This window comes from Lagenorhynchus albirostris, chromosome 6, assembly GCF_949774975.1.
Source record: "Lagenorhynchus albirostris chromosome 6, mLagAlb1.1, whole genome shotgun sequence".
Taxonomy (NCBI): domain Eukaryota; kingdom Metazoa; phylum Chordata; class Mammalia; order Artiodactyla; family Delphinidae; genus Lagenorhynchus; species Lagenorhynchus albirostris.
In genome coordinates this window covers 18,807,683-18,929,578 of record NC_083100.1, presented here as the reverse complement: position 1 = coordinate 18,929,578, position 121,896 = coordinate 18,807,683, and the positions used below count along the sequence as shown (strand labels likewise).

At 50.6% G+C, this 121,896-nt stretch overlaps 4 protein-coding genes and 1 long non-coding RNA gene across 8 annotated transcripts; 4 read left to right on the top strand and 1 right to left on the bottom strand.

The window, feature by feature from the left end:
- The first annotated feature begins 18,291 nt into the window (after positions 1-18,291).
- Positions 18,292-30,669, top strand: WNT6 (Wnt family member 6). Of its 4 annotated transcripts, XM_060151292.1 has the most exons (6): positions 18,418-18,448; positions 19,383-19,466; positions 20,353-20,435; positions 27,405-27,625; positions 27,853-28,187; positions 29,853-30,669. In XM_060151292.1, exons 4-6 carry the CDS (start codon positions 27,427-27,429, stop codon positions 30,312-30,314), a joined length of 996 nt encoding a protein of 331 aa, XP_060007275.1. In that variant the 5' UTR covers positions 18,418-18,448; positions 19,383-19,466; positions 20,353-20,435; positions 27,405-27,426; the 3' UTR covers positions 30,315-30,669. The 4 variants fall into 4 exon arrangements, with proteins under 4 accessions (XP_060007273.1, XP_060007274.1, XP_060007275.1 ...); XM_060151290.1 differs by lacking the exon at positions 20,353-20,435 and having other exon boundaries at positions 18,292-18,448; XM_060151291.1 differs by lacking the exons at positions 19,383-19,466; positions 20,353-20,435 and having other exon boundaries at positions 18,292-18,448.
- Positions 30,670-38,496: 7,827 nt separating this feature from the next.
- Positions 38,497-50,244, top strand: WNT10A (Wnt family member 10A). Its single transcript, XM_060151289.1, has 4 exons — positions 38,497-38,932; positions 40,019-40,281; positions 46,315-46,694; positions 49,130-50,244. The coding sequence occupies exons 1-4, from the start codon at positions 38,820-38,822 to the stop codon at positions 49,625-49,627; spliced, it is 1,254 nt and encodes a 417-aa protein (XP_060007272.1). The 5' UTR covers positions 38,497-38,819; the 3' UTR covers positions 49,628-50,244.
- A 12,853-nt stretch (positions 50,245-63,097) lies between these two features.
- Positions 63,098-77,323, top strand: LOC132521641 (uncharacterized). The gene is made up of 3 exons (XR_009540926.1): positions 63,098-63,862; positions 74,269-74,419; positions 76,849-77,323. It is a non-coding gene; the product is annotated as an uncharacterized LOC132521641 (long non-coding RNA).
- Positions 77,324-98,723: 21,400 nt separating this feature from the next.
- Positions 98,724-99,870, top strand: CDK5R2 (cyclin dependent kinase 5 regulatory subunit 2). The gene has a single exon (XM_060151287.1). It carries the CDS (start codon positions 98,724-98,726, stop codon positions 99,831-99,833), a length of 1,110 nt encoding a protein of 369 aa, XP_060007270.1. The 3' UTR covers positions 99,834-99,870.
- Positions 99,871-117,868: 17,998 nt separating this feature from the next.
- On the bottom strand, positions 117,869-121,868 carry FEV (FEV transcription factor, ETS family member). Its single transcript, XM_060153169.1, is given in 4 exon segments — positions 117,869-118,461; positions 120,442-120,516; positions 121,259-121,493; positions 121,824-121,868. Coding segments are annotated over 4 exon segments (948 nt in total).
- Positions 121,869-121,896: the final 28 nt, after the last annotated feature.

The window sequence follows — 121,896 nt, the reverse complement described above, 5'->3', positions numbered from 1 at the left end:
TAATATTTCTTGAAACCCTACATCTCAGCTTGCTCTCAAAACGGTATAATAAGGACACTGCCCTCTGACCCTAGGGTGAATTTAGCTGCCGTCTCTGGATAGCTGATTCGTCTAGGACATGGGGCTGGGATCCTGTTTAAGTGTTATTTTTATATCAGTAGGAGTTAAGCAGCTTGAGGAAGCCAAGAGAGTAGCCTGGATGAGAACGTTACTGATAAATCGCAAATCGGGTCCCCGGTGCCAGAGAGGTTGGCAGGCTGTGAGAGCAGCCTTCATGCCAGTCGCCCAGCCTCCAGCTCCTGTCCTGTCTGTGTGGCTAAAACCTAGCAGCATCTATGCCAGTGTCCTAAGGACCTGGACAGAACCATCACCTTGTTACTGCAGTTTGGTCTGCCCCACAGGCCCCATTACTGAGCCTTTTTCTGTCATCTGTTGGAGATTGAAGTGGACAGATGACGCTTTTGTCTACCCAGGATCCATTTCACCCCTCTTTTGGCAACCCCCCCCAAGTTTTCTTTCAGGGAACCACATTTCCTCCAATCTCAGAGCATCTGATTTTCAGAGGAGCTTAACCATGGATTCCAGGAAGTATACATCTGACTCAGACTTAGCCAATGAGCACATCAAATTCCCCTGGTCACAATGAGGAAGGTATTGACCGAATTAGCCCAATAGGGGTGAACCCTGGGACTTTGGCTGCCAATAATGGGAACTCTTTTCCACTGGATTTGGAGCTGTGAGGATGTAAGTGTGGAGATTCTGCTACCATGCAGAGTGGAGCTGCTTGAGAATGAAGATAAAACAGAGGGCAAAAGAACCACAGTATGGTGAGAAAGACCAGGTCCTCCTGACATTTATTGAACCCCTGGATCAAACTGTACCTGAAGACCTTACACTAGGTTTTCTCTGTTACATTAACCAATAGAATCCTTTTCTGTTTAATGCTGTTTTTTTATAGTTCCTTTTTAAAATTTTTATTTATTTATTTGTTTATTTAGGCTGCACTGGATCTTCACTGTGGCGCACGGGCTTCTCTAGTTGCGGCGCACGGGCTTTAGAGCACAAGGGCTCAGTAGTTGCAGCGCACGGGCTTAATTACGGTATGTGGGATCTTAGTTCCCTGACCAAGGGTCGAGGCCCTGCATTGGGAGCGTGGAGTCTTAACCACTGGACCACCAGGGAAGTCCCTGTTTAATGCAGTTTGAATTGAACTCTTCTCAATTTTCTCCTACAGCTGAAAGAGCTCCCATACCAGAGTTAACAAAGAAACAAGACCAAGACACTTGCAGAAGCTTCTGGGCATAATGTTCATTCATTGCATCTTCCCAAGAAAAAGTGCACATTTGAAAATGCAATCAGGGTAATCAACAGGGTGTTGGGGGACAGGAGATAAAAAGATACTTTGATACAATACAGTAAAAGAAGAATTGGGGGCTTCCCTGGTGGCGCAGTGGTTGAGAGTCCGCCTGCCGATGCAGGCGACGCGGGTTTGTGCCCCGGCCCGGGAATATCCCACATTCCGCGGAGCGGCTGGGCCCGTGAGCCATGGCTGCTGAGCCTGCGCGTCCGGAGCCTGTGCTCCGCAACGGGAGAGGCCACAACAGTGAGAGGCCTGCGCACCCCAAAAAAAAAAAAAAAAAAAAAAGAATTGGAATGGGACAAAGTTAGTGAAGGAAGACCTCCTAAAGAAGGTGAGTTTGGATATGGAAATAATAATGACAACAGCAACTATTTGCTGAACCCTAACTACGTACTAGGCACCAGGTTAAGCAGTTTACATATGTGGTCATATAATATTTTGAAATAATCCAAATTGAGGGATACTTCTTTCTACCCTCTAGCCCTTTTCTCATTCAAGTTAGAGTTTCCTTGTTTATGGTCTCAAGGAAGAAATGATACAAAGAAGAGCTCTTCTGGCTTTTGACTTTCAAAAGTGAGGTCTTTGGGGAGGGAAGGTAATACCTTTGGCTTAAAGAAAAGATTTGAGAGCTTTGGCAGGCTAGGTTATTCAGAAAACATATTCCACTAAAAACAATTTAAAATGGTGAATAAAATATAAAGAAAATCTTAAAAGCACTGAAAAGACAAGACAGTAAAGACTAGGCCCAAGTGAAAGGAAAATAGGCACACAGTGAAGTTAGTGAGAAAAGAAGTGGCTTTGCTCTAGGGCATCTGCCGTTTCTAGCAAGAGCCATACGGGATTATGCAGGCCAAGGACCCATACAAGTTGGCAGCAGGATAGGAGATCCCGTCTATAAAAAACTGGCATCTCAAAGGACCACATCCTTGGAGTAAACATAATCCAGGAGCACACTAGCTCTTACATAGTCAATGCTTTCCTCATCTGAATGGTTCAGAGAGTGTCAAAGTTTGAACTTGGTTTAAGGTGGTAAGGTCAGTAATCACCCCAGGGCCTGGCAGAAGCAAACAACAAATGTTCCCTGGAAAAATGTTATCTCTTCCAAAGCCACAAATTATTCCAACAACATCCAGCACATAGTTGAAAATAATTAGATACACAAGGAAACTAGGAACTGTGAACAAGAGCCAGCAGAAAATACACGTAGCAGGAATAAAGCCATAAGAATTTCAGAAACTGGAATTATCAGACACTTTATTTATAACAAATGCTTCTTATGTTTAATAAAATAGGAGATGAGTTGGAAAAGGCATGGAGCAAATGGGAAACTATAAAAAGCAGCAGAACACATTTTTTAAAAAAGCAAATAGAACTTCTAGAAATGAATGAAAAATACAGAGTGAAAGGAAAAACTTAATAAATGAATTTAACAACAGATGAAACACAGCTGAAGAGAAAACTGAATGTTAGGTTAGAAATTACCCAGAGTGTAATACAGAAAGTTTAAAAATATGCAAAAATAAGTATGAAAGAGAATGAGAGATGTGGAGGTTAAGTAGAAAAGCCTAAAACAGGGCTTCTCTGGTGGCGCAGTGGTTGAGAGTCTGCCTGCCGATGCAGGGGACACGGGTTCGTGCCCCGGTCCGGGAAGATCCCACATGCCGCGGAGCGGCTGGGCCCGTGAGCCATGGCCGCTGAGCCTGCGCGTCCGGAGCCTGTGCTCCGCAACGGGAGAGGCCACAACAGTGAGAGGCCCTCGTACCGCAAAAAATAAATAAAGAAAAATAAAAAAGAAAAGCCTAAAACATATTTAAATAGAGTCTCAGAAGGAGAGTAGAGAGAGAATGGGGTAGAAGTGCTATCTGAAGAGATTATTTGATATTTTCTGGACCTGATAAACAATAACAATCCCTAGATACGAAAAGCCTATGAATTCCCAGGAGGGTAAATGAAAGAAACCCACACATAGAAACATCATAGTGAACTGCAGAAAACCAAAGGGAAAAAAATTGAAAGTAACAGAAAAAGAGATCACTTTCAAAGAAATGACAGTCTAATAGCTGACTTCTCAGTAGATAATGGAAACCCAGAACTTAGTAGAGCATCTTCAGAGTGCTGAAAGAAAGTAACTTCCAACTTATAATTTTACACACAGAGAAAATTTATAAGGAAGATAAAAAGTTTTATTTTATGACAAACAAAAACAGAGAGTTCACCTGAGTAAAGGAAATTTTCTAAAGAATATGCTTCAGAAAGAAAGTCATTCTACAAGTTAGATCTGAGAACTAAAAGGAATAAACAGCAAGGAAAGTGGTAAAAATGTAGATGAATCTAAATGAATCATAACTGCAAAAAAAAAACACCTTAAGAATTATAATGTCCTGTGAGGTTAGAATTAAAATGCTGCCAACCACAACATACAAACCAGGGGTGGTGAAAATGGAGTATTTAAAGTATTTGAAAATCCTTGTGTTATCTGGGAAGAGGAAAGATTTTGATTAACTTTAAATTTTGATATTTTAATCATGCACGCTGCAATGTCTAAAAAAAAGTCCTAAAAGAATAGAAACACAGTTAGTAAATAAAAGAAGGAAGAAATGAGAGAGAAAGAAACAACAGAACAGATGGGACAAATAGACAGCACAAGAGATTTCAGAGAATAAATATGAAATAGCGTGAGACTTCTTTAGCCCCAAGAGGATATGAAGATCTCTTGGTTTGGCAGGAAGAGAAGAGTTAGATGGGAAGCAAGAGTGAGCAGATGTGAGTCCCTGAGGAGGGGGAGCCTGCCCCTGCCTCCTCCCCCTGGCTGGTTTGTTTGGTATCTGAGAGCAGAGGTGGCCTCTGCCTCAATACTTGGGTAAAATCCAAAGTAAAAAGTGTTATGTGGGGTGTGTGTGGAGATAGGCCCATAGATCACTTTACAGAGTTTCCCCAAACCCAGCATGGTAAGGGAGCAGCACCCCTTGGATCCTAGCATCCAAGAGAATGCAGGAGGAGACCAAGCCTTGGAAAGTCCCATGACGTTTTGTGCGCCCAAGAGTGGAACAGAAGTGGAGCGAGAAACAGAGGATGAGAATCAGGAACAGCACAATAGCAACCTGTATGGCCCATCAACTAAGGACCAGATGGTGCGATGAATGCCTCAGTGGATGCCAGGTTGGACAGATGATGACTGAGAACAAAATACCTACTCTCACGCCCCAACCTCAGCCTTGCACAAGTACTCAGGAACTCAGACACGACCCCAGGGGAGCTGAGGAGACGCTCAATTCACTGAGATTAGATTCCCCAGAAGGCAGGCTGTAACAGTTTCAGGCACAAGGAACAGAAAACTCAATTTGAATTGGTTTAAACAGAATGGAGACTTATTGGTTCACCTAACAGGGCGTCCAGGGGCAGGCTGGTCTTCCAGAGCCACTTTGATCCAGTGGCTCTGGTATACTTTCCCTTGGTTGTCTTAGCTCTGCTTTCCCCTCCAGTGCCAGCTTCAAGTTCTGAGGTGGCAGCAGCAGTTCTGGACTCCTTATCGATGCCCAGCAACATACGGAGGAAGAGACAATCTTTTCCTGTACTTTCTTTTAATAGAAGGAAACACCTTCCCAAAGCCCTCGGCAAACTTCTCTTTGTATCTCATTAGCCCCAAATCAACCACGTCCTCATTCCAGAACCAATCCCTGTCACCAGGAAAGCACGTTTAAGACGAATCAGGGTTCATCCTTGACTGAGGTCAATTCTCCCAGTGGCATGGCTGCTACAAAATAAAGAGGAATGGAATGGGTATCGCAGAACGACCACAACTACAGCCCTCCCCTTTAGTTGCCCAATATTCACACACACCCTCTGTGCTACGTTACACACAAATTCAGAAATGTGCATGCCTAACAAAATGCACTCATGCCCTTCTAAGAAAGATACCACCCAAACTTCATGCCAGTATGTACCCAGGTGCAAACCCAGCATCTCTGGGGGATGTGCAGGTCTCTCCGTCAAGTCAGTTCTGTGCACCTGGATTTAAAGGAAACCGGGTGGGGGGATGAGGTGATAGCGTCTTGTTATGTGCGTTTGGAAAACTCTGAGCTTCCGCGTCCTTGGGTATTCAATGAGAATAATAATGGCTGCTATGCAGGCTGTGATACCGATTTAAACTAAATAATGACAAAAATAAACCAATATGAGTTGTGTGTATTCATTTCTCCCCTGCTGATCATAATAAATGTGCTGCCTTTGCAGGTGATATGCCAAAATCCCGGAGCTCAAAGTGACGCACTTTAATTAGCCAAAGACCTGGTATTTTCCCCTGGGATTAACCCCACCCCACCTGCAACTCCTTCTTGGAGTCTGTTCCATACACAGTCAGCTCTTTCGTGCTGGACTACAGTCCCACTGCCCTGCTGTCCTTTGCTGTTGCCACCCTCTCCATTGGCTGAGGGCCCCCCCCGCCACTGTCCACCCCACTGCCTGTGCCATTTCCTTACTCCTCTGACCACAGATCTCTGTGGCTTCTGTCTCTCTCTTTGGCCAACAGAAATTTTCCATCTACTTCAGATCAGCTATTTCAAAATGGGTTCCCATAGTCGAAATTCTGGCCCCTAGTAATACCCTTCATTCCCTTGTATCAGAGCCATCTCCTTCCCAGAGTTTCAGTGTATGGAATGAGGACTGAATTCTGGTCAGGTACAGCCTCACTTCCCACCTGGGTTCACAGCATCCTCCAGCATCCCAGCCCTGCTGCCCAGTACAGCCTCCTCTACCAGATTTCTTTCACACACAGTGACCACCTCCAGGCTCATTAGCTCGCTTACTCTCCCCTAGACCTCCTTCCCAGTCTACCTTCTTCAGGAAGTCCCAGCCCACCAGCTGCACATTTTTTATTTTTTAAAATTAAAAAAATAATTTATTATTTATTTGGCTGCGGTGGCTCTTAGTTGCAGCACACAGGATCTTCATTGTGGCATGTGGGATCTTTCGTTGTGGCACATGGGCTCAGTAGCTGCGGTGCGCAGGTTTCTCTCTATTTGTGGTGTGCGGTCTCCAGAGCGCGTGGGCTCAGTAGTTGTGGCGCACGGGCTTAGTTGCCCCGCGGCATGTGGGATCTTAGTCCCCTGCATTGGAAGGAGAATTCTTAACCACTGGACCACCAGGGAAAAGGTCAAGTTTTCTCCTGCAGAGCCCCTTGGTAACATGCAAACTCCAGTGGACATCTGTCCTAAGCAGTCCTAGTTTACCTAGAGGCGCAGAGGACATTTAAGGAGAGTCTGGGCCTCAACAGAATTTCTGCTTTGCCCAGCCAACAGTGTCACACTTCCTGTGTAATTTTCAGCAAATCACTTACATTCTTTGAGCCTTGATTTCTACGTCCCTAAGGTGGCTAAAGCAGTGCTGAGAGGGAAATTTATAACGCTAAATACTTAAAAAGTGGGGAGGGGGAAGAGAGGAAAGATATTTTTAGCGATACAGAAAGATATTCCGGACACCTTGTTAAATGGAAAAAGCAAGATGCAGATGGTGTACATCGTATGCTAACTGCCTTTTATATAAGAAAGGGGACTGGAATATACATTTTTATTTCTTGATTCTGCACAAAGAAACACTGGTAGGATACATGAAAAAATAAAAGTGGTTGTCCGTGGGATTTGACAGGAGATGGGCTGGGGAATGGGGAGGTAAGAAAGTGGGGTACATGGGAACTAGGTGGAAGGAAGATTTCCATGCGTAATTTGTAGTATTGCCCTGATTTTCTGAACCTTATAATGCGCTACCCATTCAAAAGAACAGAACAGTTTTTTTTAAGTGTAAAGCATAACGATAAAAACAAACAAAATCATAATCTCCCCACCAGATAATCCCTGTTGACATTTAAAAAATAATAATATACAGACATTGTTAGAAAATTCCAAAGCAGTGTACAGAGGTATAAAATTGAAAAGTAAATCTCCATTTCCCATTGCCCCAAAGGTAGTGCCTGTTAAGAGTTTCTTGTGTTTCCTTCCAGAAATTTACCCATTTATAGGATTTATCCTGTGTTCTTTCTTTTTCTTTTTTTTTCTTTTTTGGCTGCTCACATGGCTTACTGGGATCTTAGTTGCCCCACCAAGGACTGGGCCCACCCGCCCCTCCCTGCCGCACCCCGCAGTCCTGTCAGTGGAAGCATGGAGTCCTAACCACTGGACCGCCAGGGAATTCCCAGTTCTTATTTTCTTCAGGAGCAGTATGTCTTGACCGCAACAGTACATGCAGAGATCTTATATTTTATGGTAGTATTTGCTGTAATATAAGTAATTATTTCCCCATTAAAATTTAGATTGTTTATAGCTTTTTTTAAAAACCCATTACCCGTGATATACTAGTGAGCTGTCTTATTTAAACATCTTAACATTTTAATTTTTATAATTTGAACTTAGATGAGGTAAAAATGATGCATTTGAGTCTTCTGTAGAACATGATAGTTTTCCATGATGCTACATTTCTTTTCCTCAAGTATTTAAAAATATTTGGATGGGGGACCGGTGGAGAGAGAGAGAGACAGAGAGAGACTAATTGTCAACACCCACCCAATAATGAAGGCTCCTAAGGGAAAGCAGTGCTGGAATGCAATGCTGCTTTCGAATACAGACCAACCGGTTGGTCTCTAATTGCTGTTAGCCCAGAGAGATAAAGTGCCCTGCCCAGAGCCAGGCTGGGACCCCGCTCGCCCTGCACCCACACAGTGATCTTCCTCCTGAGCAGCCTGTCCCTCCAGTCCGTCCCTTGGTTCCCCCATCTCTGTTGGCAGCTGTCACTCTTCCTGTCCCACTGTGACTCTCTCCGCCCTTTACTGGGTGGTCTGGAGGTTGCCTCGAATCTGCTCCTTAGGGTCTGGGGCCCTCTGCTGGCACTGAGGATTCACCATAATCGTTAAAGCACCGCCCGACCTGTACTGAATTTAGAGCTCGTTCATTTCCACACCCAAAGTCATATGGGGAAACTGAGGCAGCAAGTGGGGAAGTGACTTGATCAAGAACACAAGGCAAATAAGCTCCTCGGACCGGAACTTGGGGCTTCTGACCCTTCTTCCAGCACTATTTCCAACACACCATCGTTGGAAGGAATGAAGGAGATGCAGGAGATGGCAGACTGGACCCCCAGGCTGGGAAAGTCCAGCTTCCACACATATCCTCAGGAGCTCCCTGTCAGGCAGGGGAGCTCTGGATTGGAAGGACTGAATGTTGAGCTGGACTTTTCCGCTGCGGTACTCTAAGGCAGTGACCCTACTGCCCTTTCTGGGATGCCTCATTTCTCCCATCAGAGCGTGGATGGGTTTAATAATGCCCTAGGCATGGGCTGTGCTTCCCCAAACACCATCATTTGCGGCTTTCCTTCACAGATCTTGCCATATCCATGCACCACTCAGACTATAATTTGCTTAATACTTTTCTTTAAATTGTCTCATTTTAAACTTAAAAGTCTGAGCGAATGCATCCCCTTCCCCCGGGGAATGACCCATAGATGCACCTGGTGCCCTAGGAATTGTCTTTTAGTCCTTGTTGTGTTCATTTAGGGCAGGAAGACTTGCTCCTCACCCTGAATTCTTCACTTAAAAAAACAACCATTACTAGGGAATGAGAATCTGGTATCTGTCAGATACTGACCTTGCTCTGAGTCTTCACTATGTTATTTAATCCTCATTACAGCTCTGTGGGAGTACCTGTTATCCTCATGAGAGATCAAGGCATAGACAGGCTAGTTATTTGCCCAGGGTCTCACAGCTGGGAAATAGTTGAGCTGAATCTGATTACACTCTACTTCCAAAACCAATTGATGTAAACTTGCTTGTCTTTTGAAATTAAAAGTAAAATGATGCAAAGTTAAGAGCTAATGACCAGGGCAGCGTCTGTGCTATGGAGGGACTCACTGTGCAGGCGGAAGGCATATGACAGACAGCAGACATATGAGTACAGTAGGGTAGGCCATGTGTAATAGAGGCATGGGCAAAGTGCAACATCCCGGCATGTAGGAGTATAGGAAGATCAGACAAGGTGCGGGCTGTAAGTCCCGGGGGTGGCGGCAGAGCGGGGAGATGGAGCGGGTAAGAGAAGCATTCCAGGCCCTGCTTTTCTGATGCCATGGCGAATGTCATTGGCACTACTGGGTACTCTGTGGCCCCTTCTGATCACTTACGGTTCGTCCAGTAACATTTATCCACGGGAGACCTTCTTGATGGGGCGGCTCTGCCTGGGGCCTTCTCCTGGTGTGGTGCTGGGTCACTATGTGATAGGCAATCAGGGTGGGAGGAAGGGTTCATTCAGAAGCACAAGCTGGACTCATAGTTCTACCGCTTGGTGACTATGACCTTGGCCTCAGTTTCCTCATCTGCCAAATGTCCCACGGTTAACACAGAGATGTACCGTGTCTCCTCCTCCTGGAACACTTGCTGCCCATCTATGGGGAGTGGGCAGCCTCCCATCTATGGGCATCTATGGGCATCTATGGGCAGCCTCCAGCTGCCAGCTCCTCGAGGGTCAGCTGCAGAGAAACCAATTTCCCCTTCTAGGGGCTGCCCACCCGTCTGATGACTGAGTGAAGTAGGGGTGGAGTGGCCCAGCCATTTTAACCCAATGAGGGACGCTCTGGTGGGCAAAACTCCCTCCAGAGCCCAAGGCTCCAGTGTCGATGGAGGCTTTGTGGAGACAGCATCGCAGTTCCACTTCTGCCTTTGCCCAGTGCTGCCTGCATCCCCTCTCTTTCACAGGGGCTGATCCCAGATAAACCCTTTGCACCCCAGACTCCATCTCAGCATCTGTTTCTGGAGAATCCAATCTGTGCCATAACCATTTTACACACCCAGGACAGAGGAGGCATGCCGACAGTTTTGAGGAAACGAGGCTGGCTGTGAATCCAAATGTGAGACTTGTCCAGCTCATCAGGACCTACCTTCCGGCCAGTCCAAGAGTCATTTTTGGAGAAGGCACTGAAGGCAGCAGGAAGGTCAGGCAGCAGGGTTCGGTTTTAGCCTCGCTGCGTGATCTGGCCCACATAGAACCAGGGCAAATCATCTGAAGACATAGGGCTGAGGGGCAATTGAAGGAGGCTTCTTGAGAGAGAATGATGCTGAGGAAGATGGCCGGTATTCCTGGCACTGCATCACCTTAGTTAGTAGCTCCACAGACATATATTGAACACATATCACATGTGAGAGCTTGTGCTAGGAAGTGAAAAGTTTTGGACAAAAGCCTTGGGGAATTTCTATGACTCTGACCGTCCCCAAGAGCTATTCCCCAGCCCCATGAGCTCTGGACGTTTTCCTAATCAGTTCTCTCCTTATTTGATTTCTTTTCACTCAATAGCTGAAGACTCTCTAGTAAGAATGAGCTTCAGCCAAAGAGTAAATAACTAAGCAAAAAACTCAAAATCCTTCTTCACCATTGAATGTCATCAACTACTTAAAAGACTTAAAATCCTCTTCTGATCCTTTCTGCTGCACCCCCTGTTTCTACTGCATAGTCTGTATTATGAAAATAACATTTGGGGTGCTCTTTTTGTCACCTGACATTATTTTATAGGGACTGTTCTTTGTTTCAATACAATGAACGTATCTGTCATTTTAATGCCTGCACAATATCTATTGTATGATCAGATCATACTTGGTTTAACTACACCCTATTGCTAGCTAAGTACTGCATAAGCTTCTAGATCTTCACTGACATAGAAAAATGTATAATTACATTCGCATGCATAGAGTATGTTCTTCTTTTCCTCTTAGGTAACTTACACTGGGTATCACCCCAGAGGTAAAATCATGCAAGGTATATGATCGTTTTGTCAGCATGCCCTCTGGAAAGCATGGTCAAATTTATAGTGCCGCCGGCAACACGCAAGGGTTTTCTCTACACCTCTGCCAGTTTTGAGTTTTACACCTTCTAAAATTTTGTTGTTAATTTAACAGGTTTATGTTCTTCTTGGTTCTAATTTTTATTTTTTTCATAATTCTTTTTTTTGTATTGGAGTATATTTGCTTTACAATGTTGTGTTAGTTTCTTCTGTACAACAAAGTGAATCAGCTGTATATATACATATATCACCTCCCTCTCGGACCTCCCTTCCCCCGATCCCACCCATCTAGGTCATCAAAGAGCACCGAGTTGAGCTACCTGTGCTATACAGCAGGTTCCCATTAGCTATCTATTTTACACATGGTAGTGTACGTATGTCAATCCTAATTTTTAATTTGCATCTCTCTTATGGAGACCTTTCAGAAAGTATTTTTTCCTTAAGGAACAGTGTCCCATATTGCCAGGAGATGGCGCTGTGACTCTGCGCTTAGGCTTCTTGAGACAGCCCGTGCTGTTAGTGATGGGCTGTGTGGACGCACCAGGAGAGGGGATGTTAAGAAATCCTCTGGTCCCCCCGGACCCCCAGTTTCCCACCTGAGTTCAGAAGACCTGGTTTTGTTGAGGAGATGACACCCCACCTGCTGAGTCTGCCTTGCCCCACCCCACAGAGTATCTATCACCCTCTTGAAGTTCAACAGAATCCAAGGTTATGAAGTGTCCACTGCAGGCCAGACATGGATCACACCCTCCCCCAAACTCACAAGCAAGTGGAGGACAAAATCAACTCTAAATGCTGTACTTCCTATAAAATAGCTGCAAAGTGCTCTGAGTGATTGGGAGTTGGAAAGATTGCCTCCAACTACAGGTATTTGGGGCCTTGGAGGACATGGGCACTGAGCTGGGCCAGCTGGGGCAGGAGGCAGCTGAGCAGAGTGTGGAGGGGTGGGAGTGGGGGCCGGGGATTGGGGGTCTGATCGAGAGCCACTGTGAGCCTGGAGCTCTGGTGGAGACCACCAGGAAGCTGAGGCTGCGGAGACCCCCAAAGAGCCGAACTGTGGCAGGGCCTGAATGCCATGTCAAGAAGCATGGACTTGGTTTTGTAAGAGGTGTGCTCGTGGAAGTGTCACAGCAAGGAAATGGCGGGGTCGTCCTCGCGCTTTGGCAAAAGTAGCCTGAGGTCTAGATGATTCGGTGGTTTTCCTCACGTGTTCTGCGGACACATCCTCCTCTCATCTGACTGATTCTCAGAAGTGGTTGATATGATCGCCCACTGCCCATGCTCTCTTTCCTTGGCTTCTGTGAAAGCACAGCGCTCCTGTCCCCCTCCTGCCTCTGTGGCTCCTCCTCAGTCTCCTTTGCAGCTTCTTCCCCTTCATCCAGCCATGAAACATGACTTCACGAAGGCTGCTCTCACTCTGCACTCTCCCCTGGGCGATCTCGGCCTGCTCTCGGCTTAATTACACCCTATCCCAGGATGACTCAGCCCCGGCCTCCCCTCTGAGCTCCAGACCCATACACCCAACTGCCTCCTCGACAGTTCCTTATGTTTCAAAAGCATCTTTAATTCATGTCCCAAACTTCCCCACTGAACCTTGCCTAATGCTGGTCCTCTCCTGGCATTCCTTGACTGAGTGCACGCACCACCATTCATCCTGTTGGGCCAGTTAAAATCCCAGAGGCTTCTTTGCCACCTCCCTCTTCCTCACCCCATTTCCAACCTCTCCACAAGTCCATTGACCCTACTTCCTCCACAGTGGTCAGTGCTGTCTGCTTCTTTCTTCGCCTCTGCCACTGACGCAGGTGGAAGCTACAGAGGCTTTTCCGGGCCACTTAGAGCCACTGCAGAGTCTCCTAACTGATCTTCCCCCTTCCACTCTGGCCCCTCTCCTACCTCCTCTTCACACCGTGGCCAGAGTCACCTTTGCGAAATGTAGAAGCGACCATGTCACTCACTGTCCCAGTGAAATCTCCACTGCTTCCTATTGCTTTTTAAAAAGACATTTTATTAAGATAACACAGAAAAGAACATAGAACAAATGTACAATTGAACACTCTTGAAAGCAACTGCCGTGAAAGGAGGCAGCACCTTGCCAGCCATCCCACTCCATGTGTCGTCAAAAGAGAACAGCCCCCTTCCCCCACCCTCCTGCCTTCTCCAGATCCCTGCAGGGCTTTCACAAGGCTGTTCCCTCTGCTAGAAATGCTCTTCCTTCTCTGTATCTCCCAGTTAACCCCAACTTATTTTTGTATCTCACTTGGAGGGTTCCCTCCTCAGAGGGGCCTTCTCCACCTTCCCGGATTTGATCGACCCTCCCGCTTGAGCCTCTCGCTGTTCGCTGCCTTCTCCTCTGCAGCACAGGTCAAGGTTGTGATTTTTCCACTTGTCTGTGGCGTGATGTGATTAACGACCATCAGCCCGACGAGGGTGAGGGTTGTGTTTGCTTTTGCTCACCGTTGTCTCTCCGCTGTCTAGCCGGGTGCCTGGTACATAGTATGTGTTTGATTAAAGAATTGCTGACTGCTGTCCGGGGAGAGATAGGCAGCAGACACCACAATTAGGAAAGGGTCCGGGTCTGGAGACCTGGATGGAGGAGGCCTGATTCCCTGAGAGGTGAGGGCTGAAACAGTGGGGATAGGTGGTGTGACCTGGAGAAGAATGACGCAGTGAGAAGAGGACGGGGACTTGTCTCCAGAACCCCCGAGGCCATGCCAGCGTTCTTCCAATGCAGGAGCCAGGCCTGGATGGGGATGGCTGGAGAGGCTCCTGGGCCCAACCACTCCCGCTCGGGGCCACTGGGGCTGAGCTAAGTGGAAACAAATGTTCCCTGGCTTCCCCCCAGCCCAGTTCTGGTGGGCGAGCAGCAGCCCCTCCTTCTCAGCCCCTGCTCCCCCCTCCCCCTCTTTCCAACTCCCCTGGGTTCTTTTTCCCTTTGACTGATGGGGTGATGGGAAGGCTGGGTGCGTGGATAGGGTTGAGAGATGTGGAAGATGTGAGGCCGGTGGACTCTGTGGGGAACCAGGTCCTGGGGTGGGGGGTTCCCTTGGATAAAGACCCAGAGGGAGTCTCAGGGAAACCTGACCTGCAAGACAGGGAAAGACTGGTTAAAGCTGGGAACCAGGCATTTGAGTTCCCACTCTGGGCTGGAAAGGCACATTCTCATGATTTCAGGTGGGCTGCGAAAAGCTGGAGTAGAGCATCTGGGATTCAGAAGGGTGAGGAAAGTGATTCTCTCTTTTTTCTATCTTTTTTCTTCCCTCTGTCTCTCTAGAGGGCTGGCCTTTCCTCTCTCTGTTCTCCTGGGACCCAGAGACCTAGTGCCCTGAGGAATTCTCTAGTCCAGTCACCACCCTGAAGGAATGAGAGCTAGGTCCCATTGCTGGGGAAGGAGGGAGGGAGGGATGATGGTAGGGAGGGACAGAGAGAGGGAGGTGATTGGGAGGGGAAGGGTCACAGGCCCAAATTCCTGGGCTCCTGCAGCTTCAGTCATTCTGAGAAACAAAGAAACAGAGAAAGTGATTTAGAGACAGACACAAATAGAGACCGAATTATGGAGATGGGAGAGACGTGAAAAGACACACAGAAAGACAGTGAGAGAGAGAATCCGACAGACAGAGGGCTCTGCTTTCCCCTGCAGCGATTCTGATGTTATCTGTCTCCAGCTGCCTCTCTCCCTCTCCACAGTCCCCACCTCTGCCCCTCCTTCCTCTCCAACCCCACAGCCAGACACCCCTGTCTCTCCTTCCCCACCTCTCTTTTGCGACGAGGCCTAGACCTAAGGCAGAGAGATGGGGGAAGAGGTGGAGGGGGCCCAGAGGACAGAGGGAGAGGGATCAGAGTGGCACCATCCCATTCATGCTGCAGAGGTGATGTGTGTGTGCGTTTGTGTGGGCATGTGATCTCCAGGGAAGCAGGCATGTGTCTCAGCCTGAGCCAGCCCACCTGTGTGTCCATCCAAACCTGTGGGTGAAAGTTACCCAGCATTGTCTAGGAGAGGTGAGGGAGTCCTGTGGTTTCTGTGGGGTATCTGGAAGTCTGTGCCCAGCTGTGGGTGTGTACGAGTGTGCATGCGTGTGCATGCGTGTGCATGCATCTTGATCTGTCTTTGTATGCCTCTGGCTCTATCTCCTAGTTTCCCAGCCCTGCTCCGTGGAGGGTCTTCTAAAGTGACAGTGATGGACTGAAGCCTCAGGAACATCTGAACTCATCTCTCTGAAGGTTTGAGGGCTTAAGGGCAGAAGTCATTGCTCTAGCTCTGACCAGAGGCCAGCCAACCCCTCGATGGGGTGCAGAGAAGGCAGAAGGCAGTGGGCAGAGGCAAGGTTGCCCTTGGGACAGGGGCCCTGGGAACTGGGGCTTCGGGAGGCCTGCCCATCACAGACTGCAGCCCACCCCTCCCCTGCCTCAGTGCTCCTGCAGGCACTACTGGGCCGGCTGACTCTGAAATGGGATTCAGGGGTGCATTGGTGGGGGGAGCACGAGGGCTTGGGGAGTCCAGATATGGCCAAATATTCTACAAGGTCTGGCCAGAGAGAGTACTGCCGGAGGGGTGGGGCCTTCTGCGTGTGTTTGTAGGAAAGGTGGGGGGTGGGGGCAGAAAGGCTGCCTGCGGGGGAGAAGGCTTCTTGGCAAACGCCCCAGTTTCCTGAGCTGATCCCTGCTCCCTGCCACTGCTCCCAATTCTGTTGTTTCAATAACATCATTTTTATCCACCCCACAGAGAGACCGTGTCTTAGGAGGGGGAGGGGAGGGGCAGGGCTAGGGCATGAGGGGGTGGTAATGGAGAGAGGCTGGGGTCTGGAGGCAGCAGGGACTAGATTTGGGGCGATCCCTCCTCAGGCAGAGGCAGGGCGGTCCCAGAGCCCTGGTCCCCTGATGACAAAGACAAATACATTAAAATTCTTGCCTCGGAGAAGAATGCAGGATAGGGAGAGCATTTCATAATCTGCAATAACAGTAGCAGGGTGGGGGCGGGGGACCGGGGGGGGCAGGGGGTTCAGAACCCAGGCAGTGGTCCCCAGGGGGTTGGTCGTTGGCCACCTGCAGCCTCCAGGGACCCCCAGAGCCCTCCAGCCGCCTGTTCAGCACCATCTGGCCTGAGTGTGTGCCCAACCTGGGCATGTCATTGAGTGTGCAGGGTCTGGAGTTGGCACTGCCCTGCAGCAACAGCAACTGTGTATAAAATTAAGAGGTGCAGGGGCTGTGTATGGCATCTGGATGCTCTTAAGGGCTCAAATGGGAGGGGCTGCACTTGGGCCATGCCCCCCTGGCTATCTCCCTCAGCCACTAGCCCCCTTCTCTAGAATGCTCCAGCACCCTGACCAGAACTCTCAGTACCCAGTACAAGGAATTAGACTGACTCAACCTGGACACCGGGGCCCTGGGGTGGGGCTCCCAGCAAACCCAGGGGCTTCCCTATGTGCCTAGGCCAATGTTTCTCCATTTCCTTTCTCTTCTCCACTTGCTCATCCTTCCTTTCCCAGATCTGCCTCCTCCCCTGGGATAGGCATCTGTGGTCTTTTATCGCAACCCCAGCCCATCTTGACCCACTTGTGCCCACACTCGGAACCTTGCCTTCTCTCTGCTCACCAGGGTGTTCCTCTTATTTCTTTGGGCAGTGGCCTCATTCCCCAAGTTCAGGTGCTCCCCGCCCCTCCCATTCCAGAAGACCGGGAGCTTTCCTCCAGGTGCCTGAAGTTCCTGCCTCACGGGCTTGAGGTCGTCTGTCTGTCCTCTCCACCCAGGAGCACCCTTACAGCTTGATGGCTGCTCTGGACAGCGGTGGCAGGGAGACTGGCCTTTGCTGTGGAATGTCCTGCACCACCTGTCCCTCGGCACCCCTGGGGCACACGGGGCCAGAGGGAGGAGCAGGGACTACAGCTCCCTGCCAGCCCGCTTGGTGTGATGAATGGAGCTGTCCTTCCTCCCCACGGGGCCTTTGATCTCCCCCCGTGGGGAGGGGGCCAGGGGCATCAAAGACATTTTTGTGGCATTAGAGAATCAGATAAACGCCATCTCACCTGCAGCTGGCCCTCCCACCCCCTCTGGCCCCGGCCAAGTTGGGGGGAGCGGCCCGAGGCAGGGACCCACGGACCCACGAGGCCCGGCTGCAGCGAGTTCTGACCCTTCACTCTCTTGGAAGTCTGCAAGCTCCACTCTGTCGCTCGCCTACACGTGCGAGCGCTGGATCGCAGGCCATAAAGAGGTTCTTCTTGCTGTGTCCTCTCCCCTCTGCACCTCCTCCCCTGAACTCGGGCCTGATGAGGCGGGGGCTGGGGAGGAGAGTGGAGGCCTAGCGCTTCCTCCCGTGCTCAGGGAAAGGCTGAAAGAGGGGCGTGCGGCGCGGAGGCCGGGTCCGGTAAGAGGTGACCCCTCCGGAGTGTGCCCATTGGGCCGTCGAGTTCGACACCCCTAGCCGGAGCACCCAGCGCCCGGGGCCAACTTCCTCTCCTGGCCCCCGCTCCAGCATCCCACCCCGCACCGCCCCCCAACCCAAACTCCCTCATTCCTGGGAAGTTTTCTCTCTTTACAGTCAACAAACCTGTCAAACGTCTCTCTTCCAGCCCGTCCCCCATTCCTCAGCTCCTTTTCCTTCCCCCGCTAACCCTTCTCCACCCTACTTCCCCGCCCCTCCTTGCCCCCGACTCCGGGCGGCGGCCGGGGGCTCCCAGGCGGTGAGAGGCGAGGTGAGGGGGCGAGGCGGGCGGGTCCCCCAGCCACGAGCGCGCTCGGGCCCCGCCCCGGGACCTCGCTCCCGCCCTCCGCTGAGCTCCGCGCCCGCCGCCCCGGGGCGCTCGGCTCCCTCCCGAGAGTCCCGCCGCCCGACTGTCGCAACTGCCACCCCCACGGCCCCCCTGCCCCCCGCCCCCGCCCCGGCCCCGCTCCCCTCCCACCCCCACCCCCGGCTCTGATTTCTTCTCCCGAGCGAGCTCGGCAGGAGACACAGGCGCTGGCTGCCCCGTCCGCTCTCCGCCTCCGCCGCGCCCTCCTCGCCCGGGATGGGCCCCCCCCCCCCCCCGCCGCCGCCGCCGCCGCCGCCGCCGCCGCCGCCGCCGCCGCCGCCGCCGCCGCCGGAGCCATCGCCTCCCGGCCGCCGCCGCCGTCGCCGCGCTCGCCCTGAAGCCCGGGCCCCCGCGCGCACCGGCTGGCCCCGCAGCCTCGTTCCCTGGCCGCCCCGGCCCGCGGTAGAGCTGTCACGATGCAGCCGCCCGCGCCCTCCCGCCTGAGGCTGCTGTTCCTGCTGCTCCTGTGTCCGGCGCACGTCGGCGGACTGTGGTGGTGAGTACTGCGTCTGACTGTCCCCGCGGGGCTCCTGGAGCTCGAAGGCGGGGACCTCGGGACCGATAGTGGGGCTCTGAATTGCGCTCCTGCCGCCTCCGGGCTCTACCTGTGCGCAGAGCCCAGCCGCCGGGCAGCTGGAGACGTGAGGGGGAGGTGCGTGCCGCTCCTGCCAGCCTCCTCCAGGGGCACTTCTGAAATGCCACTTAGATATGCCCACACACCCCCGCTCCCCCCTTACATTCTACTGTGTTTCCTTCTCCTGTGTCCCACCCCAGATTATGCGCCCAATCCAGGTCACCAAGGAATTGGCAGATGGGTAGGAAAGACATTGGGGAGACGGTCAAGATCTGTAGTCTGAGATCCGAATAAAAGAGTCTGCGAGGAGGGCTCTGGATTTAGGGGAGGAGGGCTGGATTTGGGGAAAAGAGCGGAGCAAGGTGGGAAGCCACAGGCAGGAAGACTCAAACAGCTGCCTCTTCCCCGCCCTGCTTTGCCCACAAACCCACCAGCTTCTGTCTGGGCTCCTCCAGAGTGGGCAGTAGGGGCGGGAAAAGGAGTGTAAAGGGGAAACCGAGTCAGAACCTTAGCTTTCTCTACTTCCTCCTCCCCGACCAAAGAGGAGGAAAGGCAGGAAGGGACCCAAGCCTATGCCCTTCTATATGTAGGGGTCATGGGTGAAAAAATGGGCAGCTCGGGACGTACTGGGAACCGTGGAGGGTCCTGGAGGAAGGGAGGGAGGCCTGGCCAGCCAAGGGTTGGGGACGTCTTCCCAGACCTAGCCTCTCGACTTGGCCCTAGCTAGAGCAGACGCCTAGGCAGCCAAGGTTGAGGGAACTTTGAGTCTCGGGAGGTGGACAGAGGCTGGGGAGGTGGGTGCCCGGCCGGGACCGCTCAGAGATCCGGATCCCGTAGACTTTTTTTTCCTCCTCAGTCTCAGGAGCAGCAAAGACCCGCCCGGAATAGTTGTGTTTAGAGAGGAGGGACTTGGACAATACCGCTGGTGCATCAGCCAATCGTAAGAAGGCAAGGTCTTGTCTATTTGCATATCACAATGTCACTGGCTGGATTCTCTACCCTCCACTCCTCTCCCACCCCGGGATTTGGAAGAAGGGGTGGGGCAGGCAGATCCTTCTCTTCTAGGAAGATAGCTGGATGCCCACACAGGGAGCTGCTGGCCACCATCCCACTTCCATGATGTGGGAGAGAAGTCCCTCAGGGTGTCGCTGAGGGGACAAACTGAGGACGACCGAGGTCCTGGCTAGGGAACATGCGTCCTTTGATCCTGACTTAGAATAATGCAGTAGCAGCTTTGAAATAGACAGACCTGAGATCTAATCTCCCCCATTTGTTAAGCCTGTGACTTTGGGCAAGCCACTTCTCCCTGCTCCCAGATGTCTCAACTGTAGAACAGGGAGTCAGTCCCCCTAGCTGGCAGGCTCCATAGGAGGATTATGTGGGATGACCTACAACATAATTGGACATTAGGAGGTGCTCCTAAATGTAAGTCTCCTCCTCGACACCCCAGGTTCTGGCCAGAGTCCCCATGGGTGAAAAGGGGGATTAATTTAAATGTAAAATCCAGGGTCCCCAGCAAAATTTTGTAAAGGCATCTCTATCTCTTGTTCCCCATGCACACCTTTCCTAACTTTGCCCTTCCTCAAGGTATGGGGACAGGGGTCTCTCCCTGATGGCTGTTGCCTTCCCTTCCCTCTGCCCCATTTGTCCCAATTTTCTCATCCTTCCAGTTAAAAATATCACTTCCTCCATGAAGCTGTCTCTCTGTCTTCCCTCCCTTGCCTTCTCTGTGCTCCCACTGCACTCCATGCATTGGGCAACTATGCCAGTTATGCATTTTACTGACAACCATCTCCTCTTGGGTCTCTTTTCCCTGCTCCTGGAAGGCCAAGCGTTTGTCTTTAGGGCCCTGAAGACTGAAGGTGCTGGGGACAGTTTTATGGAGTGTTGCTGAGTTCATCTTTCTGGGGTTTGTATCCATGGGGGTTCCTTTGTTTAGGAAGGGCTGTTGGGTGGGAGCCACACCAGAGGGAGAGAGACTTGGTCCCTTGGAGACTGACCCTGAAGCTGGAAAGCAGGGAGTGGGGGAGGAGGTGAGGAAGGCAGGTGTGGGAGAACACAGAGGCCTTCATGGCCACAGCTGCAGGGCGAGCCGGGTGAAGAGTGAGGGGTTGGGATGATAAGGTGTCTGGCGAATGCCTCACTCAGATGCTTCTGAGAGGCTCCTGTCATTCCTTGCCCCCCACCCCGGAGGCTTCACCATAAGTAAGAGCTTCTTCAGGCCAGGAGATTCTAGGCTGCTCCCTGATGTCTAGGACTGGTTTGCTGGACCTCTTCTCTCTGCTTCTCAGAGAAGCCAGGCCAGAGCTCTAGCGGTGGACAGGAAAGCAGCTGGCCTCGCAGCAGCCCACTGAAGTCCAGGCTGACATTCTAGCAGCAGCCAGGCTGGGAGGAGACAGGACCCCAGGAACTCTGAGCGACTGGACTGTCCCTGTCAGGAAAGGAGGGTCCTGGAGGAGAGTGGCCCAGGCCCTGGAATAGGCTCAGGGACCTGGCTCCAGGTCCCGGAGAAGTTTCCCTTCCACTTTCTTTCCCCCTCCCCCAGTTTCTCCGATGCAATGCATGCTTTCTAAACTCTGCCTCTGGCCTCTGTCTGTCTCTCTCCCATCTGTAACCATATCTTTGTGAATTGCAGAATCCCAGATTCCAGGATACTGGCCAGGCTCTCTGGAGGTCATCTTGTCCAGCTTACTGCCTCCAGGCCATCCAGCCTATGCTCTGGCCCTGACAGATCCCGTTCTGGTCATCAGCTCCCACCTCTCCTATCCTGCTCCCTGCCCCCCTTCCCCCCTCCCCCAGGAAGTTCTTCTCAATGTCTGACCCATCTTTATTTATACCTCCAATCAGTGGATGTAGAAAATAGCTCACTCTCACAGAATACCCACATCAATCTCCCTTCTTCTCCCTTCCTCTTTCCTATTTCTGTTTTATAGTTTCTATGAAAGAAACTAACCCTCCCCTCGTTCCACTAGGAAAAGCACCACTCAGTCTCACTCCCTTCCCCCATCTCATCTTGCCTCCCTTCCCTATGGAAACAGGAACAGACGCCTAGGACAGCCTCACCTCTAGTCCCTCGGGGAAGCAGGGAAAGGACCCAGGCTTCTTCCCGACACCCCGGTTTTCCAGTTGTGACTGCCCCCACCCTTTCCCATCCCCTCTTCCTCTGGGGCCCCTGACCCTTCATGGGCACTCCTGTGGCTGGCCCCCACAGACTCAGGATGGGGCGGGGGTGGGGTGGCCGTCCAGCACCCCCTCCAGGCCTCCCGCTTTGGCAGCTTCCCCTGGAGGGAGACAATGGGGCTGTGAGCAGAAAAGGGCAGGGGCAAAAGGAGGCTGGCTCGGTCCAGGCCAGAGCATGCCCTGAGCCCACCAGAGTCCTGGCACTGTGACATTTCCTGTGGGGTGCAGCCCCCTCCTGCCCCGTTCTCATCAGAAGCCAGGAGTTGGTGGGGGGAGGTCAGTGGGAGGCTTGATCACCAGGGCCCAGTGAGGGGGATTCCAGAGTGTGTGCTTTGATGGAGAAAACCAGCTGTGGAGGGGATGAGGCGAGGGTGGGGCGGGCAGCCAGGCCTCGGTCAGGGTGGCAGTAGGGCACCCAGCCAGCCAGAGCAGGAGGCGCTGGGGAACGCAGAAGCCGGCCCCTGGGGGCTGGAGAGGGTGCCCTCTAGCCTGCGCCTTCCTTCCTGCGGGGGGCGGGCGGGGTGGGGGGGTGAGATCTTGGGTGCTTCCCCTGGACTGCCTGAGGAGGAGCTCGGGGAGGGAAAGGTCTCTGGGAGGGTTCTTCACCCACTTTCCACCTGGCCTCTTGGGCTGGTTTCTCCAGCTCGGAGCCCTCTGTTTAATCCAGAAACGAGATCTAGAAAGGACTTAGAGATCATCTGGTCCAATCTTCTCACTTACAGTGAGAACTCTAGCCAAAGCTCAGGGACAGGAGGTGACTTGCCCAAGGCCCCCCAGAATGCAAGTTGCTGAGGGCTGGGACCGGGAGCCCACCTCCTGCTGAGTACCGCACCCTTGTGTGCTGTGGGGCTCAGGAAAGGGGTACAGGGCCTTCCACGGGCCCCTCTGCTCCCCCATCCCCACCCTCACACAGTGCTCCCCACCTCAGCATGGGAGAGCAGAAGGCACATGACGGATGCTCACCGGCATATCCAGCGGATGGTCACCGTGTCCATGCCTTTGCCTCCCACAGCCCTGACCAATGGGAAGCCCTCTTCTGCAGTGAAGTCATTCAGGGCAGGAAAAGCCCCTGCCTCTTCCAAGAGCAATGAGGAGGAGAGAAGTGTGAGGAGGTGGGAAGGGCAGCACCCAGCACAGGGCAGAGAGAACCAGATTGGGCTGGGGTGGTGGGGGGCCGTGGGGAGGCAGGGGTTAATGGAGCTGGGGCATCACTGGCTTTGATGTGGTGGTCGGGGAGGGGGGAGGGACAGGGGGAGGGGAGCAGTAATTACCGAGTTAGACAGAGCAGGACAGGACAGGCGGGCCGGGCACAGGCCCGGGCCCAGCTGCCTCAGCAGCAGTCAGGCAACATTTTTCTGCCCCTTCTCCACCATCCACCTCCCCCACCCCTGTGCAGCCCCCGCCCACGGCCCCAGGGCTCAGGGCTCCCTCTGCTGGCTCTTGGGAGTGAGGGTCAGACTAAGGAGCGTGGGGAACTAGCCGGGGGCTGGCTGTGAGACCCTTCAGAGGAGCAGGCATCAGAAGGATCTGTGGTCCTCTCGGCCTCAAGAATCCACCGACCGAGGAGCGCTCGATGGGGAAGGGAGGGGTCCTGGAGGGCGCTCCTGGTCCACGGGCTGGGCTGACAGGGGAGGAGGAGACACTGGGATCCAGGCTAAGTAAGGGCAGAGAGTTGGAGAAAAGCATGTTCTCAGGAATTCACAAACGCTGCCTGATTGCCGTGCGCTGTGCAGGCCCAGGAGATGATTAAGGGTGTGAATAGGAAGACAAAACACTTGTGGAAGTCCACTCTCTGGACAGGCTCTTTTCACAGGTAACCTGGGAAGTAGGCAGGTATTATTTATTTCCATTTTACAGTTGAAGACACTGAGGCTCAGAAGGTTAAGTTTCATCATCCGTTCAACCAATGATAAGTACCAGCTTCCCTTGCTAGGGACTTGCTGACATCATAGAACCAGCAAATGGCAGAGCCCAGACACAAACCCAAGTCCGATGGGTCTTCAGACCCCTGAGTGTGTTCTGCTAATGACGTTTACTTCTTCCTGAGGGCCTTGTCTCGAGTGAGTTCATATCTAATTGGAGAGGGAGGACAAGAAAACATGACAAAATAATTATGCCCCTCGCAGCATAACAAACACCCCCCAAATGAGTGCCACTTGGAGTGATGCAAGTCGGGGAGGTCAGTGAGGGCTGGGGCCCAGGGGAGGCTCCTTAGAGCAGGTGGGATCTGAGGCGAGTTTGGAGAGATGCTGGGTGAGGTTTTGATGACTTAGGGGTGGCGAGGGGTGGCTCTGAGTTAGCCAACCCTGCTCAGAGTAAGGGCTATGTGGAGGATGGCATGCGAGGCCACACGAGGTATCCGAAGACCGCAGCTGGCCGTTTCCTCCGGTCCCTTTGGTTTTTAAAATATTCACCTAAATTTCTCTCAGCGGGGATCCCTCCACTGAGTGGCCAGGGTCAGTCACCTCTCTTCTCACCGTGCTCACCTGTACAATAAGGGTGAAGTGGGTGGAGCTGGACTAGAGTATCTCTGACATTCTCTTCCGCCCTCTGAATCCAGGAATGGAAAGGTAAGTTAGGCCAGAAACCCGGACCTCCAAGGCTTAGATCTACAGATGTTGTCAGTAGGAACTGGCTGCCCCCTGACCAAGGTCCCTGGGAGGGAGATCTTGGCACAGGCCATGCCAGCTAGAATGGCCAAACCCAGGCTTGTCCCATCTTGTCCACATACTGATGTCTTTTAGGGCTAGTCTTGTTTTTTCTATGCTGGAGTGACTGTTTAGGATCTCAGATCCTACATGTTATATATTATATATTTCCTACCACCACTGTGCTCCCGTCACCACCCCCGCTCCAAACACGCAGATGCTCCCAAACGGGCACATCCTCTCTGGACTGATCTCAGACGGATGCTAACTCAGAGGCCCCGACAGCAGAGTTCACTCCCTAAGGAAGCAGAAGGGAAGGAAGGAGGGTAAAGGAAGAAGGAAGATGGGAGAGTTCTTTGTTGATGCTCTTAAAGATGGTGTTAAAGTTAGACGGAATATTCAAGCCTCTCTCGCCAACTCCTCACTTTTCTGAAGCCCAGAGAGGGAACTGATTTGCCCAGAGTGGCTCAGCTCACCCAGAGCTGACAGAGACCAGGGTACAAAAGCGAGGCCTGTTGTTTTGCCCAATGCTCCTCTGCCAGTCCCCTTCGGAGTTTCCTTTCCTGTGACTTGAAGATGGGAGTGAGGACAGGAGGGCAGGGAACAAGCTAGTCCCTTGGGATTCTAGCTGCTACTATTGCCCATCCCTCCTCCTGACCGGCTTGTAAACAAGCCTAGTTCCCAGGCAGCCAGCCAGCCTGGGGAGCCAGACCCGGACCAGAAACCGACTCCGGGGCAGCCCCTCAACGCTGTGAAGGGCCAGCCAGCCCCACCTCCTGGAGGGCCCTGCCTCTCATGCTCCTCTCGATTCCTCTCCTATCTCAGGCTCCTGGGAAAAAGACAAGGTCAAGAGGTGTTTCCCCCTCTTGCCTGCGTACCCACACCGTCTCCTGCTTTCCTAGTGCAGGAGGAGGGAGAGGAGACGGATAGGGCAGAGTAACCTTGGGAAGATAAGGCCAGTCAGCCTTGGGAAAGCAGGGAGTTAGCAGAGGGCAGGATTGGGGAGGGGAGAGTGGGGAACTTAGCGGCATGGGGGTGGGGCAGGGAAGATGGGTTTGCAGGGCCCCAGACTCCCAGGTGGAGTTCTGGACATGCAGGTGGCAGAAGAGGAGCTGGACAGCTGTGGGCAGGCCCGCTTCCCTGCCTCTGAATGCGGCGGGGGAAAAAGAAAATGTTTGAGGAAGCTAATTAGGAGTCATGAAACCACATGTGGACAGGGGCCTGGGCTCAAGTGAGGACCTTCTCCTTAGATGGCTCATTCATTCATTCAGAAACATGTATTAAATGGTATTCATTGTAGTATTATAGTAATTGTTCATAATATGCAAATTTTCATTAAAAATGGGAGGGGGGGATACAAATTAAGTAGCTAAAAATCTGCCATGGGAGACAAAAGAAAATGACAGTCCTAACTGTCAACGTGCTTGCTCCATAGTCTTATCTGCCGACCTTGTACAGCCATGCTGGAAGCTGCCCCCCAATCCTTTTTGTAATGAAGTGGGATAAGTAGGTGGAAGGCGGAAGGAGAGAGAGAGAGAGAGAGAGAGAGAGAGAGAGAGAGAGAGAGAGAGACACCTAAGGGCAGGGTTGGGGCTGGACCTTCCCAGGCTACAGTTGGAACGCAGTGATGGGCAGGTCCTAAGCATGGAGGAAGAAAGGTCTGGACTATAAGTCTGTCCACTGAGGAGAGAACCTTGGCTCCTGGACTACTTGGGTAGGGGTGATGACAATAACCTGATAGGGTGGTGGTGTGTGTGTGTCACAGGGGGTGGTAGGAGATCTTAAAGGACTGAGCTTACACATCTTCCTGCAACCACGTCTTCAAACATCTCACTCCTCAGTGTTGAGAAGTTCTAGCTTAAGACCTAAATTCCTCCTGCTGCTACGTAAGCCCATTACATCTCCTTGCTCTGGGGCCAGAACGTGCCTAGTCAGCACGTACCTACAGAGCAAATGGGGACAGTGGGGCGGATGCACACAAAGGCTAAACTGAAAAGTAGGCCATCTTGACCTTTGGCACCTATCCACCAGCATTTTCCTCATCATTTTCCATCTCTCGGTGCCGCTTCTCCCCACCCAAAATTTTATTCTGCCTTCCGCTAAAGGATTTTTGAGTGGTTTCAAATTACCCTCAGCCCCCAAGTGCTCAAATAAGAGCAATCCAATTGAAGTGGTTCCACCCGGGTGTCGGTACCCAGCCAGTATAACCTTCAGGGGTATGGTGCATGGCAACCAAAAGCTTGCCTTGCTGCCATCCTGCTCTGAAAAGGTCACAGACCCTGGAGCAGGAGAAGGGTCAGTGTCACTAACTTTACAACAATGCTTCAGAGACTCAGTCCCCAGTTCCTTCCTCCTGCTCTCCTGTTCAGGGAAACAGGGGATATCAGGGTGGGAGGGCCCACTTTAGAGATCAAAGCTTCACCTTCCTATTTGACAGAAAGAGAAATCTGGGCTAGAGAGACGGTATGACTTTCCTCAGAGGCTCCATTCCCTAGCCACTGTAACCTCCTGTGGCTTTCTCTATCTCTGGGATTGCCACTACTTTTCTAGCATCAGGGCTGATCAGCTGACACATTTCCAGCTTGTGGTCCACTAAGACCAGATCCTTCTCTGTCACTGTCTACTTTTCTTTGGTATCTCTTTATGATATATACTTTCTTTTCTTTGACAGCCTTCTTGATCTTTCTTCGGTTAATTTCCTCCTTGTCTCCCTTTTGGGCTAGGCCTGTTGAATTTTAACTGTGGCCTACCTGGTGCCAGGTGCCTTCACTTTGAGTCAAATTCCTATAAGGATTTATTAATGAAGATGTACACAGAAGGTTAATACTGAATCCTTGCTCTATAGCAATTTCAGTCTAGAACCTAAGAGGGGACACACAAATGGAATAGTAAGAGAACCAGACAGGATAATCTGAATTTCAGTTGTGGGGAGCTGGTGGGTGAAGAGGCACGTCACAGCTCCTGGCTGTGGGCTGGGCAGGGCTGGTCTCCCTCCCCCTCACCCAAGCTCTTTGAGTCACACCCCTGATCTGCTGTTCTTTGCTTCCCAGGGCCGTGGGCAGCCCCTTGGTCATGGACCCTACCAGCATCTGCAGGAAGGCACGGCGGCTAGCAGGGCGGCAGGCTGAGCTGTGCCAGGCCGAGCCAGAAGTTGTGGCCGAGCTAGCGCGGGGCGCCCGGCTAGGGGTTCGAGAATGCCAGTTCCAGTTCCGCTTCCGCCGCTGGAACTGCTCCAGCCACAGCAAGGCCTTTGGGCGCATCCTGCAGCAGGGTCAGTGTGGGGAGGAGACCAGGAGGGGGCTGCTTTCTCTTCGCTGGGGGATCAGAGGAGAGGGTGGAGGTTTGGGTAGGCTGCCTGAGCCCCACTTCTCCCACGGGTCAAAGGGCACCCTGCCCTGATCCTGTCTCCCAACCCCCCATCACACTGCCTGGCCCACCGCATTCCCCCAGTACCCAGCTTTGGTCCTGCTGTCTGACTGCCCCTCCCCGCCCCCGCAGACATCCGGGAGACGGCCTTCGTGTTTGCCATAACGGCCGCGGGCGCCAGCCACGCCGTCACGCAGGCCTGCTCCATGGGCGAGCTGCTGCAGTGTGGCTGCCAGGCGCCCCGCGGCCGGGCCCCGCCCCGTCCCCCCGGCCTGCCAGGTACCCCTGGGCCCCCGGGCCCCGCGGGCTCCCCCGACGGCAGCGCCGCCTGGGAGTGGGGAGGCTGCGGCGACGACGTGGACTTCGGGGATGAGAAGTCGAGGCTCTTTATGGACGCGCAGCACAAGCGGGGACGTGGAGACATCCGTGCGTTGGTGCAACTTCACAACAACGAGGCGGGCCGGCTGGTGAGTCTGGGCAGGGATGTGTAAGGGTGTGTGTGTGTGGAAATGCGTGTGTGGAAATGTGTGAGTGTGGGCAGCTTTGAAAGGATGTGGGAGAGTGTGGTATGTGCGGAGGACTGAGTTTGTGGAAGGGTGTGGGGAAGTGAGGGTGTGAGTGAGGGTATGCAGTGTAGGAGTTCATTAACGTGTGCAGGGGAGCCAGCGTGGCCATGGGGACCACTTGGGAAGATTGGCTGGGGGCCTGGATGGGCATGTGGGAGGGGAAGTGGCCAGCCTAGAAGAGGGAGTTACTTGGGGGGCCTGGGAGGGCCTGGGGCTGATGGCCCAGTGGGCAGGGTAGGGAGGGGACACCCAGGGAAGAGGACCCAGGGCCTTTAGGGACCTCAGGTAGGGAGGACATACCTCTGAGACAGGACATGTGGGGCAAAGCTTGGGGTAGGTAGGGAGCTGGCTGCGAGGGCAGGGGCAGAGGAGGGAGACAAAGGCTGGGGATGAAAGAAAGGATAGAGGCGAGGTAAAGGTATGGGGTCTGGAGGTAGGGGAGCCGGGAGAAGTGGGGGAGGCCTGGAAATGGACTAAACAGGTCCAAGGGAAAATGGGCTTGGAAAGGAGAGAAGAACGAGAAGTAGATCCTGATGGCAGAAGGGGGTCAGGCAGCGGCCGGAAAGCTGTGATCGAATCTGGGCACTTAACTGGCTGCCCAGCAATCCCAGACCAGTCCCTGTCCAGAGCCCTGGCAGCCTCTCCCCTTCCCTCTGTGATGATGAGGGTCCCATGAGCTCCTGTTTAGGGACTAGAAGCAGTCTGAGTCAGATGTTTACAGGAGGCGATGGGGGGAAAGAGAAGGGGCCTGGGAGCGGGAGGGAGATGTACAGGTCTGTAGATCAGCTTGGCCCCTGGACTCTGAGCTTCCGGAAATGATCTTCCTGGGGCGTCTGACCCCTTAAATCCCTAGTGGGGTTGTGAGTCTTCGACCCCAGCTTCAGACATAAATAGTAAATAAAGGGCAGGACTCCTGGGTTCCAGTTCTCAGTGCGTCCACAGTGGGCCCTCCTGTACCGTATGCCTCAGTTCTAGGTTGTGCTAGGGACCCCCCCACACACACACATCCTATGTCTTCTAGGGTTCCGGCCTGAGGCATTGGGCAGGGGGGTGAGAGGGGGACCAGAGAGGAATGTCCAGACAGGCCCACATACCTGTCGGAGAGGGTTGGGGAGGGGTGGCGGAGACAGAGCCCAGGCGGCCTGCTCTGCCTGGGGCCCTGAGGAGCAGGAATGAGGGGGTTGGCCTGGCAGGAGGAATAGGGTGCGAAGCTGCCACCTTCCCCACCCGCCTCCCTCCAGGGAGAATCTCTCCCCTGCTGTCCATTATGCTTTCTCCCCCATTCCCTGGCTTTGGATCCTGGAACCTCTACGCTGCATAGTGACCCCCACTCCCCACTTCTCCTACTTCTCCATCATTCTTCCTCCTCCTCTCCGGGCTGTGGGGCCCTTGATTTCCTCCTCCCCACTTTGCGCTCTCCTGTTTTGTTTGTTTGTTTTTGGTCTCTGCTCTTTTCTTTCTTTCATCCACCACCCTCCCCATCTTATTTTCTGTCGGTCTTCTGGGCCTCGCCGCGTCCCGCCTTCCGGATCTGTCTCCATCCGCCCGCGCCTCTGCTCCCCGCAGGCCGTGCGGAGCCACACGCGGACCGAATGCAAGTGCCATGGCCTGTCGGGCTCATGCGCGCTGCGCACCTGCTGGCAGAAGTTGCCCCCGTTCCGCGAGGTGGGCGCGCGGCTGCTCGAGCGCTTCCACGGCGCCTCGCGTGTCATGGGCACCAACGATGGCAAGGCTCTGCTGCCCGCTGTCCGCACGCTCAAGCCGCCTGGCCGCGCTGACCTACTATACGCTGCCGACTCGCCCGACTTCTGCGCCCCCAACCGGCGCACCGGTTCGCCGGGCACGCGCGGCCGCGCCTGCAACAGCAGTGCCCCGGACCTCAGTGGCTGCGACCTGCTGTGCTGCGGCCGCGGCCACCGCCAGGAGAGCGTGCAGCTCGAGGAGAACTGTCTGTGCCGCTTCCACTGGTGCTGCGTAGTGCAGTGCCACCGCTGCCGCGTGCGCAAGGAACTCAGCCTCTGCCTCTGACCCATCGCCCGGCTCCCCAGACTGCGCGCAGAGCCGCCTCTCGGCACCGGCGGGACCTCTGGGCGCCAGCAGGGGGCGTTGCCAGGTTTCCCCTGGGAAAGTCCATCTCCCAGGCCTCTCTAGAAACTGTGAGGCGGTGGGGCTTGAGATATACGCCCGCTCATCAAGGCCCAGGGCACCGGAGGAGCTTCCAAGGGGCGCTTCCCGGGGGCTTCTGGGGGAGACCTTCTCTCTCCTCGGCCCCCAGATAGAAACCAAAGAGCCAGTTTCTAGGCCTCGGGATGCGGGGCTCCTCAGAACTGCTGGCCATGGGGTGGGTGGGTGCATTTAGTATCAATAAAAATATTTAAATCAATAGGACTGGGCCCATAGTTTGGAGGAGGGCTGCCATGGGGACAGGCTCTGAAAGGAGTGAGTAAAGGGAGATGGTTTTGTTAGAACTAGCCTCTCAGGGGTCATCACCCTGGTTCCCTATCTTCCCCCTACCGGACTGGGCTCTTCTGGCAACGAAGAGTACCAAATCTCTCCCTTGGCATTCTCCTTGTTCTGTCTAGTACACATCTAGGGCTTGAATCTGCAGGCTGGGGGAGAACTAGGATGCCTCTTTAAAGAAGCAGACTGAGAGGGTCTAGAGAAAGAAGGCCAGAACCTCCGGTGGTGTACTCAGTTCTCACTACAGCCCTTGTCCTAATTCTGGGGCGGGGGTGTGGGGACACCTTTATCTGTCTTTCTGTTTCTGTGGCCCCTGGGGAATTCGAGGGTAGACTTTTAGGGCCACCCAAACTCATAGGATTAAAGCACTTTATAAACTGCAGAATGTGATGAAAATGTTATTAGTAACATCAGCTTTTGTTACCATCAAAACTAACTTCACCTCCATTAACATTGAAAAGACTGCCCAGAATGGCATTTCCAATCACGCTTAGAGGGAGATGAAGCGAAGTTGTCCCAAAGTTTCTCTTGGCATCCAATCCCATTTCCTTCTTTCTGATTCCTCTCAGAAAGCTGATGGTGAGGGTAAAGGGACAGAAGAAGGATTTGGGGTTCTGGGTTCGCCAGAACTGGGCCTCAGGCCTCCATCTAACTCCAGAGAGAATGAGAGAGGGTGTAGCCCAATGGCTGGGATTCAGAGCCCCCAATTTTCCCACAGTCCAAATACTGCAGTGGGGAATGACTCTCCCATCAAGGTATGCAGGGCGAAGCATGAGCATTAGATTCAGACACTCTGGGTTGGAAACTAGCGCTGCTGCTTACAAGTTTACAGTATAGGCCATGTTAGCCTCGGTTTCTTTATCTATGCAATGGGAATATCATTCTGTTTCAGTTATCCCTTGCTGCATAACAAACAACCCCAAAGTAACTACTTCTCATGATCCTTTAGGTCAGGAATTTGTCAGGACTCAGCTGCATGTTTCTGCTTCTTATGAGAGAACTATTGGCTCTGGTCATTCACTTGGCTAATTCTGCTGGTGGTTTGGCTGGGCTGGACAGTCCAAGATGCTTCACTCATATACCTCTAGTGCCCCAGAGCTTCTCCAGTGGCCTCCTCTCCATGTAACTAGCTTGGGCTTCCTTATGACATGGTGGCCTCAGTGTAGTCAGACCTCTTACATAAGGCTGGCTTTCAAAATAGACTGTACCAAACTTAAAGGCAGAAACTGAAAGTCTCTTCTTAAAGTCCAGGCTTAGAAGTTACCCAGCATCACTGTCACTCCTTTTTGGTTGACAGCATCACTGTCACTCCTTTTTTGATTCACAGAACCAGCCAAAAGTCAAGGGAAGGGGAAACACACTCCACCTCTCAAAGGGACAGTGGCAAAGAATTTACAACCATCATAATCTATCCACATCCTCATAGAATTGTGGGAAGGATTTTTTTGAGATATGCAAAGCACTTAGCATCTGACAATAATTTATGACAAATTTGTGTTTAATAAATGGTAGTTGCTGTGAGAAAGGGGATAGAGAGCTGATGCTTTTGCAGGCGTTGGGCAGGCCCTGATTGCAAATGAAGATACCCAACTCAAACTAGCTTAGGCCAAAGGGAATTAATTAATGGATCTTATACCTGGGAAGTCCAGGGGTAGGTCTGAATTTAGGTACAGCTGAACCCAGGGGCCCAAATGATTGATGTCATTGAACACTCTCTCTTTCTCTCTCCCTCTCTCTCTCTCTCTCTCTCTCTCCCCCCTTTCCCTCTCTCTCTCTCCCCCATCTTCTTCCCTAAACCCCCACCCCCATGTCTATTGTTTCCGTTTGTCTCTGTCTCTCTTTTCACACTGTCCTTATGCTCTCCTGCTGCAGAGAGACTTCCTTTATATGGTAGCCGTATGTCTACATTCTTAGTGCTGCTAATCCAAAAAGTAATGGCTTTCCCAACAGAAGCCCTAAGGAAGCTGGGATCAGGTCAGCTTGGGTCGCTTGCCTATCCCTGAACTAATAACAATGTCGAGGAAAATGTACCACCATGACTGGGATTGGCAGCCCCCCTAGGACCACAGGGAATGGGGGCACAGGGAGGGCACATTACTTCAAATGAAACAGAGGGAAGGGGAACTCGTCCTGGATGTGACAGACCCTAACCATGGCTTCCAGTGCATCTTCCCTGCCCTGGCAATGGCCCCGGATCCACCTGTATGACCTAGCCTGGTTCAGCCCTCAAAGATCACACTGGGCCTCCAGAGTGGAGTCTGTATGGAGAAGGGGTATAAGGCTTCAGGGAGAAGGAATGGGCATCTGGGTTTTCTTCCTTCCTTCCTCCTTCCCTTCCTCCCTTCCTCCCCCTTCCTCCCTTCCTTCCCCTTCCCCACTTCCTCCCCCTCCTCCCTCCCTTCCTTCCTCCCTTCCTCCCCTTCCTTCCTTCCTCCCTTCCTTCCTCCCCCTCCTCCCTTCCTCCCTTCCTCTCTTCCTTCCCCTTCCTCCCTTCCTCCCCCTCCTCCCTTCCCTCCCTTCCTCCCTTCCTCCCCTTCCTTCCTTCCTCCCTTCCCCCTTCCTCCCTTCTTTCCTTCCTCCTTTCCTTCCCCTTCCTCCCTTCCTCCTTCCTCCCTTCCTCCCTTACTTCCTTCCTCCCTTCCTTCCCCTTCCTCCCTTCCTTCCCCTTCCTCCCTTCTTTCCTTCCTCCCTTCCTCCCTTCCTCCCTTCCTACCTACCTTCCCCTTCCTCCCTTCCTTCCCTTTCCTCCCTTCCTCCCCTTCCTCCCTTCCTACCTACCTTCCCCTTCCTCCCTTACTCCCACTTCCTCCCTTCCTTCCTTCCTCCCCTCCTTCCCCTTCCTCCCCTCCTTCCTTCCTCCCTTCCTCCTTTCCTTCCCCTTCCTCCCTTCCCCCCTCCTCTCTTCCTCCCTTCCCTCCCTTCCTCCCTCCCTTCCTTCCTTCCTTCCTCCCCTTCCTTCCTTCCTCCCTTCCTCCCTTCCTTCCTATCTTCCTTCCCCTTCCTCCCTTCCTTCCCTTTCCTCCCTTCCTCTCCCTCCTCCCTTCCCCCTTCCTCCCTTCCTCCCTCCCTTCCTTCCTCCCTTCCTTCTCCTTCCTCCCTTCCTCCTCCCTCCCTTCCTCCCCCTCCTCCCTTCCCCCCTTCCTCCCTTCTTTCCTATCTACCTTCCCCTTCCTCCCTTCCTTCCTTCCTTCCCTTTCCTCCCTTCTTTCCCCTTCCTTCCCCTTCCTCCCTTCCTCCCCTTCCTCCCTTCCTCCCCTCCTCCCTTCCTCCCTTCCTTCCCCTTCTTCCCTTCCTCCCCTTCCTTCCTTCCTCCCTTCCTTCCCCTTCTTCCCTTCCTTGCCCTTCCTCCCTTCCTTCCTCCCTTCCTACCCCTTCCTCCCTTCCTCCCCCTCCTCCCCCTCCTCCCTTCCTCCCCCTCCTCCCTTCCTTCCTTCCTTCCTTCCTTCCTTCCTTCCTTCCTCCTTTCCTTCCCCTTCCTCCCCCTCCTCCCTTCCTTCCTTCCTCCCCTTCCTCCTCTTCCTCCCCCTCCTCCCTTCCTCCCCGTTCTTCCTTCCTTCCTTCCTTCCTTCCTTCCTTCTTCCTCCTGGCTCCCTCTAGTCAAATACCTGGGCTTCAGGGAAGTGTCATGGAGAATTTGGACTCAGAGTCTCTTGAACCTTGGCTAACTTACCAAGGAGGGGAGTGGAACCAGTATTGTGGGCCACATGGTGGAAAAATGAAGCACTGTAAGGATAGGGTTTTTATTCAAAGCTCTGCCTTCGCCAGCGCTCCCTGGCTGTGTACAATACTTACTGTTTTTTAAAAGTCTGCTGCACTTTTCTCAGAGGCCACCAGAGGGCGCACAGAGCCCAGCTTCCCTGATAACAGGGTTCACAGATAGGACCTGCAGGACATCTGGGGGAACTCAGAGAGCTGTGGGCAGGAGAGGGTAGGATGGAAAGGAAGTAAGGAGGCCCACGGAGAGCTCGGGTCAAGCTGCTAGGGTTCCAGACTGTCTGAGACCTCTGGGCTGACCCAGATTTAGGGCTGGGATGCCTGCCTCTGTCTCTACTGCCAGGTTCCGTGGCGGGGGGCGGGCGGGGGTAGTGGTGGTGGTGATATGGGGTGTGTGATGCTGGATATCTTCCTGCATGATGCTAGAGAGGGAAACTGAGGCAGTGGCAGAGACTGACAGCACCCCAAGCAGGTTAAAAGGAATTCAGTGGAAGTAGCATGATACAGTGCAAAAAGCCTAGGTTGCTAGCTTGACCTGGGTCAAGTCAGTTAACCTCTCTTAGCCTCAGTTTCCCCAGAATGAAATGAGGTTCCTGACAGCACATTGTGAGAGTGCTTGCAGTCGTTAAACTGCCACTCACATGTTAGCATCCATCTTCTGTGACCAGTAGAGACTGGGAACTCCAGCAAGAGTCTGGGAACTGCCTTCTGTGAAAGGTGAGAGTGATGGCCCAGGAGGCACCATTTTAACAATTATCCTGGTCCTCTTTAAGCTCAGAGATGGCTCTGCCCTTTTGCACTGCTGCCTGGGAGGGGGGCTGGAAGCAGAGCTCAGAAATGCCCCATCACCTCAACCCCCCCTTGCTCACCCAGCTGCTCAGCCCCAGGCACAGTCTGAGCCATCGAGGTCCCCCGCTGGCTGAGTGGTGGGGGAATGTGGAACTGGGGAGATGGGGGAAGAGCACAGAGGCACTCCAGATGTGTGCATGACCACATCAGGAACAGTTGGAACACAGGCAGATGGGTGGGGAGGCCGGCAGGAAGGCCCAGGATCAGCCTGAGGCCGAGGGCTCAGGAAGCATTTCCGCTTCCTTTCAATGACCTAACATACAGGAGTTTGGGAGACTGGAGCCGCCCTTACCTTGCTGAGGGGCCATGGTCCCTGAGGCCTGGACAATAGGACAAAGAGCTCCCTTATCAGTCTGGGGCTCCTTCCGTCTCTTCTTCATGAAGATAACCTTCTCTGGCAGGGCATCAGGACTGCGGCCGGGCTGGGCTCGGCTGGGGCAGTGAGGGTCCCACCTGTTCTCACCCTGGCGCCTCCCTAGCCCTCCCTTCCCTGCAACCTCCTACAGAGCCACCACAGCTGGAACCATTCTCCGCGCTGCCTTTCATCCCTGGTGCTCCCCCCAACCAGTGGCCCCTGTAATTGTGGTCTCAGGCGGTGGCTGCAGGGGCTGGGGCCAGAGCCCAGGGCAGGGCCAGGGCAGGGCCTGGGGGCTGCTGATAGGGGCTTGCCCATGGCATGGGTCCTCTGGCGCTGGCGATCCTGCTGCAGACACTCTGGGCTTCATCTTCACACATGCCAAGGCCGTGTGCCTACCTGTGCCCTCATCTCCCTGGGCTGAGGTGAAGCACTCCAGACGGGCACTCCCGGACCCTCAAGACATCAGGCCCGTACCATGCCTGAGTGCATGCAAGGCTTGGGTATTGTTTACTTCCTGGAGTTTTCAAAGAGAGGGTCTTCTCCCTCTCCCTTACACTTCTGTATTTCATGAACAGCGGAGGGTAGGGGAGCAAAAAACAATCCTCAGCCCATGAAGGCCAGAGGAAAAAAGAAATCAGCCACCCAGCCAGGTCAGTAGCATTTCCCAGGTGTGGTCCTCAAGAAAATCACTTGGGGCCTTGGTTAGAAATGCAGACCCCTGGGTCTTGCCCCTGGAAAGGCTGAGTCAGCTGCACGGGCCCAGAATCAGAATTTGCCTCAATGGCCTACCCGAGGGGATATTTACATCCGATGCATCACGTGTGGGAAATGCGGAGCAGTAGATGCAGATTAAGGAGGTCTGCAACCTGAATTATGAACTCATTCCCTTATCACATGGGGCCTGTTCCTAATCCTTTCCGGGCCTCAGTTTCCCCAACAGCCAATGGGAATTTGACTCCCAAGCCTGGCTTGTCCCTGCTGGTGCCCTCTGCCACTCTGGGCTCATGCCTCCTTCCCGGGTTGAAAGTGGTCCTGCCCTGCCCCTCCCCATACCCTTCCCAAACTCTAGATCCAAGCCGTCCCTGTCCCTGCAGCATGGTGGGGGAGAGTGGGGAGGGGAGGGGGTGGCTGGGGTCAAACAAGGCTCTGGCTGACGCAGACTGCTTCCTGCCCCCCCGGCTGTTTTCCTGCTGTCCAGCCAGACTGCTCCCCCCACTGCCCCACCCTCACCCCCAGCAGCCTCAAGCCCTTAATTCCCGACAGCTGCAGTGGCTGCCAGCAGAGATGGGGGAAAGGAGGGGGAGTATGCCGTCAGCCTGCTGTTGCTCAGGCCGCCCCCATCACCTGACAGTCTGGGGACAAGGAAGGCCCCACCCCTCTCCTTCAACTGCCCAGGGATGGGCAATCCCGGGAATGGGCCCCTTTTGTCTCAGAGCCCAGAGGCTCTGGTAGTTTATCCTTAAACCAGGAGGGGCTCTCTTCAGAGAGAGGGGGCAGTGAGGTTGGGAGGGAAGTGTATGTGTAGAGTGGGAGGTTTGTGCCCATTTTACAGAGGAGGATGTCAAGGCCACAGTGGGAGTAGGTTTCACTATCAGGGCCCAGGTTAGAACCAGAAACAGAAGCTGGAGCCTCTGTCCCCAACCCTCTGGCTCTCAGACCCTTACCTGAGTCTAGTACACTCATCCCATATTGAGGTGAGCCCAGTGTTCAGCTGGGGTGTGAAGGCAGAAAGGGATCCCAGAGAGGAGTGGGCCTGAGCCAGGAGGCTGGTGTTGGGGAGCTCTCAGAGGACCAAGTACAGCTGGCAGGGCCAAGGTAAGACCTGGAGCGTCTGTAGGCAGGGCCCAGGCGAGCAGTACGTAATGCTGGGGCCGCTGCTGCTGTGCTCTCACTGGGTTTGGTTCCAGCTCTTCCATTAACTTGCTGTGAGAACTTGAGTAAGTCATGACCCTCTCTGAGCTTCAGTATTTTCTTGTGAAATAAAAGGGGACATAATAAGATGACCTTGAAACACACTTTTAGGATTAAAAGGCTCTCTAATCTCTCCTCCTAGGGTGTGCCACCCCGGGGTGCTCTGCTCCCAGACAAGCATTCACTGGTGTCCCAGTAACTTTACCTTCATTGGCTCACTGACTAGATGAGGTTGGGCCTCATTAACCGCATTTCACAGAGGCAGCGGGTGGCTCAGTGTCCAGGAGGCACCTGTTGTAGGTCACACAGCGAACAAGAGCAAGATCTAGAGGCTGCCAAACCCCTTTGTAGGATCCCACACCTGCCTCGGCAGCCAAGCCTGGGAAGTCCCTCCTGAGGTGGGGGAGGCGAGCAGAGGGCCAGCCCCTCCCCCCAGCCCCTGCAGGTGTGTATACTGGGGGGTAATGGCTCCCCAGCAGCTGCGGCTCAGCCAGGCGCACACACCTCGCAGTAACACGCACCTTCCCACACAAACCAGCGAGCCGGCTCACTGGCACCGCCCTGTGCCTGATCGCACAGACCCCAACACCTCTCCTCGCCCCCACCCTCCCCACCGCTGCTCCCGCCCCGAATCCTGAGCGGACACAGTGGCCTCGGGACGAGTACACGCCTCTACCCGCACCCCCCTCGCCCCGTCGTCATGACGTCACGTGGGGTAGAGCCCTGAGACACACTGCGGGGGGGCGGGGAGGGAGGCGGCGGAGCTCCCCGAGCCGGGACAGTCACTCACTCACTGGGCGGTGGGGCCGGGCACAGACAGCGCCGCCCCCCCACCCCCGCCCGCCTCGCACGCCCTCGGAAGCGCAGGCTCACCGCGCTGTGCTGGGGGGGCTTCCCGGCACCCCGGCCTCTCGTCCCTCGCCCGCAGCACCTCCGGGCCCCCCCTTACCCTCGAGAGGCACCGGGAGTTGTTTCAGGGGGCCCTCGGGAAATTCCCCGAACCCCTGTGCCAGGAGGTGCCCGGTGAGCCCGCCCGCCCCCACCCCCCCGAGGGCGGTGCCCGGGGGCGCTGCCCCATGGAGCGGGGAGGCGGGCACCGTCTGCTCCCGGAGCCGTGACCCGAGTTGGAGCTGTGTGTCGCAGCCGCCCCGACCCCCGCGGATCATGCGCCGTCGCCCCTGGCTCGCCGGTCCCACCGGGCTGTGAGCCCCCCATTCCTGGCCCATCACGGCCCGCGCGCGATGGGCAGCACCCACCCTTGCCCCTGGCTGCGGCTCCGACCTCGGCCCCAGCCGCGGCCCGCGCTCTGCGCGCTCCTCTTCTTCTTACTGCTGCTGGCTGCCGCCTTGCCCAGGTGAGCCCTCACCTTATGCCCCGCCCTCCTGGAGAGCTGGGACCCTCAGCCACAGGGGCGTCTGAGCTCCTGCTGGGGCAGGGGACCCTGGAAGGAGGGAGGGACGGTGTCGCGGGAAAGTGCTGGTGACCAATGAAAGAGTACTCTCACAGGAGAGGGTTGAACTGGTGACAGAATAAGGGCAGTCCAGGGAGACAGGGCAGTGCCCAGGAGAGTGAGGGCTGCTAGAAGGGGAGGTGTGTGTTTAGGGGGAAGCAAGTGCCAACCTGGAGTCCCTGCTGTGCTGGGGGAATGCACCCCCCACCCCAGGAGTAAAACTCAAACTGCCCTGCTCCACCTTGCAGATCGCCCCCAGGTGGGGACAGGGGTTGGGGGCCAAATGAGGGTAGCCCAGGTGGGGTCAGTGAGAGATTGCAGCTAGAAGGGTCCTCAGTATGTGTGTGTGTGTGTGTGTGTGTGTGTGTGTGTGTGTGTGTGTGTGTGTGTGTGTGTCTGTTCGTCTGTCTGTGGTCGAGTGAGCCCAGCAAGCTGTGTTGTAAACAGCAGTCTGTGTGTGCACACGTGTGTGAATGCGAGGGCTCATGGATCAATGTATGTTAAGATGAACATGTGTGTGTACTTGTGAGTGTCTGTGTCTGTGTATAACTATGTCTGATGAAGTGTACGTGTGGGTAAGTGTTCCTGCGCCTGTGTGTCCACCTCATTGTGTGCGGAAGTGTGCCTGCCTGAGTGTGACTGTCTGAAACCTGCCGTTGGGGAGTGGTCTCCCGGAGACACTGCATATGAGAGCATCTATGCCTGGGGGTGTACTTATGAAATACTGTGTGTGCAGGCATACCGGACGTGTGTGCATTTGCACGTAATCTGTGTGGGTGTGCAGCTAGGTGGGTCGTGTTGGAGGGGATGTTGGTGAGAAGGTCGAGGAAAGGAGAATGTTTAGGGGTATACTGATGGGCTCAGCCTTCAAAAGCAGGGGTGGGAACAGAGGAATTATGGCCTTTGGGACAGAGTGTGTATAGTTAGGTGGGGCCCTCCCAGCCCCCGAAAACACTCACCCACCCCCACCCCCACCCCACATGCCTGCAGGTCTTCACCCAATGATATTCTGGGCCTCCGCCTCCCCCAGGAGCCCGTGCTCAACGCCAACACAGTGTGCCTGACATTGCCAGGCCTAAGCAAGCGGCAGATGGAGGTGTGTGTGCGCCACCCTGACGTGGCCGCCTCGGCCATCCAGGGCATCCAGATCGCCATCCATGAGTGCCAGCACCAGTTCCGGGACCAGCGCTGGAACTGCTCTAGTCTTGAGACTCGAAACAAGATCCCCTATGAGAGTCCCATCTTCAGCAGAGGTAGCTGCCCTTCACCCTTGACCTTCTGCCCACCCCACTCAGCACTTCCACTCCAGAACCTATCTGCCAGCCGTCCCCTAACCCACTCCCTCAAGCCGGCAACCTCCCCAGGTGCTCATCTGCCAGCCGTGCCGCTCTCCTGCCTCTTTCTGCTCTGGGAAAGTCCATGAGGGTCAGACTAATGGGGTAGATGTGGCTCCAGGCTGGGCTGTGTGGGGTGAGGGCAGCAGGTTTCACGCCTGAGAATTGAACTCCTGGGTTATCTGCCCTGAGACTGACGCTGCATATCTCAGGCCCAGGAAATATCCGTATCTGTTGCCTGCCTCAATTTACCCTCTACCTAGTAAACACCATGTAGAATGGAAGCCTGGGATAATGTACCCAGAATCAACATGAAGAGGGGTCAGGGACTTTTGCTAAATGGTGTAGTTGAGGGAAGCCTGGGCAGGTAAAACTGTACTTCTGCAGAAGCTCTTCCCAGTGGGGTTACACCACCAGCCTCTGTGTCATCCTTGCCACCCCTGAAAATCCTCTCTAAATCAGAGGCAATGGGTGTGTGCCTGCCTCCTGCCCAGCAGGCCTGATGGCCCTGGCAATTCCTCTTCCCCTCACAGCTCAGAGAAGCTGCAGCCCACTATCTGTCCCCCTCCCTGGACTTCTGGGTGACCCAGGGTCTACCCTCACAATCCCTTGAGTGGCTTGGGCTGGAGGTGACAGAAGGTTTTGTCACTCATTTCCACTCACACCCACCTCCTGCCCTGGTATCTTAGACTTTGACTCAGGTCTTTTGGGAAAGGTGGGGGTCCTGTCTCCTGGATGGGCCTAGCTGGGTATCTCTCTCTCCCCTCAGCTGCTTGAGTGGGACAGTGTGGGGACCTGGCTCCTTGCGACTTGTACAATTCTCAGGTGACAGTAGAGGAGGGGTACCCCTGTACCCTGTGGCCTTGGGGCCCAGAGGCTTCTGGGAGAGTCAGACTCTAATGTACCCGAACTTCAGAAAGAACTCAGAGTCAGGGGCCTTTCCCTTTCCACCAGGACCCCTCCTTGCATCCCCGGAGCCCCCAAGTCAGGGGCCACGCCAGCCTCCCCCAGCCCAGCCCAGCCCCGCCCCCGGCCGCCCGCCCCGCCCCCGCGCGCTTTCCCTCCTCCCGCCCCCGCGCGCCCAGGGCGCTGTTTCTCCCCGGCCGAGCCCAGCCCGACGCGTGTGGCGGCATGCAGCCGCGAACTAATCCCCGCGGGCATCGGCAGACGGCTCCCGGCCCCAGCCGCGTGCCTCTCAAAAAGGGCGCCCCCCTCCCCAGGCTGGCGCTCCCGCCCCTGAGCCCCTGAGTCCCTGAGTCCCTGAGCCCCTCCAGCCGTCTGCCCAGAGAGGCTCCCCGCGACCCCCGCCGGTCGGCCGGCCCAACTCAGGTCCGGCGCCCCGCTCCGGCCGCCCCCGCTGCCCTCTCCCTCGCGGACACGAAGTGACAGGCCACGGCATCTCTCCTGACCCGGCCGGGCCGCGCCAGCGCTCGCCGCCGCCGCCGCGCGCCCGAGCCCACTCGCTCCCCGAAGTCCGGTTCTCTTTCCAGCGCTCGGGCCCCGAGCTTGTTCCAGGTTCTGCTCACTGGGGGCTCGGGCAGGCATTGAGGTTCTCACCCCTGCCACTTCGGGTGAGGCGAGGCTAGCTCTTCATCCCTCTTCCCGGCCTCGGTGTCCCCTCTTTCCACTCTGGTCCTCCTGTCCCCTCTAGACTCTCAGGAGTCCCTATTGCTTCGCCCGGGTGAGGCCTGTTCGGGCTGGTGGAGGACACGGGGGGGCTTTGAAGCTTCAGGGCGAGTTCCGAGAGGTGGAACCCCGCGGGGCTGGCGCGGTGCCAGATGCTCCTGGGTTCACCTGCAGTTTAATAAGCGGGAGGTGAGCTGGGGGGACGGGTGTGGGGAGAGGTGAGGTGTGGATGCGGGAGACTTGCCACGGCTAGCCGGCGCGGGGCGGCGCCCAGCGCCGGGAGGGGATGGGACAGTGGGTCCTAGGCTCCCGCAGGGAGGCTGGCCTCCTTCCTTTGGCCTCGGAACACCGTCCTACCTCTGTGGTTTCTGCCCCCCCGCCCCCCACATTGCAACACCTCATTTCTACCTCTCATTCCTCGGAGGGGACTCTGGGCTTCTGGAAAGAAATTTCCGCTCCCTCCACCTCCCACCTCCAGGGGCCACCATTGCCGTGTCTCCCTCACTCAACACTTGTGGGATCATTTTTTTGGTCCATCTTGGCCCATCACCTCAAGGACTAGCTAAATTTGAATCCCATGGGGCCCATCTTGGTGGTAACCAGCCCCTGGACTGGATCCTTCCCCCAGTCTCCCTTATTTTCAAGCCACAGATTGTCCATCATGGGGTCAGGTGACCCCAGTTTCCCCCACGTGGACTATCAGGATGCCCACCCCCCTTCTGACCCAAGCTGCCAGTGGGGTTCTCTTAAAGGTGCACTCTGCCATGTTTAAAATTCAGAGACTGCTAGAAGGAGGTGGTCCCCCAGGTCTTCCATCTGAATGCTGTTACTGTCATCTAATTGTCCTGACACCTTCCCTGAGATGGGCTGGGCTGAAGGGATGGAGTTCTGACGTAAGAGGGAGACGGAAGTATTCTTGAGCACCTAGAGTGGGTGCCTGGGAAGCAGGACATACAATAGGGCTTTACCCAACCAAGGAGAGAGATGTGAGGGTGCTGGGCCCTGGGAGTTGGGGCACAGAGAGAGGGGCCTCTAGCGGGGCTAGGAACAGTCCTAAATAAGCTGTGAGAGGACCCCCCAGCCCAGGCACAGCTATGACCTAAGTGCCGAGGGCAGTGGTATCCCCAGCTTTCTGTTCTGAGGATCCACAGGGTTGGTGCCTCGATGGGTGAGATGCTGGACAAACAACGGCTACAGGGGAGCTCTTCATTGTGAGGACTAGAGAACCCCTCCATCTCTTACTCAGGATGCGGGGATCAGAGGGACATTTGGGGAAGGGGCTACTTTGGGCTGGGCTTGGGCACTGGAGTGAGAGGGGATGAGAGGACAGGGAGAGGCTTGGTGGAGGGGAGTGAGTAGGTTCACACAGCGGGCACTGGAGCACTCATGAAGTTTGGGTACTGCCCTCTCTAAGGCCCAGGCCCATTGAGAATGGATGGAAGGAGGGGGTTGCGGCTCTGCAGTAAGCCAGGCTCCCAGCCCAGGGGAACCCAACAATTTGAGTCCATCCTCTGCTCTCCAAGGCCCTGGCTCTTTCATCTCCCACCTCCCTTTTACATTTATCCTCAGGGAGTCTTTGTTTTATGCCTAGGTCTCCAGGCTTGGGGTATGTGGTGGTACTCAGATGGGGAGACTGAGGCACAGGCAATTCTATCCCAGGATTACTTAAGGTCCTATTATTCTCGTGGCACCCAATAAATTAGCCAAAACATATTAAGTACTTGCTGTGTGCTTGGCACTGTTCTAAAGCACTTTATCTGTACTTTAGTATCCTCAAACAATCCCCGTGCAGTAGGTCCTATCATTATCTTCATTTCCAAATGAAGCTAAGAGAGGTTGGTTAACTTGCCATTAGTCACACAGCTTGTATGTGAGCTGTAGAGCCAGGACTCAAATGCAGGCCAGCTGTCTTTAGAGAATGCCCTCAACCCCCTGCATACTGCCTCCCAAGCTACAAGGCCACCATGATTTCCTCCCATGTGCCCAGAGGTGAACTGGTGCAATGGAGGAGTAATCCAAGAAATGGAACTGATATGCACGCGCGCACACAACACACACACAAACACCTACCCGTGTTTGTGCAAACATGTGGCTACATTCAATGTCACCCCTAAGTGTTCCCACGTGCACACAACCCTCTCTCTCTCCCCAGCCCAGGCACATGAGCACCCACAGATTATTTGTGCACAGATTATTTGCACGGACGGAATGGAGACCAGACCTCTCCCCTCTCCTCCCTCTTTGACTTGAATGGGCAGGGCTCAAGCTTCTCTATCCCCTCCTAGCTCCCACTGGCTCGGGAATCCTCTCTCTTCCACACTTCCCTGCCCTCCAAACCTCCTCCCCCAGCCCCTTCCTGGCCGTTGGCTTCTTCCTGTAGCAGCAGCTGACTCCACTTAGATGCTGGCAGTCCCTGTCCCAGATCAAAGGCAGGGCGGCTAATTGTGCGTCTTAAGGAGCCCCCCACCCCCAGTGCTCCGGGCAGCCCAGCTGGCCAAGGCCCCTCCCCTCTCCCTCTCCAGCTGGCCAGATGGCACAGTGCCTGCATCTGCCCCAGACAGTCGGGGCCAGGACTGAAACTGGGGCCCTGAATAGGAGCGGGGGGCAGACCCAATGGGCTGGACTTCTCTGAGGCCTGAACGCTTGGATCAGAGGATGACCACACAAGCCCTGCCCAGTCACTCCTTCAGTGGCTGTGACAGCTGCCAGAGGCCATTAGGATGGTGTCTTTAGCTGCCTGGGGTAGGTAGGGGTGTTCTCTGTAGGCTGTGGGCTTTCTCCAGATTCCTCTAGGCCTGCCCTTGAATGTAACAGAGCCTGGAAAATGGTGTTTGGGTTGGCCCAGCACATTCCCCTGGACCAGCATCTTGCTCTTTCCTGGTGCCATGCATAGACAGGGCCATAGGACTGGGAAGTGGGCTACCTGGGTTTCTTACTCAGCAGCTTGTCTTCCCCAGAGCCAATGTCCTTCAGCAGAAGGTGGCCAGGCCTGCTGGGAGAGCTGGGGCTGTGTCCAGCTCCATAACTCCTGCAGCCTCGGGCATCTCTCCTGGTTGGCTCTCTGGGATCAGTGAGGCCTCCAAGTCCTCCCAGTCTTTGGAACTGATGTAGAAGGACCCAATTTTGTTTTGTTTTGTTTTTCTGAATCTCTGGCCTCTACCAAGCCATCAGCCTCCAGATGGGTTCTGGGCTCCCCCACAGGTGTCTATGGCACAGGTGGATTCTTCTCCTAGTGTGGGAGCTGTTATGACCCTTAGTTTCTCCCACTGCTTGAACTCTCTCAGGTTCAGAGGCTGGTCAGTAACCAGTACCAGAACCTGCCCCTCGCCGGTCCTTTCTCAGATGCAGAATAAGGAAGAAGCAGCTTGCAGGTCTCAGAGCCCTACCCTTCTCCGCAAGTAGGCCTCCCCCTGCCACAGGCCCAGAGGATGGCTCAGGCTTGGGAACACCAAGGAGGAAAGCAGTGTAGACAAGTCCTGGACTCCTGAGAGTGGCTCATCAGGGAGTCTTTGCACCCCTAAGCATCTCAGGAAGGCATCTACCTTAGCTAACCGTTCCTTCTCAGTGTTCAACACCGCTATGTGATTAACGCTGAGCAGGCAGTGGGCTCACCTCCAGCATCCTTCAAACAACCTCTTCAGCTGACCTCGACCAACCACAAGCTGGTCGGTGGCTGGTGGCTGGGCGATGCCCTTTTCTGAGGAGAACTTCTAGGATGTCCAGACAGGCAAAGGGGAAGTTCTGCTGGCTCTTTTGTTTGCCTCTCGCACGTGGCCATCAGACAGTGTTCTTTGATGGGCCTAAGGGGGTGGCTGCAGGCAGGAGATCTTGGGGCCGGGAACTTTAGGACACCTTCTCCTCTTACTTACCCTTCTGCCCATTAACATCTCCTGGGGCCCTGAATTCCATCACTGGTAATATTTTTTAGGTTAAAATTTGCCTTCTTTCTGCAGGCTTATCTTAAAATTGCAGATATCACATGAGAGGTAGTAGCTTAAGTCCCTGATGGTTAAAAAAAAAATTAATGTTTACTAGATACTTTCTGTCCAGCAGGAGAGATGTAGTCTCAATTCTGAACTTGCTAAGGGTGAAGCAAGGGAAAGGAGTTCAAAACGGAGGGCTGTGGGAGAGACCTCTCCCATTCCATTGTGTGCAGAACTTCCGGTGTGATTTCTGCCCCTCTTTGAATCTATGCCCTTGTACCAGATTCTCCCCCAACACTGGGCCTCTACTTCCTCTCAGTATGGTGAGAAGGTTGGGCAGGGAGGGCAGAGGGATGGGATGTGGAGGCTCCTCAAAGGCTGTTTCCTGTGTCTCTCTGCGCAGGTTTCCGAGAGAGTGCCTTCGCCTACGCCATCTCGGCAGCTGGCGTGGTGCACGCGGTATCCAACGCCTGCGCCCTGGGCAAGCTGAGGGCCTGTGGCTGCGACGCGTCTCGGCGCGGGGATGAGGAGGCCTTCCGTCGGAAGTTGCACCGCCTGCAGCTGGAGGCGCTGCAGCGCGGTAAGGGCCTGAGCCACGGAGTTCCCGAGCACCCTGTCCTGCCTTCTGCCAGCCCAGGCCTGCAGGACTCCTGGGAGTGGGGCGGCTGCAGCCCCGACGTGGGTTTCGGAGAGCGCTTCTCTAAAGACTTTCTGGACTCCCGGGAGCCTCACAGAGACATCCATGCGCGCATGAGGCTCCACAACAACCGAGTGGGGCGGCAGGTGAGAACCCCATCCCTCTGGGCCTGCTCCAGACCCCTCTGCCTAGGCCCCTCCCCTCCCCCAGGCTTATGTCTCCTCTGGGGACCACACCACTCTCCCTAATTCAGCAGCTTTCTCATTGCCCCCTCCTAATTCAGTCATCAGATGTGTTTTGGATAACTACTGTGTGCCAGGCGCTGGACTAGGCCTGGGAATATGGGGATAAAACAACCCCTGCCCTGGGATAGCTCCCCTTCCACTGAGCAGCCTGCTTCTCCCATCTCCTGCTGTGAGTAGTGGGGAGAGCTCTGGGCTGCAGTCAGGACCTCAGAGTCTAGGCCCAGCTTTGCAAGTCTGTCGCTCCCCCTGTAAAATGAGAAGGTTGAACTGCATCATCCATAAGGCTCCCCAGCACAAATGTTCCATGATTCGGTGCTTTCCTATGCTGGGCCCCCCCTCCTCTCCCAGGCTTTCTGTGCAGAAAGAGGGATTCCTGCAAAGGGAGATCCCTAGGGGCCACTGTGGTACTGTGTTATGTTGTCGTCCTCCTTTCTCCCCCCACCCCCCAATGTTCATACTACCTCAAAGGTCATTTATTTGAGAGAGAGAGAAGAAGAAGAAGGAGAGGGAGAGGGAGAGGAAGAAGAAGAGGAGGAGGAGAGGAAGGAAGGAAGGAAGGGAGGGAGGGAGGAAAGAAAGAAAGGGGAAGTAATAATATCCTGCATTTAATTTATTGAGTGCTTACTCTGTGTTAGGCACTGCCTGGAGCATTTTACTACATCCTATTTCACCCTTACACCTACCCATGAGGGTTCTATTATTAGCCTCATGTTCAGATATGGAAAGTGAGGCACAGATAGACTAAGAAGCTTGACGAAGGTGATGCAACAAGGGAGAAAGTGGCAGAGGCAGGATCCATCCCCAGGCAGTTGAGCCCTGAGCCCTTTTGTTCTATAGTGTAGTCTACACTAAGTTGCCTCTCTGGCCCTCAGCACCTTCTTTTCCTGGCTCTTCCACCCCGTCCCTTCTCTTGGCCCTGCCCAGCCTGCTCAGGCCTTGTTTCTGGCTTCCCCTCACTCTAGCTGGCACTTTCTCCATCTCACTCCCCTTTCTCCTGGCTTCTCAGCCCAGGCCAGTTCACCACCTTCTTCCACAAAGACTGGAGCTGATTCAGCTCTTCCATCATGACCGAGAGGTGACGTAAACTGAGGCATAGCCACCCTCAGGTCACGTCCAGCTCCCACCCAGTCCTGTCAGGTCCGTGCAGCTCTTTTCCCAAGCTTTGATACCATCCTAGCCCATAGCAGCAGTGCCTCCTCCTCCTTGTTAAACTGGTTAATTAATGGCTGCTGCCTGTGGGAAGCAGATGTTCTGGAGCTGTTGGCCAGGGGAGGCACGGGGCTGCTTTCCACGTGGTGCTGACACCACAGGCTGCACATACAAGCTGCAGAGCCCTTTAAGACTTGGAGGAACGGGGTCCCTCTCTTATGGCCCTACTGCCCAGGTTTGGGGGACCCAGGTCATTTTTTGGATGGGGGGCAGCGGGGGGAGGAGGATGTGGCCAGTTTCCTCTGGGGTCTCTGGTGAGGATGATGTGAAGGCGCTCTTTGGGAGGAGGCTCCGGAGAGCAGCCTGAGAGCTGGGCAGGGGCTGGGTACGTTGTATTCCTGTAACTAGCTCCCTTGGAGGCCTGGGAAACTCTCTCCGCTTTCATTGCCCTGGGGGTCTGGCTCTTTGGGTTCCCTTTGGTTCTGTACTCAGGTAGGGCCGTTGGTCCCTGTTGGTGCTCACTGTTTCCCAGGAGGAATGGTGGCGCTCAGCTCTGGGCAGAATAAGCACCAGACAGTAGAATGGGAGAATGGGAGGGGGCGGGGGGGAGGGGGAGGAGGGGGTGTCTTCCCAGCCCCTGGCCCCTCTCCTTAGGCTCCCTGAAAAGTGCTGCAGGGCCCAGAGGAGTTAAGGTGCTTCTTCAGCCTCCCCACAGCCTCCGCTCACTGCCTGGAGTGAGGCCAGAGGCTTTGGGGCTGGGATGTAGTGGGGCCAGCACACCCCAGCTCCTGGTCCTGCGGGTTGGAAGGAGAGGGAATTTCCCTGAGGATCTGGGGTCCCCCCTCAGGAAGCAAGAGCCTAGAGCCCCAAGGGCCCCCCTGCAGCTGCTGGGAAAGGCGGGGGGTGGGGGGAGAGGAGGGGAAGCAGGAAGGAGGGAATTCCCCCAGGGTCTGGCCGGGTGGGAGGTGGATGCGAGAGCAGCAGAAAGGTAGGCAGAACTCTTCTCCTGGCCGCCTGGTTTAGGAGCTGTGCCACCCACCCACCCACCTGGGGCCTCAGCTTTTGCCTCCGTTCAATGGGGGTTGGTTTCCAGAGCCTCTGAGAGTCTCGAGGGCCGGTGTCTGCGACGGGAGGAGGCCAGTGGGGCTGGCCGCGGGCGTCACCCCTCCCCGTGCCTCCCTCTGCAGGCGGTGATGGAGAATATGCGGCGGAAGTGCAAGTGCCACGGCACGTCAGGCAGCTGCCAGCTCAAGACGTGCTGGCAGGTGACGCCGGAGTTCCGCGCTGTAGGGGCACTGCTACGTAGCCGCTTCCACCGCGCCACGCTCATCCGGCCGCACAACCGCAACGGCGGCCAGCTGGAGCCGGGCCCCGCGGGGCCACCCTCGCCAGCCCCGGACATTCCGGGGCCTCGGCGCCGCGCCGGCACCGCCGACCTGGTCTACTTCGAGAAGTCGCCCGACTTCTGCGAGCGCGAGCCGCGCCTGGACTCGGCGGGCACCGTGGGCCGCCTGTGCAACAAGAGCAGCGTGGGCCCGGACGGCTGCGGCAGCATGTGCTGCGGCCGCGGCCACAACATCCTACGCCAGACGCGCAGCGAGCGCTGTCACTGCCGCTTCCACTGGTGCTGCTTCGTGGTCTGCGAGGAGTGCCGCATCACCGAGTGGGTCAGCGTGTGCAAGTGAGCGGACGGCTCGCCTCCCTCTGCCTGGTCCTCTGCAGCTTGCGATGTTGTCCGGGCAGCGTCGCCTTGGTTCCTGGGAGTGGAGGATGGACCACAAAATCTTACAGGAACCTCCCAGCTCTGAGGTCGTCAAGACGGCAATCACGGGACAGTTCAGGCCCGCTCAGACCCCCTGCTCACTTCTGTGGCCTCCAGGACCGGTTTGCCTCCCGGGTCTCTGACCCAAGCTCAGACAGTTCCGTTGGGCTGGCGGTTGCCCCACACTCTAGGGCAGTGTCAGCCAGGCATCCTCTGGGCCTGCCTCCTTTTATCTCTTCACCCCTACCCCTGGAGGGGGAGGGAATGAATGGAAGCTGATGGGGAGGGGGAGGAGGATTAAAAAGAAGAAATGGACATCACTGAGCTGAAGTGATTCTGCGGAGGCCTCAGACACCCTCCCCCACTGGCCTCTGTCCCTCATCATTTAACAAATATTTATTTTTGCACTCTTTGTGGCCTGGCACTCTGGGGGGGACGAGAGGTGCTGGGGATACAGATGTGAATGCGAGATACAAGACCTGCTCTCTTGGAGTTTACATTCGGGCTGGGGAAGATGAACAGTAAACAAGAAAACACACAAACAAGGTCATTTCAGACAATGCTATGTGCTGTGAAGAAAATAAAGCAAAGTGCTGGATGTAGAGTGATTTGTGGGGAGTGGGGCCCCTCTAGATAAAGCTACTGGTTGGGGAAGACCTCATGCTGAGACTACATGAGGAGGAGAGCCATGCACAAATTGAGGGTAAGGGCTTTTCAGGCAGAGGCCATGTGAATGCAAAAGCTCTGAGGACAGAAAGATCTCAGGAGGAGCAGCAAAGAGGCCAGTGTGGTTGGAGTGAAGAAATCAAGGGACAGATTAACAGCAGAGGAGCTGCTGGAGGGGGGTGGGGGATGGGGAATGGTCACATTATGCATCCTTCCAGGCCAAGGTAAGGGATTTTATGTAAGAGGAATGGAAACCTTCAGAGGGTCTTAGGCAGGCAAATGTCATGGTCTGATTCCCACACTGCTTGCTGCCTGGGGAACTGAAAGGCAGGGGACAAGTTGACAGCAGGCGGCCAGTTAGGAGACTACAGCCATCTTCCAAACCAGAGATGAGGCCTGGGCTAGATGGAGGCAGTGGGGAAGTTGGCAAGGAGCTGGATCAGGAGCCCTGGATGCCAGAGCTCCAGCTGTCCACCTTGTGCCTGAGCCCTCTGCCCACAAGCCAGGACGAGTGTCGGCCAGTAGCACCCGTCGGCAGGTACTCTGAGAGGAGTAATCCTGGGCAAGACCCAGCCCAACCCAGCCAGCCCAGCGCCCCAGGGAGCAGGTGGGGCTAGGAGGTGCGGCCTGGAGAAGGGTGGCAAGGGAGGGCCAGGAGACTCGCTGTCTGGATTCTGGTCTCTTTGAGTCCAGGCAGGGGAGGCGGGGTATGTAAGTAAGGCTGGGGGTGGGGGGATATCCTTCCTGGGTCTCTTGTGCCCCCAGATCCCCGGCTCAGGATGTCCCTTGGCAGGTCAACCAGCCCCTCCTCCATACCCCCATAAGAACGCTGCTAAGCTGGCGGCCTGGGTCCAGCATTGCACTCTCCTTGGCTCTCAGATCTGATGTTTTTCTGGAACAGACCCTCAAGGAGGAGGCAGTGGAGAGGGAGGTGGGGTCAAGTTCTTGGGGAAAGAACCCTTCACCAACTTCATCCGGGCCTCCTGCTGCTCACAGTGGAGAGTCCTGTGCCTGCCTCAGTTCACCCCAGAGTGGCACCCTTCTCGATGAACCAACCAAGGATGAAGTCTTGTTCCTTTTCCCAGTTGCCAGCCTACCTGCATCTCCATACTTCCCTGGCCCTGACGCATGTCTCCCTACCCCTGGGTAGGGCTGAGAAGGAAAGGAGGCTCTCATGGTGATGCACGCCTGCAGGCCCACCACCTGGGAGACTTGCCCTCATGCGCTTGCCCTCAGCTCCCTTCCCTCCAACTCCTGCATCCCAGCAGCTCTCAGACATGACTAAGGCAGCAGGACATTTCACATGCTCAGTTCTGCTGCCTCTGGAGAGGACAGGGTTTCTCTCCCCATCCCCCTAAAGACAGTACCACAGGCAGGCGGGTGAGAGTCCCCCAGGAGGAGGGGTGGGCAGGAGCAGCCAGACACACCTGCTTCATTCCTTTCCTCTTGTTCACCCAGGAGAAAGCTTTGGGGGCTGGGTTCGCTGCCTCCTCCCTCCCTCCCATTCAGGGTAGGAGGGAAGGGAGGGGCAATGAAGGCCTGGGGGGGTACTCTCACCCCCTGCCCAGCCCCCAGCAGTGTCCACTACAGCGTTAGCTGTGGTTTCAGCCTCCTCTGCCTTCCAGGCTTTAAGAGGACAGAGTTGGGGGAGGAGAGACTGAAGATGAGAGACGCAGGATGAGGGCTGGGATAATGAGGTAGGAGCTGTAACCCTGCAGGGCGTGCTGCCTCTAGAGGGAGGGGTGGGCTATGGGGTGGGACAGGGGACTGGACACCAGGCTGTGGGGGACATATCCCAGTCAAGTCAAATCATGGTGATCTGATACATGCTAGCTTTACCTGTAAAGGGAGAGTGGAAAAGTTGGAGAAGGAACAAATAGGGTGTTGCCCACCCCCATCCTTTCTCTGGGCCTGAAGCTGACTAGAGTCTGGACCAAAGCTGAACCCCACATTTGAAAAGGGGTGTATGGGATTTGGTTGACCCTAAAGGGAGATATGGAGGTGATAAGTGGTGGGAAAATGGGGCCCAAGAGGCCCTGGGTTTATGCACTCTGGCTACGAGTGAGGCAGAAATCAATGTGCTGGTTGGAAATAGGGGAAATGGGCTGAAATAAAGTGGGACGGTGGAAGTAAATAGGAGGAAGAACTTGCCAAGAGCTAGGAGAGGACCAAGGTTCAGATTTGGAAATAAGAAGAGAGGGTGGACCAGACTTCACTCAGAGGGGGAGGAAGCCATCCCCACCCCCAACACCTTTCACCTTGAGGGACATTGGGCCAACTCCTTGCAGGAGGAAAAAATAGCATGGAGCCTGGATGGTCCCAAAGGGAAGAAGGGAGGGAAGTAAGAGAGAATGAGGTGGTGGATAGATCAGCAGGCAGTGGTGGGTTAAAGGTCAGGGAGAGGCAGCCAGACTGGGGTGGGGATCACAACCCAGGCATCCTGCTTTTTTGTCGCCCAAGGTCCCAGGGTCAGAAAAAAGAGGGAGAGGCAAAGGTAGAGGCCTCGGCAGCTGTAGGAGGGCCAGGTGGGTGAGAAATGAGGTCAGGGGCATCCCGGCCCTCCCTCGCCTTCCTCCGAATTAATGCGCCCCCAGCTAGCCCCCGGCAGGGGGCCTTCCACGTTGGAGCTTGGCCAGGCCCTAGTCGCGGCCTCCCTCCACCCCTCCCACCCCCCCTTCTCATGTGGTTGCCGGCAGCTGCCTGCGGTCGCCCCAACTCCTGCGCTCAAGGCACGGGGACTTTCCAACAGGGGAAAAAATGACTTAATGAGAGTGGGAGCCGGGGCGGGAGGGACAGGTCCCTGTAATCACCGCTCTGCTGTGGGGCCTACGCGCCTCCGGGCCCTTCCCTGGCTTCCTGCTGCCAGCGCCCCCCTCGGGCTCTGCGGGGGGAGGGGGACGGGCTGGCGCAGGGGATCCCTTTTCAAGTTCCAGGCTCTTTGGGGGCTCCGGCTGCCTTTGTTCCCTAGGCTTGCCCTGCGTGGAAACTGAGACGCCCCGTGGTCCCTCTCTGGACTTTGTCCTTGAAGTTGGGGGGTGGCAGTCCTTCCCAGGAGCCACGGTCCTCTGCTGGTGGATTAGAGGGGTGCGGGATCGTGGAGAGCCCTTTGCCACTTCGCGGCTGCGCACTTCCAAACGCCTCCGGTTGCTGTGGCAACCAGGGCAGTTGAGGTGTGTCCGCAGGGCTGGGAGGCGCCCACCCCACCCCCCTTTTCTCGCAGCCCTCCGGGCCAGGCCGGGCCGCTGCGGTGCGCGGGGGTGGGGGTGTGCCGTTACCATGGCAAGGGTGCGCTAGGAGGGCACATTCTTCCCCAGGGTGGGAGCGCCTCGGGGATACGAGAAGGGGGGTGATGGGGGCAGCAGAAAGGGGAGGCTAGAGGGTCAGAACGAGGGAGGAGTCTCGGACAAGACGCTCCAGGGCTTCTGGGGTTGGGATGGGGAGTTTGGAATCTGCCCTCGCCACCCCCAGATCTCCGGAGATGTCCCGGTCCTCCCCCCTCACTCTCGCTGGGGTTCAAGCCCCTAAACCCCGTTTCTGAGGAAGGGATCCGAACTGCCGACCCCGAAGGTCTTTTGGCTTCCTCCGAGGTCTGGTTCGCCGAGCTAAGTGTCCATCCCCTCCCCCCGCAAGCGGAGCTGCATCCCAGACTGCGACCCGAAGCCCTGCAATTAAGCCCCTCGCCCTCCCCTGCGCCGCCCGCGGGTCCTCTGCCCGGCAGGGCCTGCACCGCCAATTACAGCATGCGCGCAGCAGCTGATTACTCCGGAGTCCAGGAAGCGGCCGGGGTGGGGACCTCAGCAGGTCCAGGCGGCGGGGTCCCTGGGGTAGTCCCCGGCCAGGGGTCCTTCACTGGAGCTTCGGGCTGCGGCCCTCTAGCCCAAAGTCTCCGCTCCAGACAAGACGGGGAGGAGGGTCTACTCGGTGCTCAGTCCTGCGCTGCCTCAGTTCCTCCCTCCTCGAATGCACACTGCACCCAGGGCAGAAAGAGCGCAGGGAGGGTGTGTGTGTGTGTGTGTGTGTGTGTGTGTGTGGGTGTGTGTGTGTGTGTGTGTGTGTGTGTACGCAAGAGTTCAAAGACCTCAAGGCCAGGTCTCTTTCCTGCCGCAGACGATCGCGTGGGTCTCTCCTGGCCCAATGTCCCGCCCGGTGGACCCGGCTCTGTTGTGCTGAGCTAGCCCCAGGGCGGCTGACAACCGGTATCGCACTTTTCTGGGAATCGGAAAACGGCGCCCCCGCTGGGCAAGAGGCTCCCGCATTTCTACCCCACAATGCAAGGCAGTCCGGGAGCCTGCGGGGCAGCGACGTCGGGTATTCTGCCACCTTTGCCCCCTGCCATCCCTTCTTCCCTCTCCCCTCGCCCACCGGTCTGCAGTGGCTAGGGTAGAGCTCAAGTCTCCCGTGGTCCAGCTTCCCACATCTTGCCGGCAGCTGGGACCCGCCCCCTTCGAACTGCTGTGGACCCAGCGCCCTCTGTTGGTGCGGAGCCGCGGCGCACCAGCTTTCCGGCCTGGATCTCCAGCTGCCGCCGCCGGTCTGGGGTATCGCTCCAGTTCCAAGGATTTGGGGTTCCACCCATTTGGCGCCCCTTGCCGTTGGGTACACCCCACCCTCTGCCTCACGTCGCTCCCAAATCCGACTTTTTGGGCCCTTTGCTCTTTGCCGGCCGCGGCCTCTCTGACTCTCTTTCCTCGGTCTTTGCGTGCTCAAAACCTTGTCCGGCGACCTAACTGTCCCCCAACCTCCCATCCTCTCTAGTCGTCCAGGCTTCGAGGGCAAGTACTGAGGTGCGATCTCTTGGAGCCCAATGTGAAAGTCCGCAAATAGGAACATGATTACATAAATCGCCGCCCATCTGTTCAATGGGATTCCTCGCAGTGCCCTTAAAAATGAGGTGGTTTGAAGTATATTTAGGGACTGAGACTGAGTGTTTGCTCTTTATGGGGGGGGGCGTGTGTGTGGAAGGTACAAAATAGCACAGGGAAGGATCCCTCCTTTATCGCAACAAAAATTATAGATGTCATTTGCATTTTTAAAGTCTAAAGTAGGCAGTAAAACGCTAACAGAAATCATTTTTTGGATGATGGAATTATAGGTGGTTTAAAATTTGTCTCTATTTTATCTACATTTTTCGTTTATCTATAATGAACATGTAATACTTCGGCACAATAAAAATTCCATATCCAGAATATTTTTGCCCAAAATGTGAGAATCGAATTACATCATTAGAATACATTAAATTTTAAAAAGAACCCTTTAAAAGTAGGAATTAGGGAGACCTCCTGACAAGAGCTAATATGATTATGTCATTGGGATTTTCTTTTTAAAATCATAAAACTTTGTAGGGAAAGCAGGCTTCCAACCTCTGAACTTCAGGGCCTAGGGAACTGAGAAGTTGTTAGAGGGTCCTCAAATCCACATGCATCTCCAGTACTGTTGCGAATTGAACCGCTGATTTATTGTACTGTGTGTGTATAAAGATGCTGTCATGATTAACAATATAGAAAATAATTTTAATACCTTTTTCTCAGTCTTGATCCTCTTTGGTCTCTTTGCAGCACTACACTTCATTAAATGTCCTCCCCTTAGACATATTCAATCCTTTAGTCCACGTGTTTGATGTTGCCCTGCCTAGTTCTCTCATTCTCCACTGCCTCAGGGATTCCATTCACTCTTTCCTTCTCTTTTTTCTTTTTATTTGGTGTAACAGAAAAGTTACAACAATAGTACAAAGAACTTTCCCCTTCCCTGAACTTGAGAATAAATGACCTACACAATGCCTCATCACCCCTAATACTTTAATGTATATACTTTAGTGTATATTCTCCTACATAACCTAATACAATGCTCACAATCAGGAAATTGACATTGATACATTAATACTGTCTAACTCCCAGACCTTACTGAACTTTCATCAATTGGCCTAATGATGAAAAGATCCAGTCCAGAATTATTCATTGCATTTAGTTGTCATGTCTTTCCAGTCTCCTTCAGTCTGAGACAGTTCCTAAGATTTCCTTTACTTTTTTTTTTTCTTTTTTTTTTTTTTTTTTAAGATTTCCTTTACTTTTATGACCAGGATGATTTAGAAGGTTACAGACCTATTACATTGTAGAATGTCCCTCAACTTGGGTTTGTCTGTTGTTTCCTCATGATTAGATTCAGGCTATACAACTTTATGCAGCAATATTACAGATGTGAGTGTTTCACTCATTGCTTCATTATTTATTCTGATGCTTAGAATTTCCCAGACTCGGCCAGCTGCCGGGCTGGCTTCTGTCACCACAATTCTTTGAGTACTTCCTTACTTTTTGGCACAACAAGATGTTCAGGGCTCATCTTGTACTTTCTCTGCTCAAGTCCTGTAATCAGCCATTTCTCCAAGGGACTTTGTTTCTTTTAGTAGAGAATGGTATTTAGAAATCAAGATCTGGGTGCCAGGTGTGCTCATTGTTCTTGGGATATCACTGCTTCCGGGCCTTTTATCGAGAGTGCTAGGAAATTTGTGTATGATTAAACACACATTATCTATCTATCTATCATTTATCAAAGTATGTAGAAAACCATGTGTTCACACAATGCCTTCAATTCCCATCCAACACTATAGGATTTATTCTAATTTTCTCCCTTTTTATTTGTGTAACTTCCTTCTCCCTTCTTGTTGGAGTAATCCCTTTGTAAGTAACATGTTCCTGACTGCTGCTGCCGCCCCCTCCACTCACCTTGCAGACGTCCTCTTCTCGCATCTTGGCCTTGATAACCTATGACAGCCTAATGTCCACTCTGCCCCCACATGGATGCTTCCCTTTGTTAGCCCCACATCATGGCTTTTCAGCCAGAAAAACTAGTTCAGAAAGGCGGGCAGGCAGGAAGGCTGGAAACAATTTTACTCTCCTGAGGCTTAGAAATACTTCTCAATCTTTCCTATTCAGTAAATGCCAGAGGATCTTCCTGTTGAAAACTCTGGAGGCACTGGACTCCTTTATTTCTCTGACGCCTCACATCCAACCCATCAGCAGATCTTGCTGGTTCTCCTTCAGTTTATATCTAGAGTTTGGTCACATGTCGTCTCCTCCGTCATTGCCATCACGGTGCAAGAGACCATAGTCTCTTGCCTTGAATGACTGCAATTATCTCTTAGTTGATCTCCCTGCTTCTGCCCTTACAAACTACAAGTATACTCTATACACAGCAACCAGAGTGATCCTTTTGAAGGATTAATCATGGAGTGCACCTCCTCTGCTTAAAATTGTCCAAACTCTTCCTATTTCACTCAGAACAAGAGCCAAAGTATTTATAACGACAGGGCCTTACAAGATCTGCTCCCTACCACCTGCACCTCTACTTCTGCCCTCCTTCTACTCTGCCCTCATCAATTTTGCTTTAGCCACACTGACCTCCTAGAAGTTCTTTGAACAAACCAAATTGTCCAACCTCAGTGTCTTTGCACTCATTATTCTCTCTGCCTGAAATATGTTTCCTCTAGAAAACTACATGGATGTTGCCTCCCTGCATTCAGGACTTGACTCAAACATCTCTTTCCAAGAGGGGCCTTGGGCTTCCCTGGTGGTGCAGTGGTTGAGAGTCCGCCTGCCGATGCAGGGGACATGGGTTCGTGCCCCGGTCCAGGAAGATCCCACATGCCACGGAGCGGCTGGGCCCATGAGCCATGGCCGCTGAGCCTGCACGTCCAGAGCCTGTGCTCCGCAACGGGAGAGGCCACAACAGTGAGAGGCCTGCATACCACAAAAAAACAAAAACAAAAACTAAGAGGGGCCTTTACAGAGCATCCTATCTAAAAGAGCAGAACGTCTCTTACCTTTACCTTCCTTTATTTTTCTTCAGAGTATACATCACATATTTGGCGTATTTGTGTATTTGTTTACTGTCTGCCTCTATGCTCTATAATGGAAATTCTGTGAGAGCTGAGACTCTCTCTCTCTCCCCCCTCCACTTGCTTTCTACGGCAAGAATGGTACTGAGTACATAGTAGGTACTCAATAGATGTAAGTGAATGAACGAATGAAATGTCTTTGAGAATGACTACCAATCTGTCTTTAGGCCCAGTCTTCCTTTGTAGGATCTTTTCTGAAGTTCCGGCTAAACATGTTTTGCCATGTGTCTGTGGCACCACAAACTAAAGCTTAATCAAGGCAGTTTCATGATCTCATGTACGTATTTGTTAATATAAGGAATGAAATTTTGTTTTGTTCACTGATGTCTTCTTAACGCCTAGAACAGTGCCTGACATAGAGGAGGCACTCAGTGTTTGTTAAATGAATGAATGAATGATTTCCCCCTCAAACTAGTTCCCCCTGGCTTGCTTCTTCTCTTTGTAACATCATCATTTTCCTAGTTACTAAGGCTCAAAACTGTCAACTTGGGCTTTTCCCTCTCCTTTCTTTTCCATATTCCGTGAGTGGCCAAAACCTGCCCATTCACTCACTTCATCGGCGCTGTCAATATCATAGCTCATCACACACTCAAATGTCACAACGGCCTCCCAACTGGCCTCCTCAATCCACCTCTGTCAGAATTTTCAATTTTTCTCTCCCCTAAAGTGCTCTGATCATGTCATGTCCTCTGGCTGAAGCTTTCAATGGGTCTTTGTACCAAATAGGGCTCTTAATTGCAAACAGTAGAAATGGACTCTGGTTCACTTAGGTAGAAGAGGAATGTACTGGAATGATATCAGGCAGCTCACAGAATTGACAGGAAGCCTCAAGAATCAGGCTCAGGAAATAGGCAGGAATCAAGAGAAGCTAGGCCGCCAGAACCTTATTCAGGTCTTGCTCAGAAGCAGCCTGATTAGGGGGCTGCTTCCTCTGGGCTCTGGGCTCTCACAAGGCCACCACCACCCTGAGACCTGACTGGTGCTGCCTCGAATCATAAACAGTCATCTGCTTCCTGGGGTCACTTGTCGAAGATTCAGAGTCCTGAGTGGGGTCATCAATTTGGCACACTGTTGAGGTCATAGTCCTGTGACCTTCCTGCCAGGGGTCAAGGGATGTCTCACTAAGACATCCACTAAGGACGCTACTCCAACAGAGGAAGGAGGCTCAGATGCTGGGCAGCCTAAGAACCCAGTGTGTACCCATATACGGGTTCCTGAGCATGTCACTGAAGCTCTCCACCATCTGCCACAAAGCACCACCTCTAGTTTTTTCTCCCTTGCACAACATGTTCCACTGAAGCAGGATTACATGCAGTCCCCTGAGCTGATCCTTCCTGCCTCAGCCCCTTGTAGCAACTGATCTCCAAAGATGGTTCCTATTGAACCACTCTTCCTGATATTCACACCTAAGTATTGTGTCCTGCCCTTGAATCTGGGATGGCCTGTGATTCATCTTCATGGATAGCATGCTGTGGAAGTGACACTGCATGACTCCCAAAGACAGGGCATAAGAAGTCTTGCAGAGGTTTCCCTGGTGGTGCAGTGGTTAAGAATCCTCCTGCCAGTGCAAGGGACACGGGTTCGAGCCCTGGTCTGGGAAGACCCCACATGCCACGGAGCAACTAAGCCCGTGCACCACAACTACTGAGCCTGTGCTCTACAGCCCGCGAGCCACAACTACTGAGACCGCGTGCTGTGACTACTGAAGCCAGTGCGCTCTAGAGCCCATGCTCTGCAACAAGAGAAGCCACCGCAATGAGAAGCCTGTGCACTGCAACGAAGAATAGCCCGCGCTCGCCACAACTAGAGAAAGTCTGCGTGCAGCAACGAAGACCCAATGCAGCCAAAAAAAAAAAAAAAAAAAAAAAAGAAGTCTTGCAGCTTCTGCCTCAGCCTCTTGGAATATCTACTCTAGGGGAAGCCAGTCACCATGTATGAGGTCCATTTACTCTGAGACAACCATGCTATGAGGAAATCTAAGCAAACACATGCAAAGGCTGTGTGGCGAGAGAAATTCCTGGTTAGTCCCCATCTGTTTCAGCTAATTCAGATGAGATACCAGACACGTGATTTTAAAAAGCCACTTTGGATATCCAGCACAGTTGAGCCTTCAGATGACTCCAGCCCCAACCTCCACCTGACTGCAGTTGCATAAGAGACCCCAAGCGAGAACTGCCCAGCTGAGTGTCCCATAGGACTGTGAAGCTAATAATAAATTGTTATTTTAAGCCACTAAAATTGGGAGTGGTTTGTTCCACAATAATAGAGAATCAAAAGAGCCCCTTTGTGGTACATGCTTTGCTCTCTCTGGAATGTTCCCCTACTCTCCTATCCCATGTACCACTCATATCTGCATTTGTCAAAAACCTTCTGCTTAGTGTGGTTCAGGGCAGAGGAAAGAGCCATGCTTTGCGGGGCAAACTATGGGTTGAGAGGGGTTGAATCTTAATTTAGTCTCACTATCCCTGTGACCTTGGACAAAATAATTTCTCTGGATCTCAATTTCTGCATCTGCATATGGAAATAAAAACACATGTCTCCTGGAATTCTTCTGAGTACTAGGTAGAAAATATGTAAAATATCTATGCAACTTGTCCATTTCAGTCTCATTGAATAGAGGTCTTCAGGAGATACCCAGCTTTCTAGACCTACATCAAATGGCACTCCCAAAGTCTAATTCTTGTCACTTGCAAACTATACGGTTTTGGACAAATCCTTTAAACTTCTTTAAGCCTTACCCTCCGCATTTGTAACACGGGTTTGATGATAGTATCTGTGTAATGGGGTTTCTGGCCTGGGCTAGGGACTGGGCTGTCTCATGGTATTAGGCAACACTGCCCCCTTGAGACAGAACACCCAGAACCCTTAAGCCAGGTCCCTTAACCTATATGACATTTGGAAGAGAACGAAACCATGCCCACAATTTGGGTTTGGGGATGAACCGACATGTCTAGTGGGCCAGGGACTGTGGTGGACCCCATACCACAGGGAAGAACAGCAGAATCTCTGAGAGTGCATCACCCTGAGTGAGAAAGGGGTTTCAGTGGAGGGGGGGAAATGGTGCATCAAACAGAGAAGAGGGAAGACTGTTATTTGGAATGGTGTGAGGCTGGATATGACCAGCTTGTGGCTCAGTGCATCCCCATCTCCCACTTTCCCAGGGCCTTCCTTGTGAAGGAAAGATCTGGGGTATAATGGCAAAGACAGGGACTACCAGGGGCACACATATCTCTACCATCGGAACCCTTTTGAGAAGAAGCAGCAGCAGAATATCATTTTCTACCTCAGAGAGGGAGAGGCATGCCAGGAGGTCATGGGCACAGGGGTCCACTATATGATTTCAGTTGCATCCTGTGCAAAAACAGGGAAAACTAATTTCTGCTGGAAGGCAGAATAGTGGTTACCCCTGCAGGGGAAGTAGTGACTAGAAGGAAACATGAGGGGGATTCTGAGAGCTGGTAATGTTTTGCTTCTTCGTCAAGGGGCTGGTTACACCAGCATGTTCATTTTATAAAAACTTGAGTGCAGGCTTCCCTGGTGGCGCAGTGGTTGAGAGTCCGCCTGCCGATGCAGGGGACACGGGTTCGTGCCCCGCTCCGGGAAGATCCCATATGCTGCGGAGCGGCTGGGCCCGTGAGCCATGGTCACTGAGCCTGCGCGTCTGGAGCCTGTGCTCCGCAATGGGAGAGGCCACAACAGTGAGAGGCCCGTGTACCGCAAAAAACAAAAAAACAAAAAAGAAAACTTGAGTGCACTTAAGATTTGTGTGCTTTTCTGTATCTTACTTCAATAACAAGTTAAAACACACACACACGCACACCTGTGTGGAAGATAAGCAGTCATTTCCCACTTCAAGCCCTTTGAAGTGCAGCCACATCAGCTAAGGGGGTAAGAGATTAGTGAGCTGGAGGCAAGGACCACCTGGTACCTGGCCAGACTTATTTCATTTCTCCCTCCATTCATTCACTCTTTCACTTATGGTTTATTTATTAAATCCTAAACATTGAACACTGTACAACATGTAAGGGGATAAAAAGAATTATTAATAGCAGTAGCTTCCACCTATTGAGTGCTTACTTTGGAGTAGACCCTGAACATACAGACCACTCACAATAATCCCATGAAGTATCATTACCTGCATCTATCAGTGAAAGAGCCTCAGAAAGGTTAACCAAGTTGCTCAAGGTCACATAGCAAGGAAGTGTCTAGATTTTCGTATGAACCTGAGTCTGTGTGAACCCAAAGCTGGGACACTTTTCACTGAACTACGCTCTCCTCTAGGAATCTAGGGGGAGGAGTGATCTGTTCACAAATTGTTCTGCCACGAGCCTTCAGAGCTGGAGTCAGACTGGGTTCGAATTTTGGTTGCATCCTTTTCTGTGACCCTTGGCCGGTTCCTTCACTTTTAAGCCTCAGTTTCCCCATCTGTATAATGAGGGTAAAAATCACATTCTAGTGAACACCTAGAACAGGCAGTCATTAATATTTTTGCAAAACTCGACCAGGGCCACAGTCAGGCATGGGCACGGGGTGGAAGGCGAATCCCTGACGCCCGTTATCTGAACCATTAAGGCCCGTTGGACTTAAGTGAGCCGGTGGGCCTTTATAGACCCGTTCGTGCTGCTAGAAAACGGGCCGGGCGAAGAGCCAGCATCCCAAAGGACATCCAAAAAGGGTCACCGCCGGCAGACCTACGAGGTCGGCTATCCGGGTCAGCTCGGCCGGCGAGAAGATGCAATATCGCGAGACCTGGCGGGACTAACAGGTTTCCAGGCCGGAAGTGAGGAGGCGGGCCCGAGGGAGTGCGCTCCTTTTGAAACCTGCGGGAGGGGAGAGTGGGTTGGAGGTCGCTGTGCCTTCTGGGAATCGGTCGAGCGCCGCAGGAGCGGGACGTTAGGTCAGCGGAGACCTCGGCGTGGGATTAGGCCGGGAGTGGCCACAGCTTCGTTCATTGGGCAGCTACCGGGGCCGGCCACGCTCCGTGAGCCCCTATGACGAAGCCCCTTCTTGTCTCCCCAGAGCTCAGCCCGGGCCGCTGCACCTCCCTCCAAATGTGGATAAAGTTTCCACCCTTTGGCTCAGCCTTTTAAGGAACCTTTGTGACAGCAGAGGTGGTTTGCTCTGACACTAACCAGACTTCACTTTCTGGACGCCCACTTACCCAGGCCCAGTCTATGGCCATGGAAGGGATCTTAGCAACGTGTTTACAAGATAATGTTTTTATAAAATTAGCAAAACTAAGATATTTTAACCCACATCTGTTAAGACAGCTGCCTCTTTCCACTGGGACTTTCCTATCTGGGAGCACTCAAGTAGCTAGGGCAGCTTGGGGCATTTTTAAGTAGGGTCTTCCCGTGAGTAGGGCTTGAGTGTGTCTACTTGGCCTGCCTTTGGGTTCTGGGTTGTGCAGAGTTCAGAGGAGTTATCTTTACTGAGAGGCCCAGTAAAGATAAAAGGGAAAAAGTTGTGTTTCTGAAGTGTCTCCAAATCTCCAATGGTGGCAGACCTCATCCACCCCTGCCAGCGATGAAAGAAGGCCGGGATCTGGTGAGAGAGAACCATCAGAAGAACTGCAGCCATGGGTCCTCCCTCTGTGTCAGGGTAAGTATGGAATTCTTGAACAGAAACAGAATCAGCTGGTGAACCGGCTGTGAGTGAATATGCATGCAAACATGTCTTTTGTTGTTTCTCAAGCCAAGTATATTTTTGGTCTGTTTCCCTGGAGACTGGAATAGGGAGAGGCTTTACCAAGTGTAGTATAATTTTGCCGACTCCACTTCCCTTCCAATTCCCCAAATTAGTCATCCTGTCTCTTCACCTGGATTGATTTTGTCCAAGGTCACTAACTTCTTTGTTGCTAAATCTAACTTTTCAGTCTTAATCTTAATTGACTCTCCTTTGCTACCAATGCTCTTTTCAAATGTAAGTCCTGTCCGCCTCTACTTAAAATCTTTCATTGGCTCCCCTTTGCTTTTAGGATAAGACCCAAATCTCCAACCTGCATGGTCAGACCCAGTCCTCTCCAGTGTCGTCCCAGTCACACACACTGATCTTTCATTTCTCCAATGAGCCATGCTCTTTTCCCGATACAAAACTTTTGCACGTGTTCCTTCACCCATTTTATATGTGCCTCAGTTTATCTGTTAACACCTCAAAAACTGTGGGACAGTAAATTTCTGTTACTTAAGCCACTCAATTTATGGTACTTTGTTATGGCAGCTTTAGGAAACTAATACACTCACCAACACTTGTTATTTTCCATTTTAAGAATTACTATCATAACCATCCTTTTGGGTGTGACGTGGTATCTCATTATGGTTTTGGTTTGCATTTCCTTAATGCAAGTGATTTTTTTTTTTTTTTTTTTTTTTTTGCGGTACGCGGGCCTCTCACTGCCGTGGCCTCTCCTGTTGCGGAGCACAGGCTCCGGAACGCGCAGGCTCAGCGGCCATGGCTCACGGGCCCAGCCGCTCCGCGGCACGTGGGATCTTCCCAGACCGGGCCACGAACCCGTGTCCCCTGCATCGGCAGGCGGACTCTCAACCACTGCGCCACCAGGGAAGCCCCAATGCAAGTGATTTTGAACTTACTTTCACATGCTTATTAGCCATTTGTATATCTTCTTTGGATAAGTGTCTATTCATATCTTCTCTTCATTTTTCAGTTGGATTATTTGTCTTTTTGTTATTGAGTTTTAGGAGTTCTTCTATATCTAGAAAGAAGTCCTTTATCCTTTATATGTTTTGCCAGCATTTTCTCCTCTGCTCAGGTGGTCTTTTCACTTTCTTGTTGGTGTTCTTTGAAGCACAAAAGTTTTTAATTTTGATGAAGTCCAATTTATCTATTTTTTCTTTTGTTGCTGTGCTTTTGGTATTTTATCTTCCATCTTGACCTAGCTCAAATGTTTCTTCCACAGGGAAGATAGCATTCCTCTGATGTATGCTCTCAAAAAACCATCTTTGTAATTACAAATTTATTGGAGAGATTTATTTGATTGTCTTTTCCTCTAGACTGTAAACTCCAGGAGAGTAGGGTCTGAGTCTGCTTTCTCTCTTCCCATTTGACCCCAGCAGAGTGCCTGCTATGTAGCAGGCGCTCAGAGTTGTTGAATGAATAAAATGTAGACTTGACTCTATGGACTATTCCCTGAAATGGAATGAAGAGTGAAATACCCTTCATGTGGTCTTGATAACATCCACCCTCCTGTTCTCCTACTTCTTGGCTGCTCCTAGGGCTATTCTGCTGGTTCCTCTTCCTTTACCCATTCTGTGGTCACAGGCCCTGCTCTCTTCTCACCCTCCACACTCTCTTTGCCTCTGCTCCCAAGACTTTAATTACAAGTTGAAAGCTAATGACTCTCAAGTCTGTTTCCTACCTAGATGGTTCTTCTCAGCTGCAAACCTGCGTGTCCCACTGAAAAAAATGTGTATGCTTTTTGTTGAGTGGAGTGTTCTATAAATGTCAATCAGGTCTAGTTTGTTGATAGTGCTCTCCATATCTTCTATATCCTTATGAATTTCTGTTAACTTGTTCTGTAAATTATTGGCAAAAGGATATTGAAATCTGAGTGTAATTGTGGATTACTCCTTACAGTTCTATCAGTTTTTGCATTGTGAATCTCGGAGCTCTGTTTTTAGGTGCATAAACACTTAGGATTGTTATGTTCTTTTGATGACTTGACCCTTTTATCATTATAAATTACCTTCTTTATTCTTGGTTATGTTTTTTCTCTGAAATCTACTTTGATATTATTATAGCCACTCTGGCTTTCTTTTAGTACCAGCATGGTATGTCTTTTTCTATACTTTTACCTATTCACGTCTTTATATTTAAAGAGTATTTATTTTAGGAGGCACATAGTTGGGTCTTTTTCTTTTGTAATCCAAACTGACAATCTCTCTCATTTAATTAATTCAATTACATTTAATGTGATTTTTAATATAGTTAGGTTGGTTATCACGTTGCTTGCTGTTGTTTTCTATTTGTCCTCTCCATTCTTTGTTCCCTTTTCCTCCTTTTCAGCCATCTTTTGGATTGAGTACTTTTTTTATTCTACTTTATTTGCTTCATTGGTTTTTTAGCTATAATTCTTTGTTTTTTTAGTGGCTGTGTAGGGTTTATAGTATACATCTTAAACTTACCACAGTCTGTGTCTTCAAGTTCACTAATCTTTTCTTCTGCAGTCTAATCTGTCACTAATTCCTTTCAGTGTATTATTCATCTCACACATTGTACTTTCATCTCTAGATGATTGATTTAGTTCTTTTAAAAACTATCTTCCATGTGTCTACTCTATTTCTGAACATATGGAGTTATAGGTATAATACCTGTTTTGATGTCCTTGTCTGCTAATCCTAACATCTGTCTCAGTTGTAGGTTGGTTCAATTGATTGATTTTTCTCCTCCTTACAGGTGGTATTTTTCTGCTTCTTTGTAAGTCAGCTAATCTTTGATGGGGTGCCAAACATTGTGAATTTTACTTTGTTGGGTACTGTCTTATTTTCTATTCATTTGTGTTTGAACTTTGTTCTGGGATACAGTTAAGTTACTTGGAAACAATTTGATTCTTTTAATTCTTGTTTTAAGTTGGGCCATAAAGGAAATCTCAGCATATTTTACAGGATTGAAATCTCTGCACATTAGGCTAGAAGTCCATAATAAAAAATAACGACTTCCAGTTTCTGGGCTTAGAAGTCACTACTCTGTCCTAACAACAAATAAAAAGCTGAAAAAACTGAAAAGTCAACAACTCTTCTTAGATCTATAAGAGAAGTGAGGTCACAGGGCAAACCACTGTCGCCCAAATTGGAAGGACCAATGCAGAGAATCACAGCTTACTGTAGCAGAAGACCACAAGCTGAAACTTCTGCAGGAACCAGTGCTGGGGTAGGAAACCTGAACTGTAGTTGATGAATTGCTGGAGGCTCAGTATAGACAATTCTGAGAGTTAAAAACTCCGAGGGGACTCATTCATTGAGAGGCCTCCACCTTTTTTAGGAGTATTACCTACTGTAGTTCTACCAGGTTCTCAAGTGAGTCATGAGAAACATCCCCCTGTGCTTCTGGCAGGGGAGGGGGAAAAGGAACCACTTTGAAATATACCAGAACATTCTGTTCTTTTTAACAAGGTCTGTCCTCAGGAGAAACTATTTAACCAGAGCTCCGAGCGTAACCTGCTGGGGTTTTATCAGAGCCTAACTGACCTGAGGGAAGGCTGGCTCTAGCCTTCCAATTGTGAGAAAGGAAATACTGAACTCCAGCCCCCATCTAGCCATTCTGTCCCACCTAAGAGGGTAAAGGAGAATGAGAAGCATGTGTGAAGATCACAGTCCAGAATCACAGACTCACTAAAAGACTGAGACCTAATCATAGGACTGTAAAATGCTTTCCCTCCCCCTGTACCTTACACCATATTACTAAAGGCTATTTACAACAGTTTCTCTTACCCAGTACCTCATGCCTGACAACCAAGAAAAAAATCAAAAGTCATATTAAAAGACAAAAAACACAGTTTGAAGACACAGAGCAAGCATCAGAACTAGACTCAGATATGGCAGGGATGTTGGAATTATCAGGCTGGGAATTAAAAACAACTATGATTAGTATGCTAGGAGTGCAGAGAGAGAAGGAAAATGACATAGCAGCAACCTGGATATACATAAAGAAAGGAAGAGCACTGGAGAAGGAATAAGGATAGGTAAAATAAAAACTTCTATTTTTTAAATTTTCAATTGATCTATCAGATAACAATTTGTTTAAAATAATAATAGCAACAATTACTTGACTATATATATATTCTTACGCATGCTTATAAAAAAGTGAAATGAATGTCAGCAATGATAAAGGGATCAGAGGGAGGAATTAGGATGATTTTGTTACTATACAGTATTCACACTACCTGTGAAGTGATATAATGTTATTTGATAGTGGTCTTGGATTAGCTGTAAATGTATATTACAAACTCTAGGGCAACCACTGAAAAAAAAGTTTTATGAAAAGCATAGTTGATATACTAAGAAAAGAGAGAAAATGGAATCATAAAATGCTCAAAACCACAAAAGGCAGAAAAATAGTGGAAGACAAAAAGTAGGGACAAAGAATAAGGCTGACAAATAGAAAACAGTAACATATATCATAAATATTAACCCAACTATATCAATAGTAATAATTTTGGACATCAAAGCTCTAAATGCACCAATTAAAAAACAGATTGTCAGGGTAGATAAAAAAACAAGAGCCAGCTATATGTTGTCTACAAGATACACACTTTAAATACAAAGACACATATAAATTAAAAGTAAATGGATGGAGAAAGATGTACCATGCTAACAATAACTGAAAGAAAGTAGGGGGACTTTCCTGGTGGCACAGTGGTTAAGAATCAGCTTGCCATTGCAGGGGACATGGGTTCGAGCCCTGGTCTGGGAAGATCCCACATGCCAGAGAGCAGCTAAGCCTGTTGTGCGCCACAACTACTGAGCCTGCGTTCTAGAGCCCGTGAGCCACAACAACTGAAGCCCCCGTGCCTAGAGCCCATGCTCCACAGCAAGAGAAGCCACCGCAATGAGAAGCCTGTGTACTGCAAGGAAGAGTAGCCCCCGCTCGCCACAACTAGAGAAAGCCCGTGTGCAGCAACAAAGACGCAACACAGCCAAAAATAAATAAATAAAAAATAAATAAATTCATAAAAAAGCAAGCCAAAATGAAACAACTTGAGCACTAGTTGCTTAAAAAAAAAAAAACCTAAAAAAAAAAAGAAAGAAAGTAGGAATAGCTACATTAATTTCAGATAGAGCAGACTTCAGAGCAGAGAAGGTTATCAGGGATAAAGAGGGGTATTACATAATGATAAAGGAGCCAGTTCTCTAAGAAGACATAATAATCCTTAATGCATATGCACCTAACAACAGAGTGTCAAAATACATGAGGCAAAAACTGATAGAACTGCAAGGAAAAGAAGATGAATCCACTATTATGTTTAGAGACTTCTACCCCTCTATTGAAAATGGATTGATCAAGCAGGCAGAAAAGTCAGTAAGGATACAGTTGAACTCAACACCATCAAATAACTGGATATAATGGACATCTCATGGACTTCTTCATCCAACAACAGCACAAGGCACATTCTTCTCAAGCTTACATGGAACATTCACTAAGATAGACCACATTCTGGTTCATAAAATACATCTTAACGAATTTAAAAGAATAGAAATCATACAATGGAATTAAACTAGAAATGAATAACAGAAAGATAGTTGGAAAATCCCCAAATACTTGAAGATTAAACAACACACTTTTAAATAACACGCGGGTCAAAAAAGAAATCTCAGAATAGCCAATACAATCTTGAAGGAGAGTGTGAAGTTGGAGGACTGACACTACCCAGCTTCAAGACCTACTGTAAAGCTACAGCAATCAAGACAATGTGGTAGCAGTGATAGGACAGACAAATAGATCAATGGAACAGAATGGACAGAGCTGATATAGACCCACGTCAATGCAGTCAACTGATCTTTGACAAAAGAGCAAGAGCAATACGATGGAGAAAAGACAGTCTTTCAGCAAATGGTGCTGGAACAACTGGACAGTCCATGTGCTAAAAAAATGAGTCTAGACGAAGACCTTCCACCTTCACAAAAGTTAACTCAAAATGGGTCACAGACTGTTTTTTGTTTCTTTTTATCTTTTTCTTGCCTTCTTTTGTATTGATCAGTATTTTTTTTTTTTTTTGAGGTACACGGGCCTCTCACTGTTGTGGCCTCTCCCGTTGCGGAGCACAGGCTTCGGACGCGCAGCCTCAGTGGCCATGGCTCACGGGCCCAGCCGCTCTGCGGCATGTGGGATCTTCCCAGACCGGGGCACGAACCCGTGTCCCCTGCATCGGCAGGCGAACTCTCAACCACTGCACCACCAGGGAAGCCCCTGATCAGTACTTTTTTATTATTCTGTTTCCTTCCTCTATAACTTGTTAGTTACACATTTACTGTTACTATTATTATTTTGTTACCCTAGATATTACAGCATACATCCTTAACTTAACAAAGTGTCCTTTAAATTAGTACTTTTACCTTTCTCTAGACAATTCAAGGACCTTACAACACTTTAATTCTGTTTAGCACCCTCCTGGCTTTCATACTATTGTTTATTCTAATATATTGTAAACCTCACAATAGATGACATTTATTGTTCTGAACAGTCATTATTCAATGAAATTTACCTACAAATTTACCCTTTTTTCTGCTTTTCATTCTTTCTACATTTCCCTTTTCTCTGGTAACTTGGTTCTCGAGGTCCTGGTTGCCTTGGTTGTTCTTTGATATCATCAAACAGCTATGGTTTGTGTTTTATCTAGCTTTAATATTTGTTTTCAGTGAGAGAGTTATTCTGGTACTAGCTACTTCATCAGAGCCTGAAACAGAGTTTCTTTCCTGGGTTCTTAATCTTTCCCTCAATTCTAGCTCTTTCTGCTTAGTGTAAAAAATCATGTATTCGGGCTTCCCTGGTGGCGCAGTGGTTGAGAGTCCGCCTGCCGATGCAGGGGACACGGGTTCGTGCCCCGGTCCGGGAAGATCCCACATGCCGCGGAGTGGCTGGGCACGTGAGCCATAGCCGCTGAGCCTGCGCGTCCGAAGCCTGTGCTCCGCAACGGGAGAGGCCACAACAGTGAGAGGCCCGCGTAACGCAAAAAAAAAAAAAAAAAAAAAAGGAAAGAAAGAAAAAAAAAATCATGTATTCACAATTCCCTAAACACAACCAGCCATTTCAGATCTCTGTGCCTTTGTTTATGCTGTTCCTTCTGCCTCTCCTCAACATCCTCCTTGTTTTTATGGCTAAAAGTCCCTTTAAGTCTCAGCTCATATTGACAAGTTTTCTGGGACGCTATCTCCACCCTTGCATCTTGGGTGAACCTCTGTTGTGTCAGTTATCACACTGTGCTATAACTGTTATCTATCCTCTACACCAGACTTACAGAGGATACTGTAGGGATTCCCGTACATAGAACAGTGCTTAGTACAGTACAAGACATTTTTTGAATGAATGAATGACAAGCATATCCTTCAGATGATCCTTCTCAAATCTTGTGCTAGTTAGTCTCCTTTGATTGCAAGGGATGGAGACACCCTCCCCACTATAGATTTATTCTGATGATATCACTTTATTCTAATATCATCATCTACATCATCTACATGTGACAAAAAGTTCAATAAATATTTTATAAGAAACCAAGAACAGTTAATCCTTATGTAGCCTGGGGCATAATTTGAGAACTAGAAGGTGATTTAGAACCTTAAGTAAACTTGTGACTGGGTCACAGGGTTATCATGCCCACAACATCATAAGTGCTTCAGTTCCCTGCCATCATGGGGACTCAGCTTGTTTCTTTCTTTGATTCTCCTACTCTTCCTGCTGGCGGCCAACCCCTCAACCTCTTCTCTGAATATCATTTGCTTGTTCATTGATTTTGCTTACTCATAGCTTCTGCTGCTTTGTGGCCTCAAAACCTCTGTACTTGCCCCCTCTTTTTGTGTTCACTCAGTTTCTCAACCTGTCATCAACTTCCGACTTCTGCATCTCAGTTTCAGCTCCACAAGAGAGTGATCTGATTGGTTCGTTTAGACAGCATCAATTCTCTTGGCAAAGCTCTTATGCCAGGTCACATCATGGCCACCATTCTTTCATTTATTTGCCTATTTAACAAATATGCACAGGCCACTGGCTCACTTCTAGATAAGCTATCATAAGGTAGGTGCCCAATCCTGGGCTAGTAGCTGTGGTTGGGGTAGAGTGGAGGACAAGGTCATAAAGTGGTAACAGTGTGGAGATCTGTATTTAAGAAACTGTCTTAGGACGGGGCTGTGGCCACACCATGCATTCTAAGCCTTGGCCAGTTCAGGAAACAAATTCCAGCAAGGCTTTTGAAAATAATTCAAAATTGAGAACGCTGGTGCTGAGCGAACGGTATCTTATGTTCCATTCAGAGTAAGAGTGTCTTTTGTTTGAGATATGAGTACTGCAGGTGACAGAGTTAGTTTGGGGGATGGGAAACAGTTCATTTTAAGATGAAAACTAAAGAGTTGATTTGTATTGTGGCCTGGTGAGTGGTTGTCCCACCTTTGCTGCAGGAACACCTATAAAGTCAAGATTCCCTAAGAAATTCTGTCCCCTAAAACCATGAGATACGTCTTGGTCTGGAAGATGTTCTGAGGAAAGAAGCTTAGAATGTTTGATTTTGGATTAAATGCACAGTTCAGAAATTTTAAAAAACTGATCCACAGATTCATTGTTGAAATGATCCTCCTGGATGCTGAATAGTATCAGCCCAAACTGGGGCTTTGATATTGACACGTTCTTTCCTATGAACAGGTCCAGCTTACTTCCTCCCACCTTTCTTCCCTCCCTCCCTCCCTCCCTCCCTCCCTCCTTTCCTTCCTTCCTTCCCTCCTTCCTTCCTCTTTCAAATATTTTCCTTTTTTCAAAAAATCAAGAAATACATCACATACACTTAAATATATTTATTACATGAATATATGTCGTTTAAAGATTAATCATCCAATGAACATTCATGTACCCACTATTTAGGTTAAGAAACAGAACATTCTGAGGGTTCCATACGCTCCCTGTGGACCCTTCCACAGTTACATCCCCCTTCCTCCTCCACAGAGACAACCTCTGCCTGTCTTCTGTGTTAGTTCTATCTTCTAGTCTCTATAATTATCCTTATAATTTCTAATACCTTGGTATTCCTCTACCATATATTGTTTTGTTTCATAAAACAGTAACATGCACAAAGCTGGGTTAGTAAGGACAGTGTATCGTTGCCTCTTTAGATGAAGGTCCTCAGGAGAAGGTGAAACGATGACCTCTGGGTCAGAGGTGACCTCATGTTCACTGAAAGTTTACAGGGCAAAGTCACAAGTGAGTCTGTGGGAAATAGGACTCATCAAAATTGGCCTGCATGGCAGGGTGAAGTGTCAGACAAATACTGGACATCAGGCAGGATATGGTCAGGAAGAGTGGACAGCTCTGTACTCTGTGATTTGAAGTTCCTATGGCCTACTTGCAGCTCTCAGGAATGGGTCAGAGCAAAACATTTTTGTGAGAGTGAAATAAATATCTTCAAACAATGCAGGCAGGAGGGCATCAAGGGAAGAGCAGGGACTTCATCCACACATGGTCAAGACAAGCCTCCTGGTGATGCTGCAAACGCCAGAAGCAGCTAAAGGTTTATAGTCAACCAGAAGGGCTGTGGGAATGAGCCCCTCAAAAAGAAGAGATGGAAAGCCTTCAGCATCTGTGATACTGCTGCTGCTGGTGATGGTGACGATGGTAGCTGAATGCTCACTCTGAGCCCTGCATGGTGCTAAGCAGTGTCCATTTTTGTCTCATTTAATCTTCGTAACAATCCACAGAGATAGATATTAATATAATGCTTGTTGTCCAAATGAAGAGATTGAGCATCTGAGAGTTTCTTAATTAAGAAACTGGCCCAGTGTCACATAGCTGGTAAATTGCTTCAGATGTTTTCCAGGGATCAAGGCCACATTATCTGCTGGGAGAGAGATGAAGAGACTAGCACAGGTGGTGAACTGATGGGAGCATGCTTAAGTTAGTGGCGGTAATAACAAAAATAGGGGCATTCCCTGGTGGTCCAGTGGTTAGAACTCAGTGCTTTCACTGCCAAGGGCCCGGGTTCAATCCCTGGTTGGGGAACTAAAATCCTACAAGCTCTGTGGCCAAAAAAAAAACAACAAAACATTTGCTGGATGTGCACTAAGTACCTGACATAGTGCTAAGCACTTTTACATGCATTAATTTGAGATGAAATAATACCCAGATACACAGAACTGGCACGTGAGGCACAAAGCTTGAGGCTTTTGGAAAACTTAGAAGTACCCTCTGGCTACATCAAACAGGTAAAAAAATCCTAGCTGTACTGTAGATGTTTCTTCTGATCAGAGGTATCCATTTATTCAAAATTTATTTACGAAATGCCTCTTGTCTCCCAGGTACTGTTTTAGGCACTGAGGACATAGCAGAGAACGGAACAGGCTCAAGGAGAAGAGGTAAGTTCAGAAACATAAAAGAAATAAAGAAATATTCAGAAGCATCTGAATTTTTGACCCTCTGATCAACACCACCAGAAAAGGAAAAAGAGAAGTACTATTACATTTGCTACTGGTACTACAAAACTGTGCCCTTACCTAACTTCATTTCAGCAAGCCTTTACTGTGAACTACTGATGTGCCAGGCACCATGTGCAGAGGCGCTGGCCCAAAGATGAAGAAGATGAGGTTTCTGTCCTTGGGAAGCGCAGTGTGGGAGACAGACGGGTAGGCGGATGATTATATTACAGATGATTCGTGCTATGATTGAGGTGTGAACAAAATTCTGTAGGAGCAGAGAAGAGTGAATAATTCTGCCTGGGGGTGTCAGATAACGTTTAATGGAGGAGAAGACATCTTACCTGGGTCTACGGGAGGCTAGGAGATGGCCAGGTGGAGATGGAGAGAAAAGACATCTAGGGAGGAGTCATTTGTGGATAGAATGATGAAGTTACAGTGCTAAGTTCTGAAATATGGACTGCACACGGACAGCCTGGATCCCTCAGACAATGGTGGGGTGGGGTAGTCCACAGGGTTAATGATTTATTGAAAAGGAGGATTGAGGCTTGTGTTGCTACCAGTTAAAATAACTGAGTTGATAAGCAACCCACTGACTGTTTCTCTGTGCAGAAACCGTTCAGGCGTCCACCATAGTTTTCCCACTCTATGTTTAAGCTAAAGTATCAAAAAGACTTAAAGCACTGCTGTACATATTTGGGGAGGGCAGTGTAAGTTGGTACAGCCCACATGAAAAGCAGATTGTCAATATCTATAAAATTACAAATGCTGCATATATCTTGTGACCAAGCAGTTTCACTTCTAGGAATTTATCTTCAGATGCACTCACTGGCACATGAAATAACTTATGCACGAGTATCCATCGCATCTTGTTTGTTATAGCAAAAGACTGAATACAAATTAAATGTTCATCAAGAGGGGACTGGTTAAATAAGTTATGGTATCTCTTTAAAATGGGATACTATTCAGTTTAAGAAGAAAACAAAGAATAAGGTAGCTCTTTATAATCCTGTTTGGAATGATACATCGTCAAATAAAAAAAAGCAAGGGGCAGACCATTTATATAAAATGGGAATGGAGAGAATTCAGGTCTTCCATGGAGTGTTCCAGCGGTTGAATTAAAGAACCCTGGGCTGCCCTGCCTCCAGGCTCCTTGTGATAGGTGACAAGAAAGATCAGCTGAGAAGGAGCCTTCTGTGACTTGTAGCCAAAAGCATACAGACACAAACCTGAGGTCTGCAGAGGTCTTTGTGTTTGGACCAGGAATAATGCAGAAGAGGGGGTTAAATCTTTGACTTGCAGAAATTCTCCAGTTGACTCCATTTTAACTCCAGTGGGCATCCCCAAGTGCTTCTTCCCTCTGGGTATCCTGAGCTCTGTATCTCAGGGCAGCCAGTCATTCACGTGATGCAGCTGTGGGGATTTCTGTGCAGAGATGCAATCTGGCAGAATTCAACTTGCCTTCTTTTAAAATACAACCTCATCAAAGCAAGAGCGCTAAAAGCCTGATAGAATCTATTTGTAGTCAGGGGCACGAGGGCAATACACTGGATGCTAGAATCAAACCTGGCCATTCTCCGCCCACAGGAGGACCCAGATAATCCTGACCTGCCATAGTGACTATAGAGCTGAGAAGTCTCTGGATCAAGCTTCATGTGGTCTGAGAACTTGTCCACACGGCTGAAACTGTCCTGTCAGTATCTTCCAGACAATTTTGAGGACTCACTGTCACTCACTTATCTTTTCTTTCAAGAAAGTTATTTGTCCCTGGCACTCTGCTAGGTACTGGAGACACAACAGTGAGCAAAACTGAAGTGGCCTTGCCTGTATTGACTTACAGTCTAGAGGAGGAGATGGGAATTAGTTGAATAATTATCAAATAGGTGTACAATTACAACTGGGCTAAGTATTGTAAAGGAAGCGTTCATGGTGGATAAGAGTGGTTAAGAAAGATACCTATATTATTATGGGATCAGAGAAGGTCTACCTGAGGAAATGACACTTGAGCTGACATCTGAAGAATGAGTGAGAGTTAATTAGGTGATGTCGGAGAAAAGCATTCCAGCAGAAGGAATAGTTCCTGCAAAGGCTCTGGGGTTGGGGGTAGCATAGAACACTCGAGGAATTGGAAGAAGGCCAGTGTGGTTGGAGGGCAGAGAGTGAGGGGGTGTGCTGGGAGGCGAGGCTGAAGCCTGGAAAGGCAAAACCAAGAGACATGTAAAGTATTTTTGTAAGAGCGATGGAAAGCCATTTGTAGTACAGAGTATTGGTTGTTCCCGAATATCCATTTTCCCCTCTGTTCCTTTAGTATTCAAGTCCCAGAGTTTTGGTTACCCAGTTAAAGACTATTTTCCAGACTCATTTGCATATAGATTTGCCCATGTGACCAAGTTCTGACCAGTGGGTTGTGAGCAGAAGGACAGGCTTCCATTTGCTCCTATTTTCTTCTCACTGGCTGGTGTACAGACACGATGGTCCAGGCTGGAGGAGTCATCCTAGACCATGAGGTGGAAGCCATATGCCGAGGATGGCAAAGCAACAAGATAGAGGGCAACTGGCTCCCCATCACCATGGAGTAGCCCTAGCAGCCCCAGACTGTTAAACTCAGACTATATATGACAAGGTAATAAATTTCTAACCTGTGTAAACTACATTTTTTGGTCTTTATCATAGAAGTTACGCCTATATTCTTAGTGACTGTTACAGACTGAATGTTTGTGCCCCCTCAAAGTTCATATGGTGAAATCCTAACCCCCAGTGGTATTAGGAGGTGGGACCTTTGGGAGGTGATTAGGTCATGAGGGTGGAGCTCTCATGAATGGGATTAGTGTCTTCATAAAAGAGGCTCCAGAGACTCTCTTGCCCCTTCTACCATGTGAGGACACAGTGAGAAGACGGTCATCTGTGATCTAGGAAGGGGCCTTGCAGCAGACACCGAATCTGCCAGCACCTTGATTTTGGACTTCCCAGCCTCCAGAACTGTGAGAAATAAATGTTTGTTATTTAAGCCACCAGTCTATGGTATTTTTGTTATGGCAGCCTGAAAGGACTAAGACACTGGTACACCACTGAATTGTTCTAGGTGACAGAATCAGATTTCCCTCTTGAAATGGTCACTCTGGCTGCTGTGTGGAAGGTAAAAGCAGTGAGAACAGTCAGAAGCTATCGCAGCCCCCATCAAGGAGGCTGGTATCTTGGACCTGCAAAGTAGCTACGAAGATTGGACCGGACTCCATTAGAACACCTTTCGCCTGGTGTAGTGGAAAGAGCATGGACTCTGGCCTCAGGGAGAACTAAGTTCTGCTCCTGGATCCACTACTCTGTAGCTGTGACCTTGGGCAAGTTACTTAGCATCTTTGAGTCTCATCTATAAATTCAAATTGAGGTTCTTTTTAGGGGCTGTATGGTTAAGTTTAAGATGGCCTTCAGAACTGAACTGCAACATTAGCTCTTCCCTGGGTCTTCAGCTTGCCAACCTATGCCCAGAGACTTTGGACTTGCCAGTCTCCATAATCACTCTCTCCTTAAGATAAATGAGCCAATTCCTTAAGATAAATCCCCCCTCCCAACTGTCTATCTATCTACACATCCTATTAGTTTTGTTTCTCTGGAGAACCCTAATACAGGAATAAACTCTCTATTGGTTTATAATATACATACAGCAGAGTGCACAAATATGAAGGGCACAGCTCAGTGAATTTGTACAAAGTTAACACAATCAACCACTATCCACAAGAAGATATAAAACATTGGGAAAAAAAAACAAAAAAAAGAAAAAAAAAACAAAAAAAACCCCATTGGAATTCCAAGATCTAAAACATTGGAATTCTGTGAAACATTGTGGCATATTGTTTTAGATAGCAAAACTAAAAACCCATGGATAATGTTTACAACAAAATTAGGTGGTAAGGTATCCCCACGAAGCCCAAAATACAAGTGGGTGAGGACAAGGCAGCAAGACGGAATTGGCAACTGTGCAGAAGAAAGCAGAGGGAAGTAGTGGGCTTCTTATGAAACAGAACAGGAGGGACATAAAAATAACCGGTAGGTGTTCATGCGTTAATTTTGAGAAAGCAGAAACTGGGCGGGGTTTTACCTAATTCAATCATGGGTGAGTGCAAGCAGCCTACAGGAAGGTCTGAAATAAATGGAGCTCTCTAGCCCTTGTGAACTCCCAAGACGGCCATCAGCCAGGGCTCTCTGCCAGGACAGGAGCCCATGCTGAGAAGAAAGTACTTGGAGAAGAATGGAAATTGGGCAGGTTAGGTACAACAAAGATAAGACAAGGCCCAGACAAGAATGGGGAAGGGAGTAGAGCCAGGAAATCTGAGAAAGCATGCTGCCACATATTTTATTACTGCATGAAAATAGCAGAAAAAGGAACTCTGTGAGGTTAGAAGACTCACTCTGACCCATGTTTCCCTCTGAAGATTCAGGATAATCAATTTCATGTAAAAATAAACAACAGAAAAGTACAGAGTCCAAATCAATTACAAAGTTATAAGAAAATAAGCAGAACCTACCAGCAAAGAAAGCATGTCAGAAAGACATGCCCACAGGGCAGATAAAAACTGTGACCTTAACTATTTAGAAAGAAGATAAAAGATGTTTAAGACATAAAAGGATAAGATAAATCAAGTTAGAGATGGTCTGAAATGAGATGACAGAACTCAGAAAAGAATTAGAAATGAACGAAAAGTAATTTCAGAAGGAAAGGCTAAATTGTAAAAACACTAGAGTGAAGTAACACAGCAGATAACCCTTAAGAGAAATAGAAGGTGAAAAGGAAGAAGACATTAGAAATTGACATGAAATTTTAAAAGAGATGGAAAGGACTCAAAAAGAAAATTCCAAATATTGAAAATAGATGAGTAAGACTTAACACACAGTAAATAGAAATCTCTGAGGAAGAAAATCTAGGCAAGGAAACAGAATGGATACCATGGGAAGGCCAGCCCTCAGGAAGGAACTGAGGCCTTCTGCCAACAACCACTTGAATGAGCTTGGGTGTGGGTCTTCCAGCCCCAGTCAGTGACTGCAGTCCCCTCTTTGTAATCTTCATTATAACTTCATGAGAGACCCTGAACCAGAATGACCCAGCTAAGCCACTCCTAAATTCTTGATCTCAGAAGCTGGGAGATAATGTGTCATTGCAAGCCACTACATTTCGGAGTGATTTTTTTTTTTTTAATGCAGCAATGGATAACTAATGGAATGGGCATTAGGATAGCTTCCAGTTGGGGCTATTTCAGTGTCCCTGCTAAGCACATCCTAGTATATGCCTTATGGTGAATATATATGCATTTCTGTAGGTTATAAACCTAGGAGTGAAAATGCTGGGTCACAGGATATACATATATAAAGCTTTAGTAGGTACTGCAAAAGTGTTTTCCACAGTGTTCGTATCAATTTACACTCTCACCAGCAGTGTATAAGAGTCCCTGTTGTTCATATTCTTACCAACACTTGCTATTTTCTGTCTGTTTTCAATTTAGTCATTTTGATGGATTGTACTGGAATCTCACTGTGGTTTTAATTTACATTTTTCCTAGTGTCTGATGAGGTTTAGTACCTTTTCAAAAGCTGAGTGGCCATTTAGACTTTCCATTTATAAAACACCTGTTCAAGTCTTCTACCCATTTAAAAAATTGAGTTGTCGGGCTTCCCTGGTGGTGCAGTGGTTGAGAGTCCGCCTGCCAATGCAGGGCACATGGGTTCGTGCCCCGGACCGGGAAGATCCCACATGCCGCAGAGTGGCTGGGCCCATGAGCCATGGCCGCTGAGCCTGCGCGTCCGAAGCCTGTGCTCCGCAACGGGAGAGGCCACAACAGTGAGAGGCCCACGTACTGCAAAAAAAAATAAAATTAAATTAAAAAAATTGAGTTGTCTGTCTTTTCCTGATTGATTTATTCTTTTTATAGTTCTGAGATTCATTTTATATTCTGTAACCAGTCCTTTGGCAGATGTATAATATTTCTTCTCCCACTCTCTGTTTCCTTTTCACTCTCTCAATGACTTTTTCTTCCTTTTTTTAAAAAAAAAATTTATTTATTTTTGGCTGCGTTGGGTCTTCGTTGCTGCACGCGGGCGGTGTGTGGTCTTCTCATTGCGGTGGCTTCTCATTGCAGAACACAGGCTCTAGGCGCGGGGGCTTCAGTAGTTGCGGCACACAGGCTCAGTAGTTGTGGCGCACGGGCTTAGTTGCTCCACGGCATGTGGGATCTTCCCGGACCAGGGCTGGAACCTGTGTCCCCTGCATTGGCAGGCAGATTCTTAACCACTGCGCCACCAGGGAAGTCCCTCAATGATGACTTTCGATAAACAGAAGTTCTTTTTTTTTTAATTAATTAATTTATTTTTGGCTGCATTGGGTCTTTGTTGCTGCGTGCGAGCTTTCTTTAGTTGCGGCGAGCGGTGGCTACTGTTTGTTGCGGTGTGCAGGCTTCTCATTGCAGTGGCTTCTTTTGTTGCAGAGCACGGGCTCTAGGCACATGGGCTTCAGTAGTTATGGCTTGCAGGCTCTAGAGCGCAGGTCAGTAGTTGTGGCGCACGGGCTTAGTTGCTCCGTGGCATGTGGGATCTTCCTGGACCAGGGATCAAACAATATTTCACTAGTAATTATAATACCTGATGTGGTGGTGGCCGTGCACAGTGTCGGATCTGATCCTGTGAGAAGGGCATCTGCATAGGAGAGTGACCTGGCCTGGGGCCTAGGAGCCTGAATGGGGTGACAAGGACATCCCAGCAGAAGGGTGGTACAGTACAGGGTGTCAGAGCCTAGGAAGACTAAGGAGGGCATGGTAGGCAGCCTGGTGTGGTGTGTTGGTGCCGCAACAGAGGGAGGAAGACGTCCATGCATGGTAAAAGGTATTAGACCCCAGGAGGGGTAAGGAGAGCTTTTACATAAGGGATGGCCTGGCACGGGGTATCAGAACCCAAGTGGAGTTAGAAGGACATTTATGGAAGATTTGCATTGAAGGAAAAGGGAGGTGACAGGAGATTGGTAACATACAAAGGGATGGATACAGTTGGGAAATATATTGAGGAAAATGGGAACCAGGTTTCTTACTGTTAGAGAAAGAGGTTATAAATATGAAAAGAGGTACATATGAAAAGAGGTACAACTACAATGAATGCTGGAAGGTGAGATTAGAATTGGAGGTATTAGTGTGAATTTAAAGTTTTCAACGTACACAGATTGATATAGGGGTGTGTGTGTGTGTGTGTGTGTGTGTGTGTGTGTGTGTGTGTGTACACATGCATATATTTCTTAGCTCTGTCCATTAAGAAGATCTAGGAGTAGCCCCACCCTAATAGCAATGAGCATATCTAGCATCCAGATCTTGGTTTCTAAATGCCTTCCTTTGCTAAAAGGAACCAGAGCTCCTTGGAGAAATGGTTGATTCCAGTCCTGAGGCAGGAAAAGTACAAGATAAGCCTAGAATTTCTTGTTGTGCCAGAAAATAAAGAAGTGCTCAAATGATAATATCCGTTCTGTCAAGGAACATAGAAACTAGCTTGAAGGGGCTCCCACTGGCCAAATCTGGGACAATTTGGACATGGAAATAAATGACAGTTGTAACACACTGAATGAAATAGGAATCCATGAATCCATTTGATATAAATAAATTAATTCAGAATTTCAGGACGAATGGGATATTTATGTAGTCTCAAAGTACGTTGCCAAGGGAAGAAGAGTAACTTCTGCCAGCAGAGATGCTGGTGGATATACTATCTTAATCAAAGGATCAAGATTAAAATAACAGTAAAGAGACATAACAATTAAAAGCAATGTGGGATCCTGGGTTAGTTTCTGAAACTGAGAAAGGACCTTAGTGGGACAGTTGGTTGAGATTTGAGTAAAATATATAGATTAGATTATTTGGTAGTAATCCATCCATCCTTGTTAATACTGATTTTGATGGTTACATTGTGGCTAGGAAATGTACACGAAAATATTCGTGGGTGATGAGGCATTGTATTACTCTCAAACAGGAGAAGAAAAAACATTCTTTGCCCTGTATGAAGAAAAAAGGTAACTACAGTTATTCTGGACTTGGGAGAGTGTTTATCTGGAGTCCTGATACATGAAGTAGGGAGGGCAACACCACTTCCAGGAGGAGTCAAGTCTTACCCAGAATGAGTGCTTTTATTGTAATTTGTGCAGGTTCCAACTGTGAATTCCTTGAGCGTGGGGCCTCTATCTTACTTAAAGGGGCAAGGGTAGATATTGTGGGGCCTGAAGGTTGCATAATCTCAGAGCCCTTCTTAAGAAAAAGATTATAAAATTATGAGTATAACATTAGGGAGAAAAGTGAATATTTATTTAGAATGAGAATTAAATCATAACAAATTATAAATTCTAAAAACTGACAAATACCACTGATATCACAAAATCCAGAAAAATATACTTTTTTTTGTTAGTTAACTGCTTGATAGATCCCTCTATAATACTTTTGTGCCACATTTCTTGGCTGCATACGCTGTGATCACATCTTTATATGACAACAGTTTTATAATATCAGTGTCTAAGAGAGAATGGAAAGATAATTTAGTCTTTCCTCTAGCATGGGTGATCATATAATTTAAAAAAATTATTCATAGGGCTTCCCTGGTGGCGCAGTGGTTGAGAGTCCGCCTGCCGATGCAGGGGACACGGGTTCGTGCCCTAGTCCAGGACGATCCCACATGCCGCGGAGCGGCTGGGCCCGTGAGCCATGGCCGCTGAGCCTGCGCTTCTGGAGCCTGTGCTCCGCAACGGGAGAGGCCACAACAGTGAGAGGCCCGCGTACTGCAAAAAAAAAAAAAAATTTTTTTTCATAGCTTTAAAAAGTTCATTTTGGCTTCAAAACTCATTGATAATGTCATGCCAGTTTTTTGGGTTTTTTAAAAATTTTATATTTATTTATTTATTTGGTTGCGCTGGGTCTTCGTTCCTGCACACAGGCTTTCTCTAGTTGCATTGAGCGGGGGCTACTGTTCGTTGCTGTGCGCAGGCTTCTCATTGCAGTGGTTTCTCTTGTTGTGAAGCTCGGGCTTTAGGCACACCGGTTTCAGTAGTTGTGGCACATGGGCTCAGTAGTTGTGGCTCGCGGGCCCTAGAGCGCAGGCTCAGTAGCTGTGGCGCATGGGCTTAGTTGCTCTGCGGCATGTGGGATCTTCCCAGACCAGGGATCGAACCCATGTCCCCTGCATTGACAGGCAGATTCTTAGCCACTGTGCCACCGGGGAAGTCCCTGCATGTCAATTTTTAAGATTGTTATCAAATTTGGAAAAACTGCTACTAAGCTTCTTTCATATATGAGTTGTACGATTTCAGGGCATAACCAAATATATTCCTAACAAGAGAGAACTTCCATTTTTGTCTCTGTGAGGACTGAATTCTCCATGTACAATTTTCCACACCTGATAGTTGGAAGAATCTTCCACAGATAAGCCTCTGGCTCCCCACATTTCAAACCTTATCTTCCTTACTCATTCACTTCTGGTGCTAGGCGCTGTAGGACATGTCCATTCCGCAGTATAACCTCTGACCTCACATTGCATCATGATGCCAGGTCCACTGGCATAGTGAGTGGGCACTAGTCATAGTTCTGGAAGACACTCTTACAACAGGATGTGAGAGAGTTAATAGTTAGCTATACAGAGAAACGCCTGCAGATACACAACTACAGCCCACTATATGGGTTGAATGGCTCTCCCTTCCCCTGCCCTGCCACCCAAAGATAGATCCATACCCTAACCTGTAGAACGTGCAAATGTGACCTTATTTGGTAATAGGGCCTTGTGACTATAGTTAAGGATCTCAAGATGAAGTCATCTTGGATTTTGAGTGGGCCCTAAATCCAATGGCAGGTGACCTTCTAAGAGAAAGGCAGAGGGAGACTTAAGAGACACAGAGGAGAAGGTGATGTGAAGATAGAGGCGGAGATCGGAGTGATGTTTCTACAAGCCAAGGAACGCCAATGATTGACACAGTCATCAGAAGCTAGGAGAGAGGCATGGAATGGATTCTCCCTCAGAGCCTTTGGAAGGAACCCAACCTGCCAACACCAGGATTCTGGACTGTGAGAGAGAAGTTTCTGTTGTTTTAAGCCACCAAGTTTGTGGTGTTTTGTTACAGCAGCCCCAGGAAACTAACACAGCCACTAAACCCAAATTAAGTATTGTCCCAATTTTAGCTTGATCCCAGAAACTTTCATAGCAGTTCAACACCCTCTGCATAAGGGAGCAGGTAACAGAGGGGAAGTTGGAGTGGTAACAGCAGTCTTAACCAATTTTGGTTAAAATATCAGTTTTTCAGATTTTACAAAGATCGTATAACTCTCTGAATACATTAATAGGGCCCCTCCCAGGACGTTGGAAGGGGTCTGGCCAACTGAGAGTCCCTGAAGCTTAGAAATAATAAATTTCTGTGTAGGAGGTGCTACCTCTGTGTAGGAGGCAGTGTAGTGTTATAAAGACAAGCCCTGGAGCCAGATGGCCTGGGTTCAAATCCCCTTTTCACAACTATCTGGCTGTTGACTTAGACACGTTACTTGAACTTTCTGTGCCCCAATTTCTTCCTCTGTAAAATATGAATGATAAAAGCAATATCTACTTCATAGGGTTATTGACCGGGTCAAATGATATAATACATATAAAGTGCATGGTACATGTAACACACATAGAACAGTACATACTCCTTGGTAAGTACTCAATACACATTAGCCATTTTGTGATTTACTAGGCAAGCCATTGTACTAGGCATTGGGGTGTAAAGACAAATAAGAAATGGTCCTTGGTTTCAAGAAGCTCACCATCTATAGGGGAAATAGGTTATAAAATGGTTATAATACAATGCTTTACGTGCAATGAAGTGGATGCTATGTCCCAGATGTATGGGAGCACAGAGGGGGATCCTCTGTTCGCAGATCGGGGTCATTCCAGGAAGGTTTCCTGGAGAGGGTGACATCTGAGTTGAATCTGTCCATATGTTTGTATGACAAGATGATTTATTGAGCTATTAATTTTTATATTGTTTTTCCTGAATTCATTCATTGATTCAAATACTTATTGAACACCTACTATTTGCCAGGCACTTTTATAGGCACTGGAAATACTGTAATGAAAAAACATATCAAAAAGCCCTGAACTGGGACTTCCCTGGCAGTCCAGCGGTTAACACTCCGTGCTTCCACTGCAGGGGGCGTAGGTGTGATCACTGTTCGGGGAACTAAGATCCCACATGCCACGCGGTGCAGCCAAAAATTAAAAAAAAAAAAAAAAAGCCCTGAACTTACTTATTTTGAAATGTATTAAAAAATAAGTTGGGGCTTCCCTGGTGGCGCAGTGGTTGAGAGTCCGCCTGCCGATGCAGGGGACACGGGTTCGTGCCCCGGTCTGGGAGGATCCCACATGCCACGGAGCGGCTGGGCCCGTGAGCCATGGCCGCTGAGCCTGCGCGTCCGGAGCCTGTGCTCCGCAACGGGAGAGGCCACAACAGTGAGAGGCCCGCGTACCGCAAAAAAAAAAAAAAAAAAAAGTTGGATAGAGGAATAATATGTGATACAGCAAATACAGTAATAGGTTAATTATAGACGCTGTGGCAAATATATGGGTCTTCACTGTACATTTCTTTCAACTTTTCTGTATATTAGAAAAGTTTCATAATGAAATGTTGGTTAAAAAAATGAATATCTGTACAATCAAACACTATACATCCATTAAAAATGTTTTGGTAAAATATTTATTCCAACAGAAAGATAAATATTATTTATTTTAAACTGAAAAAGAGTAGGGTTCAAAACCATAATTGTACTTCCATCCAGCTTTCTTTATGTCTATATGAAGAATGTACACTAGGAACAGCACATACAAAGGTCCTAGGCAGAAGCTTTACTGGAGCGTTTGAGGAACTGCAAAGAAGCAGCTAGGATTAGAGAGGAGGAAGGGAGCAAGGTAGTAGATAAGCTGATAGAGATAATGGGAGGGGCAAGGTTCGTTAAGCTGTTCTGGGAATTTATTTCTGCATAAGAGATTATCTCAAATTTAGTGACTTGAAGCAACAACCATCTTTTCATTGCTCACAACTTGTAGGTCAAGAATTTGGACAGGGGGGCTTCCCTGGTGGCACAGTGGTTGAGAATCCACCTGCCAATGCAGGGGACACGGGTTCAAGCCCTGGTCCGGGAGGAGCCCACATGCTGCGGAGCAACTAAGCCTGTGTGCCGCAGCTACTGAGCCTGCGCTCTAGAGCCCGTGATCCACAACTACTGAACCCATGTGCCACAACTACTGAAGCCCGCGCACCTGGAGCCTGTGCTCTGCAATGGGAGAGGCCACCGCAGTGAGAAGCCCATGCACCGCAGGGAACAGTAGCCCCCGCTCGCCGCAACTAGAGAAAACCTACGTGCAGCAATGAAGACCCAATGCAGCCAAAAAGAAAAAAAGAAAAAGAAAAAAAAGAATTTGGGGGCTTCCCTGGTGGCGCAGTGGTTGAGAGTCCACCTGCCGATGCAGGGGACACGGGTTCGTGCCCCGGTCCGGGAAGATCCCAGATGCCACGGAGTGGCTGGGCCCATGAGCCATGTCCTCTGAGCCTGCGCGTCCGGAGCCTGTGCTCCGCAACGGGAGAGGCCACAACAGTGAGAGGCCCGCGTACCCCCCCCCCAAAAAAAAAGAATTTGGACAGGACACAACTGGCCGATCTTTCCACGCCATGTGGCATTAACTGAGGTCACTCGGTGGTGTTTGGCTGGCAGATGGGTTGGTCTGTAGGGTCCAGATTGGTTTCATTCTCATGTCCAGTGCCTTGGTGGGGATGACTAGACTCATCAAGGCTGGGCTCAGCTGGGACCCTTTTTCTCTCCATACAGTCTCAGGGCTTTTCCATGTAGTCTCTCCAGCAGGGTAGTTGGATTTCTTACATAGTGGCTCAAAGCTCCAAGATCAAATGTTTCAAGAGACAGGACAAAGAAGTTGCCTGTCTTTTTACGCCTGGCTCCGGAAATGGGCACAGTGGCACTTCTGCCATATTCTATTGGTCAAAGCAGTCATGAAACCCACCCAGATTCAAGGGGTCAGGGAGAAGACACCAGTATACCTCTCAATGAGAGGAGTGTTAAAGAATTTGTGGCCATCTTTAATCTACCGCATAGGCCCTTGTAGGTCAGAATAAGGATTTCGGCTTTTACTGTGAATGAGAATGGAGCCGTTGGAGTGTTTTAAACAGAGGAGTGACATGATCTGGCCCCTATTTTAACAAGACCACTCTAGCTGCCATTTAGGGAGAGGGAAGAAGTAGGAAGACCAGTTAGAGTTTATTTTTATTGCTATTGCAATAAACCAAGCAAGGGATGATGGTGGCTTGGGCTAATGTGGTGGTGAAAAGTGGTTGAATTCTGGACATACTTTGAAGGCAGAGTGATCAAGATTTGCTGGTGGATTAGATGTATGTGTGAAATAAAAAGAGGAGTCAAAGATAACTCCAAAGCTTTTGTCCTGAGCAAGTGGTAGACTAGAATTGCTGTTAACAAAGATGGGGATGATAGCAAGAGTTGGTTTTTAACATGTTGAGATGCCTATACATCCAAGTGGAGATCTCAAGCAGGTCTGGTGCTTAAGGGAACAATTTAGACTGGAGATAAATATGTGAATGTCATTAGCGTATGGGTGAATTTCACCTAGAGACTGAATGGAGAGAGAGAAGAGGTCCAAAGACTGAGCCTGGGGCCTCAGACTCCCTCTTTTCCTTCCTTCAATCCCCCTTGGCATCCTTGGCCTCCAAAAAGTTGATGTTTCAGATGCTGCCTCCAGGCCACCTCTCTTCCAGTCTTTTGTGAAAGCCTAAACTCATTGAGAAGATTGTGCTGGGGAAGTGAAAACTGCAGTGGTTTTGAGGAGAGAGAGGCAGGAGCTGGGTGAGGAGAGAGGATGATGTCTTCTTCTGGGGTCCTTATATGGCAGAGAGAGTAGGGAAAGAGAAAAGCTTTCTGTTGTCTCTCCTTATAAGGACACTAACCCCAACATGAAGGCCCCACTCTCATGACCTTATCTACACCTAGTTGTCTCGCAAAGGCCCCATCTCCAAATACCATCACATTGGGGGCTAGGGCTTAACATATGAATTTGGCATGGGAGGGACACAATTCAGTCCATAAAAGGCTAGTTAGGGTAGACCTCATTAAGACAATGGTTTTTGACCAAATACCAAATAAGATGAGGAAGTCAGCCCAGCCTATAACTAGGAGAATGTTCCAAGAAGAGAAAAACAACCAGTGCAGAGCCGAAGGTGGGAGGCCAGTGTGGTGGGGGCACAGTAAAGGGTGAGGTTGAAGAGATAAAGGCAAAGGGAAAATTACATTGGGTCTCAGAAGCCACTTTCATACCTTTTCCACTGGATGAAAATTCTATAGGATAAGGACATTGTCAATTTTGTTCACTGCCTGACACGTAGTGCCACTTGATAAATGTGGCACTTGATAACTGTTAAATACATAAAATTCATATGTTATTACAATGAGTTATTTCCCATAATCTGACAAGATCACAAGTTGGTGAGAATGTGAAGCAATAGGAACTTGCATACATTGCTCATGGTGGGTGTAAATTGATACAGGCTCTTAGGAGAGCAGCTCAGCAATATCTAGCAAAGTTGAAAATGTGAATGCTCAGTAATCCAGCAATTCCACTGCTGAGCATATTCCTAGGGAAACGACTGCACATGTGCAGCAGAGAAAATATTTATAACAACGTTGTTTGTAATCACAAACAATTGAAAACAAGGTACATATCAGTCAACAAAAATCAACATCAACAAGGATAAATCTTACTTTTTAATGTAAAGAAAAAATTTTCAGATTAATATAGTATGGTTTCACTTATATAAAGCTAAAGTATCTGAATAGATAGATAGAAAAATAGGCATAGTGATAGGATTCTAAGATGGCCTCCACGTTCCCCCTTCCCCAAGTTACTCCCATGATTGTTACATTATATGACAAAGGGGATTTTTACAGATGTACTTGAAGTTACTACTCAGTTGACCTTAAAACAGGGAGAGGGCTTCCCTGGTGGCACAGTGGTTAAGAATCCGCCTGCCAATGCAGGGGACACGGGTTTGATCCCTCGTCCGGGAAGATCCCACATGCCACGGAGCAACTAAGCCCGTGCGCCACAACTACTGAGCCTGCGCTCTAGAGCCCGCGAGCCACAACTACTGAAGCCCGTGTGCCACAACTACGGAAGCCCGCACACCTAGAGCCTGTGCTCTGCAACAAGAGAAGCCACCACAATGAGAAGCCTGTGCCCCGCCACAAAGAGTAGCCCCCGCTTACTGCAACTAGAGAAAATTTGCATGCAGCAGCAAAGAACCAATGCAGCCACAAATTAAATAAATGAATAAATTAAAAAAACAAAAAAACAGGGAGATTATCTGGGTAAGCCTAACTAACCTAATCATACAAAACCTTTAAAAGCAAGAAGTTTTCTCCAACTGGTCACAGAAATGGGAATAAGAGACATTCCAAGTGTGAGGATTCCATGCATAATTACTGACTTGTGGGTGGCCTCCAAGAGCCAAGAGCAGGGCACAGCTGACAGCCCACAAGGTAACAAGGACCTCAGTTCTACAACCACAAGGAACTTCTGACAACCTAAATGAGACTGGAAGCAGACTCTTGCCCAGGGCCCCCAGATAGGATCCCTGCCTTTGATTTCAGCCTTGTGAAATTCTAAGCAGAGAACTGAGCCAAGCCCGCCTGACCTACAGAAGCGAGCTAATAATTGGATGTTGTTTCAAGCCTCCAAATGTGTAAGTTTGTGGTTGTTGTTATGTAGCAATAACACACACACACATACGCATTTGCTTAATCAGGATCCGTATATGTTGTAAGAGAATAAAGAAATATTTGGAAAGATAAACACCAAATTTGGAATACTGGTTATTCTGTTGGGCAGTTGGTGATAGGGAAGAGAGGGCTGTTAGGGAGAAGATAAAAAAATTAAACTGTAGACAATATTTTATTATTTAAAGCAGGTATAGTGTTTTACTTTTTATACCTTTTTATGTTTTTCATACATTGCATAACAATTTTAAAGATTCCTGACCCTCATTCACAGCCTGGAAACAGTAGAGATGCTAGACTCTGAGGGGCCCTTAGGGCTTGGACAATGAGTGCCCCCACAGGTATGTGCTAGAGACCTTCTTCTGGTTTCTGAAAATGTCCTGTAACCTTTGGGAGGAGGATGGAGTCTTCATAACAACTGAGATTGAATTTCCCTCCACCCTAGAAGAATCAGGCTAGGAGTCAGATTTAATTTAACACCCCACCCCACCCCCCGCAAAAAGAAGAAAGAAAAAGAAAAAAAGAAAGAAAATGTCTTGTTCACCAAATTTGTGTTGAGTGAACAAATGAATGAATGGAAAGATGAATTATGAATGGATGCCCAAGGACTCATGAAATCACTATCAAAGTTGTGTATTTGGACCATAGAGTAGGATAGGAAAATATTGTCCTATTGCAGAATAACCCATAACTACTTGAAAGAAAACGGCCTCAGAGTAAAGAGAGAGAGAGAGAGAGAGAGAGGTGAGCCATGTTGTAACCGAAAACTGGTTTGGTTGGAGCTCCAGTCACTCTCCTGAGAGAACTCCCAAGGGCAGGCCCGACAGAAGTCCTGCAGCAGAACCCTGGGGCAGCTTAGAGCTCAAACCCACCCCCACCCCAGAGACGCTGTGCTAATGACCCTGATAACAAATGGTTCTGTGTGGCCACAGCTGCCTCGTACACTGGTTGGGGGCAAACTTGATTCAGAAGCATGATGGAGGGTGAAGCATTAAATTTCTTATTTAGCAGAAAGCGGACACCCAAGGAATGCAACCTGGCAGCTGCCCAGAAAGAAGACTTGACAATTATGCAGCCTGTAGGAAAATGGCTTTCTTGTCACAAGGCTTTTACTTTGAGAAAGGGTTACTGGGACTTGATGAAGAACACATCACCAGCTATAGTTTGGACAGGGAGGTTTGAGGAATCCAGCAGGAAATAAGTCTTGGGGTCAGAACCCAGGTTGTGGTCAACAGTGTCTCATCCAGATTCAGTCCTTCACTGACAACCAGATGCGAGAGACCACCCTCCTCAGTCATCAAGACCAAACATGTACTTCTCTGAAGTTACCAACAAATTTCCAGAAGGTAAATGTCCAGGCGGGAAGTTCTAGTCATTGGAATTTTTTTCCTTGCAAATGTTAGATTTGCTACTCAAATTACCTTAAGATTAGGAAAAAAGTGGGAAAGGGGGTGTTTATTGGGTCATAGACCTGCATCAGGTCCAGCTGGATCCAGGGGCTAAAATTACATCAGGAGTCTGTCCCTCCATCTGTTGACTGTTTCCCTGTGTATTAGTTCAGATTTCAGATGACCTCCATCCATGTGGGGGCAAGAGAGTCACTGACATCTCAATGCTTTCATCCCACTAGCTTAGCAACCTCAGAGGAGGGAATGCATCTCATTCTCAATAGTTCTAGTAAAACTCTGAGAACTGAATCTCATTAAGATTGGCTTTGGTTACCAGCCCATCCCTGATCCATTATGACCGGGAAGGTAGACGGTCAGGTACCTAACTATTAAAGAGGCTGTTGGAAGTATCAGGTGAAATCGTGTCTATGGATGTGCTTTGTAAGCTGTAAAGCACAGTACACAGTACAGGTGGTCCTGAGTCTGGCCCTTAGGTGCATGGAAAAGACATGCCCATTGCCCCATGTAAACCACATGAATTGAGAGTGTGGGAGAAGTGGTTTCCCTAAAGCAAATTAGGGTATTCTTACTACAGGGAGGCTGGTTGCTCCTCCGGCAGCAATAGCAGTGGAGCTCAACAGAAGAAACAAGTAGGACCCAGCCATCTCCCCGAGTTTTCCTCTTTCTCTTAATTTTTTCATACAGTGATGCCACCTTAAGACTACCCCAAGAAATTTTGGTTCCATAGGTCTGAAGTAGGTCCCAGAAATTGTATTTTTACAAAGTTCCTTCAGGTGTTCTGTGAGGCAGAGTGGTCTAGAAGCTACCAATTAATCTAGCAGACAACCTTCTTACACTTCTCTGCTCCCTCCCCAAAAGTGAGTATATATGGGCCTCCAGGTGATAAAATCAGGACTGCTTTTTTACTTAAAGGAGATAAAAATAAAGGATTCACCTTATATTTTGAGATCATGGAAAGGAAAGCATAAATTAATGAATCCGTTACAAACCCCAGCCCCTAATCCTGGACAAATAGGTAAACAGAAGTGGCTCCTATACGACAAAATGCTGGGCCGTAAGCAGGCCCACCAGAGCTCTTCCCACAAGCAGTTACCCATTAACCCTCATGCTCAGAGGGCAGAATCGGTCACTGTGAGCAGGCGGTGGCTGAGGCCTGGCTCTGCCTTGGGAAAGGCGCTTAGCATCATCACAGCTTGGGGTCGGACAGGAAAGGCCATGGACTGGAAGGGACACAATACCAGACGGAGGAACTGGACCTCAGTTAAAAATTGATTTTAACCCCCTACCAGTGGTTGCTTAGCTGTGAGAATTTAGGATAAGCTGGAGTTAGATTAGTTGCAAAGGTAGAAGGTGGAGGGGAGGGGGTAGGATCACTCAAGTTGTCCAATTCCATTCTCTGTAACTGATCATAGGACACTGATCAACTTACTACTGTTTATTATTTTTTTTCGTATGTCTCTAATTTCTGTTGTATGTTCTTTGAAGCCTGGAGACCCACCTCATCCTGTTTCCTATTCCCAGCACCTAGCCCAGTACCTTATAGGTGACGGCTTCTCAAATAGTATTTGCTAATATGGATTTTATAATTTTGCAGAATATTTTCTCAAACCTTTTGAAAAGAAAAACTGACCCTACATGGAGCCTCTGGAGCTGTGGAGAGACAGCAGTGTGTGGGATGAGTAGCCAGAGAGCGCCCTCTGAAAGGTGCAGTCAGAATATGGGGCCAGCATGGTACCTGGCACACAGCAGGTACACGGAGATTCACCAAATGAATGAGGCCCAGAAGGAAGGACAGCTCTAAATTCAGGTCTCAAAAGCCAAACAAAAAGAAATGATAGTACAACCCTGTCCCTTTAATGAAGAATGTTCTAATGAGAAAAGCAAAAACAAAAACATGCTAATGGTACAGGTCAAATAAACTGTTCCTGCTCTGTAAAAATAATGATGACAGTATAATTTTGTAATAACTCACATTTTTTGAACACCAAGTACCATGCACATGTAATATACAAGCATCGTGGAGCATTGTGAGATTAAATAAAATCTTACAGCAACGCTATGATGGTCCACCTTTATAGACCTCAGGAGAGTCCCTCAGCGCATAAGTGGAGGGGCTAGACTTGAACCCAGACCTGCAAGACTCTAGAACCCACGTAGGAACGCCCACACTGTGTTTTTTTAAGGTGACAGGTACTTTCTGTGCTATCTGTGAATGAGTCAGATCTCTTCCTGGCCCGTCCCTCTGCTAACAAAGGAATCTGGGCCAGCGAGCCCCTTGTTCACTCCCAAAGGAGGACTGTACACCAGGTCTCAGCCTCTATCAGGCGGCAGCTCCTGAAGAACCCCAGGGCCCCTGAGTGATTCCTGTAAGTCAAGACGAGAAAGGCTCTCATGGTCATGGCTAGAGTTTAGGGACCGAGTACCCTGAGGGAGTTGTTGGGGCAGATGAAAGCGGGGCAGAGACAAAGGTTATGGGGATCCAGGGAATATCCGAGCTAGAGTTCTCGAAGGCTCTTCTCTTTCCCCAAGAATCTCCAAGACAGGGCTTTCAAACCTCACTGGGGCCAGCCAGGGCAGAGGGCACCCCTCCCCCATCCCAGGGCACAGAGATGGGAAGGCAGGACTCACAGAGTGGAATTGAGGTAGAGGAGGACAGAGACAGGGAAAGAGACGAGTAGATGAAGACCCAGTCGCAGTGGCAGCTTTCCTGCAGCCACCTGCCTGGTTGAGATGGAAACGCTGATTCCAGCTCCAGCCCCCAGACAGGCTAAGAATATCCTAGAAAAGCAACAGCCACCACCCCCGCCCTCCTTGATCTGCTCCCACATCTGGAGTGCTATGCTGGGCTCCAGCAGGGGCAGGGAAGAGACAGAGATGCTTGCGGCTTGGGGTTGGGGGTGAAAGGGAGGAGGCAAAAAAGGGGCATGATGGGAGCAGGAGAAGAAGAACTGAGAAATAAAGCTATTGGAGAGTATATATATAGAGAGAGAAATAAAGCTGGAAGGATTGGGCAGAGAGAACTGTTCACAGGGGGCAACAAAGCGGGGTGAAAGCAGGAGCCAGAGATATGGGGAGAAAACATCCAGGTATGAGGATGTGGGAGGGCTGGCATCAGTAACCCAGAAGGGAGACCAAGGCTTTATTAAGGAATCAGAGCCTAGGGCAAGGAAAAGGAGCCCCAGGCTCACCCTTGTCCTCCCCTGACCCTTAATCCCGGGCCCCCCAGCCTCTCAGCATTGCTCCCTTCTCTCCCTGTCCCAGGGCACCACCCCCAACTGTGCTTATCAACCCTATTTTCTGTTCTAAAAAATCTATATTTGGGCTCCTCAATTAAGTCCTCCTAGCAAGGGGCCTGCTGGAAAGGGAAAGGTGTGAGAACATGGGGGTCTCCCTCCTGGCAGCTAGCAGCACCTCCTTTGTCAAGTTCATCTCTTCTCTCTGCTCAGCGCCTTTCTCCACTCCCCACTGTTACCTGGGGAGGGATTCTACTCCCTCCACTGCCTCCCCACCCCAGCTCCCCTGGGGTAAGGTCCTCCAGAGAGGGAGGGAGGGCTGGTGCATATCCTCTCCCTTCGTGGGAGTACTGAATCAGGGAAGGGGGACAGCAGGATCCAGGCATTCAGATGCCCAGGGTGAGTCTCTACTCTGGCTGTTTTAAGAATCTACATTATCATCACCCCCTTTATAGGGGCCCCTTGGAGACATGGGATGCAATGACCTTGAGTTCTAGGACCTCCGGCCTTGATGTTTACTGGGGGGACCCTGGAACTTAGCCATCTTGGCATCTTGTCCTTTGTCTCACCACCTTTCAGAGGCCCCCTAAAGCTTGAAGGGACCTAGGAAGGCTTATGTTGCTGAGAGCCTGAGCACCCCTCCCCTTCCCCTCCTGGGTAGAACTGCAGAAGGGCAGGCCTCGCATGGATGCTGTGCACACAAGACTGAGCCCATCAGGCAGAAACAGATTAGGGAGAACCAGACAGGGCTGGAGCTACAAAGCGAAACAGAATTCTTAGGGCAGATTTTATTTAGAATCAGAATCAGAGAACTGCAAGAGGCTTTAGGAATCATTTTTAAGTTCAATCCCAAGATATTATCTTATTTCTTCAATATTCTTTTTTTTGTTGTCTGATAATAAAAATATGTAGAATTCCTGCATTTTAGTATGAAGAATGGGAGGCCCAGAGAGCTGAAATGACTTCCCCAAGTCATACAATTTATAAGCTGTGGACTAAAACTCCTGCCTCCTAGACTGTGACCTCTCAGAAAAAAAGATAAAAACAGCCAATGGGCAGAAGAGTCTGCGCAGCATTGCCTGGGGATGTTCCCTTAAAGATGGGCCTCAACTGGGGAATTCCCTGGCCGTCCACTGTCCTTCCGTAAAGCCTGCCTTCTCATGACGCCTTTCTGGTTTCACTGTGCTTACCCCTCTTGGCCTCCACCCTGGAGAGATATAACCTCCCTCTCTCCTCCCTCAATTCTGTCAGCATTTTTTGTAAAAGAAACGCCGTCTCTCTTTATGGATTTGTTTTTATTATTTTGTCTGCTTATCCTTTAAAATTCCATCCATATTCATCTTCCACATCTTTGACTAGGAACTCAGAGCTCAGCTCTTAACTAAGTTGTTATGTAGCAGTTGCTGCTGGCGGGGGAAGAGGTTAGAAAGACTGATGTTAGAAGGAGCATCAGTTCCCTCCCAATCAATCCAAAAAAGCTTCTTGGAAGAGATGGAATTTCAAGAGCTTGACGAAGGCAGGTTGGTGGTCTGAGGGAGGGGCCTGGCACAGTGATAGGAGCTCAGAGTTTCAAGAGATAACCAGAGTAGGAGGGTGGTGAGCATGTCAGCCAAAGAGAGAGGGTCTGAGGTAGGGCAAGATGAAGAGTGAGAAGAGGCAGTAAGTTCTTTTAAGGTACCTGGTTTGGGGACCCCAAAGCAGAGGAGGGAACTCTCAATTCTAAAAGGACAACAGGAGGTCGCTGCTGGGCCTGGAGTGGGGATACCATGGTGGTGACATCTGTCGGTGCTGCATAGACTCTTGTCCTAAATGACACGAGCAATAGGCCTTATGTCAGTGAGGGACTCCTGGGAGGACCCACGTGCCATTCAGCTCCACGTGCCCGGTATCTCTGCCAGTGCACCTCAGTCTCTATGGGGCCTGTCCTTAACTACTGGCGAGCCAACTGTTCCTTGGGTGCCAGATAAAGGCTGACTCAGAAAGCCTTGTAGGAGGAAGTAGGGCCAATTACAGAAGCTGAAAAGAGGGAACATTCTTCTGTAACTATAGGGAGAATGAGAGGTTGGGCAGGTCAGCTTGAGCTGTGAGAGAATAAAGATCAGATCTAAGGGAGCAGGAGAGACCCCACTGAGAAAGTACAGATGGGCGCTGAGTCAGGGAGGTGTACAAGCTGGCCTGTGTATGGTGGTGTACGGTGGTAGAGAGGTGGGGAATCAATACAGCTAGACCACAGGCCCCCACAGGGGCAGGCCTGTGGGACAGCTGAGAAGAGCTGGTGCCTCTGATTCTGGAATCCTCTCTGGAATGAACTAGGTACACACATGCATATGTACCAACCCTGACAGCAGTGGATCCTTGGAGGTGTCTTGGTGGTCTCTGAGGAACATGGAGGTGACTCCAGGGCCAATTCTGAGAATTCTGCTGAATCCATAGGCCAAGGCTTCTCTCCCCCATGAAACCCATACCTACCTCCAAGGCCCACTTAAGAAACCAGAAGACCTCCTGTGTTGGGGAGCCAGAGAGCAGGCCAGACTGCCTTCTACAGTTCTACAAGGCAGATAGAACAGCCCAGAACCAGCTGGGCTCAGGAGGTGCAGGTAAGGCCCAGCGAGTACCAAATCCAGGGCAAAGGCCTTGTGGGTGCCAAGGAGGGAACAGACCCAGAGAGAAATGGGCAGGATCCAGCCTAACAGCGTGCAGCTGGGAACGGGGACAGCTAGGACCTGAATGGCAGGGAGCATGTAACAACGAAAATCCATCTCAGCCTGGACCCAGGCTGGGCTGGAGGTGGGACCAACGCTCCTGGGCCTCCCTTCTCACAGGAGGCCCATCTGCTATCTGAGCCTGGGCAGACCAATTTCCAGACTTTTCCCAGGGACCAACCACCCATCATCCACCCAAGTGTGGAATCAGGGGATCTGGGTTGGGGGAGGGGGCAAAGAGCACAAGAGCAGTGGCCCAGGGACCAGAGCTCATGGCCTCTCATCACAGACTCAGCAGCAGAGAATCAGGTCGGCAAACGGTGGCCTCAGGGACAAATCTGAGCGTCTTGCCACCCCCCAGAGTGAGGACCCTTAAGGAGTCGGTTTGTGACCTTCAGGAAGGCCAGGGCCCAGCCAGCACCCCATCACAGGCAGAACAAGAATGTGCCTTCTGCAGCCCTCCCAGGCGGCCTTGTAGGGGGAATGGAGGGGAGGAGAGCTAAGAGGGAATCAACCGACTGCTAGATTGGACGAGCCGGTGCAGTGCGACCCAGCTGGGGCCAGGGCCCCTTGATGAAGGCATTCACTCCTCACGCTGCCCCCCAACACATAATCAAAAGGGGGGAGAGGCTGTTCCCATGGCATCTCTGCTATCGCGATCCAGTGCATCAAAACAAGTTGACTCGGGGCCCTAGGACCTGGAGGGCTAGGTGGGAGCAGCCCCCCCGTCCACCCCGCCCACCCCACCCACCGGCTCTGACCCTGAGGAGGCCCTCGAACCAGCCACCTCCTCCTCCTTACCCCTTTCCCGTGAAGGGAAAGGACCAGAGACAGAGTTGGGGGATGGGCGGGACTTGAGATTGGCATGCGAGATTCTATTGGGCAGCGGAGCTGCCGGTTAGGAGGGCAGCTCAGGCGAGGATTGGCTGCGTGAGGCGGGGCGCGGCGCGGCGAAGACGGGGCCCAAGGGGTGGGGCTGACGCTGCAGCTGGCGCAGCTGAGACTCTCAGCAGCCGGCGCCGAGCAGCCGAGCAGCCACCTTCTACTGCCCGTTCCCGCGCCCGGGCCGGGGCTGGGCCCCCACCTCCGGGTCCCCGGGGGCTGCAGCAGCGGGCAGCGGCGCCGCCCGCGGTTCCCGCCGGGGCCCGGGCGCCGGCCCCGCTCTGCAGGATGGGCACGGTGCTGTCTCTTTCCCCCGCCTCCTCGGCCAAGGGCCGGAGGCCCGGCGGGCTGCCCGAGGAGAAGAAGAAGGCGCCGCCCTCGGGAGACGAGGCGCTGGGGGGATACGGGGCGCCGCCAGTAGGCAAGGGCGGTAAAGGCGAGAGCCGGCTCAAGCGGCCGTCCGTGCTCATCTCGGCGCTCACCTGGAAGCGGCTGGTGGCCGCGTCTGCCAAGAAGAAGAAAGGCAGCAAGAAGGTGACGCCCAAGCCGGCGTCCACCGGCGCGGACTCCCTGGTCCAGCAACGCAACCGCGAGAACCTTCTCCGCAAGGGTCGGGACCCCCCCGACGGCGGCGGCGCCGCCAAGCCCCTGGCGGTGCCCGTGCCCACCGTGCCCGCGGCCGCCGCCACCTGCGAGCCGCCGTCGGGGGGCAGCGCCGTCGCCCCACCTCCAGGCTCCGGTGGAGGGAAACCGCCGCCGCCGCCGCCCCCAGCCCCGCAGGCGGCGCCGCCGGTACCTGGCGGCTCGCCGCGGCGGGTCATCGTGCAGGCGTCTACGGGAGAGCTGCTGCGCTGCCTGGGCGACTTCGTGTGCCGACGCTGCTACCGTCTCAAGGAGCTAAGCCCAGGCGAGCTGGTGGGCTGGTTCCGCGGAGTGGACCGCTCGCTGCTGCTGCAGGGCTGGCAAGACCAGGCCTTCATTACGCCCGCCAACCTGGTGTTCGTGTACCTGCTGTGCCGCGAGTCGCTGCGCGGGGATGAGCTGGCGTCGGCCGCCGAGCTGCAGGCTGCCTTCCTCACCTGCCTCTACCTCGCCTACTCCTACATGGGCAACGAGATCTCCTACCCGCTCAAGCCCTTCCTCGTGGAGCCCGACAAGGAGCGCTTCTGGCAACGCTGCCTGCGCCTCATCCAGCGGCTCAGTCCGCAAATGCTGCGGCTCAACGCCGACCCCCACTTCTTCACGCAGGTCTTCCAAGACCTCAAGAACGAGGGCGAGGCCGCTGCCGGCGCCGGGGGTCCTCCCAGCGGGGGAGCGCCCGCGGCCTCCTCCTCCTCGGCCGCCAGGGACAGCTGCGCGACTGGAGCCAAGCACTGGACTATGAACCTGGACCGCTAGGGATACCCAAGGGCCGCGCCCACCCCCCGCCCCAACCCCTGACACACACTCGGAGCCCCCGGGACCATCAAGACGCCGCCGCTGTTACCGCCGCTCCGCGCCGTGGCCGGAGGAGGAGCCGCCCCTGTCCCGCAGGGGAAGGTGGAGGCCAGGATGCCAGAGGCCGCGGCATCTGGATTTGCTGGGCGCAGGGTGGGGGTGGGGGATGAGCGCGGGAGGGGAACCCCCAACCTCACCCTTTCTATCTGTCTGCGCCCCCATCTCTCCAATTCTACCCGGGTCTCCCCCTTCCCTTCTCTGTGTCTGTAAGTTCATCTCCCTCGGATTTGTCCATTTCTTCATCTCCTTCCTGTATTTTCACCTTCCCTCCTTCCTTCATCTTCTGCCTTCCCAACTTCCTCCTTGCCTTTCCATTTTCCATTCTTTGGGTGTGTATTTCCGTCTCCATCTTACCCCCTACCTATCTCTCATTGCCCCGTTTATCTTTCTGCACCTGTGTCCCCATCTCCCCTTCTTTTCTTTTTCCTCGCTCCTGGCATGTGTCACCATCTTCCCTCCTGTCTGCCTTCCCCCCTCCGCCTGTGTTAGCTTGCATTTCTTCCCCCAACTGAGCCCCTGTACTCTCTTCCCCAGGCCAAAGGGAATATTAGTTCTTAATTTGGATCGGCTGAGGTACTGCGAGACACTGCAGCCCCAGGAGCCCAGACAACCACCAGGATGGTCCTTCGCCCCACCCCCAACCACCTCTCCCTACCTTTTCCAACGTGTTGCATGCCGGGAGATAGTGGGAGGGGGATGCCAGCTTCAGGAGACTGAGGTTTGGGGAAAAAATGAACCTAGGAGGTCACCCTGGCGGCGGCGGCGGCGGCGCCTCAGCCGAAGGGTGGGAGGAGACAGAAAACTCTTCTTACTCTGAGGGAGGGGCACCCCTCTTCCTTATCCTTAGGTGTTTTTGTTTCCCCCTCCACCCCCACTCCTTTTAATTTATTTGATTGTTTCTGGAGGGAGGGGGGAGGGGCGGGTTGGGCCGGGAGCTGTCTGAGGTGCTGATCTGAGGCCGGACCAGAATTCTCCCGGGAGGGTACCAGGGACTGGGTTGGGCCTGGTGCCGTGTCCAAGGTGCCAATGATGCGGGCCGACGGTGCGGGCCGCATTGTCTGTCTGTCCTTCTGTTCGGGAGAGAACTATAAAGCGCTGGAAGCGCCTGCAGATGTTTTTGCGCCAGCCTTTTTTTGGGCCCTGGGAGGGAGGGAGCGGGAGTGGAACTGTCACAGGCAGGGCAGGAGGGCCCCCATGGGTCTAGTGCGGAAGGTCGAGTCCCTGAGAACTGCTACTGTCTTCCTTCCCCCTCCCCCCAATGGCTTCCATTTTACAGAGAGTAAAGTGAGGGAGCCACAGAATGGGGCCTGGTGGTGAAGCCGAATTCCTGCTCCCCTGCTCCCCCCACCCCCGCCTTCATCTTTTCCGACCTACCTACTCATTAATACCCAGGCCATTTAGGGAATAAGTGATGAGAACGTCAGAAGTTGTTCCCCTTTTACAAAGTGGCTCATTGAGGCAGCACCAGCTACTTGTTGTTGCTGCTTTTCTCTTCCTTCTCCATCTCTCCCTGCCATTCATCCTGTCAAGAGTCCAGTCAGGCCTAAGTCTGTCTTCACCACTCTCAGGTGGGGCCTGAATGTCACACTTAGCCCCATACGCTTCCGCCCCCCCATAGGGCTGCTTCAAAGCTGTTTCAGTCACACGCCCACCCAGGGCAGCTTTGGGAGGTCCAACCCTGTTTGAGATTCAGCCCTGGCCCTTTATCCCCAGGGAGGCTAGTACACAGGCAGCCTGGAAGACAGGAGCCATTCTTTGGGGTTGAAAGAAGAAAAATAAGCTATTTGGCCTGAAATTCCTCTTTGGTCCCCATTGCCTTCTTAACCACATAGCTAAGCGCCCCATTCACTATTTCATTGGCCCAAGGAGGCCTGGCTCCATTGGAGCGCTGGCGTCTCTGACCCTGGTCTCCACGGAGACCTCAAGGATTCGGAGAGAGAAGCGGGCGCGACCCGCCAAGAAAAGGTCCTGGTTCGCTGTCCGTGGTACTGACGGGCGTGCTCGGGCTGGGTGAGGGCTTGCAGGGGCAGGAGGATTTGCAGACTCGGCCTCAGTTAGGTTTTCCGGATAATTTGGGAGTAGGGTGTGATCCATTTCTGGTGGCAGGTTACGGGACTCTGGGCCAAGAACCCAGGAATGCCGGCTTCTACTTGCCCTCCTAGGAGGACAGACCTCGACTTTCCCCCGGCCTCGGCCCAGCGCCCTTTCCCCGCCCCCCCCCCCTCCCCGGCCTGGAGCCGGAAATCCCCAGTCCAGATTTGTGAATCGAGTTCCCGGGGGGAGGTGGGGAGAGCTGGAGGAAGGGAAGGCGGGAGCAGCCGCCCATTGGCTGGAATTTGGCGCAGTCAGCGCGGTGCCGTCATCTTTCTAGGTTTGGGAGGAGAGAGGGCGGAGCACTCGGGTCACCCCGAGGCTGTCGCCATAGTAACCAGACTGAGCGGGCGGGGCCCCCTTTCCACTCTCTCACCTCTGGCGGGGCGGTTGGGGAGGAGAGCAATCCTGGTCCGCCTTATTTGGAACTAGTTAGCGAGGCTATTTGATTGGGATTTCTGTGTTAGAAGAGCCTAATGGGGATGGGAAAGAGACCCGAGAACCTACAGAGACCCCCAAACATCCTGCCCTTGGAGGGAGGGGCCTCTAGATTCTGCCCCTGAATGCGTATACTCAACACTCTCCTGCTACTGCTCTCGCGCACGCGCACACACACAGACACACACGCGCGCGCGCCCGCGCCTCCAAGAACCTGTGCTCTGGCACTTGGAGAGCTAGAATGAGAAAAAAGCCTCAGTGCGTGATGTCAAATTAAATCGCACTTTCCTTGCCATGGCCCAAGGCATGAAACAGTGCCGTAATCCGATTAGGGGGTGAGGGACTGGAGGAGGATCAGCATGAATACATGGAAGAATTAGCCTCCTGGGTCAAACTTGGTCAGACTCCTGTTTTATCAGGGAGAAGGCAGTCATAAGGAGGAGGACTCAGAACAGTCTTCTGAGAAGGCAAAGTGCGAAGGGAGTAAATGCAAAAACAGAGTGCAGTGCCTTCTCTTTATTGTCCAGAAGTGAACCTCTGGGAAAGTGAGTCCAGGCCTAGGAGGGAGGTGGTGAAGAGGGCCCAGAGCTTTAGAGAGGGTCCAGCAGGGATGAGGGAGGGATGGACTGAGGAAAGAATGGAGATGGAGGTTAGGAGACAGAAACCCAGCTGGAGCCATATGACTCAGCATTTCCCCTCAGCAAAGGGCAGAGGTGACTCTCCCAACACAGGGACAGCAGAGAGGGGAGGGAAGCGGGAAAGCAAATGGGCAGATAAATGGTGATCTGACCATTTGCATGGTACATACATTGATATACAACACATTTTAACACATAAGCACGTACATATGCATTTATACTGATGAAGTTTCATTCAATCATAACATATACACATCTCCACTTTCCTTCCCTCCCCCACTTCCTGGAGCAGAGGACATTCTGTCCTGAGAGCTATGTTTGCCTGTCTCTGGAACCCTGGAATACGTTGGCACTTAATGGGAAAGGAGATATACCAAAAATCGCAGACGTGTGTGTGTGGGGGGGAGTGGTTGTCATGGTAACTGCTTTGCCTGCCAGGCACGGTGCCCAGCAACCAGAGAATCTGGCAGTATCCAAGGGGACATCCTGTGGCCTCTACCCACTGGGACTCTGCCTCAGGCACTCAGATGGGCATCTCCAGAAGATTTCTACTACAGGGGCTGCCAAAGCAGTCCCTCCGACCATGCCACCGTGACCAGGGACATCTGGCAGCCAGGTTTGGGGGCCTGACCTTCTTAATGTGCCCCACTTTAGGTGCTACTCCTGACCCCTTCATACATCGTAAACAACACTTACCATGAGTGGCCTCAAGACAGCAGGAGTTAACACTTTAAAGACCTTTATTAAGACCATTCCCTTTCCTCTCAGCACCTTGCCAGACATCCAACAAGAAGGTCATCTATAGCCACACACGTTAGGTGTGTAATTGAGGGATAGAAAAATAGTTTTAGTTCAGTGAGATGAAAGGTTGGGTATAAGATAGATAAACTGCAGAGCACAGTCTCAGGATTCAAGTTCCTTTGACCTGAGTTTAATACACTAATGAGGTTTTCAGAAGCAGTCTCTCTTTTTCACTCGCAGGCTGGCTGACCCGACGTTTTACTCCAGCACTCAACCTTCCTTTTTTTTCTGGGCATTCAGATTTAACCTCTTAGTTTCTGGCTTAAAATTCTCCCTATCCAGTTTGGGCCTTCAGGGGGTTTCTTTTCCCCTGGGTTCTATTTATTTAGCAATTAGCTGCTCCCAAGTTCTCTTTCTACTTGGCGATACTGCGCACCGAAGTTACTCCCCTTTTACGACTTCCCCCCCCACCCCCATTACTTTATACCCCTTGATCATCGTGTCCTGTGACTGACATTTAGCTTCAAGCCCATAAAATATAAAATTAGTCTCTCTGTGTGCATTTTTATATATGACAACCTAAAAGGATGGAGGGGTGTTGAACAATGTAAACAGGGAAAGACGTATTTCTTTATAACCTTTCTACATTTTACTCCTTTTAAAAAATAATTTACATATTATCCCAGAAAAACACAGAATATGAAGAAAAACATAAGAAAGAAGAGTAATGATGGAAGGCTTGCCCTATAGAGCTAAGGTAGCTAAAACATAAGGCACTGATACAGGAATAGACATACCAGTAGAACAGAATAGATAATCCAAAACTAAACTCAAGCATACGTGGGAATTTAATATATGATAAAGGCACCATTTCAAATCCACTGGGAAAAGATGGATTAGTCAGGAAATGGTTTTGGAACAATTGGATAGTCATTTATATGAAGAAAAAATGTCAATACTTCCTGATTCTTTACCCCCAAATAAGTTCCAAATTGATTAAAAAGACTTAAAGAAAAAAAACTATAAAAGTGTTAGAAGAGAGAACAATTTGGAAGTGTCTATTAGAGATCTAAGTGCACATACTTTTCTACTCTGGAATTCCAGTTTCTAATATTGACCCTAGAGAAATACTTAAACATATAAAGAGGCATGATAAAGATTTTTTATTGTATTATTGTTTAGAGAAAGATAAATTGAAGTCAACCTAAATATCCACCAATAGGTTAGAAATTTTAAAAACTTTGATACATTCAAATTACTAAATACTACAGTATTCAGTTTAAAAGAGTGGATTGGACTGTATTATGTATTATACTGACATGAAAGATCTCCAAAACATGTAGTATCATTAGAAGTTGCATAACAACACACACAGTACAATATCATTTATGCAAAAGCAAAACAAATCAAACTATAATTTGTGTGTGTGTGTGTGTGTGTGTGTGTATGAAAAATAGAAGCTCAAGAAAGACACACATTACTCTTAAGTGACTTCTGGGAAGGAACTGGGATTGATGTTGTCTAGGGAACTTTTGCCTTATCTGTGGTGTTTAACTTTTTTACGATAAAAATGTATTAGTAAGTTATCTGCATAACTAGAAAATAGTAATTAGTATGTGACAGTAGTCAAATATTAAATAAAAATACTCGAAGAGTACCTGTATTATTATTAGTAGTAGTAGTAATATTGCGTCTTGGGTTGAGTGGAGAACATCTTTTTAGAGATAGAGCTTAAAGAAAAAGATTGATTCATCTGACTCCATTTAAGCTTTTGAATGTTAGAGAAATAGAGAAAAAGAACAACCATAAACAAGATTGAAAAACAAATGACAAGATGAGAGAACATATTTGCAACACAATATATTTTCCATAGAAAATTAGTTAAAACTATGAAGAGTACTTCACACAAAGATGTAAATAATCAATAAACACATAAAAACATACTTGACTTCACTCTTGACCAAAGAAATTCAAGTCAAAACTGTAGTGGGATATTGCATCTCTTATACCAGCAAAGATTATAAAAATGGAAAATACCAGCCATGATAAAAACATGGGGAAATGTGCACTTTCTCACACCGTTGTAGACATATATGTTAGTGGAGTCTTTTTGCAGAGCTACTTGGCTGTGGCTCAAACTGTGGAAGGCAGTGAGCTCTTAGTCCCAACCACCACATTTCCAGAAATTTGCCCTGAGGAGGTAATTGGGAAAAAACCTGACGCAAGGATACTTATCATGACATTGTTTATAATAATAAAACTTCGCATGCATTAGTAGGAGATTAAGTAAATTGAGACAAAGCAATATTCTTTGGGCTATTATGGACCACTAAAAATGATACATAGGGCTTCCCTGGTGGCGCAGTGGTTGAGAGTCTGCCTGCCGATGCAGGGGACGCAGGTTCGTGCCCCGGACCGGGAGGATCCCACATGCCGCGGAGCGGCTGGGCCCGTGAGCCATGGCCGCTGAGCCTGCGCGTCCGGAGCCTGTGCTCCGCAACGGGAGAGGCCACAACAGTGAGAGGCCCGCGTACCGCAAAAAAAAAATAATAATAAAAATTAAAAAATGATACACTAATCTATATTAAAAATGACCATGACAAAGTGAAAATAGCGGGTTGAAAACAATATAATGTGGTCCCATTTTTGTAAGGAGAGAGAGGCCTTTAAATAACTGTCCTCTTCCTGTCATTCAGATCTCAGTTTAACAGCCACCTCTTCCTGATGAATTCATCTCAGCCTCCCCACAGTCACCCTTCATCACATACCCCTGATGGATTTCTCCACGACATTTGTCCCCACCTGATAATTTTTTGTTATTTATTTTGTATCCTGTCAATAAAAGGCCTATCTTGTTCACTGCTAGATTCCCTGCACCTGGCAGTAAACAGTCACTATAGATATATACTGAATCTGTGTGTATGTTTGTGTGTGTGTGTGTATGCAGAAACACAAACTTTTAGGATGTTTAGTAAAATGTTAATGGTTGTTCTCACTAAGTGGTGGGATTTTATTTTATTTTATTTTTTAATGTTTTTATTGGAGTATAATTGCTTTACACTGGTTAGTTTCTGCTTTATAACAAAGTGAATCAGTTATACTTATACTTATATCCCCATATCTCTTCCCTCTTGCGTCTCCCTCCCTCCCACTTTCCCTATCCCACCCTTCTAGCTGGTCACAAAGCACCGAGCGGATCTCCCTGTGCTATGCAGCTGCTTCCCACTAGCTATCAATTTTACATTTGGTAGTGTATATATGTCTATATATACACTACCACTCTCTCACTTTGTCCCAGCTTACCCTTCCCCCTCCCTGTGTCCTCAAGTCCATTCTCTAGTAGGTCTGCCTCTTTATTCCCATCTTGCCCTTAGGTTCTTCATGACCTTTTTTTTTTTTTTTAAGATTCCATATATATGTGTTAGCATACGGTATTTGTTTTTCTCTTTCTGACTTACTTCACTCTGTATGACAGACTCGAGGTCCATCCACCTCAGTGGTGGGATTTTAAATGATCAGCTTTAATGATCTCTTCTTAATTCTTTTCTGAGCTTTTTAGTTAAGTACAATAAATTAAACTATTGTCAGTACCTAAAAAAAAAAGAAGGAAAATTGTAAAGAAAGAAAAAGAGATAAAAAGAAAGAAGAGAAAAAAAAAATGAAAGGAAGGGGGAATTCCCTGGTGGTCCAGTGGTTAGGACTCGGCTCTTTCATTGCCATGGGCTGGGGTTTGATTCCTGGTTGGGGAACTAAGATTCTGTAATCTTGCAAGCTGCGTGGCACAGCCGAAAAGGAAAAAAGTGAGGCTAGGCAGTGAGTGTCTGGAAAAGCTGGAAAGGGAGAAACACACATCTACAGCCCTGTCCTCCTTTCACATGTCTCCAAAGTCTCTTTATTCCCTTCCCTCTCCTCAAGCTATTTCCAAATCCCTAGGATTTAAGAATGTCCCTTGATGGACAAGGGAAGTGAGACACCTATCTATCCCAACAGGCATGTGTGTGTGTGTGTGTGTGTGTGTGTACACGCACAGCACACGTATAGTACATGCACATGGGCACACACATGTATACACTCTTACGAGGACCAAGACCATTTAAAGAATACTTCTCTATCTTTTGCATAGCTGTCGAAGAAGACCCATTGTCCCTTATCCAAACAATAAAGCTAGGGGAACTTTTCCTCGTCACACTAACTTATTCATATCTTTTCTTTAAACAATGAGAATTAACACAGTGCCTGACACTTAGTAGATCTCAATAAATGGGAAATGGATAAATGAACTAAAATAGTGACAGTTTCCATGTTTGCCTTTGGTTGTCAATAAGTATACAATTAAATATATATCTTTAGGACACAGCCGTGGTAACCAACTCCTCCCAGACGTTTGCTATTTCTCCTTTCTTTCTGAATGTTCTTGTTTTATGCTGGGTTTGGAGATTAGGATTTGTTTCATTTTTTAATTTTATTCTGGTACTTTTATAGAGTCTTTATTTCATTCTTTAATTTATTTTGGAATTTATTTTTGTATGTGGTGAGAAGTAGAGATATAAGTATTTTCCCAAAATGAGTAACAGGTTGCACCAACTTTTGAACTGTCTTGCTTTTCTTCCAGAGAATGCCATCTCTATCTTTTATGAAATTTCCACATATACATGGGTCTGTTTCAAGGTTCTATTGGATTCCATTGGTCTACTTGACTACAGCTGTGACAAACCACATCTTTAATAACTGTAGCTCTGCAGTATGCTCATTGTTCTTTTGCTAAAACTGCCTTGGTTATTTTTAAATACATAGTCCAGAAGAACTTTAAAGCCAAGTCTGTCAGTTTCCATAAAATTCCTTTGGGACTTGGATTGGGACTGTATCACTTTATAGATCAGTTTGGACAGACCTGACATTTTGCAATATTGAGTCATTCCACCCAGGAACATGCTAAGTGTTCCATTTAGTCTGGTCTTCTTTTATGTTCCTTAGTGAAGATTTATAGTTTTTTTTTCATTTAGATAGTTCCCATGTTTTTCATTAGGATTACCTGGGAGTATATTTTTATTGCTCTTGTGAATCTGTTATTTCCAATTCTTTTCCTTATTTCTACACAGTTATGGAAAAAACATATTTTTTTTTGTAGTAACCTTGTGTGTTAACCTTTTGTGTGTTAACATTAGAATCATTAGTTCTAATTGATTTCCTGTTGAATCTCTTGGATTTTCTAGGTAGGCAGTCATATTGTCTGCAAACTAAGACATTGTGACTTTTTCCTTTTCAATATTAGTGTAAAACAGATAACTTTTCTTGTCTTATTGTGTCGACTAGGACCTCCAGTAGAATGTTCAGTGGTAGCAATGATGACAAGGTTAGAAAGGATAAAGAAGACATCCTTGCTTTGTCCCTGACTTATGGGAATGCTTCTCATATTTCACCAGTTGCTTTTTCATCTTTTAAAACTGAATATCCTGTTTTGTGTATACTGCTATATAGTAAGTCATCTCAAATCATTTTTTGGAAGTTGATAAAACTTTAATCAAAATAATTATTCAAATTGTCTGTTCTACGTGAAACACCAGCTGAGCCATGTGGCCTACAAGGTCCTGGGCATGTGCAATTTGGGGATAGAGGATAGGGTGGCTGAATGTCCCTCTGGGACTCCTTTGTCCCCCTGACATTTAAAGGCAGTGTGACGTGATGTACAGAACAAAAGACTAGGAGTCAGAGGTTTGAGTCCCTACTCTACATTTACTAGCTGTTGCTGTAAGACAGTTATTCAACCTCTCTGAATTTCAGTTTTCTCATCTTTCAGATGGAAACAAGAATCTCAGATTTGTGGTGTCTTATCAAATGGCTATAATAAGAATGACAATATTATTTTTGTTGGGGTAGCTACCATTGCTATGGTAGTCAGACTATTAATAAATTTTGACAGAGGAATTAAGGGACCAAGACAAAGTCCAGAATGGAGCCCTGAGCTGCTCTGACCAGCTCTGCTGGCCCTTGAGGCAGTAGGGAGTCCTAGAGGTCTGGGCCTCCCATGAGCAATCTGTGACCTGGGTGACATGTGTTTACTCCTTGCTGCCAGGCCTCGGCCCTAGTGGGACCCACATGCCTCTTTCTGGGATGCCAGCCAGGGGACTTGCTTCAGCTGCTGGTGGTAGATACTTGTGCCAGCCTGGCCCAGCACAGCAGCATTCCTGAGTCTAGGCATTTGGGCCAGGAGACTAGGCTTCTCTTGGGACTCCCCACTCCAGGGATCCCCCTGCCCCAGCAGGGAAGAACAGCTGAACCTGCCTCCTCATCTCACCTGCTTTGTGATGAAGGGTGGAGAAAGGTGCATCTTGAGGGCACCTTAGGACACTAGGCATGAAGAATCTTCAAACTGTGAGGACATGGAATAGCAGGCACGACATTATGCCAAAGCCTGTACTGACATCCATGCTACGACATGTAGTGGAAATATGCTGAGACTTGCAGCAAATCTGGGCCCTGCTCTTTCCTCACGGTGGGACCTTCAGACTTTTTTCCCTCGTCTGTCATACAGGAATTAAAGAGGCTGTTGTATATGGTGAAATCACATATATGGATGTGCTTTGTAAACTGTAAAGCACAATATACATATAAGGTGGTCCTGAATCTGGCCCTTAGGCACATGGTTACGGACATGGCCAATGGACAGATGTGTGTACAGGATGGACCCTAGAACTTGTCTCTCTGCCTCTGTGTGTCAAAGGTAGAAAACCAAGGGGAAAGAGTTGGAGAATTGGGAAGGTGATCATAGGAAAGGAGAATGAAGCCCAGAGGTTACCATCAGAGCCTCGGACTCTTCCCTACTTTCCCCACTCATCTCCCCGTCTAGTGTATCCCCAGATCTCTCCATGTTGCAGGATGATAAAGGATAGCCCTGCATGGAGCCTCCCTGACAACTTCTGCTGTGTTGCTAAGCAACTTGGTCTCCTCTTCCAGAAAAAGGAACCCAGGGTCTGGCCTTCCAGCCTTCCTCTGCTACTTCCTCCTCCCACAACCTCACAGAATCTCAAGGAAGGAGCTTCTCCGACTCATGGAAGGAGAAGTGGGATGCAGTGTTGGGGGATTAGACTGGGCGAGGTGGTTTGAGCTCCCAGGGCAGGTGTCTGTTCTGGGCTGGTCAGTGCTGGGGGGATGACATTTTTGGAGCAGTCCTCCAAGCTGGAATCTTTAGGCACATACTCTGCCCTTGCAGCAAACCAACAGGGTGGGTATAATCAGCATTTCCATTTTATAGATGAGGCCACTGAGGCTCAGAGAAAGTAGCCTTCTCATTCCTACAGGGAGTAGACAGAGGTTGGGTTTGAATCCATGTCCATCTGGGCTCCCTCTACTCCATCATGCCATCTGAGATAAATGCAAGGGTCACATTGGCTACAAGACTTCTAAAATGTATTTCTCACTCTGTTATTTGTCTGGAACCCAGGTGAGCACTGGAATTGGGAACCTAGCCTGGGGTTGGGCTGAGATTTGGGGAAATAGTCCTGCCACTTCCTGGGCTTCTCAGAATCTCAAAATCTGCTCATTCCTCCATGAGAGATGATCAAGGGAATAAGGGATGGGGAAGGGAGTGAAAACTGGGCTGCTGGGGTTGAATCACCTTGCTACCATTTAGCAGCACTGTGATTCCAACCAACTTATTTAATATTTTGTGCCTCAGTTTTCCTCATCTATAGAATGGGAATAATACTAGACCCAACTCCAAAAGGTTGTGAGGATTAAATGAATGTAAAGCTCTTTCAATAGTGCCTGACACACAAGTGTTCAATAAGTATTAGCCTTTGTTATTACTTCTAGGACACTTTAATGTATAAAGCTCTTTCACATCCTTAGTGGTTAAAAGAACTCACTGCCTCTGAAGTCAGACTGGGTTCAGACTCTGCTCTGCCCTTTCTCACCATGTGACTCTAGACTTAACCTCTCGGTGCCTCAGTTTTCTCATCATAAAATCAGGGAAATCATCATGTCTATATCGGAGGATTGTTGTAAGGATTAAATGTGATTTGAGTATTAGTTATGGTAATGTTTGTTGCTGTTAAAAGGAAACCTCCAAATTAAATGTAATAGTCCAATGCATGTGGATGAGTGATTTCTCTCTCTATGATGGATCCTTTCATAATGGAGCTCTGCCATCTCTAAGGAACTAGTCGTCCTCTAAATCCAGGTGGCAGAAAGGGAATAAGAGAGTATGGAGAAGGCACATCCATTTCCAAATGTTTTGGCCTAGGAGCAACACATACTATCATTTTCATTCATATTCTGTTGGCAAAAACAAGGCACATGGCTCCCACCAAGATGCAAGGAGGGCTGGAAAATTAGTCCCTGGCTGGGCAATCACTTCCCAATGACAACTCCACTACAGGAAGTGAGGAGCATGCAGCTTGGGGTGGGGAGGGGGGTTGAGCTAGCTGTGTCTGTCGTTTTGAGAAAAATTTTAGGATATTATTAAATGTGTCATAGAGTGTGAGAAGTGTGTTAAGCGCTATTGCTAATACTATTTTTATTTAATCCACATACTAACCATAGGAAGTAAGCATTACAATTATCCATATTTTAAAGGAGAAAATGAATTCTCTGAGTGGTGGGGCCATATTCCCAAAGTCACACGGCTGGTAACTAGCTGAGATCCTATCATTTTCAATTCAGTACGTTCTCCAGTTACCCCGTAAAGACATGGAGGATGCACGGAGTATAGGAGGCTGGCCCATGTGATGGTTGTGGCCACATAACCAGTCAAGAGGCTGGTTCTTGGTGAAGCTCACCAGGTGGGTGACTGGCTTAGAAAAGTGGATGTAGCCACTCAAGATCCTTCCCAGGACACGTGGAGGGCGTCTGATTGGGACTGGAGGGGAAGAGGCAGGTGCTTGCTTTGTTTGGGGTTGTTTTATTTGTTTGTCTAATAATAGAAAACACTGATATGTGTACAAAGGTACTTATATAATCATGTATTCTTTCAACCCTATGAGGTAGGTTCTGTTATTATCATATCCATTTTACGGATGGAGTAATTGAGGCACAAAGAAGTAAGTAAATTGCTCGAGGTCACGCAGCTAGTAAGTAACAGAGCCAGCACTTGAACCTAGGATGTCCAGCCCCAGAGCCCTTGCACTTAACCATCATGCCTTTTGTTTACAAAGAAAGGAAAGGAGGAAATAGCAAAGAAGATCCAGTAGGAGAGAATTCTCAGAAATAGAAAAAGTTACAGTCAATGGGACATTGGGCCACTTGCCTCAAGACCCACCATCCCAGGAAAGAGGAGGGTCAGGGGAAAATCTTGCTGACCAAACTGATGTAGGAATTGCCACCAAAGTCAAGTTGTAGTCAGACCCTCAGCCACACCCTAGAGTACAGTGATCTACTCAAAGGTTGTAGGAGCACAGTTAGGAAAGTGAAGGCTTGCAAAAGACAGTGGGGCAACAGAACAGTCTGATTTTTTTTTTAAAATCAGACAGAGGCACTAACTAACTAAAGACATGCGTAAGACAAGTCATCAATATGTCCATTATAACCTGTCATTTTCTGCTACGACTAGACAATTAGATGGAGTATGTCTGCAATGGGTAGTCTGCAGGTCACATCCACATGAAGAAGCTTTCCAGGAAGGCCCAGTGAGAGGGGATCTGGTGTGATGGGTGAGGACTTGAGCTCTGGGGTCACAGGCTGAACCAGTCACTTAACTTCTCCAAGCCTCAGTTTCCTCATCTGAAACCATCCCCACCTGGTAAGGTGTGGCGAAGTCAAAGGAGAGACCACAGGTAAAGCATTAGCACAGGGCAGAGCCTGGCGCAGAGTCAGGTTCAATGAATGGTAGGGCACATTTTTATTACCAGCAGGTCTACTTGATGTGAATTATAAAAAGAGGTTGAGGAACAAGTTAAGTGCATTTCAAAGACACATTGAAGGGAAAATGAAGGCCGAAAAAGCAGAAGGCTCTGAGAAAAGCACATCACAGTGAGATCTAATGCATTTTGATGTCTGTCTATGGTCACATGGGCTTATGTATGAGAAAATGCCTTGTAAGCCTCGGTGCCCTAGGTGATATCATTTCTCTGTGGCTGTGCAGGTCTAGGGCAGTGTGTGGGCATGGATGTCCTCACACAGCATGCTAGCTGGACTTCTGATTCCATCTGCAAATGACGGCAAGTGGAGCTTGGTCACAAGGAGCACACGTTACTGGAGGACACACGGGTCTGTGTAATCCCGGGAGGGCGGGGGAGTGATCCTACAAACACAGTGACCAAGGCCACTTGGGACGATGGAGAAACCACTCCGAGCACTGGGAAAAGGCCTGGTGAGGAACCAGAGGCACAGGTCCTAGAACAAGCCCTGAGACTTTGGCCAAGTTTTTTAACATCTTGGGCTTTGGTTTACTCATCCTCCAAGTGGATAAAGCAATCCCTGCCCTATCTTCCTCCATGACCCTGGAGGGGATCAATAAAACAATGGATGTGAAAGTGTTCTGTAAACTCTGTCGTGCAAGCACGTGGCAAGGGTTGGGGACGTGAGCCATATTTTCACCAATGACATGAGTGAAGAGATAGAGAAAAGGCTCAGACCTTCAGGGAATGAGAGAGGGGCTGGACCCTGGATTGGGAGAGAGAAGCAATGGTGGGATCAATATCTTGGGGAGCCAAGGACCAAGAGGTTAAGGGTCAATGAGGACAGGCCTGGATCACAGGAAGCTGAGTGTGGTAAGAGTGTGGCTTCATCAGGGTTTGGGTGGAGTAGAGTCAACCCAAGACCACAGTGAATGGAATCCCAGAATTATCTGAAGGTTAACTAGCAAGTCAGTTGACAATCTGGGACCAGAACTCGGGTTTTCCAATGCCCAGTCCTATATATCAGCTTCCTAAATTGGCTCTTCGTGCAGGAAAGAACAGAGGGGCAATGTGAGCTTTAAGGATGTGATATCACAGGTAAGAAGACCCCCCTAATCTAACAAGACCTCCCCCAGCTTCCCAACGATGTCTAAATCCCTCCTTTACCAACTCACTCACAGGACTTCAAGAGTCTCAAGGTTGAAGTCACCTAGTACACCTCCCCTCTCAACCGCCAAGGAAGGGTCTGCTGAACACTCCAGTGACAAAGCACTCCTCATCATGGTCCATAGCAGAAGGTTCTCCATTAGATCAGGCTGACATATATGTCTCACTGTAGTTTTCTACCGTGTGTCCCAGTACACGCATCCAGGTGCTCTGCCACAGGACATCTCTTTGAATAACTGAGGACAGCTCCCATGCCTCTTTCCCCACTATGATTTTCCAGACCACATCTCCCGTGGCTGGTTTTCCAGCATCGCTCCTCCTCACTTCCTGGGTCCACTATTCTGTCTGTTTGGTCTTCTCCTGAAAGTGTTATCTAACACTGTGTACAATATGCTGGGGGCACAATCATTATAGCAAGTGGATCATTTCCTGCATCCTAGAGTGCCATAGCTGCATCAGTGTGTCCTCAGATCACAATGGTTTTTTCTGCATTTACCATACAGGCTCCCGTGTAACATTGTGTTAACTAAGACACCACTAATTTACACATAGGCTCTACAGAGCACCACCCTTGCATGTCTCACACTCTAGCCTTTAGAGATCTAAGTACAGGACCTCACACTTCTTGCCAGGAAATTTCACCTTTTTACATTCAACCCACAATTCTTAGCAGCCCAGATCTTTCTGGAACCTGGTCTGTCTCCCCAGTGCATTCTTTCTCCCTCCCAACTTCTACCCCCTGCAAAGAGGCCCTTTGCCTCTCCCTCTAATTCCCTGAGGCCCTCACCAGGCTGGATTCCTCCCCTGGCCATCTGCTCCTTGGAATACATGTTTCCACACCTTCTTACCCCATGAAGTCTAGAGAGCATAACAACGGCATGGACCATGCTGATACCAGAATGTTAAGGGACTAAAGCAGGGTACCATTCAATTCCAAAGAGCACAGAGAAAAAAGGAGATTAAGACAAAGCATTATAAATAGTGGCCTTTGTGTAATGAGACTGTAGGTGACTTTTCCCCATGTTTCATTACATGCTTAATTCAACTAATATTTCATGGAGCCCTTATTGTGTATTTTCCAAATTTTCTATGCTGAGTGTGTTATTTGGAAAACCAGAAAAAAAATAAAGTGAAGATGAAATGAAAAGAAGTAAAGACTCTTTCCCTAGGTGGACCTCGATGATTTCATTCCCTTTGGGAAGGGGCATTCAGACCCTCCCTGCACTTAGTTCTCCTGCCTTCCCCCTGCATTTTCCCTTCCGGCCCATGGGGCACAGGGAAATCTCAACTGCCTTGTGGGAACCCAGGCACTCTCCCACCAACTAGCGAGGAACCTTTGGTCCAGAAGAGATATGGCTCCTGGGAAAGAAACACTAGGACCATGGAGAAGGGGGAGCAATGAGCTTACCTTGGTGTGCAGCTCAGAGTTCTGGCTATCACTTCAAGTACCTCCCCCGTGTTGTTTCCGCCTAAAGGAACGCGTTCAAGGCAGTTTTCCTGCCAACAGGTTTTGTAAAAGGCACGGAGAAAGCATAAGAGCCGTGGCCCCCGGTGGGCACAGTATTCAAAGGGCCTCAGGTGGTGAGGAAAATGGCCCTGCCAGGAGGATGACCCACTTCCCAGACTTCTCGAGGTCGGACCTGGGGTGCAGGGCTAGGGTTCCCCCTTTTCGCCCTCCTCTCTGAAAGCCAAGTTTGGCCTGAAGTGTCGGGTTCTCAGTTTAGCTGCAAAACCTGGCTCTGGCTTACCCTCCTGAGACCAGCAGAGGGCGCGCGCCGCCCGCGAGAAGGAGGTTGCAGCCGCAAGCCCGGAGGGGAGCGGCAGGCGCAGAAGGGGAGATTCCCTCCTCCTGAAAACGAGGAGGCAGATCCAGAGAAAAGATAGTGCTGGAGATAGGGGGACCGGGGAGGGGAGCGTTTGTGAGTGGGAGTGAGAGAGAAAGTCTGAGTGAAGGTAGGATGGGGAGGAGAGGAGAGGTGGGGAAGGGGATGAAATGGAGGGACTGAGGAAAGATTGAGATGGTGTGAAGATGAGACAAGGTGGGGTGGAGGTTGGGAGGAGGTGAGGAACTTGCGTAAGGATGGGTGAGATGGGGGAAGGTGGCATGCCGCTGCGCGTTGGGAGGGAAGTTGGGATGGGGTAGGGGGAAGGGGCAAGTGGAAGGCCGGATGAGGCAGGCTGGGCTCGACTGCCAGGTAGGAGGGGCGCTGCAGCAGGAGCCCATGCATTAGAGGCTCCGCGCTCCCCTCCAGTAGCACCGAAGCCTGCCTGCCCTCATTCTCTCGAGCTTTTCCTTGGCAGGCCTTTCTGCTCAGGCCTGAGCTGGGCGTCTCACGACCTTTTCCACAACCACACCCACCCCCAACCCCAGTCAAGGTTTTGGTGCAGCTAAGAACAGAGAGAAGAGGCAGTGGGGAGCTTGGGAGCTTTAATAGGTCTGGAAGGTAATAGAAACACAAGGCAGTCCTGTGGGAAGTTGGGGGCGGGAGGAAGGGGGCCCGGAAGCTACCTAGAAGTGTCAAGGGAGACGCGGCCCTTACCAAGCCCGCTGAGGTGCCAGGGGAGGAGAAGGTGGACTCTGCTGGGCCTCGGTCATACTGGAATCGGGGCAGCTCCGTGGGGGACAAAAAAAAGAGAGAGAGAGAGAGAGAGAGAAAATTTGGAATAAGAGAGGGATCATAATGGAGGGGCTTCCAGAAGCCAGAGGGAAGTACAGATGGAGGGGAGGAAAAATCAGGGGAGACCCGAGAACCCCTTTCAGGGATCTGAGGTCTAGAAGAAGGTTAGAGGAAATGCAGGCACAGTCACCCTCCCTCGGGGGTTGCGGGATGAGGCGGGGGGCAAATCCGGTGTTAAAGGAAGATTGAGGCGACTACAGGCCCCTTCCCCCGGGGGGGTGCAGCGGGCGGAGTAAAATCTGAGGTTGAAGGAACGGCGGCGGAGGCGCCGGCCCCTCTCCGGGATGTGGATGGGATTGAGCGAGGCTCTGGGCGTCTGGGAGAGGCCACGGGGCATCCGGCCGCCCCGTCTAGTGGTAATGGCCCCCCAGGTGCGAGGCGGCGGCCACCGCGCCGAAGGGCCCGGACGGGGGCTGCAACCCGGGGCTGGGGTAGAGCGCGGCGGTGGCGGCGGCGGCGGCGGCGGCGGGGCCCGGACCCGGCCAGTAGGAGAAGCCGGCGGGCGCGACGCCGGCCGAGGCGGCCATGAGGTTGAGTTTGGAGAGGCCGGGGAAGGGCAGTGGGGCCAGGCTGGGCTGCAGCTTGTAGAGTGCGCCTTCCTGGGCGGCGGCGGCCGCGGCGGCGGCGGCGGCGGCGGCGGCGTGAGCGTGCGCGGGGGGCGGCTGGCAGGCCTGCGCCAGGCCCTGGAAGTCGAAGCGGTAGGCGTAGCGCTTGCCGTGCACCTTGCTCATGATGTTCTTGTCATAGTAGTAGCGCAGCGCGCGGCTCAGCTTGTCGTAGTTCATGTTGGGCTTGCTCTTGCGCTCGCCCCAGCGCCGCGCCACCTCGTCTGGGTCCGTGAGCTTGAACTCGCCGTGGCCACCCTCCCACGCGATGCAGCCGGCGTTCGCGCGGTCAGCCAGCAGCTCCAGCAGAAACTGCCACAGCTGGATCTGGCCGCTGCCTGTGGGGAAGCGGGGCAGTCAGCCACCGGCGGGATGAGGGAGGCTAGCGGCGGGGGAAGAGGTGAGGTGGGAAACGACCTCCCTCCCCGCCGAGTCGGAGGTGGGGACCGATATCAGGGAGGAAAAGGGCACGTCCAGCTGTGTAACTGGGCACAGCTGGGGCGGCTGGCCAGGGAGGCGCTGATCAGCAAAGCCGTCCCTAGCCAGTACCGCGCTTTTGCACAATGGAAACGAGTCTCCCACTAAGGAGGACGCAACCCCGCGGGCGCACAGCTTTATGAGAACTGGGGTGAGAAAGGGAAGCGTCACCTCCTCTGTATAGAGGTAGAGGCGCTCCAACGCACAGGGCTCTCGGAGGTGAGCAAAGGCGGGATATCAGCCCTTCGGCTTAGTGCTCTTACTCGGTGCAGAGCCTGCACAACCGCACAGGGTAGCCTACATAGGTGGTTAGACTGCCACATCCCAGCCGGACCACGTCCAGAGATCCAGAGGGAAGAAGCAGGCCTGCAGCAGGATCACCCCAGCCACCGGACAAGGCATACAGTTGGACCCCCTGCCCGAGGTGGAGACGAGGTGGTGGCTGGCTTCCTCGAGGTACCACATCAGACAAGAATGGGCACAGTGGCTCCCTAAGCGTGAGAGGAACGGCAGCCTCTGAAGTCTCCCCACCCTTGCCAGCGTCTGGTGCTGGGGCTACTCCGGTTCGGCCTCTTTTTTCGAAACAGGCGGGATTCCCAGGGTACCAAGGTGTCGTAGTTCCCTGGGGGCGTGATGCGCCGCTCTGAGAAGAGGAGAGGAGACCGGGAAGCCTCTCTGCTTGGCTCCCTGCCTCCTCCCATCTTTGGCTAATCTCCAGACTCTTCTGCCCCGTCTGGATTTGGGGGGGGGTGCTAAAAACGGCCAGGAGGCTTTCCCGGGTAAGTGGGTAGTGAGAGAGAACTCCTGCTTCTCTGTCTTGGAGCCTCAATCAGACAGTTGGAGAAAAATCTTGATAGCATTACCCGCCCTCCCCCCCCACTCTTTCAGAATAAAGGATTTTCCTCGAAACTGTCTGTTTTAAATTGAGCCTGCTGAAACTCTTCTTTTTTCAACAACTCGCTCAGGACCCAGATGCTGCCCTCCAACATCATTTTGATCCAAGTCCCTCCACACCAGCCCGGTGAGGAGCTGCCCGGCTCCAGGTCAGGACTGTTGAATTTTAGGGTCAGAAGCAAGGGAAGATTTGGGTTAAAATGTGCATCTGGTACTGAGGGGCGTAGAGGCTTGGAAGCTCATTCCTGTTGGGTGTTGTGTTCCCTTTTGGATAAAGCAGTTGCCAACCTTGTTTTTCTGGTTATGGTAACTTGGTGAGATCTAGGGTACCGACTGGGTGGGGACCTGTGGGGAGGCTTGGCCTGGAAGGCCGGCCAGGTTCGGCTGCCAACATGGCAAAACCGAGGATAATTTAGCCACCGGCAGAGACTGGGTGGCCAACCTGGGAATCAACTGCAACGGCCCAGAGGGCTTGGCTCACAGAGCCTGGCATGGGCCAGTGGGGCAGGTGGGTGCTGGCCCTGGTGCTAATGGTGAGTCGGCCTGGAGTGGCCAGGGAATAATTCTCCGGGTCACCTTGCTGGGCGGTGCCGCTGCCTTGGGCTCCCGCTGCCAGTAGGGAAATGACACCAAGCACCTCAGCCCCAGCCCCACAGCAGGAAAAACATTCCCAGCTGAAAGGGGGTGGGGCAGGATCTTCATCTGCCCTGGCCATCGAGTTCACCCCTGGGTCTCAGAAGGTGCAGGAGCCAAAGGCCAAATGAATGTTCCCCCCACCCCGAGCCTCCCCACAACCATGCCCCGACCCTCTGCTTCCCAAAGCCCAGCATCGCGTATCTCTCCCACCCTCTGTTCAGGCGGCAGTGGCGCCTGTCCGTATGCGGTGGGTACCCCGGACCCGATCCACTGTCTTCGCCTCCGCCCGTCCACCCCGTTGGCCAGCTCACCTTTTTGTACCGCGGGGCTCAGCGGCCCCCACCCCGGGCTCTTTCCTTCCTTGAAGAGACCGTCTCCGACGGGATCTGTGGCAGCAGGAGAAAACAATCAGGCGGATCGAGGCGGAGGTTGCCGACTTGCCCGAAAGGGCCCCAGGCCAAGGCTCAAGGGGGAACAGGGGGGTGCCTTGGCTCCCCGGCGCGAGGCTGGGGGCCCGATCCGTCCGGCTCCTCCTCCCGGAGCCTGGCCCGGGCGCGCGCCGCGCGGAGCCCCTCCATAACGCCCAAGTCAGGAAACGCGTCCAGGAAAAAGGAAATCCGCTTTCTGAACGGGCCGGCGGGAGCCTTATAAAGCCGAGCGGGGTTTGCGCCAGCGAGCCGGAGCGCGCAGAGCCCACCGGAGAGGAGAGGGCGCCTGGAAAGCTGGGCTGGTGGGAACGCTCGGAGCACGGAGGTGAGGGGCCACGAGGGTGCACAGGAGACTCCCGGCTGACCACAACCTCCCAACACTGCATGCGCACTGAGTCCCCTGCCACACTGTAGACCTCTGCTCCCCCTGCCAGGCTCTTTCAGCCGCTGAGCTGGCGCTCTTGGCTTCCCAGGCTCCCAGTCGGCTCACTTCAGGTCCTCTAAATCTCACACTAAAACCCCAAAGCGCTCCATCTGCCTTTAAGGTCTCCCAGCGCCCTAGACTGCTCAGTTCTCCCAGAGATCCGATTCTCTGGACCGCGCCCCCTTCCCTTGGACCGCAGTATCCTCTTTCCAAGCCCCAGCCCAGACTTCCCGCCCCGGGTCCTGGTGCCTCCAGCCCCCGGCTGGTCCCTGGTACCTGGCAGGTACATGTTGATCAGCAGGGGTTGGGAGGCGCCGCTCTGTCTCATCGCCGCCAGGGCCTGGGCGGTGGGAGGTGGGGGTGGGGGTGGGAGAGGGGGATCGCGTCAGGCTTTGCGCTCCGGGGCACCGATCCCCGCCCGAGGCGACAGCGGGTGACAGGGAGAAGGCGCTGGGTCCAGCAAGGCCTGGCGGGAGGGGGCTGCCCGGGTGTGGCGGGGGATGGAGGGGTCCTGGAGCGATGCTCCCAGCTACCAGGCTGCTCGGAACCCTCCGGGCCCCCGCGCGGGCAGGGGCCGCAATTTCCGTTTTAATTAAAGAGCTGCAGCCTCGGCCCCCCGGACCCCGCCCCCGCCCCTCTTATCGCCCCATCGCAATAAAGTCTCCGACTTGCCGCGCGGCAGCCAAGCGCACCCGGCAGCCCCCCGCACCTCGCAACCCGGGAGACGCGCGGGGGATGGGCCTGGGCCTCGCGCTCTGGCAGGGGTCAGGAGCCCATTTCTTTTCCGCCTCCCTGACTCTGAGCAAACAGGATTGGGGCGGGGTACCCCAATCCTTGGTACCCCCGGGGCCACAAGGGGGTAGGGGGCTCCCTCCTTCTCACCCATCCCCCCCCACCTCACCGCTCCACTCGCC

Excerpts from the sequence above, each read along its gene's own strand:
- CDK5R2 (XM_060151287.1), top strand. The coding sequence starts at position 98,724 with ATGGGCACGGTGCTGTCTCTTTCCCCCGCCTCCTCGGCCAAGGGCCGG.
- WNT10A (XM_060151289.1), top strand. The coding sequence starts at position 38,820 with ATGGGCAGCACCCACCCTTGCCCCTGGCTGCGGCTCCGACCTCGGCCC. Across the intron at positions 40,282-46,314 it reads GAGTCCCATCTTCAGCAGAG|GTTTCCGAGAGAGTGCCTTC; the intron begins GTAGCTGCCCTT and ends CTCTCTGCGCAG. Across the intron at positions 46,695-49,129 it reads ACAACCGAGTGGGGCGGCAG|GCGGTGATGGAGAATATGCG; the intron begins GTGAGAACCCCA and ends CTCCCTCTGCAG.
- WNT6 (XM_060151290.1), top strand. The coding sequence starts at position 18,369 with ATGCAGCCGCCCGCGCCCTCCCGCCTGAGGCTGCTGTTCCTGCTGCTC. Across the intron at positions 19,467-27,404 it reads CGCTGGTGCATCAGCCAATC|GGCCGTGGGCAGCCCCTTGG; the intron begins GTAAGAAGGCAA and ends TTTGCTTCCCAG. Across the intron at positions 28,188-29,852 it reads ACAACGAGGCGGGCCGGCTG|GCCGTGCGGAGCCACACGCG; the intron begins GTGAGTCTGGGC and ends TGCTCCCCGCAG.